Below are 128005 nucleotides of genomic sequence, written 5' to 3' on the forward strand. Positions count from 1 at the left end.
ACCTACTCGCGCGGACTCACTAGAGGTCCTGCCACCAGTAAAAATCTTAATACGCAAAAAATGTTGCCATCCGAAAAAAATGAGAGTCGCCCGTGTAAAAAACGATGAAATACCTAACTGTTTTTTAAAGTATACCACAAAGGGCACGGCAACATGTAGGAGTGTACGTGACGCTCGCAAATTGAACTCATCTCGGGCGCAGGCGACCGCGCTTCATTACACGGCGGTGTCTGTACGCGGAGAAAAATACTCGGATGTCTTCTTCTGGTTTATTCTCAAATCTTTCTTAAATATATTTTTTTTTAATTATCGTCCTTTTTTATATACTGTGCCGTTGGCTCTTTTAAAAGCCAGCAATAAAATGAAGAAAAATATTTTTTAGAATTAATGCCTTAGAATTAATGCCCTAGAATTAATGTATAGCACATTACACCTATTTCTGCCGTGAAGCAGTAATGCGTTTCGGTTTGAGGGCAGCCGTTGAAACTATTCTGAGACTTTAGAACTTATATATCTCAAGGTGGGTGGCGCGTCTACGTTGTAGATGTCTATGGGCTCCAGTAACCACTTAACACCAGGTGCGCTGTGAGAGCTCGTCTACCCATCTAAGCAATAAAAATAAAAATAAAAAAACACCGAATATGGAGATAGGTTTGTCTAATGCTACTGAATTCAGACAACAACATAACTACATTCGTTGGAATATATACAGTGTTTTTTCGCTCTCGTGTACCGTTTAGCTCATTGCAAGAACAAGACAATCTACTTACTGAGTAAGTACTAGGATGTAAAAACAACAGAAACAACATAGACAACATCTCAAGATAATTATAACTCTTTTAATAGATGTATGTAATTAGATTTTCTTTAAAATAATTAATTCATAAACACTCCACATTCGGCCACAAATGAATTGAAGTTATACTTCTTTAGGCGCGTTATGAAAAATTGATGAGAGTGAAATTTTACGATGCGCGCGCACCGTGACACAAAATTAACAGAAATGAAGTTGCTCACTAAAGAAAAAATTCTACCAACAAAACAGAAATGGAACCTCTGTTAGTGGCGCATGTTGGCACGCACGCCGCCTCTGTTCACTGTGTATTAATATTTATAATATTTATCCATATGCTTTGAATTCTACATTTAAAACACGTGCTTTCATTTTGTTTTCATTATACAAGTGCGAATTTTATATGTGCGTCTGAATTATAATCAGAAGTGATTTAAATTGAATATTTAAATCAATACTAATTAATATTAGAAAATATTTGTGAAAAAACTGTGCTCATCAACCTTCCTAAGTGCTCCAATACAATTGAGGTTAGCTATCCGTATGTATTATTTAGTAATATAAATTTATTATTTAAAATAATTCATACCAAATATTATTAAATTATGAACGTTAAATATTAATTATTTAATATAAAAAAAAAGAAATAAATTTAATAAAAATAAAGTATAACTTCTTACACGCGTACATAAGTACCTGCACCCTTTTTTTTCTTTTTCTTACCTTAGATGCCGAGTATAATAAAATTATAAAGTTCAAGGTTTAAAAATTAACAATATAAACAGCAAGGATACTATCCTCGAACTCGAAGACTGAATTATGTTAAAAGCCCTCCAGTTAAACTGAAAAATCACTTGATGAGCGCTAAAAATACTCGCGAATGTGACCCATCATTTTTGAGCTTGTAATACATTAGTATTTTTCTCTACATACCGACATAACTTAAAGCAAGGCATACTCATATATATGTGCTCGTACATTTTACTGGTGGTAGGCAGTTTTGTAGACTCGCATAAATAGGTATCAGCCCCCATATTTCTGCCGCGAAACATCAATGGTTTCTGATTTGAAGGATGCGAGTAATTAACTAGGTGCGTGTGTGCGTAGTGTGAGTTTCTTAACTGCAGTTGGATCAACGCCCCTAGTGGCAAACGTTGGGAACCGTTCCAACTTTATACAAATTTGAGTTAACTTTTACGCTATCGAGAACGTTAAAAAACTCGCACTAAGCACACTGAACTCATTCTATCAATATGCAACAAAAATAAATAAATAATACGCGAAAATGCTACGTTTGGCTGTGAGGAGAGCTTGCCTTTACGTATTCTTTTATTTACATTATGTATACGGCTGAATAAATGTAAATCGTGAAACAAAACTTAGTTGGGACCGATAATAATATAGAACAGTAAACGTGAAAGCGTGACGTCACGCCTCGCGAGACCCTCAAAATGTACGCTAAGAACGTGCGTCATTTCGTAATGCCAACACAACAGTTTTATTATTTTACGTTGGCTAAACATTGTAGATGATGTTTACACATAGACGTTAGGTAACGAAAATTTTGTTGCTGCTACTATGTATTTATAATTTTTAATACCTAAATGGACTTTTTGGCGGGAACGCGAGGAGTGAAGTTGTGCGATTTGTTTTATTTTGTCTATTAGTGTTTCTTCAGGTTTAAATGTGTAATAACGGTGGTTTATTAACTGTTTAATATCTGTGAAAGTGTACAAATGTGGGAAAATGAAACAAAGCCGTTGGACGTAACTTCTCGGGATCCTCCAAAAAGTCCACTGAAAAGATCTCTGTAAATGACCACCATTTTACTAAGATTATATTCCATTCCATCCCATATCATCTCATCTCATTTCATTTAATTTCATCCCAATTGATTAATGTCTCAAATTAATCATTTGATTTCATTTCATTTCACTCCATATTATCATTTTTCATAAAAATATAAATATAAATTAAAATAAGACATGACTTAAAGGTCTTAGTTACCGAGTCATAAAAGCTCTTAAAAAAAAATACCTAAATTTAGTCTTTAGTAATAATTTATGCGTCAAAATATGGGTGTTAAAGTGTTAAGTGGTTTACGAATTGTGTTTAGAAATGTCTTTTTTACCACGTACCACCCGGCAGGAATCAAATGGGACTACGAATGAGATGAGATGAAATAATATCCAAGTGCCAGAGATGGAACGGAGGCTCTTTTAAACATCAATATATATTTTTAAACTACACACAATCTTTAACCCATGAAAACAGTAATACGTCGTTTCAAAGCCAACTGAACGATTTACCCACAAAAAAAACCACAGTTCCCTATTGGTTAATATTCACAACGAACTGATATTCCAATCTCTATTATTTTATTTAAATTGAACAATAAACTTGATAATCAGAACAACAATGTAGCAACCCCATTATACATTGTGTGATGCACCCGAAGCTCGGATAACTTATAAACTACACTTCGGATTAATGGAAAATGGGACAGAGTTTGATAGTTCCGGATACGTGGCCTCATGTGCGGTTGTGTGCAGGCTCCGACGATGTTGGGCGGTACAGACTAACGCTTCACAGAGAGCACAACGCATTAATGACCTAGCAGGTTTTTTTTTCTACCTATGCTGATAGTCTTGAGAGGCTATTTCAGCTTGGCCCTAACATGTAGGTGAGCTCACGGAGGTCAAACCGGAGTGTTGCTAACACTGACCCTAGCAAGAGCAGTGCTTCGCAGAATCTACCATCGGATCGGAAACGCGACCCACTGAGAAGATCTGGCGAGAAACTCAGTGGGCTGTGTCTGTGGGTTAATTCGCTCGTCGAGCCCTTCGTCGCAAGCGACGGGTTCAGTGTGGACGGTGACCGGTGTTTGTGGTACCTAAAATCACCGTTAATGGATGGGGAGGATCCGTAATGACGTGTTTTTGGCGATGTCGACTATTTACCATTCGATCTACAGGATCGGGTATGTATTAGTAGGCCTGATGTGTCTTGTGTTTGTGACCGCCCCGCCATACCCATCGCATAGACAACCGGACATTAGTAACAGAGCTATCCACAAAGTGGTTAGAATAGACCTTTTATTTATTTATTTATTGCATAGATGAGTGGTCGACATGAGTTGTAAGGTCGTCGTACCATCTAATATCATAATGATATTATGATCTAAGGTAAACTAGATGTCTTTTCTTCAGTAATTTTGCTTAATATATTATTTCTTTATGAAATACTTTATTCAGTAATGACTATAAAATTTAAAAAAACGTGAATATTAGTAATCATACACATGTAGGTACATCATAATCCCGTGGAAGTTACCATACCATAATCTTTTTTTTTTTTTTTTTTAACGCCTTTGTAGGCAGACGAGCGTACGGCCCACCTGATGGTAAGTGGTTACCGTCGCCCATGGACTTCAGCAATGCCAGGAGCAGAGCCAAGCCGCTGCCTACTGCTTAATACTCTCCACAAGCCTCGTTTGAAGAAGGACATGTCATAGCGTTCAGGAAACACCGTGGAGGGGAGCTCATTCCATAGCCGGATGGTACGTGGCAAAAAAGACCTCTGGAAACGCACTGTGGATGATCGCAGTGGCTACAGGTAGTATGGATGAACTCTACTCCGGTGGTGGGCGGTGCGATGGTAAAAACGAGACGTTGGTATCATCTCGAACAATTCCACAGAGCTCTCACCATGGAACATGCGGTACAAAATACAGAGGGAACTGAAGTCCCTCCGCAGACCCAGAGGCTCCAAGCGATCCGTGAGAATGGGATTATCGACAATCCGAACGGCTCTCTTCTGTATGGAGTCAAATGGAAGAAGCTGATATTTGGGAGCCCCGGCCCAGAGATGGGAGCAGTACTCCACGCGAGGCCGGACTTGTGCTTTATAGAGCAAAAGTCTTTGTCCAGGCGTGAAGTACCGCTTCGCTCTGTTGAGGACTCCCAGCATTTTTCCTACGCCAATTTGGCTTTGCCTTCCAAATGACTCCGAAATTGGACATCGCTCGAAATGTCGACCCCAAGTATCCCGATACTCCCGGAAGTTTGCAGGGATACTCCTTGGAATTGCGGCGCCATGACAAAGGGGTCCTTCTTCGCAGTGAACGCGCAAACTTGTGTCTTCGATCGATTTATTATAAATTATTTTTGCGAACTACGCTTCTAACAAGATGTTAGTTATAATCCAAAGTTTCGTATAATGTTCTGTGTGCTTTGTGAGAGATTTTTAACATTCTCGATAGCTTAAAAACATAACTTAAGTTACTTAAGCTTAACTTTAACGCTGTCGAGAACGTTAAAAATCTCTCACTAAGCACACTGTAAATGTAATACACTCTGTTCGTTCTGTGTTTTATTCTGTAGCTACGCGGATACACTGTTCTGTTCGAAATGAATTTATGTGCGCATAGCTGTGTAAGATATGTTGAATTGCGCCATCGGAATTTCTCACGTCGAGATAACGATCTGAAATATGGTGCTGAAAAGGATTTAGTGCGCAAAGTCATTGTACAATACGCTTTATTGTAACAAAATATTAGGTGTGCTACAAAAGAACTGAGATAATTCGTTCGACAAGTTTGTAGACGTTACTTATTTGTTATCCAGTGAGCTTTAAGTAAAGTACCTTTTTGTGACGCGGGACAGCAGCGATAAGGCAATGGAATCTTTATTAAGTGAGCGCCTGACTGTTTTTTGATGCAATTTCATCACGATACCACAACTAATGCCCTTTGTATTGAACCAAATAATATTTTACGAGTTGATCGAATCTAATTGAAGACCGTATCGAGAAATTGTCAAGTTTCGAATTTGTCCAAAGCTTACTTGACGCTCTGATCAGGAGTAGAATGTGTAGGACAGGTAATTATAGATTCAAGCGTCTATGGTTAGCGGTAATCAGTTTACATGGAATACGCTGAAATGAGCAAATACCACTATTTAACAATATCCGAGTTTTGCGGCTTACTACAATAAATTATCATATCCAGGAGTCGATCCTGGGACATGTAAGTATTATGTATGTACTTTTTTTTTATGATTGAAAGATTACTGGTGGCCCGGAGGCCTTTCCAGCTTCACCAGGACAGGTGGGCGAGCAAAGGCTCAGCCAGGACGGGTGGGATTTGCTAACAACTGCCCGAGCGCCTCCGAAGGAGACCTAACAACTCAAGAGCAATTGCTTCGCGAATGAATCTACTACCGGATCGGAATCGCGACCCACTGAGAAGATCCGGCGAGAAACTCAGTGGGCTGTGTCTGTGGGTTAATTTACCGACGAGCCCTTCGTCGCAAACGACGGGTTCGACGAGAACGATGACCGGTATATTACCTAATGAAGGATTGCCGCAATAGCATTGTAAAATCAAGTACTAGATGATCTAAAATAAAGTCTGTTGAAAGTGAAAAGGATTCAAAGTCCAAAGTGCAAAAGATTCTAGGTCTATCGGAGTTATCATCTCACGAATCACGAGACATAATATTACCTATTAATAAAGCCACTTAAAACAAAATTTTAGGCTATTTTGGTACACGACGGTCGTCCACGCAACGGGCTCTCTCAACGAGCAAAGTCGAATTAGATAAAAATAAGACTTCAATTATTTAAAAAGAGACTTTCATTTTGTCATTGGGTCTAGAACTTGGAATTGTATGCCAAGTTAAAATACCGTCCAAACTGCCAAGTAATAATTATAGGACCGGTTGGTCCATTCATCACAGTCGACAAAACGGTACCGCCAAGTTCATTTGTCATTCTCGGACGTAAGCGTGCTACACGGATTATTACATTCTGAATTTGTACGGTTGAGGCCCGAAAATAAAGCGTAACATAGAAATTAAATTCGTTATAAATAATACATTGGCTCGATGTTCCCATTAAATCCTCCTCAACTTTCAGTTATGCTGTATCTAGTACAACTTAAATCTTTTAGGTCATAATCATTAGGTACATTTTGTTTATGGATGAGTGAACTAGGTTACTGGAGACCATAAACATCACGGCGTGACCGCTGCCCACATTGAGTCTTAAGGTATATTAACCAATATATGTGTCAATTACCCTAACTCTGTTTGGAGCTTCAGACATACCTAGTTATTATAACAGTAATTTTGAATGGTATTGACATGTACAGGTATTTTACTTCTACGTCTATTTCTGCCGTGAAGCAGTAATGCGTTTCGGTTTCAAGGGTGGGGCAGCCGTGGTAACTATACTGAGACCTTAGAGTTCACATCTCAAGGTAGGTGGCGGCATTTAAGTTGTAGCTATCTATGGGCTCCGGTAACCACTTAACACCAAGTGGGCCATGAGATTATCGACCCAACTACGCAATAAAAAAATGGGAAAACTGACACTAAGCTCACTGTCCTGAGTATCTCACGAAAGAGCAGTGTCTTTCAGTTCAAACACTACCTAGCAGCATAAGCATTGCGTGTCCATATATAAAAGCTTCCCTCAAACCGTATGTAGCTGAAGGTTCGTTCATACGTTTAATATTAGAATCCGTAGGCGTTCGTTCACATCTCGGTAGGCTCGATCGGAATCCATCAAATCAGTGTCATCAAACGATCGACCGGTGGTGCGGGTAACCAATTAATATGAACGTTTTGTGCGCGTTCGTCTGGAAGATTAAAGACGCAATGTGCGGTGATTGTCTTAAAAAAGTAAAAAGGGGGCCACTTTCGAAGACAAAATTGTTGTACGGGCCAGCGCGCACATCATATTGTATTTTTTTTTTTTTTATTGCCTTTGTAGGCAGACGGGCATACGGCCCACCTGATGGTGAGTGGTTACCGTCGCCCATGGACTTCAGCAATGCCAGGGGCAGAGCCAAGCCGCTGCCTACCGCCAATACCGATGCATTTTATATCGAAGCCATTCATTAACACGCTTTTATTAGCTTCAGACGTATGTATGTTTGTAACGGAATCTTGAAACATGATTTTGACCCCTTTCAAAACGTCGGATTAACTCGAAATTTGGTATACTTATTAAGGATCGATGACAATTCAATACTAAAAAAAATATATTGAAAAAATTGAAATTCAACTAAAAAAGGAAAAATAAATAATAGTTTAAAAAAACTAACAAGATATGTTTTTATAGAAAATCCAACTAAAAAATAGAAATTAGATAGAAATCGTTTTATTGTAGAATTGTAGTATCAAAATGCATGACCACGACCACTCTGTTAAGAGTGTACGAATAGGAAGAAGAAGTATCAAAATATTAATTCTATTGATACCATGGACCCCACGCTTTTTCTACAATATATATATATATATATATATATTATATACTATACCTAGTCAGGTCATAAATTCTGTCACATGTTTAATGTAAAATAATTGAAACAAGTTTATTCATTATGTAACCATTCATATACCAAAATGAACTTAACAAAACATAGATTCTTATGACACTAAAGTTTATTCAAAATGACCTCCGTGATTTTGAATACAGGCCTTCAATCTGCGCGGCCAGTCGTCTATCGCAGCACGAACGAGGTCCATGTCAATATCGGCGGCTGCCTTAATTAAGGATGTCTTGAGTGACTCCAAATTGGGATGAGGCTTTGAGCACGCCTTTTCCTCCAAGTGTTGCTATATCTTGTAATCTAACGGATTCAAATCTGGACTGGAGGAGGGCCAGTCTTCGTGCCGGATGAAGTCGATTTCACGCGCCGCCAGCCAGTCTTGTGTGCTCTTCGCTCTATGAGCTGGCGCCGAATCTTGTTGGAATACCCAGTGCCTGTTATTGAACATGGTATGAGAAACAGGTTCCACAAGGTTCGTCAGGACTGTATTTTGATACACAACTGCATTCTTTTTTACACCTTTCTCACAAAAATGTACCTCTGTTAAGGCCCAATAAGAAACTCCCAACCATACCATGAGCGAGGATGGAAAATGACCTCGTTGGACACGCGGAATACAGTTGCTCGCTTCTTCACTACTGTGTGCGTACACCTTATCATTTTGTTTGTTGTAGCTCTCTTCTACGGTAATTTTTTCATCCGAAAAAATAATTTCAACAAAGCGCGGCATCTCTTCAGTCTCAGGTCCATTAGATGAGCATTCAAACGATGTTCTGTTTTTCTTCGATATGCCCGAAGCCCTAAGTCTTCATTTAACACCCTTTTCACAGTGGTTCTGCTTAACCCCATCTGAAGGGCCAACAGTTTCTGCTTACGTTTGGGATTTCTTTGAATTCGCGCCTTCACAGCTTTTATTACTGCTGGAGTCCTAACAGACCGAGGGCGACCACTTCTTGACCTGTCATCTACACTAGAGTCTTCATTGTATCGTTTGATGGTACGACAAACGAATTTTTTGGTTATATTCAAAATTTTCAGTATGTTAAAAATTTGAATTGGCGCGTAACCGCAACGATGCAACGCAATAACTGCAACACGGTCTTCTTTAAGGGTCCACTCCATATTTAAAAATGAGTAAAATTCTAAAACTATACATTTTTGTTTTCATGAACAATTCGAAATTCGAATTCAATAAACTTTTTTGTGGCCAGCATTCTAAAGGAAAAGTTTTTACTGTGTGACAATACTTATGACCTGACTAGTTACATATATATCTATACTTCTATACTAATATTATAAAGAGGAAAGATTTGTTTGTTTGTTTGTTTCGAATAGGCTCCGAAACTACTGGACCGATTTGAAAAATTATTTTTCCATTAGAAGCCGACATTGTCCCTGATGAACATAGGCTACTTTTTTTAATTTTTTTTTTTATTTTTTGTTTGTTTCATGTGTGTTTTAATGTTTCCGAAGCGAAGCGAGGGCGGGTCGCTAGTAATATTATAAAGATAATAATATTATAAAGAGGAAAGATTTGTTTGTTTGTTTGTTTCGAATAGGCTCCGAAACTACTGGACCGATTTGAAAAAATCTTTTTCCATTAGAAGCCGACATTGTCCCTGATGAACATAGGCTACTTTTTTTAATTTTTTTTTTGTTTCATGTGTGTTTTAATGTTTCCGAAGCGAAGCGAGGGCGGGTCGCTAGTCTACAATAAAATCATTTTTTCTTACACTATTTTTAATTCAAATTTATTAAAATTTACTTTCTTTTCTTTAGTTGGATTTTCTATAAAAGTGTATTCTGTTAGTTTTTTTAAACTTTTTTTTTTCGAGTCAGTTTGTGTACCGGCATCAGCAAAGCGTCGCGTACTCGCGTAATGTCATTTTTATCATATAAACAACCACCAATCAGTGTAAGCATATCAATAAACAATTACTCAATATTGGAGTTGTTATCATTATCACAACAGAGGGTTGTGTGGACAAACCGTACAACTGTATTTACGTAAATTGTTTTATATAAATTGTATATACCACTATTATAATATAACGGAAAAAAGAGTATAAATTACCTAATTCAGATACTATTAAAGTGCTTTGTGATTTCATGAGCTGCAATGTAAAGCGTACAAAACTTGAAGGTGATTAAGCGAACTCGCGACGCTGGCTGTCTAGATGATTGCTAACATACAATCCGGTAACATTATCTCTGGACCTGGCGAAAGGGAAACAGGGAAGGGCTTCACATTCCAGCGAGGTCCAGAGATATTGTAACCGAGCAATAGGAAAATGAGCATACGGACAGCTTGATGATAAATTATCGTTGTTCGTGGACATCAGCAATACCAAGGGCGCCAGTGGTGCAAACAAGCCACTACCCACCCAATTCATTATCAGTTAACCCTTAACCTGTTCCTGCTGTAAAGCACTCCTGGATGGATAGCGCAGCTGTGGTGGTGACTTCAAAATCATTGAAGAAGTCGTGGCTTAAAGGATAAGGCGTCCAGTGCATTCGTATTGAAGCGATGCACCGGTGTTCGAATCCCAGGCGGGTACCAATTTTTCTAATGAAATACGTACTCAACAAATGCTCACGATTGACTTCCACGGTGAAGGAATAACATCGTGTAATAAAAATCAAACCCGCAAAATTTTAATTTGCGTAATTACTGGTGGTAGGACCTCTTCGAACGAGTAGATGCCACCACCCCACCTATTTTTGCCGTGAAGCAGTAATCCGTTTCGGTTTGAAGAATGGGGCAACCGTTGTAACTATACTTGAGACCTTAGAACTTATATCTCAAGGTGGGTGGCACATGTACGTTGTAGATGTCTATGGGCTCCAGTAACACCAGGTGGGCTGTGAGCTCGTCCACCAATCTAAGCAATAAAAAAAAATGTTTGGAATACACAGTTAGGCACTGGTAAACATTGAGCGAAAAAAATCTCCGAACGTATTAGCCAGCATCTTCGATAAGACGTTTTAAAAAGTTCCACATTGAAGAGATGTTCTACAGACAAGAACGAAAATATTACCTAACCTTAAAATATGTAAGTAATGTTACCAAGCCAGCTTCCCTCGTCTTGTGAGATGTAGTAATAAAATACATAAATTTGTGTTAAATTCACGGTACACGTTCTTGTATCCGACCTCATGTATTATTGATAAGCTGAAGATTTATGTTTTATAAACCGCGCGGTACTTGCTCGGCTAATTCATGAAATTGCCTCTATGTTTGACGGTTTATTCGCCTTTGTGTTTTGTTCAAAACCATTACGGACTGTAATTACAAGGAATATGTAGTTTAAAAACATGAAGAAAAAAAAACACGCTTAAATAGATACCGAAGTAACAAATAATTTCAGTTTTTTTTATCCTGTTGATATATATATAACGATCAAGAAATAAGAGCGCAATCGTAATATTATTTTATTGTCATCTGTCATTCATAAGTGTTCATTTGCAAGCGAATAGGACATTTTTAAGTCGGTGAAATTGACGTTTAATTATTTTTTTATTGCCCCTATAGTCAGACGATCATACGGCCCATCTGGTGGTGAGTGGTTACCGTCGCCCATGGACGTCAGCAACGCCAGGGGCACAGCCAGGCCGCTACCTACCGTCTATTACATGCAATAAAACACACATACACACGAAGCTAATAAAATATTGTTAACTAAAAATTAAGTGTCTGTGTCTGTGATTTCAAAAAAACACGTGTAGCTCTCGGGGACTGCCCCGGTAAAGCTATTGTATAGCATTTTTTATCAACTTATGCAATTATAATTAGACAATAATAATTTAATATGAAAACAACAATAAAATAAGACCACACTATATATATAAACATTAAGAAAAGCAAAACATGAACTGTCCCCTTCACACTCATAAGAGTCTCTCGCGAGAGAGAGATGGGCAGACTTTTCATGACGCGCATGCAGTGCGACGTCACGCCACGCGCTTATTCACAAACACTACACAAGCGCAACGTGTAAATAATATGTTGAACGCGAGCTACATGGTAGGAGGAGGGGACGTGTTAGGTTTTATTTTCGTTACGGAATTTCTTGATTCTGTCGCCGCGCTCAAAGCCCGCGATAAAAGCTATGCATAGGCTTAAAAAGCTATACATAAGCGATAATAGCTATGCAATAGCTAAAAAAAATGTTTTTTAGTTTAGTCCCATGGCCGACCGCGAAGTTTCCGTCACACCATGCCGATCAAAATATAACTCAATTCCATAGATACACAGCTATTCATGACTACCAGACAGGCTAAGGTAACTTTTTGTTTACCAAAGTAATAAGAAAGGGGTGAGAAGTCAGTCCACAGTCAAACCCTGGCTACCGTCGAATATTCTACTTATACCTCTTCGGGAGCATTATCATAGCTACCTTGTCGCAGCTAGCACTTTTCAATGGACAACGTACTGTGCATGTAGCACTGTGCTACCACCAGTAAATGCACAGATCGTGCACAGTGCAGTGCCGGACGTCTAAGGACGTCTTGTGAGTCCGTACGGGTAGGTACCATTACCCTGCCTATTTCTGCCGTGAAGCAGCAATGCGTTTCGGCTTGAAGGGTGGGACAGCCGTTGTACTGTAGAAACTGAGACGTTAGAACTAATATATCAAAGTAGATGGCGGCATTTACGTTGTAGATGTCTATGGGCTCCGGTGACCACTTAACATCAGGTGGGCCGTGAGCTCGTTCACTCACCTAAGCAATATCCATACTAGGACCCAGGTGGGTGGGTATCTATTAAGTGCGTCACTGTAGCAGCCGCCTCAAGCGTCCAATGTAGCTGAACATGGCAGTTCGATTTAGCATAATTACCTATCAATGTTAACATGATCAAAGGCCACTCAAGGGGCTTACGGGACACGGGAGACGAACCCCACAAGGCTTGCGAGATTGTACGACTGAAACAATCAATTTGATAAAATGAACACCTAAGTGCCATGAACTGGCAGTACAAGTATTGATTAATAGTTTAGCAGAACAATTTGAAAATTAAAAAATTGATTAATTAAGACGCTATGAAGTGTGCATAAAATATAAAATTAATCAATAAGAACCGCTTACCATCCATTTACAAATATCGAACGCAAGACTTCTTAATGTTTTAATATTGATATAAAACATTAAAAGTGGTTTTCAGCCAAAAGGTATTTCTATTTTTCTAATCAACTAGCACACCCAGCCACACGTTGCTGTGGCTAAGGTTTTTGTTTCTAATTATCACGTGGCCGGCTATGCTAATACCAAAAATTAACAAAGTAAGAACAATTGGATTTCACTGTATTGTGTTTACTACGAAATAAATTTCACTTATACTTTAGCCTCAGGAAAACGTGGTGTTTATGCCATTAAATTATGTATTTTTCATTATAAAATATTTTTTGTGTATCTCAGGAATGTGGACAAGATAGGACTATTATAACAAATTACATTATTATTTTAGCAATTTTAGTATTAGTCTCTGATGTCTGAGACAATTGTGCAGTGTAAGATAGGGATTATTTAAATTCATATTATGGTAAATATGGTAGTTTAGACAATTGTTGTTTTTTGTATTGTAGGTTATCAATTATGTGTAATTTTCAGATGCCTGATGAAGGTCTAATAAAAGACCGAAACGTTGCTAAAATAATAATGTAATTTGTTATAATAGTCCTATCTTGTCCACATTCCTGAGATACACAAAAAATATTTTATAATAATTATGGACGACAATATTGATAATAGTATTTTTCATTATATTATTATGTAGCTTATGTGAAACGTTGGTATTTATAACAGCGCCATCTATAAGGTATTAATGCCAGACAGTATTACAATTGTCTGTAAAAACTGATTTATGGCGCCATCCGTTTTAGACTTATGAAGCTTACAATTAATAACAATAATCAACTTATGAAATCATTTTATTGTTAATTAATAAATATTGCGACCATTAAACGAAATAAAACCATCATGCGGCCTAAGTTGGAACAAGACACATAAGTATTTAAAAAAAGAAGTTAAAATCGGTTTAGTAATTTAGGTGTCCATCGCGGACAAACAACGTGACACGTAATTTATATTAAGAAGATGAAAATGAAATTTTGAAAATAGTGACATCTATCATTGAATGTAGAAACGATAACAAACGCTCTGCTAGAACATTTACATTTCCATAATCAACAATCCCGTTACTTAGTTATTTTGCAACCGTTATTGATTTAATAACACCAGAAATAAAATATTTAATTTTGAAAAAAAATTCGAATTGTGAAGCCAGTAGCTAAATAAACCGGGAACCTTGTTTAAGCTGCTGAGCATGGTGTAGATATATTTTTACAGGTACACAGGTAAAAGTTGTAAATAACAGTTAACTCGCGGAACATTGCCACACCACAGGAAACTTACAAAAAAAATCATGACATGATGACATTTTCATAGTAGTGTTTTTTTGATTTCCCGTAAAATAGATTAAATTCTAGATGTCGCTACAGTAGCATGATTCCTGAATTTTTAAAAAGCTGCACCAAATGTCGTGTCTAAATATAATATATACTATCTCTCCATCTTTATCTTGATATCTTTTTTTATTCGTTCAAACCAGCGCACACTTTGCATTTCGACTTAATACCTATATCCACTACAACTATTATTTTAATAGATACCTACAGCTCAAGCACTAGGAACAGGTATATTAACCTTGATAGCCGTGCCCGTGAAACCTAATCCAAACTCAGCCCATTGAATTTCACACCGGTTCTTCTCAACAGGCCGCGATTTAATACAAAAGTAGATGCATTCACGAAGCTGCTGCCTTTGATCTCTACTTCAGAGGCGCTCTGGCAGCCGTTAGAACATCTCATCCCTTCCGGCTGAGCTCGTGCTCGTTCTCCTGTCCAAGTGAAATTGGCCCGGAGACCAGTAATCCGTCTCTCCAAAAAAGGGCCGATTGCCATACGGAAAATTTTTGGAGGTAATTTATCTATGGAATTTTCTAACTATAGTCTGTGGACGGATGAGTTCCGGTAGAATCGTGGTTTCAAGATCCGACTGTCATTTTTATTTCAAAAGCGAGTCATTCTCCGGTGCTTTCGGTTTTCGTCTATTATTCAAAAGTCTTTAGGTAAGTACTAGCCCAGTATTTTATCAGATCCATATTAATATAAAATATACCCAAATTTTTCTATTTGCTATTGTTAATCGGAAACAATGTCAAAGGACGTAACGTCACTGTTTAAATGTTTGGTTCGTTCTAGAACCAGACCGGCGTTTTTTATTTCTTTGGCGTTCTTCACTAATTACGATCGTGGTATCGTCTAGCTTCATCTACCAGATTTGAAGGCCCTGGCATAATATAAATCAACATAATACCCGAATTTAAATTGTTAAATATACGATAAATTTAATTTCGGATATCCTCAGCGATGATAATTATTAAAACAGAATATTTTCAGTCTGCAATTAATATTCTTTAATTTTCGGGTTGCTAAACAGAAGCTGACTCATGCGTATATAGATAAATGTGTTATTAAGTGATCTAATAAATTTTTTCAAATAAAAATCATTTACATGTGTAGCCACAGCTAGTTTTAAAACTTCAGTTCCTCTTTAAAAGGTATATAATGCAGACAACAAGGGTACCTAGAAAAAGGTATCTCAGTGAATCTTCAGATGTTAGTGGAAATTTACCTAAAAAACTTTTATTAGAGAGGTAGGTTTGTTTTAAGAGTTTGGCAATTTAACTTTGAAATCTGGTCCAGACTTTGCATTTAAGTGATGGGGATGTCTCAACATGCAACATTTCAAACAATTAGTGGAGTAATATAAAACACTCATTAATAAATGACGGCTCATTTTTAGTGGTATTAAAACTGGCAGTATGTGGAACAATATTTTCAAGACTTTCTAAAGTACTTTTAAGACTTAATCTCTCATTTATTATTTTCACTTTAAGTTTTCAGATAAGGAGGTTTATTTGTTGAAATATACACAATGTTTTTAACTAATACTACTATGATAACTGTATATTTAAATATCGGAAACTGTAATATGAAAATAATAAAAGTCTGATTTCTAATTCCTAAGTGACATACAAGACTTCGGTTCCCTCTGTATTTTGTACCGTATGTTCCATGGAGAGTGCTCTGAGGAATTGTTCGAGATGATACCGGCATCTCGTTTTTACCATCGTGCCGCCCGCCACCGGAGTAGAGTTCATCCATACTACCTGGAACCACTGTGGTCATCCACAGTGCGTTTCCAGAGGTCTTTTTTGCCACCTACCATCCGGCTATGGAATGAGCTCCCCTCCACGGTGTTTCCCGAGCGCTATGACATGTCCTTCTTCAAACGAGGCTTGTGGAGAGTATTAAGCGGTAGGCAGCGGCTTGGCTCTGCCCCTGGCATTGCTGAAGTCCACGGGCGACGGTAACCACTCACCATCAGGTGGGCCGTATGCTCGTCTGCCTACAAGGGCAATCTTAACGTACTAGTTATTTGCAATTTTTTTTATTGCTTAGATGGGTGTGCGAGCTCACAGATCACCTGGTATTAAGTGGTTACTTGAGCCCATAGACATCTACGACGTAAATGCGCCACCCATCTTGAGATATAAGTTCTAAGGTCTCAAGTATAGTTACAACGGCTGCCCCGCCCTTCAAACCGAAACGCATTCCTGCTTCACAACAGAAATAGGCAGGGCGGTGATACCTACCGGTGGTACGGACTCACAAGAGGACCTACCACCATTAAAATTTTATGTAATGATTTAATACAAATTGATTAGTTGCATGGATAAACTCTAAAAGAAATGCATGTTTTATTATTTTGGACATACGACATGGCGCAGGCCTTATTATTAGAATTAATGCTTTTTAATAAAGTAAAATGAAATGATGTATGGTTTACTTTTGCCCACAGTGCAGAGCGACCAGGTACTCCTGATTCTTAACATGCTTCTACTTTATGTTGTAGTATTGTGGCCTTTTTTATATATAGCATGGAGTAGTTAATTAGTAAATAGTAATTGATTAGGGATTAAAAAAAAATACTAGCCACGAAATCTAAATGATGAATTACTATCCCGCAGCTTGTGAAAGTAATGTACAGATACTTGGAATCTACCCATAATAGCAAATCTAATCCAAAGTTTTTTGGGAAATTAGTTACAAGAGAAAAATGTTATAAAATTAACTAACAAACATAACCTACAGTTAAGTACATCCTATAGTTGCAATAAATAAACTGCTATAGTGAAATAATTATATAACTGAAAGGCTTCATAAAAAAATACCTACCTTTTATCAAACAAAGAAAGCAGTGAAATTAATCGAAATGTCTCATAGTTAAATTGTTGGTGTAGTAAATGTGTATTATTTGCCAATCATTCCAATAATTTTCTGATTCTATTAGAATCATATTACAAAGTTTTCATAACTTACTTCATATTTTGTGTAGTTCGGAACTTCAAGGTATTGATAACCTATAGTATCACCATATTTAATGGAATGTATGGTGTTTGATTTACAAACGAATGTTGTTATAGGCAACACCATTAACACAGCCTTTGAATTGAAATAAACATTTCACATTGAAAGTGCCTGAATACTAAATATATTTTACAAAAATACTGACTCTGACTCTAATTAGACTGTCTGGCCGGTAATCGAAGGCTAGAGCTCTCAACCATTATAAATTAAAGATTCACATAAAATATCATTAATTAATTGTCGTAACACCTTTCCAAATAAAGATTCAAGATTGTTATCAGTGTTAAATGTTATATAAATAACAGAGCTCTTTACATAACACATTTATAGAACTAGAATGTGCTCGAACAATTCACGGAAATAACCTTAAACTTATATTCAATTTTTGAAGAACTTGACCTTGCTCAAAAGTACGACTCGACTACGTAGATATAGCGATAGTACTTGAGCGTTAAAAATTGAAGTCTTTCAAAAAAAAGGTTTTCTTTTGTGAGAGAGGGCAGTGGAGAATCGCCCGTTTTTGGAATTTTTATTTTTAGCGGAAGTCTAGACGATCAATTATATTGAGAATTAAGCAATATTATTGACTTGTTTAATTTTTATTGCACCATATTTTCTCATTGCATCGTGTAGGGTCAGTATTGCACAATATTTCTGTCTGGTTCGTCTTTACAAGCAGTACACCCATAACCATAACACCAAAACATTGTGCATTATTGTGCAATATAATTTATTTTTTGGATTCAGAGGCCCTTTCAATCTTATCTATATTATATAAATAAAATTGGGAGTGTCTGTTTGTAATAATAAATTAACCACTGTTTACTAAATGCGTTAGTAGGTACATATACCTATACCTTTTTTTTTTGTCTGTCTCTCTCTTTGTTCCGGCTAATCTCTGGAACGGGTAGACCGATTTTGAAGAGACTTTCACTGATAGGTAGCTGATGATACAAGGAGTAACTTAGGCAACTTTTTTAGACTAGCTTCGCCCCGCGGCGTCATCCGCGATACGATAATAACCGCGGGTAACATCGCGGGACTCAACTAATAAAATGTTTCCGAAGCGAAGCGAGGGTGGGTCGCTAGTTGTACAATAAAATCTGTTCTACATTGTTATTATTGTTACGTGATTGTAGGTCGAGGAGCCGCCATATGTTACAATATCGCGAATTGAGTAAAAATATTTTTATGTTTCAAAACATCCAGCCCATTGCCGCTTTGTCCCTAAAAAAATGCAATCTCCTTTCCTAATAGTCCTCAGTATATCCTTCTACCACAATATCTAACCTACCCTTCCCCTCCACAGCAAATTCCCAAGTAGCCATGACGATGGAACACAAGTGCTATTGCCGCGGAGACGAAATTAGAAGCCTGGACCTGGACAAGCCAGAGCACCTCATGCCTGTCATGAGACCTTTCTCTTTGAGGTTTCTTAGCTACTTAAAAATACAGTAGATAGTAGATTAAAACTAACTAAGTACGTTGAACAGGCTCGAACTAGAATTTTTTTAAATTTCGTATTGATGGTTTTTTAAATTAGTTGTTTTATTGACAGACAAATAGCACATCATGCCTGTAATGAGACATTTCTCTTTGAGGCTTCATAACTACTTAAAAATACAGTAGATAGTAGATTAAAACTACATATGTAAGTTTAAGAGGCTCTAACTAGTATTTTGGTAATAAATTTTTATTCAATTTCGTGTGTATTGATAGTTTATTAAATTAATTATTTTATTGATAGACGAAGTTTAAAGGTCATTTTTCATACATATTCATCGTGCTCCTAGCACAATGGCAGTTCTGCGTATTGTATCGTTTTGACTTTCGAATACTATTGGCGTCATCGATCGTACATCTACGATCGATGATTGGCGTAGTATTTTGGATTGGATAGATTCAGTTAGTTTCTTCTACACATTTCTATACATACAAAACTGCTTCTTTTTTTCTTCTATACTACTATTATAAAGAGGAAAGATTTGTTTGTTTGTTTGTTTCGAATAGGCTCCGAAACTACTGGACCGATTTGAAAAATTCTTTTTCCATTAGAAGCCGACATTGTCCCTGATGAACATAGGCTACTATTTTTTTTTTTTTTTTTAATTTTATTTTTTTGATTTCATGTGTGTTTTAATGTTTCCGAAGCGAAGCGAGGGCGGGTCGCTAGTTTCGAATAAAGTGGGATTCTAAAACAGATGTTATAAACAGGTCCATAGCTAAGCAAGACTAAGAAGTAGTTTTTGGGTTGCAACGAGGGTTGTCACTGTAAAAATAAAATTTCACATGTGCCCAATTTTTTTTTGTGTTAATTGTATAATTTTTGTCAAAATGCTTCGTCGCTTCGATCACACCTGTTTTTGTACTTATTAATTTCATTTGTCATCGCTGAGAAAATGCCAGATGTTTCAAAGTACGCTTAAAAACGAAGGTCATACGTGTATTGAAAATTTTAATTGTTAATTTTTCCGTTTCTATTGTGTTTTAATATTCAATTTGTTTCATCGTAATGTGTGAAACCTTGAAAATGTATACTTTTTGACCCAATCCCAATTTATGCTGGGAATTAGTTAAAATATAATTTCGCCAATACGAAACTTCAATGTGATCGATACAAAGTGGATATAAAGTAGTCTTCGAATCTGGTTCCACAATGAAGAAACAACGTGTGCGAGTATTTGATACTAATTTTATATTCGTAACTTACCTGGTTTTTACAGAAAAAATTAGCTTAGATCGAAATCCTTGAAAATGTAAAAAATACTACACAAGAATCGAATGGGGTAATGAAAAACTACTATTTAAAAGGGATACGTACTCTGCTAAAAAGACGTCACTATATAGTGATTTCCCAAAATTATTTCGCGCCAATTAAAATTTTATCAGACATCTCTTGACCAGGTCTCTTAGCGAAACAGAACGCGACTAATATTCACAAATGTAAACTTTAGCAATGTGACATTTTTACATATTATGATGTGGGGTAGATAGACAGCCACTTGTCGCGCCTCTAAATAGTACCTATCTATCTACCTTGTACTTAGTGTCAATAAACTGGGATCAACTTGCCCTCTGTGAACGTTGTATCAGCTTTTGACACTACAAGATTATCTTTCAAGATGAAATTGAAACATGTAGATAACGGCTTAAGATTAGATGTCACTATTCATTTCAAACACGGTTTCGTGCTTGAATTACTTGTCCGACAATTAGTTTTTTGTCGATCTACAAAAATACATATTCAAAAAAATTATTAGTGTATTTGTGCTTATCTTTTCGTTATTGGTGCGTGCTATTATGTTGCTTTCTATTGCTTTCTATACATATTCTAAACTATCTTATACGTTGGAAAATTCGAATCAGAAATTAGAAAAATCATACAACTGTATTTAGAAATATTTACGATACCTAAATGTAGAATTAGCATAACAGGTTTTCTTTTTCAAATGAAATATATTTTTAAAAATATCAATTATGTAAGTAAATATTGATAACATTGATAACCTTTATCGGAAATGCTGTGCCATTTATTTATCAACTCATTTTTTTTCCGTCTAGACCGTCATTAAAATGATTATATTATTTGAAACAGATAAAAGTAATAAAATGATGATTAAATGTAGGTTAATACAATTAATACATTTGCTGGCTTATTCTGTAACAAAACGTAAGTGCAGTGATCATGTTTTTCGCAATATAAAAATTCGTGTCCGTATTGTGGGACTTCATTGAAATTTTCACCAATCATAAAGATATACAAAACGTTTTTCGAGATTTAAAAGTGCAAATATATATTCGAAGTGTTTTTTTATATTAAATTCTCAGTATAATTATGAATATAACCCGGTTGTCTAAATAATAGCTGTGTTAATAATCATGTGCGAAGAATCGTTATTCGGATTTTCAAAATTGTTTTCTGAACAATACGGTCGGAGATACAACAAGCAGTAGCCACTACCATGAGTTTGTAGGGGTATTAGGAAAAGTAATCTGGAAAATTTAGTTTCGTATACCTGTGGTTAACTAAATTTTGTTACACCTATTATAAAATGTCATCTTGTTTCACTGGATTCTCTCATATTAGTTCCTTTAAGACTGAGTTAGTCTTTTTCGAAACTGACAACATTTATATTACTAAACCCTCAATAAATACACTATATCCAATTAGTCAAGTTGAAAAAATATCGAGTTCAGAAAAAATCATTACGACCAGCAAAACCCTCTTTGTAGTTATTGTATTCTCTAGCAATATGATTTTGTTTTAAACTGGATGCTTATGCTAATTCAAACGAATTTCAGTGATATTCAACTCTCTTATCAGTACCCCGACTGGTGAATCGTGACTGGACTTGAATCATTCTACTCTTCTAGCCATTATATTTATACTATGTGCAAGCTTAGTCTCTACAACAAGCAATACATATCTTAATGTGTTAAGACTAATAAATAACAGAAACCAGTACTCGTGGTAGTGACACTGAAACGCATCGCGTGTCGTTTCCCAGGGTGAGGAATCTCGAAATCGTATTAAAAAACATGTCGAAACGCGGTCAGCTTTCTGGAAATTTATGCGACGGAGTGCTCCTAAGTATATGGAGGACTGTCACGTGTGATTCGGAAGTGTACGACGAACCTGTAGTGGCTGAAGAACGGATTGTGCATTTAGAAGTTGCTGATATTAGGTTAGATGCTGTGCTTATAGATACCGTAGGTTTAGATGTACTATGTGACGAATACTGTATATGAGACCGCTGTAATGAGCGAAGTAGAGGAATAAGCAAAATATGCTTGACTGGAATCAGCGAAAGGGCATTAAGTGTTTCATTTATGGTGCTTTTAAAGGTAAAGTCACCTGCTGTTGTCATTTCGAGAGCATCTTTGAGTAAAATTTCATAGCAATCGTGTATATGATGTCCTTTTATGCGGAGTTTACATTACGAAATTAGTGTCATGCATGTTGAACTCAGTTTCATGAAAGTAGTTTCGATATATGCGAAAGTAATTTCGTTAAAAAATTAGTGTCGCGAAATCCACAGTATCGCAGTAACCATGGCGCCGTCAGCATCAAAGCTATATTTTACTATATTCAATGTAGCTAAAGAAATGCCTAGATACCTATAAACTTAAAAAAAGACTATCAAGAAAAAAAAAAGTTGGAAGATTCGAGGATGGTCAACAAGAAGGCATTTAGGTGCAATGAAGTTAGTCTCTGAATTAGCAGATGAAGATCCTGAGAGTTATAAAAACTATTTTCGAATTAGTGAAGATAATTTTGATTTTTTACTGTAGGTGTTTCGGTACCCTTGTCATTGATATTCATTAATAAGATCTATATTTTTTTCTGTACTCCATCGTTGGTTTGCCATTTTCAACGCTTGAAGCGCGTCCGAACTAACAATACACACGTCCGCACAGCGCAGGCCCTTTCGCGACATTAGTTTCACGTCGCGTCTACACTATGAAATTAGTTGCATGACACTAATTTCACCAAAAAATCGCGCAGGGCACGAAACTAATTTGCATGCATGAAATTAATGCATGCATTACGAAAGTATTAAATTACACGTGAAACTGTTGGTAAAACTAATGTCACGAAATTAATTTCACGCCACTAATTTCGTAATGTAAATTCGGCTTTAGTGAGTGATATCATCTATAGCAGCGGTCGGGGAACTTTTTTAATTATTACCCCAAAATATTTTTGTGTAAGTTGATATTTCTTTTGATTATCCCGTGGCGAAGAACAAAAAAAAAACCAAATCGCTTCTTTTCAGCATCTTTCATATTATAGCCCCCATGATAATTTTGAAAAAAAAAAAAAAAAAATTTTTCATTTCGTTTCATCGAGTTTGAAATCACAACGATTCTAAAGAAGTTTCACTTCAATATATACTTTTTACTCACAAAAGTTTCATTTTTACCCCCCAAAATTTCATTTTACCCCATTTGGGGTTATTTACCCCGGTTCCTCGACCGCTGATCTATAGTGTTGACAGATTGTACGGCATCGTATGACTGCGCGAATAAGCATCGTCCTGCCTATTTCTGCCGCGTAGGTTCCAAGAGATAGCTCATTATACAATAAAATCCTGACTTGTTTCACTTTGTAATGTATATGATGTGTATGTAAGCTTCGAGATAGGTCGCGTTTCGTTCGCTTGTCTTCACAAAGAAAAACGCAGCCATACTAGGTGTATTGTATTAATTCCCGTAAGATTAGGATCACCTCAAATTTACTAAACATGAAAAGTAATTTTGTCTGACTTAGTAAATGAGCATTGTTTTTTTTTTTTTTTACTTAAGTATAATTTTGGTTTTGCCACTTCTGGTGACTTACGTCCCGATATCAATCCGCATTTATTGAATTTTATTGCTTACTTGTTGCACATTATTTTAAAAGTAAATGTTCAATGCCATTTCTTATTGCTATTACCAAATCGTGTCACTGCGTGAAGATCGACGATTAGATTAAACTTTGTCTAAAAACGCAAATGGATAAGTGTTAAAAACGCAGGATCAATCGGATAAAGTAGTTCCATGGCTTAAAACTTAATGACGATAACTGCGCGTTCTAGATAAGGCTTTAGATTAAATACCATGTATTTGTATTATCAGGACAGATTGATGCCAAAATTATCATTGCCTCGGCTTAAAATAGTTCAGAGCTTAGTACATACCATGCTTTAGATAGTACCTAGTAGATTTTTTTATTGTTATAAGACCTCTGACAAGTCCCTTGTACGCATATAATGGTTATACCTGAAATAGTAGCAATATTTAATTACAATGATCAAATTGAAGAGCAACATTTTAATTATTTTTGATAAAACATCGGAAGAACGCATATTAAATATAATTCAATATCAAAATATATTTGCAATCCTTTATGATTATAATGTTTGTCGCATCTATAATCAAGCGGTCTACACGTGGTTACCCAATTACAGGCTCATTGGACACGATAGTATTTTATTGTGTTTGAAAAGTACTACAATAAATAAAGTACTATCCACACTTTTACATGCAATTAGGTATTATCTACATAGTATGACATCAGGCGTCATAAAAGATATTAGATTTATCATGAAAAAAGTGACTGTATGATGGCTTTCATTTAACAAAAACTCTGTAAATAGTTTTACGATTAGTGTCGGGTTGAGTAAAGTCAATGGCGTGACGTTTGAGTTTCAGATCATTTTTCTCGATGACTGTCTTAAACAGAATTGCACAGTTCTGAGTTACTTAGCGTGAACAAATCAAGGTTGTACTAAATACTCATTAGTGATTAAGATTCCTATATAATGCAAATTACAAAAAAATGAGTACCTGCGTAGAACTATTTGTTACAAGGTCAAATTTATATTGAAGAACTTCTAGTGTATTTTATTTAATAGTTGTTGAAGCAATTGAAAAGATTGCGCATAAAGTCTAAAAATATTAAAATATCTCCCTAGTCGCTTTACTGTATATATGTCGCCCATCTCTCTAAATTAAAATTGATTTAGTAATCAAGAACTTTAACTAGCTTCTTTTGTATGTAATTTATTTCGTATAATTTTTTTCTGTTATGTGCAAATTGTATGTGCTTTGCCTAATAATAACACATACGCTTTCTAACAAATGTTGGAGTCTGTTGGCTTGTCCCAAATTAGGATTACAAAGTCATCATATACAAAATACGTATCTTTATTGAAGTAGTAGCGCTTGAAAGTATTTTGACAACATGAAATTCTTTAATATTCCTTATAAAATAGAACACTATCGGAGTGTTAAAAAATACATACCTATAATAAAATATACTAGGAGCATATCATAAAGAAGCTATCAACAAGTGATGTTCGAAAATCGGCTGGAAAGATACAGAAAATTAAAAGAGAAACGTAACGTCTAGATTCACGTTTCCACTGTTAAACCACGCTTGAAACTCCTTAGATTGTCGCAGACCGACGAAACAGTCTACTGTCTACGAAAACCCGATTTCACGATTGAGTTTAGACTAGTTAACATTTTGTGGGGAGACGAGATATAACAATTTGAATTTGCTATTGAATTTTAATTTATTTCATTTACTTCAGATATTGCATCCATATTACATTAATTAACAATAACATTTCACATAGAATATAAAAATAAAATGAAAACAATAACAACAATTTTGGAATAAAATAAAAATGAATGTCAAAACTACTTTAACCTAAAGTCTCTAGCTGCTGCGACTGTCCCGCCCGCGGCGAATTTGATGGTATCAACTAGTAGCAAGTATGTTAGACGTCCACTAAATAAAAAAAATGACTATTGGTGCCTAATTCTCACGGTCTTGAGGTGGCAGTGTGATGGTTTGGAGATGTTTTCACGCTCTGGAGTTGGACCGTTAGGATACTCTTATAGTATAGATCGGTTCGTTTATCTAAAAGTATTGAAGACCCACTTCTACCATACACTTGACACCACATGCTAGCTGGATAGTATTATCAGCAAGGTAATAATCCCAAACGCAAGTCCTGGTTGATTAGCGGCTTACTACCATGCGAATAATTCAAGGTTATTGGTAAGGTTATTGGGCAAGTCAAAGTCCAGATTTGAATCCTATAAAACATTTGTTCGAGGTATTTGATTGTAGAATAAAGATTAAAAATTCCACTCCATTATGTTGCGAACAATGGTTAGTTTGTATAGAACATTAAATACAAATCAATAAAAAACCACTGATTTTCTTTATATAATTGTTTCTAATCAATTGAATTAGTATTTACCAAAATACTTTGTGCTATTATGTGTAATAAATACATTAAAGGCTTGACGATAGCTGCCACGTAGTTTCGTAAAAAGTTGGTTCAGTTTCAAAATTATAAGTTAAAGTAAGATTTTAGATGTCAATTTTTATCTTTGATCTACACTCGTTTTTTTATCGCTGGGCTTTTTTTGTCTTTTCGTTTATGAATAATAGTGATTTTAGGAGATCTTTAGCGTTCCTGTAGTGCTTGTTCGATCAGTTAATATAAAATATTTAAAGCTTGAATTATTTTATGACGATCATAATCAATGCCAAAAATAAATAGATCTGAAATGCCTAACATCTGAGATTTTAAAATAAAATGTCGAAATTTAAATACGAATAAATATATTTTTGGATAGTCATTTCTGTATTTATATAAAACGAAAAGATATTGTTATCGTAATTTAATTAATAGTGCGATGTAATAACGTGACCTGACCCAGCCTGACTTGCCGATAAATGATGTCCATTTCATATAATTGAATAAAATGTTGTAATATCAATTGTGACCAATTTGACCTGGCCAGGAGTAGGAACAAATAGCTACCATTTGAATACTCGCATCCCCAAGGTTGCGCATTGGAGATCATCGTTTGTGATCATCCGGTATATATAGTGCTCAATGTGAGCTCTCCGATAGTAGCTTATGAGCGGCGTACTGCGTCGTATATTGACCACTGTCGATCTTCATGAGCGACCGCAGCCATGTAACTCACGATCCGACTTGTCCGCAGTTTCAACAAGATGCCTCTGCAGATGACCAAACCCGCTCCCCAGTTCAAGGCCACGGCCGTCGTCAACGGAGAGTTCAAGGACATTTCTCTGTCTGACTACAAGGGGAAATATGTTGTGCTGTTCTTCTATCCTTTGGACTTGTGAGTACTGCCGCAATATGTTTATTAATGTATTTTTTCAGTCATCATCAAATGGACTACCTGTCCTCATTGTCACGAGCGACTTCAAACATTTTGTAGATAATAGTATTGTGGAATGTTCAATTTAGTACTCCATTTCTTTTTTCCTACCTAAGCTGATAGCCTTGAGAGGCTATTTCAGCGTAACCTTAACTGGTAGTTGAGCTCACGAGGCTCAAACCTGACAACGCTGCTAAAAAGAACCCTAGCTAGAGCCGTGCTTCGCAGAATCTACCAGCGGATCGGAAATGCTGAGAAGATCCGGCGAGAAACTCAGTGTGTTGTCTGTGGGTTAATTCGCTCGTCGAGCCCTTCATCGCAAGCGACGGGTTCGATGAGAACGATGACCAGTGCTTGAGGTACCTGAAAGCACTGTTAACCTACCTAAAAGGACGTGTTTTGGGCGACGTCGATAGTACTCCAATGGGCAGATGCACAAACACAAAAGCCACCTGGGCACGGAAGGTCGAAGTCTAATGGCTTTGGAATAATTACTCTAATGATTATATGATAAGGGGGAATGTGAGAAATCCCTAAGAAATCATCAGTCTAAGGTCACAACTGTTAATAATGTATTTTATAAATTGGGTCCAAACTCTATTGAGATTCGCGGCCGCAGTATCGTGGGAAATGGTTTGGCTATTGTTTGCGATTCGCACGACCCGTATCTTTTTAAAACGAGTGCTACAACTATTTGAATTCTAATATACATACATACATAATTCAAACGATTTGAGGTTATTAACCTGTGCGGTTTCAAGGCGAAGTCTCGTTTAAATGCATTTGATTATTGTATAACTAAACACAGAAAAAAAAAATATACAAGTCTTTATTTGTTATAGACAAATTGATTAAATTTTATTAATTGATTGATTGTTCTGAAAATTTATAAAATCTTTCATTAAAAATCAAATATAGGATAGTTAATACGTTACTACCACCTGCAGGAGCAGTGAGGAACTAATCGAAGCGAAGTCATGTAGTGGCCGACGCCTGTAAACATTATTGTTGAGTGCTCAAGTGCTTATCTATAGCTAATGCATGTGTACTGTGTATGTGCGCTTACAGCACGTTCGTGTGCCCGACGGAGATCATCGCGTTCTCGGAGAAGGCGGACGAGTTCCGCAAGATCGGCTGCGAGGTGCTCGGCGCCTCCACCGACTCGCACTTCACGCACCTCGCCTGGATCAACACGCCGCGCAAGCAGGGTACGACTTTTTGTTTTTGTCTTTTTGACGTGACAACGTCTTATAATTCGATGGAGCCGACTGCACGCACGAAAAAACATGACTCATGGAGGCGTTCCATTTAAGGGTTGAAGTGCAAGCGAGAGCGCGCAACGAGCGACAAAGAGGCACAATCGGAAAATGAAACCATTCCATCAGTATTTTCTTATGACGTTGTCACGTTCAACTGTCGTCAGTAAATCGACTTTACAGACAACCGATTTTTTATTGCCTAAATGGATGGACGAGCTAGACGTGCCCATAGACGTCTCCTCCAGAATTCCACCACCTCGAGTCACGGGGTCGAAGTTCCAATTGTATAAATAACCGCTCGTACCCTTGTACCCGAACATATGACTGCTTCGCGGCGGCAACGGGCCGGTCTGTGGTACCGGTGGGTTGATACTGTTGACAGTATGTCCTGTTAATGGTAATTAAGCTTAGAAATTGTTGTAGGCTTCATACAATAATATTCCTCAACCACACAAGGCTGGCGTGAACACGTGCTATGGTCATTTTATTGAGAGAGTTAGTACCTACGGTAGGATGTTAGCGGGTTATGATGCCCTGACTGTACATGTGCAATCACCGTTACAGGCGGACTCGGTCCCATGAACATCCCTCTGATAAGCGACAAGTCGCACCGCATCTCCCGCGACTACGGAGTGCTGGACGAGGAGACGGGCATCCCCTTCCGAGGACTCTTCATCATCGACGACAAGCAGAACCTCAGGCAGATCACCATCAACGACCTGCCCGTGGGGAGGTACGTCCAATACTCGACAGATATTCTTTATACGATCTATAACTTGTAAATAGGATGTCAAAACTTGGGTCACTAATTGTCAATTCTATCAGATAGTACTGCGGTACTTAGTGGCGGCTCTGAGTACTGCATCAGGAATCACAAAGTGTCAACCGATACACGATACACAAACCTTTGTATCTTCTTTATTACTACAATAATAATATTGGGTCTTTACCTATGAAATTGCCGTTTAGTATACAGAATGCCTCGTAATTTTTTTATAAACGAAAATTTTATTTTATTTCTTCGATACCACGAAGGCAGGCCATCGCCTGGAATGATTACCTTGAGTCCTAGAGCCCCGCGTCAAAGACCACGACGCTCGGGCCGTCGGTTTACCGAACAACTTCACTTGCATCGTAAATTCTCGAACAACAAACTTTAAAAGCATTTTGTATATCTGTACCCTCAGGTATTGATTATTTTCCCTATGAAGAAGTTTTTCAAACGTTGGAATGAGTAGAAATCTATCAGCGCAAGTTCTGGCCAGTACGATGGATGACGCAACACTTCAAACTCTAACTCTTGTAGCTCAGGCCCCGTCCGCTGTGCCGCATGCGATCGAGTCTGGTCGAATAGGCCCACCGCAGACGAGCGATTAACTAAGGCTGGCCGGAGATTCGCGAGCCTCTCCATCATTGTGCCCGGTTCCTCACAGTACACATCCGCAGTAATGCTGGTGCCATTTGACAAGAAACTATGATGAATCATACCAGCATTAAACCTCCAAAGAGTGACCATGAATTATTAGAAGGAAGTTTTGTTTGTTGCATCGCCTAGATTGCTGAACCGGGCTCTAACCGAAATGACGACCGCTTGCGATTATCAAATAAAATCCATTTCAAAATCCCTTCGTTTCCGTGCGTTCAGTTCGTGCGGCACAAACTTGACAAGTTATTTTTACTTTGCCGATTTGATGCAAGTGGACCAATATTGATATGATTCGAATGATATTTATCGTATCCATATTGATGAAAAAGATACAAATACAATGAAAACCAAACACTAAGCAATAAACTAAATGACCCGAATATGAAACTAGAATTTCATTAATCTATACTTCTATACTAATATTATAAAGAGGAAAGATTTGTTTGTTTGTTTGTTTCGAATAGGCTCCGAAACTACTGGACCAATTTGAAAAATTATTTTTCCATTAGAAGCCGACATTGTCCCTGATGAACATAGGCTACTTTTTTTTTTTTTTTTTTTGTTTCATGTGTGTTTTAATGTTTCCGAAGCGAAGCGAGGGCGGGTCGCTATTAAAAATAAAATGAGTTTGAATTTAGAATTGATTGCCCGCCATACATTTCGAATGGTCAGTATTGCAAAACGGCAACTTCACACGTAAAGACCTATTTGGATGTTAAAAGTTATCCGCGCCTATCAAATAAGGGATGTGCTAATTTAATTTGGACAGTTCAGTGCAAAAGTGCATAAGCTAAACCGCACGAGAGAGAGATATTTTTTTTAAGAGATTTTATGCCCTGGTAACTGAGACCTTTAAGTCATGTCTTATTTTAATTTATATTCTTAATTTTATGAAAAATGATATTATGGAGTGAAATGAAATGAAAATGATTAATTTGAGACATTAATCAACTAGGATGAAATTAAATGAGATGATATGAGATGAAATCTAATCTCAGTAAAATGATGGTCATTTACTAAGATTTTTCAGTGGACTTTTTGGAGGATCCCGAGAAGTTACGTCCAGCGGCTTTGTTTCATTTTCCCACATTTGTGCACTTTCACAGATATTAAACGTTTCATAAACCACCATTATTACACATTTAAACCCGAAGAAACACTAAATAGACAAAATAAAACAAATCACACAACTTCACTCCTCGCGTTCTCGCCAAAAAGTCCACGAGAGAGAGATGGGCGCATGCAGTGCGACGTCACGCCGCGCGCTTATTCACAAACACTACATAAGCGCAACGCGTGAATGTGTTGAGTGCGAGCTACATGGTAGGTGGAGTGGGGTGTTAGGTTTTATTTTCGTCACGGAATTTCATGATTTGGTCGCCGCGCTTAAAACCCGCGATAAAAGCTATGAAAACGATAAAAATCAATGCCGAACTTAGTGTCCCGATTCCCCACATTTTATAGTATTGAAAAGTAGTATTGATAAGGATGAGGGCGCGCCCACAGGTCGGTGGAGGAGACCCTGCGGCTGGTGCAGGCGTTCCAGTTCACGGACAAGCACGGCGAGGTGTGCCCCGCCAACTGGAGGCCCGGCGCCAAGACCATCAAGCCCGACACCAAGGCCGCGCAGGAGTACTTCGGCGACGCCAACTAGACACGACACCACACCAACAATCACTCTAATTGAATACACAATTTCGAAAAGGGCACATCTCTGAAAATGTAAATTGTTCAGGAATTGAAAAAAAACTGATTATTTTCTAAAGCAGTGTAAAATTTAAAATATTAACTTTTGAGATACATCTTAGTCTTAATTAGCAATTTATGAGATATGCCCTTTTCGAAATTGCATATTCAATGAATACTTCTTATTTTTACTTCACTTGTTAAATCAGTATTGATTAACTTAATGTAATCCAGCGGCTGCAATAAAGAGCTGTGCTGTTTTGGTACGTCTACTCTTTTATTTACGGTCATAATTCTGCTGAGGGTAGTCAATAAAACTCGATATTTGGTTAGGTTGAGCCCCGGGACCACGCAGATACAGAGCAGTTTCGTCGCTGTACTGTAGAACGCCTTAAGCTGGCTGGTCGCAATCACATTGTTGTCCATGGACTCCGGTAACCACTTGAACACCAGGTGTACCGTGAACTCGTTCACCATCTAAGAGAAAAAAAAAGACGTGTGTCACTCGGAGACTGCCTCAGTAAAGCATAGCATTGCATAGCATTTTTATCAACTTATGCAATTATAAATCGACAATAATATAATTTAATATTAAAACAACAATAAAATAAGATCCGGCGAGAAACTCAGTGGGCTAACTTTTAATGAATCTGCTACATTGTGAGTATTCCATTTTGACCGCGCACTCACTAGAGGGCGCTACATGAGATATAGACACGCCTTTGGATGCTACTTCTAACTCTCATTCGCCCAGAATCAACGGTTTAGCTAGTTTATTTTTAATGCCACTCCAATTACTGGATGAGTAGTAGGAGTGGTAATAAAATTCTTCGACTAAGCGATAGAAAATGGCACGCCCAACGCATTGTAATGTGATATAATTTTCTACTTTACAATTCCGTTTGTCGCCGATAGATGGCGCTTGACGCAAAAGCTAAATCGCGCTATTGTTGTGCTACCCACGAAATTATGTCACATATTTTGATAGTACATAAATCAGTGTTTAGACTTCTTACTTTATACTACACAAACGCAACGTGTGAATTAGACTTGCGCAAAACATCACTTCCCAATGTAATGTGATATGACATCACTTTTACAGACAGGTGATATTACTCGAAAACATTACACATCACTCTTAACATTACTCGGTGCGTTCAATAGATACTGTGACGACGAATACATTGTATCTATACACCCGAATCATTACTTAAGTGATGTGTTCATACACATCACTTAGGTAATGATTCGGGTGTGTCATTACAGTAGTGTATTACAATACAAAGTTCATACTTTGTATTGTAACACTGTTATATTACTTGACAGAGATTGACTTACTTAATAACATAATAATTTTATTTTTTACTTAATATAATTTATTGTGGGATGAGCGGATTTCATATGGCGACTTAGACTGCAAATTGAGCTCGACAATAATGTTAATATACGAGAGCAGTAGATGCATTGTTTCGGCGCGGTCTCCTCAAAGTGCATCCAAGGAGGACTGTACTTTCATTTAGACGCCGTTATTTCTTTCACTTATTAAACACGCATTAAAACAAATAATAAAACTATCTTCAAACAAGTGCTTAAGTAATTCAAATCAAACACAAAAATTAATATGAAATATTACTAAACAATTACGAGCGACTAGCGATTTTACAAAAGTTGCGAATAAATAATTAAGTAAGTACTTGCGGGGAACATGAAAAATATAAACACAAATACCTATATTAAAATTCAGACGTACCATAGGTATAAAAATGTACCTAGCGGCCAGGACATACGGTTCAAAATCACTAGGAATAATTCCGTGTCGCTTGCTCATTTATTTTGCGTCGATTGGTCTGTCTCGCTCGCTCGGTTCCGTTCGTGTACTAAGCAACATTACACGACAAAGAAAGAAACATGTTGGGTGATAGTGTGATGTTTGTTTCCTTCGCGTAATGTGTGATGTTGCATTACATCGTAGAGTAATATTACCCGAGTAATATCACTCGCATTACTTACACATGTCTAGTGTGAATGTGTTGAACGCTTTTCCAACCTATGCTGATAGCTTTGAGAGGCTATTTCAGCGTACCCTAGCTTGTGTAGGTGAGCTCGCGGGGCTCAAACCGGAGAATTGCTAACACCGCCCTAGCAAGAGCAGTGCTTCGCAGAATCTACCACCGGATCGGAAGCGCGACCCACTGAGAAGATCCGGGTGAACGTGAGCTATATGGTAGGCGTAGTGAGGGGTGTAAGGTTTTTTCGTTACGGAATTTCACGATTCCGCTCTCAAGGCCCGCGATAAAATCCATGCAATTGCTTAAAAGGTAATGAAACATTATAATATTTCATTATATTATAATTTGTAAGTGGAATCTTAAATGTAATGTTGTTTAAAGGAGTAATTTAAATTGCAAAATACGTTGCCGTTGGTTTGTTTTAGCCCCCGCGCTTCCCACTACTTCCTACTAGTCACTGACTGCATATAATTCTTTATATCAAAACTGCGCTATGAGAATACGAATACGAAAATTGAGTCTTAATTCTGCATTTAATAAATGTCGAATATTTTATGGGAATAAGACCTTAAAACTAAATCTTAAATGTACATTCATATTATTATATTCATCTTTTATACTGTTATAATATGCAGAAAAATTATATGAAACGATTTATGATGTTGTTGATTAATTTGAGACTTTAATCAGTTGGGATGAAATGAAGCGAGATTAGATGAGATGGAACAGTCTCAGTAAAATAACGGTTATGTAGGTACTGAAACTTGGAGGAACTCAAGAGACAGACGTCGCATAGCGTTGTTTCATTTTCCCAGATTTGTGCACTTTCACAGACCCTAAACAGTTAATAAACCACCGATATTACACATTAAACCTGAAGAATCACTAGTCCACTGAGTTTCTCGCCGGATCTTCTCAGTGGGTCGCGTTTCCGATCCGGTGGTAGATTCTGCCAAGCACTGCTCTTGTTAGGGTTCGTGTTAGCAACGTCGTCAGGTTTGAGCCCCGTGAGCTCACCTACTAGTTAAGGTTCCGCTGAAATGGTCTCTCAAGACCATCAGCTTAGGTAGGAAAAAAAATCGATACATGAACAAAATAAAACAGTACACACAACTTCGTCCCTCGCGTTTCGTTCAAAAGTCCTAACACAGGGTAAATATACTAAAGCGAATGTGCACTCCTGCTGTGGAGTCTTTCCGGTCACCGTTCTCGTCGAACCCGTCGCTTGCGACGAAGGGCTCGACGAGTAAATTAACTCTCAGACACAGCCCACTGAGTTTCTCGCCGGATCTTCTCAGTGGGTCGCGTTTCCGATCCGGTGGTAGATTCTGCGAAGCACGACTCTTGCTAGGGTTCGTGTTAGCAACATCGTCAGGTTTGAGCCCCGTGAGCTCACCTACAAAAGTTAGGGTTACGCTGACATAGCCTCTCAAGGCTATCAGCTTAGGTAGGAAAAAAAAAAAAAAAGAAAGTAAAAAAAAAAAAGCTGTGAAGTGCTGTGTGCTTAGTGCGAGTTTGCTAACGTTCTCGATAGAGGAAAAGTTAAGCCAATTTAGTATGCAGTTGGAACAGCGCCCCTAGCGGCAAACGTACGCAAACGATCCCATTGAATAACAAATATAAGCTAACTTTTACGCTATCGAGAACGTTAAAAAACTCGCACTAAGCATACAGTTCGTTTATGCCTGCTACTCCTGCTTGAACCTCTGTTGTACTATGGATACTATTGGATACATCTCCGCCGACGCGCGTCGTGGGAGTAGCCCCTCACTCTACTAGCGAATGTGTAATAGGAAAATCGAAGCTCTCACACGAGGGATCTCATCTCAGTAATCCGCTTTACTTGGACCATTACAAACGTGCGAACTAAGTCATAAATCATTTTTATCAGACCTCTCGCTCACTCTTATAGGCATATCGGATCTATCGCTAACACTTCTAGTGTTGTGTGTATAAAAACTTAAATCAATATAATTATATTATATTATAAAGGTACACAAAAAAACGTTATTTAAATTTTAAAAAAATATATTTTTTCCCTGTCTCTTTTTAATTTGTTAAGCACTATCAACACATTATGAATAACCGAATGAGTTTGGGCGTTAATATCGCCCTTTGATTTTAACAAAGTTAAGTTATCGAATAATGCTTCCATAGTTCGCGTAGCATTGTTTAATGACATAATTAAAACAATTTTTACAAACACCTGCAACCTACAATTTTCATGTACCAGTCATCAACGACCACGTCATCTGACTAACTGAACCCGAGCGCATCCCTATATCGATATCGAGTTGCGCGGCATTGTCACATTCCATTCACATATTGTTATATGACTCAGTTCACAAGTTTGTAATGGCCCAAATATAAGTAGTATAATCAATTTCAAATATCCATATGGTATACATATATACCGTATACAAAGGACGTAAGTATATAATTTATTATATTATTATGTACATAGATATGAGAACCAGGTCACGGTCCGGTTGAGGTGAAGTGGTTACCAGAACCCGTAGAGCTTTATTTATTGTCTTTACATATGACGGAGCTCTTGATGGTGTGTGGTTCACACCGCCAGTACCTGGAGCCCTAAGATCGAAGTTTCAACTGTATACCAGCCGCAGCTCACCGCTGAGCATAGGACGTCGTAGTACGAGGGTAGCGCACCCCTACTGAACCTGCGACCCGGGGAGAGATCCGGGGGTGCTACAGCAGGTCGACACCGCACTCCCAGTCGGTCTGATTTCAAATGTCCTGTGAATTAGTGTGAATTACTTCGAACAACATCTGTCTGCCACGATACCCAAACGAGGGGGGCACGCGAAAGCGGAGTGCGAGGTGACCCGAACTAAACCTGAAAATAAACGCGTGCGCAACACCAACATCAGTAATAAGCGGCAGAACTTGTTAATAATATGTAAATGTTAATCGAATAAAATAAAATTTATAACGGAACGTAATTTCCGAACGTGCGATACCGCCCCCGCCGCCGCCTTACCGCCCGCTGAGACAGAGCTCTCTGAGCGCAAAAACACACGACCTCAGCGCGCGCGACGACGACCAGTAAAATATTGCGAGTCTTAGTGTAACTGTACGATTCTCAACTCATTTTTGTATTTATGTTAGTTATTGTGTCGCTTTTATATTAAAACCTCATACCAAATCAGCGTAAACATTATTTCTATATCATCTTCGCCAACAGCCCGGAACAACGAACTCACGAAAATTCACAAAAGTCCCGCCAGTCGGACTTGTAGTGTTAAAAATGGCGCCCGAACGTTTAGCTGTGAAGTGATATTTATATGAAATTATTGTGCCTACATGAACGATTTGTGTTTTCCTGACTTTACCGACTAAACCGTCGTCAAATAATGCCGCCAAAGAAGATGCCGAATTCCGAGGAGCGCGACGCGAGAGCCGCGTCGCCGCCCCACGCGCCGTCGAGTGACGCGCCGCCCGCCAGTGTTTGCTTCCGCTCGGAAGACATCACCATGCTGATCGACACCCTTCAACGAACGCAGCTAGACGCGTTCCGGGAGCTGTTAGATAGCGTCAGGCAGTCGGCGACTCCTACATTCGACCATCGGCCCGCCAACAACTTCAGCCGCTGCAAATCTGTATTCAGCGGACGCGCAGACGAGTCAGTAGAAGGTTTTATCGACGCAATAGAATCGTACAGAGACGCCGCCAATGTTCCCGATGACGTAGCCGTAAAAGGCATCTCCATGTTGCTTACACACACCGCCGCTACCTGGTGGCAGGGTATCAAGCATCAAGTTTCTACATGGGAAGACGTCATCTCAAATCTACGAAGTGCTTTTGGTGATCGCCGCCCACCCCACAGAATTTATGTCGACCTATTCGCAGACGGCCAGCAGCCTATGGAGAAAACCGACCTGTTTGTCGCCAGGGCTCGAGCACTCCTCGCGAAGCTACCTCGAGGCGACTTATGTGAAAAAGTGGAGCTCGATATGATATACGGATTACTGCATCATAAAATTCGTAAACGCCTTCGTAGAGAGGAAATCACCAGTTTCAATGCTCTCCTGCAAAAAGCACGAAGTATTGAGGATTCTACGAAAGAAGCGCATACTTCAAACGCCGTCGCCGAGACATCAAAGGGTGCCGCCGCCGCCGCCCGCGCTCGACTCGAGCCGCCGCGGCCTGCAACGCAGCGTGTACCTGCGGCCGCTGTTGAAGTTTCCCCGCGCCAACGTTCGTCAGGCGATAACGCCGACGCCACTCCGACCGCCGAAAAACTCGAGAAACGTCGATACTGTGTTTATTGTAAAAGTTACGGTCATACGCGTGATCAGTGTCGTAAATTGTTATTAAAACAAACCGCGAATGACAGTAATGACAACGTAATTAGTAATAAAGTAAATAATATTAAATGTTACGGTTGCGGCGCGAGCGGAGTCATACGTTCTAATTGTTCCAAATGTAGTTCAAATTTTAGCGCGGTCGATTTTATTCAAATACCGCGAACACGATCGCGAAGTACAACGACCGCTGAGACATCAGCTGTTGGTAAGCCGTCCGCCCAGGTGAGTAATTTGGCAAGTTTACCTATGGTTTTTACTGGGGCTGTACCTGACTTGTTTTTATCCAGTAGTGTTCATACCGAGCGCCCAAATTATGTTAATTCATCGCTACACACTGCTCAGATAAGTTTGGTATCATGTAATAATGTAAGTACACTCCCCGTAAATAATAATTTTGCCCGTAAATGTAATGTAAACTCGTCCCATAAACGTGTTGATAAACAAATTGTTTCAAATTTGCCGCGTTCCGATGATACGCCTTTGTTTACATACTTATCTCGTCCTGTTAAGCAAGGGGAGTGTTTTAACCGCACTCATGTACCTAGCGAATTGAAATCAGTATCTCCTAGGGAATTTTGTGTTAATCAGTGCGTCGTAAATAATAGACATAAATGGAAAACGAAACGTTCTCGTCAGTGTCCATCACGTGGTCCGTTACCAACTAGGGCGACCATGATTTTTTCAGGACAAAACCAGAAATTCGATAATAAAAGTAGGGTGACCAAAATTTTTTCAGGACACAACCTGGAAAGTTGTGCACCGGTTAAAGGGACCACAAATTTTAATTGTGATAGTTTTGTCACCTTTTCGTCTGTAACTTCTTCGCAAAATGGCAACGCGCGACGACCTATTTTAGGTATAGAGATTTTAGGAATCCGAGGTAGGGGTTTAATCGACACCGCAGCCAAGCGAACTGTTGCTGGTTCTTCACTCTACGCCCTACTGCAACAGCATAATCAACCTTTTGTGCGTAGTTCTATGCGTGTTAAGCTCGCCGATGGTTCAATGCAAACACGACAAATGCTGACAACGACACTTGACGTGAAGTTATTACCGTGTAAGATGATTCTCACAGAATTCGTCGTATTTCCGGACGCCCAGGATAATGACACATTATTGGGTGTAGATTTTTTAGTAGCAGCTGGTTTAGCCATTGACTTCGATACTTCGACATGGCGCTACCAAGGTTCTGAACGAGTTTTTCCATTGGAGTTCGAGTACCCCAGTGACCTCACGCCTTGTTCTGCTGCTGATTTCTTAAGAGAAGACGAGGGAACTATGCTGTGTCCTCCAGAGCGTTAACCGCCTAGCTTCTCTTCTGCAGTGCAACGAGGATGTCTTCAGACCAGGGGGAGCCCCAATGATTTACGCTGAACATCATCAGGATGATAGGAAGTAGCAAACCGACAAAATTCAGTTATCTGGTCCCAGTTACCAAGTAGGTGATCTAGTCCTTCTCTCAACGCACTTGTTAAGTGATGCCGCCAAAGGTAGAACGAAGAAGTTCATGCCTAAGCGTGACGGACCCTACCAGATTAGTAATATCGTTAGTCCTACTACCTATGAGGTTACTGATTTGAATTCGCAGGTTTTAGGGAAATTTCATGTTTCTGTATCGTAATCAAACCGGTCAGGTCCCAGCTCCAGTACAGCCTCGACGCCTGCGTGGACGGCCCCGTCTTGTTGTTTCTGCCGAGCCACTAACGAGGCGTTCTAGTGACTCGGAGGGGGAGGATATAACGGAACGTAATTTCCGAACGTGCGATACCGCCCCCGCCGCCGCCTTACCGCCCGCTGAGACAGAGCTCTCTGAGCGCAAAAACACACGACCTCAGCGCGCGCGACGACGACCAGTAAAATATTGCGAGTCTTAGTGTAACTGTACGATTCTCAACTCATTTTTGTATTTATGTTAGTTATTGTGTCGCTTTTATATTAAAACCTCATACCAAATCAGCGTAAACATTATTTCTATATCATCTTCGCCAACAGCCCGGAACAACGAACTCACGAAAATTCACAAAAGTCCCGCCAGTCGGACTTGTAGTGTTAAAAATTATAAAAAGCAGTAATCTTATACTAATATATAAATCTACAGTGGCTTTTACGGATGTTCCGTTATAGCTACTGAGCCATGCTTCCGATTGACTTGAAACTTGGTATCCATGTAAAAAATACATGTACCTATTTAATGGATAGGCTAATATTTATATGAGTGTTGGACTCCCCACACCAGTTGCGGGGGCGTTAATGATGAGAATCTTTGTGGGGGTGAGAAATAATGTTAACTAGAGGTCCCGCAGTAGTCGAAATTCGACTATAATTAATTGGGATTGGAAGTTTGTTCACTATTATGATTGTATATTATGCTTCTATAATTACAAATTTCGCCAAGACTACACTATAAAAAATATTAACAAAGACAACCTTATTCTATTCTCAATTTGACAACAGACGTCAAGAACAAAAGTTTGACAATAAATAGTATGCATGCGTGTGTGTGTCAAATACATGGTAGTGTGTGTAATGTTTTCTTTATTGATTCAATGTATCTTTTAATGCATTATTTTTAAAAAATATTAGAATTGTGCACTTCTTCTCTATATTCTTTATAAGTGTGGAAAATTTCATACTCCTCCGTCCGCGCAATTTTCGTAAAAAGGGATACAAAGTTTTTGCTTTACCTATTAATATATTATAGATTTTAAATTCCCAGCGAAGCGGGCGGTTACGTACAGCTAGTAAACGTATAAAAATATAACTTTATCATTTTGGTCAATTCCTGAACAACATCTACCTCTAAAAAAGATTGGTTTACTGTGTTCGAGCTTATTTTTTATTTATTGCTTACATGGCTTGTGCTCACAGCTCACCTAGTGTTAAGTGGTTACTGGAGTCCATAGACATCTACAACGTCAATACCACCACGCACCTTGAGATTGAGTTCTAAAATGTCAGTATAATTACAACGGCTGCCCCACCTTTCAAACCGAAACGCATTACTGCTTCACGGCAGAAATAGATAGGGTGGTACCTACCCGTGCGGACTCACAAGAGACCACCACCAGTAAATGCAGATTTTTTTTAGAAAAACAAAACCATCGTACTAAATTTTAACAAATGTTAATCTTATTTTGTATTTGTATTGAATAAAAAATTGTGATATTTTTCTGCGTCTAAATAAAATCATTTCGTATATACCTGCATTTTTTCGTTGTCAAATGTGCCAACATTCAAGTATCGTCCGTGTATTAAACACGGGTTCCATAGCTTTTTAATAGAAAATCTACCTATATTCTGCTTCTATGTCTGACGAGTAGCGGCCTGTCTCAGGTATTTTACTCGGAGGATTGTCTGAAAAGGAATCGCTTAGAAAATTGTGTACCGAAATTTATTCGCGCATTATAATAAATTAAGATGGCAATGATGATGATGTCGCATACAAATAACTCTAAAAAATAGCTATAAAGTATAGTTAAACAAGTCTTCTAAAATTATTAAAAATTCGAAAAGAATCATAAGATTTAGTTGATGAATCGTTTTTGAAATGTGGAATATTTTCCTTGGCACGCTACTTTTATTATATCCTATGCAATACTACTTGCCATGGTGCTTAAGAAGAATATTGTAAAACTCATTTAAATTTATTTTTGCTGCGGTTATATACGTTATAGGACTATGGTAAAGTATATATAACGCGTACATATGTATACATGAACTCTTTGAGCGCGAAGCGTCGCTAGATCGACTCATTAATGCGTACAAAGTGCGGAGCATCGAAATACCGACTAACCGACCGTTTAATATAGGTATTTGGTATCGATCTGTTCGAACGTGTCTTAGCGTGCGCGTGTATGTTTTTAATAAGTTAATAACATTTAAACTTATTGTTTAAAATTATTTAAAATTATTTTTCTGTGAACTTTGTATTGATCTTTGTATTTTTTAAGTAAAAGGTTTTTACAAGGTACTTGTTTTAAAAAAATCCTTTAGCAATTTCTACAAAATATGTGAAAATAAGCACTAAAAGGCTCAACTTTGAGTTTGAAACGTTTTAAGCGTTTTTCATTTGCGGAATCCTACATGTCGACAGTCGGGTGAACAAAACACTTGACCGCTTCCTTTGTTACGTTGGCAACAAGTAAAAGCAGTAACTAAACGCGCCTCGAGCGTCGCATTTCAATCAACAATTGTTATTTGTTTCTATTCCCGCTTGTGTTCTTGTCGCGTGCGATGGTGTGATTCTGCTCTGGAACATTCGGGAACTTAATTCATAACTTAAACAAAATTACGTATACAAGCATGAAATATTACAATTATAGTGATTACGGAAGTGGGAGCTCGGTGGATTCGGTGAGTTTCGCTACTGTTTATAATTATTCGGTAGGTACATATATTTTGCGATACCAATGTCAGTGGCTGGGAAATTGTTAATGCCTGATATAAAATGTCTCATCGAATTATTATAATGGATTGTGGTAACACACAACATAGATACATGTATTACAATTGGGTAGGTACATTATAAGTTTATATTTGGTTCGCATTAATTTAAATCGATTGGAGGGTAAACAAAATATAATGTGTTTACGCATACAAAATCTCTCACATATCCCAGATAACCTTGAGACCGAATGACATTGCCAATACGCAATACTAACGAGGATAAAATGAAACGCATTATTTTTGTATGTACCTACATAAGTAAATTTCGATTTTATTTTTTTGTTATATTAAGGCTTGTTTTGTTTTTCACCATATTTCTTCTATTGGTAATTCATAATATCATTAATAAAGGAATTACACGATCCATGACTTTTTCCTAGTAAGTGTTTACATCTCATTTAATTTGCAGATAGTTCTTTAAAAGACATTGAAACTTTTAATTTGAATCAAAAAATATTACGATTTTTAGGTACCAAGACACGGCTTTATAATTTTCATTTAGCTGTATACTTTTATTCATATTTATATAGAGGCATTTATACGGAAAGGGTGTTTTCATTCTACTCTGAGGGGGAGGGAATTAAAGTACAATTATAAATAATGTAAGACTTCCAAACAGAGCGAAGCGGTACTTCACGCCTGGACAAAGGCTTTTGCTTTATAAAGCACAAGTCCAGCCTCGCGTGAAGTACTGCTCCCATCTCTGGGCCGGGGCTCCCAAATACCAGCTTCTTCCATTTGACTCCATACAGAGGAGGGCCGTTCGGATTGTCGATAATCCCATTCTCACGGATCGTTTGGAACCTCTGGGTCTGCGGAGAGACTTCGTTTCCCTCTGTATTTTGTACCGTATGTTCCATGGGGAGTGCTCTGAGGAATTGTTCGAGATGTTACCGGCATCTCGTTTTTACCATCGCACCGCCCGCCACCGGAGTAGAGTTTATCCACACTACCTGGAGCCACTGCGGTCATCCACAGTGCGTTTCCAGATATCTTTTTTGCCACGTACCATCCGGCTATGGAATGAGCTCCCCTCCACGGTGTTTCCCGAGCGCTATGACATGTCCTTCTTCAAACGAGGCTTGTGGAGAGTATTAAGCGGTAGGCAGCGGCTTGGCTCTGCCCCTGGCATTGCTGAAGTTCATGGGCGACGGTAACCACTCACCATCAGGTGGGACGTATGCTCGTCTGCCTACAAGGGCAATAAAAAAAAATTGAGTTTTGATTTGTCGGTCATCTCAACTTAAATCTGGCACTCTAAAGTCAACCAAACCGAATTGCATAATTGTTGTGTTAGCGCGTATGGGGACAAGTGATACTCAAGACGGCCAGTGACGCAACACACACCTTAACATTTATTTTAAATATAACAATAATACAGTGTAATAATAACTTTCAGGTCTACAAAGACCAACTTAGTAGGTACGCGATATTCAATTCTTGTCTGCAAGTAAACATTGAGACAGGTTAATTTATCTGTGCTCTTGTGGCAATTAATATTTCTGATACTATAGTGGTTTAGGCTACGGTAAGCTATAATTAACCATTGTCTTTTCTAGTCTTCGTTAAGCCAAGATATTCCACTTCGTTCAAATCTGTCTTCCGATTGGAATGCCACCAAGTCATCCAGCATTGCCAATCGTGAGTACCTACATCATTCAAAATTATTATTAATAAGTATCACACATCGAAATTGCTTAACCTAAGTAAACAAACTAGATTACAAATAGAATCGGAAAAGTCTTAGCTTAGTGCGCCATTTGTTAATGATTATATGAGTGAGTTGTATTGATGTCGTAAGTATTGTAAGCCCGTACGGATACTGACCACCAACACGTCTATTTCTGCCGCGAAGCTGGCATGAATACCGGCTTAAAGAATAGGCCAGTCGCTATAAAATACAATAAAAGCTCTTTATTCGCGGGATATATGCTTCGTAAATATGCCGCGAGTACCGGAACCGTGAATAGGGAATGGTAAAGGTGAAACAATAAAACATGCATAGCGGCTCTTGCTAAAGGAGTCTCATGTGGCCGCATTTAAAATTATACTTTATGCATTGAAGTTTTGTTTTCATCTGTTTGTTTACATTCTTAAATACGCTGACCGCGGCGAAGGCGGCTTTTGTCAAAGCCGGAACCACGACAGCGGTGATATCATTTATCAATTATATTTGAGCCACAGCGATAATAAGGTATACTTTTTACTTTTGTATTGGTCAATTTGAAAACGCTTCAACTAAGGACATCGGTTGGATATCTATGTACATATTAGAAGCCCTTTTATTAACGAGTATGTACTAATGAACTGATTAAAACGCGAATAAAGCCATCTTTAGCCGCGAATATAGGAATTGGGTAGCATGATAACGCGAATAAGGAGCTTTTATTGTACAATTGGAATTCGACCATGCTGTGTACTGAGGTGGGTATGTAACACCGAGTGAGCCGTGAGCTGTGAATTTAATATTTCCTTCCAATAGCAATCGTTTTACCAACATTTAAGATCTACATAATATATCTAAGTAAATATACATAATATTATTTGGATCATTTAGTATTTCAATTCACTCGGCTTTTTTGGTTTATTTAATAATTTACGTCATCCTGATACTATAACTCAGTGTGCAGTGTAGGTATATATTCTTACTAACATTATGAAAAAGTGTTATTCGTGAAACATTTATTCTTGACCTCGTGGGCGAAGCCGCGGGAACAGCTTGTATATTATAATAGAAAAGAGCAAGCCCTATGTTTCTCATGGATTCTTCTCAGCGGTAAAGCCGCGTTATGAATATCTTACAAATTCTTGACTTATTATAAGTGCACGTTGATACCTGATTGAGTTTAAACATTTTGATTTATTTAACATTTTGAGTACTGTTTGACGCAGTGATGATCGGTAAATGCTCTCTGGATGACGCGATGAAGGAGTTCAGACTGAACGGCTTGGATTCTCCGTACAATCCCGACGAGGACAACATCTGGAGCGCGCGAGCAGGTTTGTGCCGACTGTAATATGAAAACATTTTACTGGTGGCAGGACCTCTTCTGAGTCCGCGCGGGTAGGTAACCACCACCCTGCCTATTTTTGCCGTCAAGCAGTATTGCGTTTCGGTTTGAAGGGTGGGGCAGCCGTTGTAACTATACTTGATACTTTAGAACTTATATCTCAAGGTGGGTGGCGCATTTTTGTTGTAAATGTCTATGGGCTCCAGTAACCACTTAACACCAGGTGGGATGTGAGTTCGTCCACCCAACTAAACAATAAAGAAATGTTGATCGTCACTGATGCCCTGCGATTTGGAGCTATCATCGTAGTTAGCCTTTAGTCCAATAAAACTGACACATCGACCTCATACCTGCGTGAATGGCACACTATAAACAACGTAATTGTGTTTTCATTTTAAATATTCGATGTGGTCTCCGATTGTGTATTAGGTCGCGTTTAACCCACAGACACAGCCCACTGAGTATCTCGCCGGATCTTCTCAGTAGGTCGCGTTTCCGACCCGGTGGTAGATTCTGCGAAGCACTGTTCTTGCTAGGGCCAGTGTTAGCAACACTCCCGGTTTGAGTCCCGTAAGGCTATCGCTATCAGCATAGGTAAAAAAAAGGTCGCGTTGCAAATCGTGAATGCAAGTTGTAAGCCCTCACAAGTTGGTACCACTTATATCTGAAGGAAGCGTCGTTTCGAAGGGTACAGCTGTAAAGCCATACAATAGAAACTTCACTTCGTATCTTAATGTGGGCGGCGGCATTCATTTTGTAATATCTATGTGTTGTGGTAAGTGAAACACTTAAAACCAGGTCAACATAAGCACGAATATAATTTCTGTCTTACAGTATAATCCGTTGATTTTAGTTGCAGATACATCGACCCAATGGAACACGTACTCCAGGCAGGTGTCGTGGCCAGCCCCCGAGCGGTCTCCCAAGGTACCGCTCCCGGGCTCTCACTGGACTTCCGGTCTGAGCAGCCCTCCTGTGCGCAATGGTGAGTCCAAGTGGAAATTTTGGTCTTTTTAATGTCCCGACAATATCGGTAGTTTTTTTTTTATAAAACCTATGTGTGTTTATTGAACTAAACATGAGAACAAACGAGTCCATTCTAAGGCAACTAAACATCCAAAAAAGGCTCTCTTCCATCTGCCGGGAACGTGTTATGAGTTTTTGGGACACATCATGCGGTCTCCCAGACATGATTTAGAGAAGCTTCACATAGACGGCAAGCGCGCCGTGGGCAGAACACCGGCCAGATGGTCAGATCTAGCAAGAGAAGCACTTGGTGGTAGTCTATACCATGCGGTCCATGCCACCCATGATCGAACACAGTGGAAGAGCGTCACATGTGGTCGCGATCCTCAGTAGTGAGGGAACGATATAGTAGTAGTAGTAGTAGTAGTAATAGTAGTGGTAGTGGATTGAACTAAACACGTCCTCACACAGTCTGCGTGTGGCGGGGCGCCACCGGCAGTCAAAACAAGGGTCACAGTGCGTGCCGAGCTCGAAGCGACACTTGGCCTAGCAACAGCCCGCTTAGTATCTCGCCGGATCGCGCATTCTTCGTATTTGTGAAGCAGCTTTTTTTTTTTATTGCCTCTGTAGGCAGACGAGCATACGGCCCACCTGATGGTGAGTGGTTACCGTCGCCCATGGACTTCAGCAATGCCAGGGGCAGAGCCAAGCCGCTGCCTACCGCTTAATACTCTCCACAAGCCTCGTTTGAAGAAGGACATGTCATAGCGCTCGGGAAACACCGTGGAGGGGAGCTCATTCCATAGCCGGATGGTACGTGGCAAAAAAGATCTCTGGAAACGCACTGTAGATGACCGCAGTGGCTCCAGGTAGTATGGATGAACTCTACTCCGGTGGCGGGCGGTGCGATGGTAAAAACGAGATGTTGGTATCATCTCGAACAATTCCTCAGAGCACTCCCCATGGAACATGCGGTACAAAATACAGAGGGAACCGAAGTCCCTCCGCAGACCCAGGGGCTCCAAACGATCCGTGAGAATGGGATTATCGACAATCCGAACGGCTCTCTTCTGTATGGAGTCAAATGGAAGAAGCTGGTATTTGGGAACCCAGCCCAGAGATGGGAGCAGTACTCCACGCGAGGCCGGACTTGTGCTTTATAGAGCAAAAGTCTTTGTCCAGGCGTGAAGTACCGCTTCGCTCTGTTGAGAACTCCCAGCATTTTGGACGCCAACTTGGCTTTGCCTTCCAAATGACTCCGAAATTGGACATCGCTCGAAATGTCGACCCCAAGTATCCCGATACTCTCGGAAAGTTGCAGGGATACTCCTTGGAATTGCGGCGCCATGATAAAGGGGTCCTTCTTCGCAGTGAATGCGCAAACTTGTGTCTTTAACGGGTTGAATTGAACCAAGTTCAATTCACCCCATTCGGAGACTCGCCCCAGAGAGTTCTCCACTTCAGACACAAACTTTGATCGTCTCTCCTGCACCATGCTCCGAGAGAGACTGATGGCCGATATATCGCGCATCCCCCGTGCTGTCATCCGCATAGCAATGCATGCCGTCAATAGACAGCATGTCATTGATATACAGGATGAAAAGCGTGGGGGAGAGCACCGAACCTTGTGGAACGCCAGCGTTAATGGTCATGGTATCAGAGCAGTCACCGTCTACAACGACTGTGATGCTCCGCCCATCCAAAAAGCTAGCGATCCACTTGCAGAGACCCTCGGGGATTCCGTAAGATGGTAACTTCGATAGAAGTGCCCTATGCCAGACCCTGTCGAAGGCCTTCGCGATGTCAAGGCTCACAGCAAGAGCCTCGTCCTTGCTCTCCAAGGCTTCAGCCCACCTGTGAGTAAGGTATACAAGAAGATCGCCAGCTGAGCGACCGTGACGGAAACCATACTGTCGGTCACTGATCAGCTGGCGATCCTCCAGATACTTCAGGAGTTATATATTTATTATTCGCTCCATCACTTTGGAAAGCAAGGAAGTTATCACGATAGGCCTATAACTCGATGGGTCCCTTCTTGGGGATAGGGTGGACGTGGGCGGTCTTCCATGAAGACGGAACCCTGTTAGTGCAATAAGAGAGGCGATACAAACGCGTTAGCGCAGGCGTCAGCTCAGGGGCGCACGTTTTCAGAACCACTGCAGGGATGCCGTCTGGCCCACTCGACTTATGAAGCTACCTTGAAGCTGTAGGACCTCTTACGGGTGCGCTCGGGCGGCCGCGAGCCAACATCCCCTGAGACCGAACTACCGAGTTCGTTCCACGTCTTAGTTAAACCACAACACCTTCACGACAAATAGAGAATTAATCATCTAGACTGGTACTTAAATCAGATATGTGGTGCAAATTGGTAGAGGCGTGTGTTCAGTAATGGACGACTAGGCTGATGATGGTGATAGTAATAATGATTTTGTAAATTCTAAATATTAAAGCAAGATATGTACTTCTCGCAATATAATATTATTTCTTTTGTATTAGCTTGTTTTTGTAAAGAGTATGTATTATTTTTCGTCACTCAGAGACCCTGACACCTCCTGCCGCCAGCCAAGTGCAGCCCACCGAGGAGCAGCTGCGGGTGTTGAGCTCGCTGCCGGACGCCGTGCTCTACACCCTGCTGAGGAAGCTGGAGAGAATCCGGGGAGACGACGCGACCAGGACGAATGAAGTACGCCTTCGTGCAATGTTTCCGTGAACAGTTTCGTAAGCTCGGAAGTTAAGTCCTGGATGTGTGCGCAGGAGTGCCGGTTCTGCAAGAACAACGGCGAGCGCGCGGCGTACTACCGCTCGCATGCGCTGCGCGACGCCGCCGGCCGCGTGGCCTGCCCCGTGCTGCGCGCCTTCGTGTGCGCGCGCTGCGGGGCCCGCGGGGACGCCGCGCACACTGCCAAGTACTGCCCCCGCGCCACACGAGACGGTACGTGCCGCACCCGCCCCGCACACAAGCGCCCCCCGCGCACTCGCCCCGCACACCTGCCCCCCGCGCACCCGCCCCACGCACTCCTTCCTTCCTTCCAATCCCTCATGCTTTCTCAGCCATAGGACTAACAACTTGATTTATTAATATTAATAATATATGAAACTAGGGCCGTTTTCCAATTACAGCACAAGAGCGCATTAGGCGGCATTAACCATTACTTAATGGTAGTTTTCCAATCACAGAGCATAATGCGACTCAGTGACGCACAATGCCGAATTATGCTGAAGCTTAGTTGAGCATTATGCCGCACAATGCGCTCTTGTGCTGTAATTGGAAAACGGCCTAGGTTTGCCATGATGTGCATGCATGTTAATGTTTTTGATATCTTTCTCTATTACAATAAGTGGAATGATAAAAGAGCATGTTAAGAGCAAACTGTTTGGGAACAGGATGTATAAGCTATCTTTTTCTATTTTTGTACGTGAAAAGGGAAAAGAGCTTGTTCCAAACCGTTTCGTTTCCGGCTGCTTACTGTGGAACGAAACAACGCAATATATGGAATAGGTATTGTGGAACAGCTGTTTCTGTCTATAGACAACAGTTCCAAGTTTTGACGTGACAACGTCTTATAATTCGATGGAGCCGGCTGCACGCACGAAAAAACATGACTCATGCGGCGTTACCTCGCTCTGAGGCGTTCCATTTAAGGCTTGAAGTGCAAGCGAGAGCGCGCAACGAGCGACAAAGAGGCACAATCGGCCTCCGCGTTCGGCAGCGTTCGACATCTGTCTCTCTCCTGCTTGAGTGAGCGATGCATCCGCGTGGACAGCTGCTATACAATAATACATTTACATGTTTTCGTCAAGTATGAAGTTCAGTGAAAAGTGAATGTGGTGTCAATTGTTTATAGCAACGATAATTGCTATAATTGAAAAATGAAACCATTCCATCAGTATTTTCTTATGACGTTGTCACGTTCAACTATCGTCAGTAAACCGACTGTTCCGATAAATACGCCTCACCCTTATCGCACGCTTCTAGAGCGCATCAAGTCGGCCGCCATGATGCGGAGCGTCCGCTCGGCGTCGAGTCGGCGCCGCCAGGCCGCGCTGCTGCCCGCGGGCCCCGAGTACGTGACGTTCGGCGAGCGCCCGCCCTCCGCCGCGCGCGACACCAGACTGTACGGTGCCTTCGACTCCGCGCCCCTGGATCCGCTTTGGGCTGCCCTGGAACAGAAATTGATGCTCTAAATTAAAAAACAAATTCAATCGATTTATTTAATGACATAACTTAATGCTATTGAATAAATAACAGTCCTGATAACGGACAGACCGCGGTGTCCGCTAGATGGCGCTATACTATATTTACTTGACTGACCTTTGTTGTCTGCAACACAAATCGTGTGTTTTAATGCTATGAAGCATTTGTATTATTTGATTCGATTTTTTTTAGTTTTGACTAAAATATATTTTTGTTGAATTTCATTAATTTTATTAGAAAAGGTAGTTTCACTACAGGCTGCATATTAATATAATCATAGAATGCATTATTAAAACAAAATATAAAACATTTTAATACTTTCAATGCTGAGTACATTGAAATATGAATGAGTACAATCAAATCCAATGATAGTTTCACAATTTGCTAACAGATGGCGCTATTCGCAATGCTGACATCATGAATAAGTTGATAATTATTATTAATAAATAGTTTAAACTTATTTGTCATAAATATTTGCGTGAATTTTGACTTTTAAAAACTCGAACGCCATTTTGTTTGCAACATTTCTTACAATCAATATTAATTTTTTGACAATATTTTTACTGAAATGTAATAAGTCCTATGTGTTGTTATAATTTAGATAGGTATTGAATAAGTCTCTTCTAGAGCTGACAGATGATATTTTTCTTGTTGATTTTTTCATTCTAATCTTTATCATTTCTTCTTGTGGCTTTTATTTAGGTGGTTGGTGTCTTTTTGGGTTATTTAATTAATAAATAAAAATATAAAAAGCTTCTTTTTATTTACCCTAGTCGATAAGCTTAGTCGTCGTCGCGGGTGCCTCAGACGGTCAGTACGACACTTGGCGAGTAGTGGCTAAATGATTCCAGCAATATTTTATCCTTTTAATCTTGTTTTTTTTCTGATTTCACTCAATGATGCTTGAACAGGACCTACCTGTTCAAATTATACGAAATTACCAATTTGTATTTTAAGTCCTTTTAAGGGTTCGAATTATTGGATTTTTAGTAGGGACATTTTCTTCATTCGGAATTTTCTACATAAAACTAAAATCGGACTTCGAAATCCGGATAATATTAGTCAAAGACATGAAAAATATTAGGACGTAGTAATTTATTTATTTTGGTTTTGATAGTAGGTACCCTGATGACCCAGAACATATCCAACTTCACGGATACAGGGGGGCGATCATGGGTTCGGCCGGGAGGTGCACCCTTGACATGCGGATAGTCCAATCATATTAGAGTTTACAGCAATACTACAAATAGCTCTTTTTTATCCTACCTATGTTGATAGCCTTGAGAGGCTGTATCAGCGTTAGGCACCTTAGCGTGTAGGTGAGCTCTCGGGGCTCAAACCGGGAGTGTAGCTAGTGAGGACATACAACTTGTAACCTCTGCGGTAGCTACACAAATATCGCACGGCACGCATTCGCGTTCAATTGCAATACGACGTAATGCACAATCGGAGATCACATGGTATATTAAATTTTTTTTTCTACCTAAGCTGATGATAGCTTTGAGAGGCTAAGTCAGCGTAACCGGGCGAGTAGGTGAGCTCACTGGGCTCAAACCTGACGTTGTTGCTAACACGAACTCTAGTAAGAGCCGTGCTTCGCAGAATCTACCACCGGTTTGAAACTGCGACCCACTGAAAAGATCCGACGGGAAACTCAGTGAGCTGTGTCTATAGGTTAATTTACTCGCCAAGCCCTTCGTCGCAAGCGACGGGTTCTGCGAGTACGGTGACAGATACTTGAGGTACTTAAAAGCACAGTTAATGGATCTGGAGGATCCATAATGACGTGAGAATAGCTCAAAAGCTATGAGTGAACAACTGAACATAGCCAACCCTAAGTACATAAGTATAATAATTACCACAATAATTAAAACTCAACACAGCATCTTATTTACAGATTGATTAATTGAAAATGTTTGAACAGTTGTCGCCATAACAAAATGACGATTAAAAATATTACAAAAGATAGTAAAAGTGTCATTTCTCACAATCGAGCTCTCAATACACCTTGGTAATTCTAATTCTGTACAAACAAACCGCGGGGAAACGCATCTGAAAAAACGCTTTATCACTTCACGGTAGAGATCAAAATTATTTTTAAACGTAACTTAAATACGTTTCATTGAAAAATTCGTACAAAACCAACAAACATTTGATGCAATCTTGAGTTTAATCTCATTTAAATTTCAACTTTGTTACAATTGCAAACGTTTCAATTTACAATACGCCACTATTTACCACATAACATTCAACTTTAAGTCGTAAGCAATAAGATTAAAATTATTTTGACAGTAGTGTGCCCAAAATATGCGGCTAATGTAGGTTCCATGGCGGTTGTTCTTCGAATCTGTGTCGCGGAAGTAGGTTGTTCGAGGCGGGAGATTATGCGCATCTGTGTAATGTCCGAGAGGAAAATACCGTGCTATAATATCATTATTGATGTACACTTTTATCGTACTTAATACCTTGGACTGGCAGGCGAGGCACAGCTTCGCAACGGAGTCTATGACATAAGTACTGTAATGCGAGTTTTTTAACGTTCTCGATAGCGTAAAAGTTAACTCAAATGTGTATGTACTTGGAACGTTTGCCTACGTTTGCCGCTAGGGGCGCTGGTCCAACTGCATACATATTTGAGTTAACTTTTACGCTATCGAGAGCGTTAAAAAACTCGTAGGTACTAAGCAAACTGACCTTTAATGTAAAACGGGTGATTCCTGGCACCAGGTGTTGCGCAAAGTGAGAACGATCTTTGCTATTTCATACCAAAATCTATTCAATAAAAAAGTATGGGAAGGAGGAGAAGAAGTTCAATTGGAAATTAACGATATTACTGTGGGAAGGCAGTAGCAGTATCTCGGAGAGACTGTTACGAGCTCTCAACTCACCTGGTGTTAAGGGGTTACCGGAACAAAGACCTCACCACTTGAATTATTAGATAATTTATGTTGTATTCTCTAAAATCGAATGATGATTAAAATGACAAATGGTAAAACAAACCGCTGGATTTGTTTTCCGGGCTCACGGACTCTCAAAACTGTAGCTTCTTTTGGAAAGCCGTGGTAGATTTAGTAGATTACTTTTGACATCAAATAAATTTAAATAAATTATTTGGATTCGCGCACCTCCACCATGAAACAGAGCTCAATTCTAGGCCATACTCAATTGTATCGTACAACCGTTGTAATACAGAACAAACCGGACCTCAGTAGGACCGGATAACCGGAGGATTAGTAGCCGCTAAGACTGCACGCGGTACGATATGTACACTATTGTAAGAACATTAGACGCATCTTGTACTAAGCTTCTCGTATTTTTTTAAATGTTTTATTGCTGAGATGGATGGACAAACTCACGGCCCACCTAGTGTTAAGTGGTTACGGGAGCCCATAGACACCTACGACGTAAATGCAGCCACCCACCTCGAGACATGAGTTCAAAGGTCTCAGTTTTTACAGTACAACGGCTGCCCCACCCTTCAAACCGAAACGCATTACTAATTCACGCCAGAAATAGGCAGGGTGGCGGCACTTATGTACCTAACCGTGCAAACTCACAAGACGCTCTGCCACCAGTAAAAATTACATGTTGTACACTTTTGGTTCTAAGAACATAATATAAACGTAGATATAGTCTCAAGCTTGTTGTAATAACTCTTATACTAAGTGAAAACGTAAGAATAAGAATTAACGGCAGACATAGACAGAAGTAAATCATCAAAATTCACTCATAGAAGTCGTCATTCATCACGACTACGTTAAAAGCTTAATATCGGGGTCAAAATCTTAATTAGGCACACCCACACAGATGCGTGTTCAAGCATTAATTACCATATAATTAACAGACAAATATTAATGCAGTTAGCTTATTTAGTTTCATAACGATCGGGTGCTTTTATGCTTTTATGGCTTGTTCATGTTGATTGAGTCGCTGTTAGGTAGGTATATTACAGAAGGCGTAAGGGAAATGTGAACACAAAGCTCAGATTTCTGGCAAGATGAGAAACAATAAAGCATTTGTCATCTTTTTAAATGATTCAATATAACATCACACGCGCCGTGTCAATGCCCTTTCACGTAGGTATATGCGGGTAGACTGCCCGCTGAATTTTTCAGTGTTCTATTATGATTAAAAGTCCAGAGTTCACCCGGCGATTACCGTTTCTGGAGGATTTTTGCATTATTAGGGGTACAGCATAAAACTTATGCTTATTACAGAGTGTCAATAATAAAATATTGTATTGTATATACATAAATTAGATAATGAACACAATTTAGACTTCAGCTGGATTTTACTTAAATTCTTTTTTTTGTCGCCCTAAGCTGGAAGCCTTGAGAGGCTATGCTAGCGTAACCTAACGAGTAGGTGAGCACTCTGAGATCTAGCCTGGAGGCGTTGCCAACACTAGCCCTGGCAAGAGCAGTGCTTCGTAGAATCTAGAAACTCAGTGGGCAACATTATTTGTTTATTTTGTTTCTATTGTTCAACGGACAATATTTTATACAGTTTGGAAGGTAGGCTAATCTGTACAACATTAAATTGATACTTCGACTTAATATTTCAGATTTCATCAGAGTGGTCCCGTGGAGTGGCCCCCGCTCTCAGCAGATGCGCCATGTTTGGCGAGGAAGAGGAGGCAAGCAGTGGTGTGCAAACGGAATGAATGTTTTATTTTTCCTTCCAAATTGTATTTTAAAATAACGGCCGTGACGATATACAGGTACACAGGTGTTATGTGTAAGGTTGTTACGAGATAAGTGTCGGTGCGGTGGCAGAGTAATGCTCGTTGACTGATATTGTTTTTTTTTTGGTAGTATTGTGCGCATAGACAGTAGACTCTATTTTGAATTTTTTTTTTTTCATTTATTACTTACATGAGTGGACGAGCTCACAGTCCACCTGGTGTTAAGTGGTTGCCGGAGCTCATAGACATTTACAACGTAAATGCCGTCACCCACCTTGAGACATGAGTTCTAAAGTCTATAACTGCGACTCAGTATACAGTCTGTACGACTCAGTTATGAAGTCGTCGTGGCCTAAAGGATAAGACGTCCGGTACATTCGTGTTGAAGCGATGCACCGGTGTTCGAATCCCGCAGGCGGGTACCAATTTTTCTAATGAAATATGTACTCAACAAATGTTCACGATTGACTTCCACGGTGAAGGAATAACATCGTGTAATAAAAATCAAGCCCGCAAAATTATAATTTGCGTAATTACTGGTGGTAGGACCTCTTGTGAGTCCGCGCGGATAGGTACCACCGCCCTGCTTGTTTCTGCCGTGAAGCAGTAATGCGTTTCGGTTTGAAGGGTGGGGTAGCCGTTGTAACTATACTGAGACTTTAGAACTTGTATCTCAAGGTGGGTGGCGCGTCTACGTTGTAGATGTCTATGGGCTCCAGTAACCACTTAACATCAGGTGGGCTGTGAGCTCGTCCACACATCTAAGCAATAAAAAAAAAAAAAAAAAAAACGTCTGCTCCACCCTTCAAACCGAAACGCATTACTGCTTCACGGCAGAAATAGGCGAGTTAGTGGTACCTACCCGTGCGGACTCACAAGAGGTACTACCATCAGTAAAATTAATAAAATAAAACTAATCCGTCTTAATAAATTCTATCTTTTTGCGTTGTTTTAGTTAGGTAATTTATTTATTAAATAATATAATTTAGTAGACGTGGAAGCTTGCTACTAAGAAGTTTACAATAAACTAACGATCCGCCCCGGCTTCGCATACGTGCTTCAGGATATTGTGTTGAAAGTATTGTACGTACATCACAGTATCTATATTTACATTATTTTAATATGTTTTGCTAAAGTTTGTATGTGGAGATTTAATACTGAACTTCATGCGACTTTCTTCAAAATTGACCAAATTTCAATATGAATCTTTGTCCCCTAATTCAACTTTTTAGGAGTAAAGTTTCCGCTATCGCTATATATTTCTTTCTAACCAAATTTTTGTTTGTTACTTTCAATATGACGAGTTTCCATATCCATATCGTTCATTCCTTATTTAATGGGGTTGAAACATCGAGGACTCTATCCTTAATGGAAGCTTGCAACATGAAATGCAACTGATTGCCGAAATGTCAAGTTTATCGCTCCAACGACTTAGGCTGTGCGTTGCTAAATCATTTAGTCAGGACAAATAATTAATAAAAATATAGATTAATTTTGATCCACGTCTTTAAACGCATTGAATTTTGATCTTCGACTGCAGCTTGTCGCAGATTGCATCAGATTAAATATCAGAGAACCTTCGCATTTGTAAATTGCGCAAATTTAAGTTTTGCAATTGATCCGATCGTTTCTGGGTTGTTTTCGATCGCACAAGATCTCCTAGTTGATGTTAGTATTGATGTCGTACAGCCCTATTTAGTAGTTCTGGCGCGCAGCTCTATGCCTACGCACAGCCCTTCCCCGTGGTTACAAGAGAAATGGCATGACCTTGTTTCGTGACCTACTGTCGACGCGACGTCGCAGCCGAGCACCGATGCACACACGCAAACATCGTAGTCATTAAAACTCACACACCCGAATCAAATGAATGCGCAATGTAAAAAGAAATTTGTGTTTGTGTGAGTGCGATTTGAATCTCATTGATTTCGTTGTGACGGTAAGGAATATTGCAAGCCCGCACACACAACTGTCATGAAAATTCTGCCGCGAAGTAATCATAGCTTCCAGCTTATAGAGTGGAGAGACTTTATTCAATAAAATTAAGACTTCGACCACAAGTGCCTTGTCTCAAAATGAACAGCGGTGTTGCGTTACTTGTCTATGGCTTCGGTATTAATTTAACACATTGAACTCATTCATTCATCTTTAAAAAGGAACACTAAATATTTCCGAATGTTAATAGTAATGAATGTAAGTAGGTACCTACACGTTACGATAAACAGTCGCTGTTACTCAGCTGCAGTAATCAAACAACTTAAACCAAACCAGGGACCATGTCGTTGTCAATGTTAATGATTACCAACTAAAGGCCCTCGCGAACATAATTAATTTTAAGTTATTTTAAAGCCCTTGTTAAGGAACCGACTAAAAATTCTTTTTTTGTAATCCACGCCATCTATCGGCTTTGTGAAGAATTATAACGCGCCTCCTAGCGGGCGAAGAAAAAAAACTGAGTCGATGCTTCGCAACGCGCGCGTAACTCTAAAATATCTATTTAACTCTAAAATACTGTTTTCGCAAACTTTGCTATTCAAATTCTACGTTATATCCGTGTGTCTTAAACTCCAGCAATCCAAAACAGTGCCCCGGGGACAGAATACCACAAACAATATCAGGATAACAAGCATTTTGTGAGTACCTTTCCTCTTTTTAGTCGGTTTAGTTTTCTGGGAGTCAAATTTAATTCAACAACACCTTGCTTATACAACAGCCCTCGATGTCAGACATGCAGACCCACCTGTTAGTCAGTAGTCAGCTTCGCTGTTGAAGACGTGCAGTTAAGCGACTGTATGCCACTGCCGATCTATGTCAAACTTCATTTCAAGACGAACATGTTATAGTGCTCAAAAATACCACGAAGAGCAGTTCAGTCTAAAGCCGATGGTTGAGGCAAAAATGATCTTTGAAAAGAGACTGCGGACAAACGCAGTGATTCCAGGAGTCGAGTCGAGATAAACTGCGGCGGGTGGTGCGATGATAAAATTAAAATAATAGGAGTGGCATCTCTAACAATAGCTCATATGTAATTAGTTCCGATTGGGAGTCACATGGCTAGGTGCACAAGTTATATTTACTAATAACTAGTTTATCAGGACCTCAGATTGAGCCACATGAACTTGCCTACACGTCCGTTGAACCTAGCATAACTTCTCGAGGTTATTAAGACTAGGTAGGCAAACAAAAATCAGGTTATATAAAAATATAAAAATAGTTGGTCTCATCTTGTCATCTCGTGACAAGGTGACAAGATGAGGCGACTTAAGGCGGAATGAGTCCGTAACTCAAGCTCGTTTGTTAATTTAGACGCTAAAAGCTCTGCTGCAAAACACTTTGAGACGTCAGCTTAGTGCCCGATTTTTCCTGGGTAATGACGGGCTGAAGGGTACTGAAGGGATTTTTATTAATTTGTGCCATTTATATAAGTATACATTTAAATTAGCCTGTTGTATTCCTGCTTTGCTTATGTTGTTTCTTGCTTGCTGATTGTTTTTTTTTTCTATGTTTTTTATTTTTCTAGTGTTTTAATTTGTTTATATTGGTAAGGACCTTTAATTGGATTTTTGTTTTAATTATTTGTTATATTATTATACTACGTTAGTTGGCTGTTGGTTCTCCTTATCTCTTCTTCTCTTCTCTATATATAAAAATGAATTGCTGTTCGTTAGTCTCGCTAAAACTCGAGAACGGCTGGACCGATTTGGCTAATTTTGGTCTTAAATTATTTGTGGAAGTCCAGAGAAGGTTTAAAAGGTAGATAAATATGAAAATGCTCGGAATTAAATAAAAATAACAATTTTGTTTTTCCTTTGTTGTGTCCCCCGTGGGACGGATTCCTTTTGTTTGTTTTAAGTTTATTTTGTACAAAAATTTTGGTATTTTATTTTTCGATTGAGGCACTACGAAGTCTGCCGGGTCAGCTAGTAGTGAATAAATAAATAAATAAACAGACTAGCAATTCAAAAACACAACCGTTGCTCTATTGCCATGCCATTGATAGTATAAATACGTTGCTACAGTCAGCGCGAACTAAAAGCCACATCCGGTTCCGAAAACGTCACAACAATGAGTGCAGTGCCCCTAATTACGAAATCAGCTGTTTGTTCGCGAGTTCGTCCACGTTCAGACTTCACTACGCGAGTCAGGTGCTACGTGCGATATCTAGAATCTAGACTCGGACGCGCGCGCACGTGCCTCGCCCATGTGTGTGTACGAAACATACGTGAGATTGCTATGAATGTGTGAAGTTTATTTTTTACTATATGCATCATAAAATAGTAAAAATATATACTAGTGGTAGGACCTCTTGTGAGTCCGCACGGGTAGGGACCACCGCCCTGCCTTTTTCAGCCGGGAAGCAGTAATGGGTTTCGGTTTGAAGGGTGGGGCAGCCGTTGTAACTATGCTGAGACCTTAGAACTTATAGCTCAAAGTGTGTGGCGCATTTACGTTGTAGATGTCTATGGGCTCCAGTAACCACTTAACACCAGGTGGACGTGAGCTCGTCCATACATCTAAGAAACAAAAAACAAAAAGGAAAATCTTGAATTTTTGGCAGTACATGCCTTTGTGTTGTAACGATTTTTGGAAATTTCATCCCTAAGGAGGTAAAGTCAGGGATGAGCGTTTGTAAAGAAGCTCGTCATTTTCTAAGTAAGAATCACGAAGTTTCATATACCTGATTCTGGTTAGAAATAATTTCGGGGTTTGGCAAAATTTTGCCTTGTGAGTGAATTAGGGGTTAAATGTTCCTGTCGTCAATTTGAAACGAAGAAGCAACCATTTCAGGAATAATTAATATAAATATGTGTAACTTCTGTTGTGTGCTTTCAGAACGCTATCCCGACGGACTCGTGCCAAGCCCGAGAAGCCACTAGTTTCTTTTTTTTTGCCTTAAAAGTTCTCTGGTCTGACACATACGTCTAAACTGGTGAAATGGCATTTTATTGCATTTGTCTTAACATCACACAAGAAATGTAAGCGACAGCACAGTACTGAGAAGGACCGCCTTGATCGCCTTGACGCCGAGGACCGTCGGTTCTGCGCCCGGTGGGGGCAGGGAGACAAGCACTCCGCCCGAAAGGATCCCCTCTCCCGTAGACTGCTTCGGATGTGCTGTATCTCATGCTAGACTCGAGCGCGGGCTGTTTTAGATTAGGTTAAATTATCTTGTAATCTCCACTTTAACATAGTACTATTACTGCAAAAAATGGCAGCTAGGCAGCAAGCAGCTTGGCTCTGCCTTTGGCATTACTGAAGTCGACGGGCGACGGTCACCACTCACCATCTAGTAATGGTCGTTTGCCTACAAGGTCAATAAAACAAATGGTTCTGTTACTGCACCACTTTCAGCTCAAACTTCAATACAACCACTTCATTTAATCAATGACGTTAGCGCGCAATGTAATTAATGCAACGGAAAATATGTGGATCCATGAAGTACTAGGAAACTGAAGTAGCTATTCGTTGCATACTCACAAATATTATAAAACTGCAAACATTTGTTTTTAGTTTTGTAATTAAAATTCCGGTTGGAAAGGTAGGACATGGATTTCAGTAACCACTTAACACGAGAAGGACCGTTAGCCTATCAACCTATCTATGCAATAAATAAAAATTTTACTTGGTTTATTACCGTTTTGTAGCCTTTGTTTTAACATAAGCTTCGTCGTAATAAAAGTAGCGTCGCTCGAACGATATCATTTATTGATTTCTTTATTTTCATTGTATAGTACCTACACAACATAATATATGTAAGGAAAGTGTATAAAAGTAAGCACTATAGGTACAAATGCCAGTCATCTGTGCCTCTAATTTAGTTTTAAAGGTTCGAAGTTGTCGTGGCCTAAAGGATAAGTCGCCCGGTGCATGCGATGTGCCTTGACTGAGCCGATTCAGATGTTTAGTTCAAATACCATATTTTTTTTTTGTATTACATACTTTTTTATGAAAGAAGGATTAGCTGGTCAGTTTCACTAGAAGCGCTTCACTTTCCACCCACCAAGGGCGATCACGGACCTACTCAGGTGGGGTGAGATTAACCTCATCATTTATTTGTATTTTGTATTGTATTTGATTTGTATTGTAAGCGGTAGCAACCTTTGCCGATGATGCAGCCTTCCTCAGTTGTAGCTGTGATCCTAATGAAGCGACCAGACTGTTGCAAACCCAGCTCGATGTCACTAACACTTGGCTGACCAAGTGGCGCATAAAAGCAAGCGCCCCCAATTCTCACATCACATTTACCCTAAGATGTGATACTTGTCCTCCAGTCAAACTCAGCCACGATACATTGCCGCAATCAACCTGTGTTAAGTACTTTGAATTTCACTTGGACCGAAGGATGACATGGAAAGACCACATCAAAACGAAGCGTAACGAAATTAACATTAGATTTGAAAACCTACTCTGGCTTCTGGGTAGACAGGCTGCCTTATCCCTATCCAACAAGTTAAGAGTGTATTGCTCAATAATAAAACTGATCTGGACGTATGGAAACCAACTGTGGTCGACAGCCAGCAAATCAAAATCATGTGCCTCCAGAGAGCTCAAAACAGTGTCCTGAGGGTATATTATTTATTTATTGCATTGAGTAGGCTAAACATGAAATGAAACGAACGAAATGAAAATGAGGTTGTTAAGAGAGTGTTAACTATGAATGTGGAAGGATATAGAGGAAGAGGTAGACCTAAGAAGAAATGGATGGATTGTGTGAAAGACGATATGGGTAGGAGGGGAGTGAGCGAAGAAATGGTATATGATAGAAGAGTATGGAAGGAGAAAACATGTTGCGCCGACCCCAGGTGATTGGGAGAAGGGCAGGATAATGATGATGATGAGTAGGCTAAACATGAAAACGAAGTCTCTTCTGGCTTAGAGCTCTATCTAAGTCGCCGTTCTGATTAAATCGGCTGCAACTTGCGTTTTAGTTTGAAGCGTAGAATTTCTGAATTTTTTATGTTCAACAATTAATGTTCAAGTTTTAGCGTGCTTTTGCTGTGTCACTATCACTAGGCTGTTGGTAAAACTGTATATTGGACTTATTAATAAAGTAGTGATTCCTAATAACAGCCAGAATGCATTATTATTATTAAAAACTAGAATTTCCATACAATATTATACAAATTTAAAGTATCATATTTCTGTGGAAAATCAGATAACCGTATTTTAAAGTAATGGAGGCTTCTATCTTTCTCAACAGAAGTAAGTATAAGTCTATGTGTTGGCATCCCAAAGTCCAATTCTAAAAACATTTGCCTAGTACCAGGCCAGCATAAAACACAAGAGGTAAAATGCAAATGAAACGCGCGTAGAGGCGCGGGGAGGAGCGCGGCGGGGCGGGGCGGGGTAGGAAAGTAAAAGTCATGGCGTCTAACTGTACCCGCATTCACTCTCGCCCTGCAAAGTCTGACACAGTTATTGGCGAAACGCTGTCCGCTCGTATGTGGCACGCCGGTTGTAACGCGCATCACGAAACAAGTGCAGCTCGACGGAATACGGCTTTTGATTATCAACGAACCTTGATCTTACGTATTCAGGACCGTCAAATGAGGTTTATGGTTATCGGCAGGTTTAGCTGCCTGTTTTTGACTGAGTGAGAAATACACAAACAAGACGAGTATGAACTCGGCACGAATTAGGCCCAGAATAACAAAAATCTTTAACATTTTTTATATTTATTGCTTAGATGGGTGGACGAGCTCACAGCCCACCTGGTGTTAAGTGTTTACTGGAGCCCATAGACATCTACCACGTAAATGCGCGACTCAGAAGAGGTCCTACCACATTTGTTAATTGTTAAGATTTATTAGGGCTGGCGTGTTGAAGTGCCTTGTTGCCTTCGAAGGCAGATCAGCATTGGATTCGCAGGATGGAGAGTGGCCTCTGTCGCTCTTGAACATCAGCATTACCAGAAGCATAGCTAACGAGGTCAGCATATAAATTTAAAGTATTATAGTTTATAGCAAACTCCTAGACTTTTACTTTTAAACTTTATTACCTTTTAACCTTTTCTTTTTTGTTGTTATTATTTATTTATATATTTTTAAAGACACAAAGAATATAGTGGCACATATCTTGGGACGTGAGGTCGAAGTGCGTGCAAGTTTCAATTCATTACATTGCGGCTATTCCACCCTTCCATCTGGAACACATTAACGCAGCAGAAATAGGCAGGATGGCGGTACCCATGCGAGCTCACAACACGAGTCACCCAATACTATCACTTTTTTCTCCTAGCTATGCTGATAGCCTTGAGAGGCTATATCACCGTTACCCTAGCGTGTAGGTGAGCTCTCGGGGCTCAAGTCGAAGGTGTTGCTAACAATGGCCCTAGATAGAGCAGTGCTTCGAAGAATCTACCACCGGATCGGAAACGCGACCCACTGAGAAGATCCAGCGAGAAACTCAGTGGGTTGTGTCTATGGGTGCTATCACTGTACTCTAGTTTAATACTCAGAGAACACTGCTGCCCTTTTCGCCGGGAATCCCTTAGCCACTGTGTACCACAATCTCTGAAAGACAGGGGTGGTGCAATTTTTTATAGATACCACACACCTACAGAGATTTACTTGCTATATAGCTTAGTGCATAAAACTTTTTTGATAAACTTTAAGCCACGTTATTTTTCTCCACTTAGGTACATTTGATATTTTCTCTGGGCTTTATTACTCATTTAAAACAAAAGAGAAATAAGCAAAAAAGTCATGTTTAAATAAAATTATCTCAATAATTGTTGGACGCGTTAAAAAGTGTATACCTACATATATTGAAACTTAAAACAAAAGTATTTTTGACGATAGACACAGCAGGTAAATTAAAAGTAAGATTGGAGAAATTAGACGTAAATAATTAATACGTCTTTTTTGTGGTATTGGTGATGGCAGCTTACACTTTAAAGTAGAAACGTTGGCTTGGAACCGCAGAATGATCACACCACATGAATAATGATGAAGAAAACCGAAATATGAACATGGAATTATATACATTCTAAATACAATATGCTTTAACATTAAATAAAAAACGAGATATTTTTAAAATTATTTATTTCCAAACCCGCTTCGCAAAATAACGAGTTCCTAAATCTACACTCACGATAAATTCTCGCCATATTTCCCGTAAGAGGCACATCTTACCAAAATACTCACCTACATTGCAAATAAAAACGGTAAAAAAAACAGTTTTTACATTATACAACGCTGCCCACAAAATATTTATCCACGATGGTATTAATGTCCTTATTTCTGTTGCAATTTGTACATGCATTACGGTTATTCCAACCTACCTGAGTTAATATTTTTAAAGATAAATAACGGTTATTAATTGTACCTACGAGCCGGGTGTGTATAATCTGAAATCTTCTACTACATATTTAGTGCAGACCTACAGCTTGTGTTTCACTATATTGAATCGTGAACAAAGGGTATAATTCTTTTTCTACTGTACTACGGTAGCCATCACGGAATAAACGCACAAAAAAAATATAGTCACGATTATAGTTGTTACCATCACTACATAGTATAAAACAAAGTCGCTTTCTCTGTCCCTATATCTGCTATCGTCCATATGTATGCTTAAATCTTTAAAACTACGCAACGGATTTTCATGCGGTTTTTTTTAATAGATAGAGTGATTGAAGAGGAAGGTTTATATGTATAATAACATCCATTAAATAGTGGAGAAATTAATAATAAATTACAGTTTCCGAAGCGAAGCGAGGGCGGGTCGCTAGTAGTAGATAAGGTGCAGACTTGAAGTTTTATTTTATATTAATGAATTCTAGCCGTATTTATTAAGGTTTACGATTTTATAAGCATCAAACTGTTTGTGAGCACAAAACGCATTCTCACGCAACAAATCGCATGTTTACGGATGTCTTCGCAAAGTGGGTCAGTGGCACACTTTCTCGTATCGCCGTCCCGCTCGAACTACTCCAATTACTTGCTCCGTCTCGCTCTAACACGGCACTGCTTTACAAACGGAAGTGTTGATGTCATGGTCAAGGTTGTAGATAGATTTTGACAATTTTTCAAGTTGACTTAAATAATTTAGAGCAACTCTACCGATAGCCGATACTTACATGACCTAATTCATTCGTTAACATTCATAATATACGGATATATGTTCGATTTAATTTACTCACAATGCGTGCTCACAAATGCTTACAGCTCAAAACTTCGTATGTTTTAAACGGCACGAGCTACAGTTGTACTGAGACTCCACATCCTTATCTGTCATGTTTATTCTGAAGTAATAGCAAGTGCATCACTGAGCTCTAGTTTAAAAAGATAGTCTTTACAAAAACAAAAGAAGACATACTACATATGTACGGAGGCCATCCTTATTCGTTTTTTTTATTAATAAGCATCCACAGCACTACCATCACACGTGTAGGGTACTATGTGGAATCACGGAGAAATAAAAAAAAAGTTTGATCAATTGTTTCCTTTTATCAAAATTCGATCGAAATTAAGAAGTTTCATTTTTTCGCCGTCTGTACAAAAGTTCATGGCAATGGCTTAATTAAAAAAACGTTAATCTAAATGCAGCTCCGACTCGGTCATGCCGGAGAACGCTCACGATATTCAAATCTGTGTAATTAATCATGTTAACCTAGAATTTGTGTCTGTGAGGTCGTACGTTGGTCTAAAACAGAACATAAAGCGATTTAATATGATAATTTTTGTATTGATTTCACAAAATAAAAAAAAGTTCAATTGGACTACTCGGAAATATCAGCTCAAATCCTATGTAGTATAAATGATTTTTAGACGCGTTAATAAGGACTATAACGGTATTTACCTGCGCAAACCCCCAATGCACCATCTTAGTAATATTGCTAAAACAAACGTAGGTATAGTAGATCTTTCGTAGCGTTCATAGGCAGACTAACGCTAAATTCTAATAATCTATATAAACGTCAAAATTCGAATCAATAATTGCAGCTTAAATCTTATTGTCGATTTAAAAGCGAAAGGTTTTCAAACGAGAACGCATCATTTCATTATGCCTATTAGAATAACTATGTAACGATCTACATGGGGTAGCTTAGCACTATGACCCTTCTTCAAACGATATTTGACAAGAACTAACTCGTTGTCTGTAATCTGGCTGGATACCTCATATAGCTGATGACTATGGGCAACAGTAGTGACTATTTTGTATTACTAAAGCTTATGAATTCCATGGGGAGTGCTCTGAGGAATTGTTCGAGATGATACCAACGTCTCGTTTTTACCATCGCACCGCCCGCCACCGGAGTAGAGTTCATCCATACTACCTGGAGCCACTGCGGTCATCCACAGTGCGTTTCCAGAGGTCTTTTTTGCCACGTACCATCCGGCTATGGAATGAGCTCCCCTCCACGGTGTTTCCCGAACGCTATGACATGTCCTTCTTCAAACGAGGCTTGTGGAGAGTATTAAGCCGTAGGCAGCGGCTTGGCTCTGCTCCTGGCATTGCTGAAGTCCATGGGCGACGGTAACCACTTACCATCAGGTGGGCCGTACGCTCGTCTGCCTACAAAGGCAATAAAAAAAAAAAAAAAATTCAGTTTCACCGTAATTGCTGATTTATAGAAGAATTGACGAATTAAAACACAAAATGCTATTAAAAAAATTCTGTGCATGACATCTAGTATATTTGAATTGAAACTTATAATGTTTTTGAGATTAAAAGATGAATCACAATCAAGTGACAAATCGGAAAAAGCTCATCATTTCTCAATACATACATACGCAAATTTTGAAAGGTCAACCAAAAAATCCGGCATTTGTAAAGGTAGAAATGGGATAAAAACTTATTTCGTTTGAAACTTTCTTTGCGGTCTTAGAACTTTCGCTGCATTTCATTATGTTAATTCTTTATTTTTGTAAATTAATTAGCCATAAATCATGGTATTGGTCCAGCGACACGAAGGCGCCGGTCAAAGAGATCGCAGATTCAAGACTTCGTAGGACAAGACGACAGCACGCCTTGTGTTAATCTGAAATATCTTCACACTGGTGGTAGGACCTCTTGTGAGTCCGCACGGGTAGGTACCACCACCCCGCCTATTTCCGCCGTGAAGCAGTAATGCGTTTCGGTTCGAAGGGTGCGGTAGCCGTTGTAACAATACCTGAGATCTTAGAACTTATATCTCGAGGTGGGTGGCGCATTTACGTTGTAGATGTCTATGGGCTCCAGTAACCACTTAACACCAGGTGGGCTGTGAGCTCGTCCATCCATCTAAGCAATAAAGAAAAAACATATAGTGTGAAGTTTGTTCACATGTGATTTTGGTGGGCAGAGAGTTAATATTCCTACGGAAGAACTTTACTTTACGCAGTTCAGACAGCTTGTGGTCGAAAATTCAAAATAAAAATTTAATAAATTAAAACGCTCACTCTCGCAGCTTGGGTAGTAAGGTAGTAAGGTCAAGACACAAGTTCAAGTATACGGCGTCGCGTCGGTTCTTGACTTGCATTTCACTTGATCTTCGCACGAACTTTGCAAAGGTTGCCGTGGCCTCCTTATTGAACGGTTACGTTGTTAGACGAACAGACGGCATGCGCGGTACCATCGCTTATATTAATTCGCACATCATTTTTATTGTGACGTTGCGTTTTGTGAGCCCGTATGGTTTACAGCATACCGCCCAGCCTCATACCATCATACTGTCGAGCTCCCGTCTCAAGGTACATACGTAGTGGCCTTCTCATAGAAATATCTCTGGACTCCGATATAGGGCTTGTATATTTCCAAAAAATCCACTACAGGACCCATGGATCGGAGTTTAATTTGAGACGCTCACTCAAAATTCTCAATCCCGAAAAAGGTTCTTTAGGAGCTGACTTCAAAAAAAAACTTGATAAATTATGTCTTGTATGGTTTGTGTTTCCTAAATAGTACACCTGTTTACTATATGGCAAGAAACCAATTCCCATTAATAGTACTTGCTGCAAACAGAATGGTTATTAAGTTCTATTATATTTGCCGATAGTGAGTGGCCACGGCCGGTCATGAATGCCAGCAATCCCAAGGCCACAGCCAAATAGCTATCTTGAAAGAAACCAACAAAATAATCAATTAAAAAAAAACAACCTTTTTTACCCGTTTACTTAATTATGAAAGTCATTTAAATACTTGACATTAATAGGAAAAGTGGCCAGTGTTAACAAATTCTCCGATTGAGCCCATAAGCTCGACTATCAGACCGAGAATATTTGGAATAGCCCCTTAGGCAACCAACGATTAAGTAGGGGAAAAAGTTAGATAGGTGGACGAACTCGCGCCTCATCTAAGTACCGGAGATAGTCTCAATTCAACCTTGTAACAGCTGACCCCATCATTCATAGTCGGGATGTTGTACGTCTGCGGGTTTATGTTACGCTGTGTAGTTGCACAACTGTAGAAACTTAGCGATTTGATGACACACTTCGATAAAGTTAAGTACTATAGTAGTAGTAGTAGTAGTAGTACCAGTAGCTATTAACCATAACATAGTCACACATACTGGATCTAAATAAATGTGTGTGCATTTATTGTCGCTCGCTGCCATCGTAAGGCGGATGTAGTGTTTTTGAAAAAAATCGATTTGGATTGACAGTTTAACAACATTATCTCACTGCGACCACTCAACATCAGTTGGGCTGAATGCTCATCTACCTTCGCTGACATTGTATCAATAAACCACAAGCCCGTAGTTAGCAGCGTGTCTATAACGACGCGGTGAAATCTTCGGCTCTCTATGTAAGTGGGTTGTGGAAAGAATCTCTCCGCGACTGTACGGTCGGCAACGACCTCTGTTATTGTAACTAATTAAATAACGTAGGTTTTTTTAGGGAGTTGCGTTTGAGAAAAAGTATCTAATCTTATGTCACAACACTGTTTGTCTGTGTCCAAACAATTATATAAAGCGCCGTTACAAACTCTTATTAATTACCATTATTGCAAAATTGAGTAGAATGTTTAATTGATTATTAATTAAGAAATAATTACCGCGGCTCTAAGACTGAACACAAAGCTTCGAGTTTGAGGTTACTATTGTTTGATACAAGGAGCATATCATTACAATGTATCAGTTTATCTATACTTGATAGGTAATAAAGACGTGAACTCACACATTGCGACATTGACGATGGGGTAATTCTCGATATTCAGGTGATTAATGAAGAAAGGATTGGTTTATACATATAATGTGCTCGTGGACAAGTGTCGATAATTCTGTCACATCTTCTTTTCTTTTCTCGTTGTTTTTTTCACATGGATAGTTACCATCATCCTGCCTATCTCAAGCATGGAGTAGTCATGTGCTTTAAGGATGGGATAATCGTTACATTACAGTTGAGATTTCAACCTCATAAACGTGGTAACGTTTTATTAACCAAAATCGATAAGCAGTATCGTTTGAAATATCTAAAAGTGCACATTAGTAATACGTAATAATATTTTGAGTACAATTTTTTTTTCAAATAAATTAGAATATTATTTTGCTGTCTGTACTATGCGCCTGTGTGTTGTTGTAACGCGACATTATTTGTGTGTTCGTGTCGCGTTTGCACGGATGTTTTAATGCGAAGGTATTTATCTATTTAACAGGGCTGTATTTAAATTGTATTATATAGTTTCGTATATATGTTGGTCTCTTCGAAAACGACATAAAAATATAAATTAATTCCATTCACCATTCAGGGCTCGTCTTATCTTCAAAATATCACCTGGATATAACCGCTTGTCTCATCTAGTATCTCAAGATTGTAAGATACGTTAGATCAAAGGCTACCTCACATACCAGTTGGAAGAAGTCTTTTTTGTAGTAAAACTGTATTACCGACCCACGTGGACAATTAATTGCGCAACAGATTTTTTAACGATCTCTTATTAACTTGACCTGTATCTATTTATCTGTGTAACGAAATGTTTCATCGTGATTTTAATCAACTTCAAGACGTCAAATTAACTTGAAAATTTGCACACGCATCAAAGATAGATGACAATACGACAAACATATTAACTCTGGCTTAACATCCTGAGCTGACCTGAGTATCAGCTGAACAAGAAAATAATTAAAATTTTTAGTTTGACTTTTTGTTTGTGTAGACCGTGGACTGGTGTGTCCAGTGACCGGTATTTTGGTGCTAGCTTCAATAAAAACTATATTCAGAGCAAAGGATTTATATTTTAAAATGTACAAGACGTGCATATACGACCAGAATTTTATTGTAACTCCCATACTTATAGTGTGTTCCCACATTTAAAAAGAATCATGTAAAATTTTATGTTTAGGGTTGCCCTAAGCATTGTTTAAGCATGTTTTTGCGACCGACGATCAAACCCGTATCGTACATTGACAAGAGTTATTTTAAATTAACATTCCACATAGGAAAGAGCACATCCCTAAAATGTATAGTTTACATTTACTAGTAATTCTGTCTTGTTGACGTTACTAGAGTTTTCATATCCGACTTTCTTCCGTACGTCGCCGCGTCATACGAATGTGTGAACTTATGCGAGGTCTCGCCTTTGTTTGTGACCTCCATCGAGCGACGCTTAGAAAACGCATGTTTGTTTTTACTTACGTACAAATATCATCAGTAATGTGAAATTTTATTGTTATTTCATTGATTACGCACACACCTTGTGTGATCAAATGATTAAAATGGTTTGATCTTCGCCATTTATGTATTTTATCCAATGCGATTTGAATAGTTTTGTATTCGTGGACAGAAACTCAGAATTCGTTGAGAACTCGTCTGCCCTTTGAGATCACAGTTGCATGGAATATCGGAAAAAGATTTATTTTATAGATTTATATTCATTTATTCTTCCGACATTCTTTTAACACATTGACTGCCGCGTAGGTCACCGGTGTACTACGCGGCGCACTGAAGTAATTGTGTCGATTTCTGTTACTAAGCGCCTGGATTACCTAACTTCGCCTTCTTTTGTATGTTAATGTGTGTTATAGTCTATTCATTCTCAGTATCTTCAGATTCATCTTTCCCAGAATCTACTAGAAATTCTGGCACCTTAGTAAGAAGGATCGAAGAGAGAAATCGATATAATTACTTCAGTGCGCCGCGTAGGGCACTGGTGACCTACACGGCAGTCAACGTGTTAAAAATCCTTTCGAAATGTTATTAGTATCTTCTTTACACATCAAAAATCCAAGTCAAATCTTTTCACTTATTCATCTAACAAGGTGCATCACACGTAAAACAAAAAACAAAATAAATTTTAACAAAAAGAATCTCAATTTATTTTACATAAATTTACAAAACTAAATGTAAAAAATTAAAATTATACAATAATAACTTCTCAAAAATATATAACATACATATTACGCAAATTCTCAGTATCGCGTCCTGTGTACTTACTTATACTGAACTAATGGAAGGCTATACAATAATAATCCTATAATAATAATTAATAATATCAATAAATACTTACGTACTAACACGCTTATAACGTAAAAGGTACTTTTATTAAGAACTATACACATGTGTCGTGGGAAACGCAGCGTGTGAAACACTAATATATTTTTTTTCAAGAAAGAAAAATTTGTAGATTTAACAACATGTATTTGTATAATAGTCATTTATTTTCGGAACCAGTCTGTTTTTTAAGAGTTACTTTTCAAGATTATTTTAATTGAAGTTTTCAGAGTATTTGGATGATAAACGATTGATTCTCTTTAGTTTATTCACCAAAACGACGCAACTGACAACTAGGCCAGAAAAAATTTTCAAGATTTTTGTGCACCGGAGAAAGTATTAAAACAATGCAAACATACTTTCCAAGGTACACATTATGAGAAAAAAAGTTAGATTTATTTTCTAATTCGTTGAAGCGTTTCACAGTCGCGCGTTTAGCCCACGGTGTGCCGCCGCGGTTACAGCGGTGTTTCAAGCGCAGCGTTTTTTCCTACTACCTGTTCTGGACTTTATAATAACGAGAATTTATAATGTGATTTTGTTCTTCATCATTGTGTCAAGAAATATTTACTCTATTTATATTGTCATGGTTTTGTATTGACACAGAGGAAATGAATTAAAAGAGAGTGATAATGACAAATGTGCTTACGAAATAAATTGCTAATTAATTATTTATTTATAGTTAGAGCAATGAAATAAGATAGGCACTCTATGATATTGTAGTAGTGACAGTGTGATGATTGTTAATGTATATTGCAGATTTGTGATGAATTAATAATGTTTTGAATAATTCTACTGATGTATTTACATTTTAATGGGAATGTAATTAATGTATGTTTGGTTTAACTAAGGTTACAAGACCACTAAAATTAAATGTTACGAGATGGTGTTAGAATAAGAATGTGATGTAATGTGAGCTTGTGTTGAGTTGCGATTTTAATCTTCTGTAACGTTAGTTCTTCATCTAACAGTTTTCGTTTGACACGTGATTTTAATTGTCTACATATTCAATTTTGATTCACATATGCGAGCGACACATAAATCAGGAAAATGCACAATGCGAATATTGTGATTTCCGACAGTTATTTTATACGAACGAAACAAGTGTCTGTCTGTCTACGCAACAAGTAATTAACTTGAAGATAGTCCTTAACCTATCTAGAGCTGGACGTTCGCAATAGCGAATTCGGTTAATTAGTTAATTCGTTACGCAACCGGGCCTTATTGTGGCCGTGTTTTACTGTTTTTATATTCCGTTCGCTTCCCGGACGCAGTTCCGCCGAATCGCGTGCACGACTCTATGAGTAGGTTTTTTTTTTTTTTTTTTTTTTTTTTTTTATGATTGAAAGTTTACTGGTGGCCCGAAGGCCTTTCCAGTTTCACCAGGACAGGTGGGCGAGCAAAGGCTCAGCCAAAATGTATCTATGAGTAGGTATGTGTAGCGCATTAGTACTAAAAACAATTGTTATTTTCTGTTCACTTTTACGTAGATCAGTAAACGATATCAGTGTGAGTTTTTTAACTTCTCGATCGCGTTAAAGTTAACTCAAATTTGTATTAAGTTGGAAAGGCGCCCCTAGTGGCAAACGAAGGGAAGCTGTACGAAGTAAAACATCTCACACTGAGCACTAAGGATCCACTAAGGCCGGTTCCAGTACATCCACAACGTACGCTTATTTACCTTTTTTTTACTTAGATGGGTGGAAGAGCTCACACCCCACCTGGTGTTAAGTGGTTACGGCCGCCCCACCCTTCAAACGGAAACGCATTACTGCTTCACGGCAGAAATAGGCAGGGTGGTGATACCTACCCGTGCGGACTCACGAGAGATCCTATCACCAGTAAAAAGGAAGTAAGTGGAAGATACAACATCTTTCTTCGAGACATAAATAGTTAATTTTTGCTAACCTAGCTACGCCGCATTTAACAGAACACGCTCTAAACGAGCATAGACTTGAGGAACCGATTGTCTGATTTCAGTAGACTAGCATTTATAAGTAGATTCTGTGCTATTAGATTTAAACTACATATAATCGATTAAAACCTTTCGGTATTTAAAATTCGTCACGTAAAAATAATTTCTCCGTCTAATGATACTTATTACCGTGACTATGGTAAAGAAATGGAATTTCCCGTTTCCATAAGATTAATTTAGAATAAAGTCGTAATAGTGAATTTATATTTTAATTAATTTAATAAAAAATAAAAGGCTTGATTGTATCGGCTTCTAGATTATTCTTAAATCGGAACAAAAAATTATTGAATTCTAAAAAAATACAATAAAACGATAATATTTATAGTAGTCTTCTTTTGAAGTACGTTTTTAAATAAAAGAGGAACTACAATTGAGTATTAAATGAGAAAAAAAACATATCAATAAGTATATCGGCTATCGTACACAGAAAAGATTATCTTAATTTCCTCACACATAAAGTTTATCGTTTCTCTATTATAAGTTCAACATACGACCTTTTAATGTTTCAGACGATTTGAGTTCTACAAAACCAAGAGTATTTTAGAAAATAAGTCATTTAATGCTCCAATTAAACAAAAGTATATAGAATATGCACTGGCTTATATGAACGAATAATAATAATTGTAAATAGATCATGATAAAACATACTACACTAGTTGTGTCCCGCGGCTCAAACCTGTCCAATTCCGACATCGAGTGATCCTGTAAAGTTAAAATACCTTCGTGATAGAGGAGAAACATTAATCCAAAAAAATTCAAAAAATCTACTCGGATTGTTCCTCCATGAGATTATCAGCACGCTCAAACATGTCAACCTAACGCTAATCTCATTCAGATGAAGATTTGTCAATTTGTTTCTCTTAAAAATATCAATCATAGACGAGAGCAGACTATTTTGAATCAGCCGTCGCCATTGAATGCTGCTAAACATGAGATTTCGTGAGCAATCCCAGGTCTCATTTTGAACACAGTAACGTATCAAGTCTCTTCGACTTTTCATAAGACAAGCTATTTTGATATCACTCGGGCATTAGCACCATCGCATTATTTTTATTGAGATTCCATGAATTTAAGCCTAAGAATGTATTCTGTTGTTTATTTTTATATTACATTTTGCTACTTACACATGTGTCATTTTATCTGATTCACAAAGAAAACTTGGGAATTATTTATACCAATTCACATTAGACTCGGCTCTGTATAAAGTGTTTAAAAATACCGATTCAATTACCGTGAGTGATACAGCTATTTGAATAAGTCAAAATCCAATGTGATGTAAAATTATTACAACAAGTACTGACTAAACGTAGCCAAGAATGATTGGTCACAAATAATGCAAATTAATGTATTTTTAACTGATCAAACTAGATACATTCAGATAGTTGTTTGAAGAGAACAATATGATAAAAAGTAAGTAAGGCATTTTGTTTATTAGATCTGTGTCTACGTCTCAGCTATGGACAAAGGGTATATTAGATTTCATTTAATTTAATAAAAATAATTTGAATACCAACGGGATATTTGCACATGACACAATACGAATTCCTAGCTAGGTCCGTCTTTAGTTCTATTTATTTATACCTTAAATGCACTCATACCTCCATATTGTATCGGATTGGATATGCAAAAATGGATGAAAATACGAAATGATTATTAAATAACTAAATGAATGAAAAATGAAAATAAACATGTTTTAGAAATATAGTTTTAGCCTCGTTCGCTTTGTCATATTTTATTTATATTAATTAAGTACCTAATAATATAATACATATATTTATATTTATTAATCAATAATCTGACTATAAGTAGGTAATCGGAGTAATTCATATAGAAGAATTATAAGTAGCATATATTTTTAATCGCATAATTCCGAATGTATAGCGATCGTCGTTCTAGCCCGAACGTCCTAAATAACTAAATATATAAACGTAATAATATCATTATCATTAACGAGGACTAAACAACTCAATAAAATGGAATGAACGAAAATAGTAGATTAAAAAAAAAACTAATTATGAACAAATAATCTACAAATAAAATTCTGGAGAGTCTTAAAACTAGTTAACATTGCACTTGACCTTAAAACTAATGTATAATACGTGGATAACCCTTAAACTATGTATACGGAATGTAGTCATTACGTAGGGCCACACACACACACAGGCACGCACACATTAAATGCTTTTTGAGCCGACACAAGCGACGGAGCGCGTCAGTCTCTCCCGATCCTCTTGTGTATCTGCTGATGTTTGATCAAGTGCGCTTTCTGTCTGAACGCTTTAGCGCAGACGTCGCATCTAAACGGCTTCTCCCCCGTGTGGGTGCGGAGATGCACTTTAATATTGGATTTGTTCAGGAATCCTCGATTGCAGATGCCGCAGCGATGGACGGGCTTCTCTTTACCTAACAAACCGCTCAGCTCAGCGGCGGTCGCGGAGGGGAAGGCCAATGATGTGCCGTGTATGTTATTGCCGTTGTTGCCCTGCTTTGCTTTCGCGCGACTTCTTTTTTTACTTGACGTTGAGGATGTCGTTGTGTGCGCGTGAGGGTACCCGATGATGCGATCTGGACTGCACAGGCCGTCCGACTTCAGACCTAGTGCATAGTGCGATGCGTATCGACCGTTCAAGAGCCCGCTGACCCCGTCCGTCGTGGACACGGCGTTCCCGGGAGGCGATGATGTCGATATTACGTCCATGCCGTAGCTGGTCGAACTGGGCGCCTCCTGTTTCACCGGAGGTCCGTTCTGCAGCCTATTATGTAGTAGAGGCATATAGCCGTGAGTTAGCAGCGTCTGAAGCGTCGAGCCCGCGTTCAAATTCTTTTGCAGGAAATCACTTTTGAAGTCTTGGTTTTTGCATGGAAAATCTATGTTCGTATTGTGACTGTGCGGCGCAGCCGGGGGTGAACTCGGCAGACCGAATTCGGAGAGATCGTGTGGGACTATCTTGTCGCCGTGCTGGCTGCAGGCGCCCGATATCAGGGCGTCGATGTCCATCCAGCTATCTCGAGAGTCATTCCGGTCGGGATCCTCGGGCTGGTTAGGGACAGTCGTGTCCGCTATCGCCGACCCGATGATGGCCGCAATGTCTTCTATCGAGCTAATATCGTACATGTCTTGTTTATGATTGTCTTCGAAAAGCTTAGCAGGAGGGGAGCAGGACGCCGCACAGGAATCAGGCGCACCGGGTCCCGATGATTCCGAAAAAGGTTTCGTGTCCTGCGGCTCCAAGAAAGGCTTGACGTCCTCCAAATCGGGAGGCTCTGCGTCGGCTACGCACGTCGACGAAGAAACTACGTCGTGGTCAGTCCCGTAGCCGCTCTGAGTAGGGTAATTATTGTTCTCCTCCGGAAGGCGTTGAGCGATGGCGTGGAAATGATGGCCAGAGATGCCGTTGATGGAGAGATGGCCAGTGTAGCCGGTGAAGGGGGGCAGAGGTTTGAGCTCGGCTAAAGGTGGAGGAGCTAGTAAGGAGTCTATGAGGTCGTGGCAGGCGGGTGGCGGCGAGGATGCCTCCAGCTTGGGGTCGAGCCAGCAGCCGCTGAGCAGCAGGTCGTCGGAGGCACCGGCCCCCGCCACCCCCGCGCACTTCATGCCGCGCCTCACCGACACGCCGGAGCCGACTGACAGCCCACCACTGCCATACTTGGACGCCGCCACTCTGTTGCACTACCTGAAACAAATGCGTTCTTCATTTATAATAAATTCTTTATCAAAGACGGGCGGACAGGCTCACGGCCCACCTTATAGTAATTGGTCATCGCTCGTGGACATCAGCAAGGTTTTTTTTATTGCCAAGCCAATTGTTTGACGAGCTCACAGCCCACTGGTGTTAAGTGGTTACTGAAACCCATAAACATCTACAACGTAAATGCACCACCCACCTTGAGATATAAGTTCTAAGATCTCAGTATAGTTTTACAACGGCTACCCCACCCTTCAGACCGAAACGCATTACTGCTTCACGGCAGAAATAGGCAGGGCGGTGGCACCTATCCGCGTGGACTCACAAGAGGTCCTACCACCAGTAAACAAACTTTAGTAGCAAACAAAACGTTAGAGTAGCAAACAATTCACCACGTGCTGAATACTGTTTTATAGCTCGCTTACATATTCCCTAATTGCATACAATAAACTGTCTCGGCTTAAAATGGTAAATAGGTAAAGCATTGACACAGAACGAATCAGTAAATTTTGGCAACTGCACCATAATATCGACATCTAAGATTAGTTGGTCTGTTGTTAGGTTGGAGTTTGCCCTCGTTGTTCGGGTGTTGTTATACCAAAATGGCGAGTGATGTGCAATCAGAGCCAGCAGCGGCGGTCGTCGCGCACCGCCGGCTATCCGTGCTGGCACGCGCCACATTTACACCCACTGACAAACAATTTGCTTTTTTTTTTTCGTTTTTTACTTTGAAAACTTACATTTAAATATTACTATGGTTTTAGTCGTTTAATTGGCCCTTAAGATTTTTCTTCAGACTTCGTTCCGAGCACGTCTCACTCAATAAATTTGCTCATTGGGGAAGGCTCCTGATCCCAAGTGCTCAGTTTGTGATGTAGTAGAAGATGCTTTTCACATTATGATGGAGTTTGCGCGCAACGATGATTTGAGATAACAATTCTTTGCAAAACATACAGATTTTCGACAAGTTGCAGATGTAAATTACGTATTAGCCTTTCCGGAATCCGAAATGGCTAAGTCACTTTATAAAATAGTTTTGGTGGGCCTTCAGAGACGATAACACTTTCCTTTATTTTTTTGTATAATTATTTTGTTACTCTCTTTTGTTGCACAATGAAGTGACATAGTCACTAGGTAAATAATCTCCTTAAATAAAAGTAAAAAAAAAAAATTTTTCTAGGTGTCTAGTGGTGGCAAGAGCCAAAACCATAAGTTCGAATTTCAATTGTTTTGTTTAACCGCTGCTTCGCGTTTAAACTTGATTATATGACAGTACATATATACGTATGGGTACGCACCACAGCCAAACCCATTTCTACCGCGAGCAATTAAGTACAAAGTATTTCGGTAGAACAACCTACATTCTAAAGCTGCTAAGACTCCAGCTTTATATCTCAGAGTGGAGTATTCGTAATGTGCTTCCTATACGCACGTGTCATTTAAGATTATAGCACTTAATTTAAGTTATAACATGTACTTTTAGGTTAGGAATATTGTGTTCTTTTTTTAAAATGTATTTAGAGTTACTCAAAAACTAAAAATAAAATTTAAGTTATGAGTCAACACCCAGTCTATTTCAGAAACGTGCGACGAACAAACACGATGTCAACATAACATAAGTATTCAATTAATAATCAACCTTAAAGGCAATGACAAGTATGGTTTCTTAGTTGAACAACAATAATACGGATTTAGAACAGACGAAATTGATATATTTTTACACTGTGACATATTTACTTGACATAGGAGAATAAATACAGGGTGCTCAGAGACCGCTCTCGAAAGTGAAGCTTAAATAAACTACTAGCTATAGGCTACGTTAACGTAAGCCAATGTGCAATTAGTGAATTAATAACATACTAGAGGTCCCGCAGTAGTCGAAATTCGACAATAATTAATTGGAATTGTAAGTTTGTACTCTATTATGATTGTATTTTATACTTCTGTAATCACAAATTTCACCAAGGCTACACTATAAAGAAATATTAATAAAGACAAACAATATTTAATTCTCTCTTTTGTTTCTCAATTTAACAACAGACGTCAAGAACAAAAGTTTGACAATAAATAGTATGCATGCGTGTGTGCGTCAAATACATGGTATGTAGTGTGTGTAATGTTTTCTTTATTGATTTAATGTATCTTTTATGCATAATTTTTTTAAAATACATATTAGCATTGTGCACTTCTTCTCTATATTGTCTATAAGTGTGGAAAATTTCATACTCCTCCGCCCGCGCAATTTTCGTAAAAAGGGATACAAAGTTTTTGCTTCACGTATTAATATATAGATACTACCTAATTGTTTTATTAAGTACATAGTTCGTGAGCACGCTTTGATAATAACAAGCACTACATCCCCTGGTCCCGCGAGATCTTCTACTAGCCTACTACTACCTCTTATAATTCAAGTGGTGATTGAGCAGGTTAGACGCCATGTGAATGTTACCCTTCTTGAGACACGTAATAAACTAATCAATTGTAAGGGTAATACTCATATCTAACAATTTCTGAATTAAAACAGCTTTTGTAAGCACTACAATAAAAAGCTTAGATAAGCTTCAACGTTTTTATATACAGTTCGACTCCGATGGGAGAGCTCTGGCGACTTTGTCCTATCCCATAAGGTTTCACAACAATTTTTAATAACAAAGTTGCAATAACCTCCTTCGACCTTAGCTTAAAGAAAATCGCAATTCTTAGCCAAAGTTCGTTGACTTATTTAGCTCTAATATTGTAGTATAATATAAAAAAATCAATCGTAAACTGCACGCATTGTGTTAGCCAACGCTGCACGCAATAGTTTGCGTTATAAATATCAGAAGGAAAAAAAAACGTCATTATAAAAGGTATGATTGGTCTCGGCTGCCAAGTGCGCGTCCTTGAGGGGTTTTCGCAAAATATCTTGTGAAGCCCGATTGCGCGGGTCGTCGGCCCGAAGCCGGGGCGGGACTCAGGGCTGACCCTCACACGATAAAACTTTAATTCGTTTCAGTATTTAACCACAGCCTCTTTCTTGCACACCTTTTTTTTCCTACCTAAGCTGATAGTCTTGATGATAATATCAATTAAGTGTTAAAACCTTTTTGTAGTTAATTGTGTACATTCACTCAGTTCTTTCCTCTACTTTCTCACCCAACTGCCTCTAAAAAAGGATAGTGTGCTTCGATTATATGATCCTGCGTTGCCCCAGTAGGCACTGCAGCTGCGGACTATAACTTAAAAAGTTAAGCTGCATTAAAATAAGCGCTATATTGACCTGTCGTTTTTATTACGGCAATGATGTAGGTTATTTTATTGAGGATATGACGCAAGTAGGAGAGAGTATCCGAATCTAGTAATGGGATTAAGGACACCTTAGTGTTAACTTTAATGAGCCACGGTTACCATTCGCCTTAATACCGTATAGTCGTGGGTTTTTTTTCTTGGTTTAAAGGCACACGAGCATAAGGCGTATTTGGTGGTCAATGGTTACCGTCACTCATAGACACCAGCAACCTTTTTAAATTTTGATTATCTATAGTAATATTATAAAGCTGAAGAGTTTGTTTGTTTGAACGCGCTATTCTTAGGAACTACTGGTCCGATTTGAAAATTTCTTTCAGTGTTAGATAGCCCATTTATCGAGAAAGGCTATAGGCTGTATAACATCACGATAAGATAAGAACACCAATAAATAATTTTTCAAAATATTTTCACTTTTCTACGTAACTGAAAAAATTTAGCGTATGCCAAAGTAACTATTCCACGGAGACGGAGTCGCGGGAAAAAGCTATTCTCATATAAAACAATCCAACGTTTCTTACGTCCGTACCCTGAGTTCGGACGGTGGCAGCCCTGGGACCGCATGTCGCAAGAAAACATTGGTTCGAAACGAATAACAAAAAAATCTATTTGCAATATCGAATTGCATTCCGAACGTGACCGCTGCGACAATTCTGGACGAAATATCTCTCACCCACCACGATATTTAAAGACTCGCAAATATTTTCAAATATGATACATTTTTAAAAATAATTATATTACTTTGGGTTCATTAAGCTGACGAGCTTGAAAGTTAATAAATAAAATTTAACAGCAGCTCGACTCCGCCCCTCGCATTGCTGAAGTCCATGGGCGATGGTAAACACTCACCATCAGGCTGGCCGTATGCTCGTACAAGAGCAATAAAAATAATACAGACATCAATCAGTCAATCTATTCGTAGGCTTATTCATGTTCAGTTAGTGTACAACTAGTCTGATAAAATAAAAATAAACTTCATAAAATACAGTTGAAGTTGAAACTAGCTTCAGAATTAATGATATATGTACGAAATATAAAAAATATCACAAACACACACGCAACAAAAAAAATGTGAGCCGTCACGGGACGCCTTTTTTTTTTTTTTTTAACGCTGGGGAATCCATTTACGGATACCCGGTCGAGGGGGGTAACGGACCGGGTTATGTCGGACTCCGGCGCCTCCTGAGAGGAAGAAGGGGAGAAGAGAAGAGCCGAGGTCCTTCACCTCCCCCAATTTCTCACAGGAGACTACGCCTTGAAAAAGGCGCGCGAAGCACTTGCCCCGCAGAACGACTACCGACTAAACCCCATCGAGCCCCACCACTCCGACTCCACGAAACCCACGGTACCGCACAGTGTGCGCCGAGCAGATGTGAAACATCGACATTATTTTGTAAAAGTAATATGCAGAAAAGAACAGATTGTGATAGGAACTAAATATGTCATAATGATAAAATAAAATATTACGAAAAAATAATTTTTTTTCAAGTAAAACACAGGTTATGTGTACTGTAGTAAACAACACTGTATACACTACGGAGTATACACTATAGGTATCCGAGCTCAGTGTAGCGAGAGAGATGGCTTAACGCCGGATCGAGTGGGAGAGAATCGCACAGTCGATTGCGCATGGCGACGCGTCGCCACACCGTACACACTACTGCATATAGACTGTATATATATATACCATCATATAGCGGCATGCGTCGCCACGCCAGAAATCGGTTTTACGTGCGGCTATAGATGTTTCACATCAAAAACCTCACAAAGTGCTCGGGATGTTATTACGGGTTTTTAGTTTTTTAATGACGAAGTAGTAACATCTTGTAAACAAACCACAGGATGTTTGCAGATTTTTCAAAATTTTCACAGGTCTAGTATAATAGTGTTCTAGCGCACACGGGTTGATACCACCGTTCTGACTATATACGCAGCGAACCTAGCATATATTGCGGTTCGAGGAGTGAGATAAAGTAATTCAGCACTCGACTTACCTCAAGGTGGAACTTATAGGCATGTGCTGTGTTTACGAGCTCCGATAATCCCTTCGCTCCAGGGTTAAGGTATTATCACCCATCCATACTGATAAAAAGCGAATCATTAAATGATATACGTACAGCTTGGCCCCAGTCCGATGGCTGAGTGAATGAACCCTTCAAGAGTCATTGGGCCAAGTCCGTCTTTGTCCAGAGAAAATAATTTTCAACTATCATATTCAAAATGATTTGGTGACGTTGTTTTAATATATGACGATACTTCGTGGCCGCCACGCCACTAACTATGATAATAAGCTGATTATTTTTCGATGGATAAAGTGAAAACTGTGCCTATGCCAAGTTAACGTCAGATGCCAAGTTGTTGCCTCGACTCAAATCCTTATTCCTGTATCTCGAATAACTTAATTAGTCGCTGAGGAGATTCCGCAGGCGCGTGTCCATTTTTCTGACGAGACACTTAAGTACTTGACACAAGTTCCCGAACGACTTCCACGATAAAGAAAGAAAAGAAATGACGGTAAACCTCAAATATGCAAACTTTATAGTTTTGATACAGGATCCCGCGTGTTTTCGCATTTACGTTGTTGAGGTCCATGGGCTCCGGTAGCAGCTTAATGTTTAATAGGAATTTAGCATTGTCCCATAACCCTACCCGACACTTCGAAATACAAAATCAATGTCCCGAATTGTCGCCTTTGTCGATCGAAAGACATATAAGAAGACTATATTTTAGATGTATGAGGAAATAGACCTGCCCACATTTATGCACCACCACCGTAGACGCGGTGCGTGTCTGTGCGCCTACCGGTATCGCCTGCCAGCAACTGTCCACATTTTGCAGCTCGAAATTACTCTCAGAGTTTGTAGAAATGAGTGAAAGTCGCCTTTTTTCGGTTGATCTTAAGCAGTGAGTGGGACGCGAACGTTGAGCCAAATATCACGTACGACAAGAATGATTTGTTGCGCTAGGCGGGTAGGCATATCTGGTGGTTAGTGGTTAGCCAAGCCCATCGAAATCGCTTCGCAAATGCCGCCACTCACTGATATGATCTGGATTGTACTGGTTTTAGCTGGTTCGGACTGCTCTGCGGCAGATGAAGGTGGAACGGTAAATCCAAAAAATATGGGCAGGCTTTATTTGTATTACACGAAGGTTTCTCGACTTCATCATGATACCCCTGGACTTTTGATTTCATTATCGGCTTTTATGTAGCCACACATTTGTGAATTGAATATAGGCGAGCTCACGGTCAACCTAATTGCAGCATAGCAACACAAATAAAATGTCGTCTTCAAACTTCAGATAACAGTTCGAAGTCTCAACTATAGCAACTTGGGCATTAGAGGTCAGATGTCAAGTTGTAATTAATACGAAGGCACCGTTGATAGATTTTGTTAAATATTAATCTAATAGAGCCCCAAGAACGTTTTTTTTTTATTGCTTAGATGGGTAGACGAGCTTACAGCCCACCTGGTGTTAAGTGGTTACTAGAGTCCATAGACATGTACAACGTAAATACCGCCACGCACCTTGAGATTGAGTTCTAAAATGTCAGTATAATTACAACGGCTGCCCCACCCTTCAAACCGAAACGCATTACTGCTTCACGGCAGAAATAGACAGGGCGGTGGTACCTACCCGCGCGGACTCACAACAGGTCCTACCACCACGTTCTAAGAAGAACCAATTTGCATAGTGTAGATTCGAACTTTGGTCTTCGTTTATCTTCAGTCCGGGTCGCGTGATAGCGTCGCTGCAGAGTCAGACGGGCAGGCGTGGGCTGGCCGCCCTACTGCTAGTTCACATCCGCATTCAATTCTTGAGGTAGGTTTTAAACTCGTGCTCGAGCGATCAAACAGAAGCGAACCATTCTAGTGAATCAGCACCGTGAAAATCGAAAACCGGTTCTCTGTCGGCCGGCTTCCGAACGTGCGCCGATGGGTCAAGGTTGCTATTTGAATCACGACAACAACGTCGCTTACGACCTGTCGCTTGTGAGTATCGCCTTACGCCACTGACACACTTCGTCGGCAATACCGTTAGACGGCCCTGTTCCGAGTGAGCCTATCTCTTTCACTCTCGTTTGAGTGAGCGCTTTTTGTCTCTGTCGTCAAGCGACAATTTTTCGATACGGGCGCCTCGTGTGGGTTCGACCCAAAAATTAATTTTCGTGATAAGTTTCTTTGATTTTTTTTTTCTGTGACAACGTAGTTGTTGAGGTCCGGACCGACTAGTCGGTCAGTGGGTCGCGTGACTTACCCAGTTAATCCGACCTCAACAGATCGGATTAATGCGATTTATAAAAAGATTTATGGTAAAAGTGAAATCGTAATGTTTCCGTGGACTATTTTAATATTTATTTTAATTATATTGGCGTTTCTGTCTCTTATTATTTTTACAAAATTATAGTGCATCATTTCGTGTCTTATAAATATCTAGAAAAAAAAACACTCAATTTACTGCTCTTGGGTGTATTAGAGAAATAAAAAGTTTTAGCTCTCCTAATGCCCGTATCTTTAGACGTTTCGTAAAATAGTCCTCCACTCTTAACTCATCCGATGTTGCTTGAGAATTCCCTCCAAACTTACTCGAGTTTGGTATTTTTAGTCGACCATTACAATATTCCTCATCTGTCCTCGAGTGAGGTAATAATGATGAAAATTTGATCAAGCTAGCATCAAACCCATAGAGTTCTGTAGTCTATGGTCATTGTTTAATGTCAAAGTCAAGCTGCCGCTGTCTGTTTGACACTAGATGAACTTGTTTGATGTTTTTGTTGCTGTGTTATTCGTAAATATGTGTGCGTGCGGTAAATCTGAAAGTGTATTATTTATTTTCTAACCTATTATTATTTTAGATTTCGGATCCGGCTTTGTATTTTTATTCGCCGCTTTTGTGTGATTTTGGTTGCATCGTGTTGTTGAAGTGCTTTTCCACAACCACCAGTTTATTATTATATAAATAAAACTTATAATCGCATTGACTTTATTTATCAGGTAGTAAGCAAAATATGTCTCATAGGTAGGTAAATAAAATAAAGAGTTTCAAATGTCTAACCTCGAACTAGTTACTTTATTAATAAATATTATCAAACTTAAATTATCAAAATACGCGGGAATCATGCACAGATCCAGGCCATTGCACAACAATATCATATATTTCCATTTGCGGTCCACATACTATTTGGACATTGATAGAAAACCAGCCTTGAGGAACATTCAAGGTACGTCGCGACGTACCTTGACTTGACAGTTCGCCTACTTCACTCCGGTTAGGAAATTTTTCCAAGGACGTTTGAGTGGAGTTTATTTTTACGACTAATCATACCAAAACGCGCGTTGGAGGTTGAGTCGAGTCGAGTTAAGCTCGTGTAAGCGACTAAAGATACGGGTGTAAATCTCCCTCGATAGGGGTTCTTACTATTCTATAATAAAACGAACTAAGATCGTAACTAATGGTTGTTTTGTGACCCACATAACCAAGAACCATTGATGCCGACACATCAGCGCCGCACACAAATAGAGGTTTCCCTGTCCTCACAATAGTTCTCAATGGTGGAATGAAAAAAAAAAACAATTTTTTTTTTTTTTTTTAAATATGTAGGAAATGTTGCATTTCAAAATACCGCCGCTTTTGACTAATTTTCTGTTATATTTGAAAAACAAAACAATTGAAATCGGGTAGAACAAATGAAGAGAACCCAGATTCTACTACCTCCCCAGGTTTAATTATACAAAACAACGACACCCAGTAAATTCAAAACATTACGTCCATAAAATCCGTAAGCACCAAGACAAAGGTTCGGCGAACAATAAAACGATTTTCGTTTAACTGATCTATAAAATAATAAAAGTACAGTTAAAATTGTTTTCACCCGTTTCCAATGGTTTTTGCGGCGGCCCGTTTCAACCTTTGTAAATATTTGTCGAACTGTTAACTTTTTTTTTCTCTACCTATGATGATAGCCTTGAGAGGATATATTAACTTCTCCTTGATGTGTAGGTGAGCTCACGGGGCTTCCCATTTCGAGAAGGGGGCACTACATGAGAACCCTTTTTTCGTGGCCGCTGGAAATTACATACCCGATCCTGTAGACCGAATGGTAAACAGTCGACATCGCCCAAAGCACGCCATTACGGATCCTCCTGATCCATTAACGGTGCTTTTAGGTACCATAAGCACTGGTCACCGTCCTGGTCGAATCCGTCGCTTGCGACGAAGGGCTCGACGAGCGAATTAACTCAGAGACACAGCCCACTGAGTTTCTCGCCGGATCTTCTCAGTGGGTCGCGTTTCCGATCCGGTGGTAGATTCTGCGAAGCACTGCTCTTGCTAGGGCCAGTGTTAGCACCACTCCGGTTTGAGTTGATCAGAGCAATTTTCGTAAATAGGGGTACAAAGTTTTTGCTTCGCGTATTAATATATAGATAATATTTACATGCGGGAAAGTGGTGATGTTCATGTTTATATGATCGTGTTCGTCTATAATCCGTGAGCAGAAAGAGGCGCAGTTTTTTTGTAGCTCCCATTGTGTAATTTCCACATTTCGAAATTCCCAAATTTATTTATTTATTTTCTAAAATAAAACATATGCAAATGTGGAACAGAAAACGTTTGTCATTATAAAATCATGCATACAAACAATATACAGTTCAAAATTGTTATAATGAACCCTATTTCTTGGAATTTCTCAAAAGAACGTCTTGTACATTTTGTTTGTTTCGATTGTAATGTAAATAGTGGAACGTTTTTGATAAATAGTCCCGTGTCTTGGTTTTTAGTATTTTATGGGCTACTTTGGTTAAGCGTAAGTGAGCTGAGGCCTTCCGAACTGCACCAAGCTCTTGATGTACAAGTAGGTATAATTAAAGGATCTTAGTCAAAATTTAATACATTCACATTCCTTATTTATACTAAGGTGCCTACAAATTCTCTGTTAGCAAGATACGTTTGTTATTATTTTTTATCATTTGTAACAAACGTGGCGAAATATTAAATTTAAACATTACAATATATGGACTCGAGAAAAGCTTCAACAAGGACGTCATTTATTATTTAAATAGTGACGCCGCGGGGCGAAGCTATTCTAAAAAAGTAGCCTAAGCTACTCCTTATATCATCAGCTACCTATCAGTGAATGTCTCGCTAAAATCGGTCCAGCCGTTTCAGAGATTAGCCGGAACAAACAGACAGACAAACAAAAATTGTAAAAAATGCTATTTTGGTGTATGTACCGTATTTATATTCATATGCATGTAGTAAAAAGCAGTTATTTCAATATTACAAACAGACACTCCAATTTTATTTATATGTATAGATAATAATAATTGTCAGATTTTCCAGAAGTCAATTGTATACGACTACAACAAAATATACTTTTTGTTTTTTTATAAATGAGGGATTACTTGTAGCCCAGAGGCCTTTCCAGTTTCACCAGGACAGGTGGGCGAGCAAAGGCTCAGCCAGGAGAGAGGGGAGAGGGGTTGCTAACAGCTGCACGAACGCCTCCGAAGGAGACCTAGCAACTCAAGAGCAACTGCTTCGCGAATGAATCTACTACCGAATCTGAATCACGACAAACAATATACTGTACTATGGTCACTGCAGCGTATTACGGAGGTGATGACGTCACAAACAGCGAGGACTTCCAAAAATTTGGAATACGTATAATAAAAAAATCGGCCACTTAAAATGTAGTTTTGTAACAAAAAACTTAAGGGCTCTCACATCAATCAACAGCGATCCTGCACCGGCATCCCGGGGTCATCGCACCGCATCGGGATAGCCCAGGACTCGTCACGGAAAGCTTCCAAATTTACAGTTATTTTGTTATTTAGGGCTGTGACTACAACTATTAATATTGTATTTCTTTGAATTTTTTTTTTTTATTGCTTAGATTGGTGGACGAGCGCCCCGCCCACCATGGTTGCCGGAGCCCATAGACATCAACAACGTAAATGCCGCCATCTTGAGACATGAATTGTAAGGTCTCACTTTTAACACTTTTGTAGGCATCGGCTTGGCTCTGCTCCTGGCATTGCTGAAGTCCATGGGCGACGGTAACTACTCACCATCAGGTGGGACGTATGCTCGTCTGCTTACAAAGACAAAAAAATAAATAAATAAATAACAGTAGGTACAACGGCTACCCCACCCTTCAAACCGAAACGCATTTATGCGCGGTAGAAATAGGCAGGGCGGTGGTACGTGCGGACTCACAAGACGTCCGACCGCCAGTAAAAGTAAAGTTTGTTTTATTGCTGTTCCAATTTACTATTGAAATAGTTTATTAAAAAATTTTAATCTAGACTGACAGCAAGGTCGGGATATAAAGACTTTATGCGATATAATTGAGCCTCTGAACTCACATCACAAGGTGGCTCGGTTTACGTTGTGGGACCCTGTTACTACCGATACTAGATTGACAGTATGGACTCAGAAAAATAAAAACAGGTACCGCAATCGTCCCTATGTCAGCAACGGGGCAACGGGGGCAACCATGCAGTTTCAAATGGGAGACAGTACCTAATTATGAACTATAACTATAAATGCATTTCGCAGGGTGAGGTAGCCGTCGCACTCTCGAGGCCCTGGTGCCCGTGCTGGAGACATGGTCGGATCGGCGACACGGCGTGCTCTCCTTCCGCCTTACGCAGGTCCTCTCGGGGCATGGCTGCTTCGGGAGGTACCTGTGGAGGGTTTGCAGGAGAGAGCCACATCCGGGTTGTCACCAGTGCGGGCATCCGGATGATGACGCTCAGCACGCACTCGAAGCGTGCCCGCGTTGGGAGCACCCGCGGCGAGATCTCATCGCGGTGCTGGGGAGGGACCTCTCCTTGCGGGCTGTCATTGCCCGCATGCTAGAGGACGAGAGTTCGTGGGAGGCCATGGCCAGATTTTGCGACCTGGTCATGGCGTTCCGCGAGGCTGAGGAGCGCGAAAGGGAGTGGAATCCCTCTTCGGCTCCTCAGCGAAGAAGGCGGGGTGGGCGACGCGGGCACGATGCTCCCGTTAATCTCCCGTAGGGACTGTTGGGTACTGGGTGCGGGGGCGCCCAGTGCTCTGCTGTCGGTTCCGTGGTGAGGCGGCGCAAGGTGGCTCCTATGCGCCACTCACGGTGTCTCCTGAGACGACGTCCTGCGGGATCTTCCCGGGGATTGGATCCCGTCCTATTGTCAGGATGGGTACCGGCGACGGCGAGCCTGCGGCGCGCATTGTGCGGTACCGTAGGTTTCGTGGAGTCGGAGTGGTGGAGCTCGATGGGGTTTAGTCGGTAGTCGGTTTTGCGGGGCGGGTCCTGCGTGGTAGACGCCGCGCAGCGCCTCGCGCGCCTTTCTCAAGGCGTAGTCTCCCGGTAGGAATTGGAAGAAGAGGACGACTTTGGTCTTCCTCTTCTCCCTCTTCTTCTCTGGAGGCGCCGGAGTCCGACATAACCCGGTCTATTACCCCTCTCGACCGGGTATCCGTAAATGGATTCCCCAGCGTTAAAAAAAAAAAAAAAAAAAAGGGTGAGGTAGCCGTTGTACATTAAAAACTGAAACCTTACAACCCATATATCATTTACCATACCATTTACACCATAACCATTTACACCAGGTGGGCTCTGAGCTCCTCTACCCATTTAAGCAATAAATAAAAAGCTTGGACTTTACATTTAAAAGTGGGTGATGGTATTTATGCCGACTATGGACTCTAGTAATCAAGTACCCAGGTAGGAATTGAACTACCTATATCTATAAAAAACAATAAAGAAATAGGTTTGAAATCCACATCAAACTGAAAAGTTATTTAAGTTATTAAAAATAAATGATACTTTTATCCATCTAAAACATGTTGTTTAGTGGTATTTTCGTTTAAAAATATTACTATAGTAAATATTACGAGTACAGCCCTGTGTCAGGTCGTCGCTCTTTGCGCCACGTGGTCGCCTCGGACGCGTGGCCTTGGGGAGCGCTCGCCGCATATGAATCACATACGACAATATACCCTACAGGTTGTTTTGATTAAAGATTAGGATACGCTGTGCCATATTTTGTGATAATAAAACTCTCTTTTGTTTCCATAACATACGGGTAATTACAGAAGTTAAAGCTAACGACTTCGGCAGATCTCTCACTCAGCCGTCCCCGTAACCCGGGGTGTTGATTCCATTTTGACTTAAAAACAAATGAATAAATTAAATATTTCGTGGTCAAAAAATGGCGACGCAACTCTATTAGTGCGTACCTACACGCACGGCGTTTGTCTGTCCTGATTTAGAATTGCTATTTTAAGGCGTGCCACGAAGACTGTTCAATCGGTTCACAGACTGCCTATAATTTGTGTGAATATTAACAGATATTCATACTGAACGTTTAAGAGAGTTCTTAACACTAATCATACGAACACTTACTGGTTCCTATTTCTACCATATCGGGTAGATAACGGTATACGACTCAAAATAACTCTACTCAAAATAAAGAAAACAAAACAAAAAGTATAATAACTGTCGATTAATTGGTACGAAAAAGTCATGAACCCAAATTATGATGATACGTGCATTTTCAATGCAAAAGTTCAAAATGGGTCATTTTAACCGTTATGGTATGTTTAGTGTTAAGAAAGAGACGCGTTTTTTGTTTTGTCATAAAAATTCCCATTATTTTTTGGTTTTCTACCCAAGCTAGGGGGTTACGCCAGCGTAACCGGGCGATTACGTAAGCTCACGAGTCTCTAACCAGAGGACGTGGCTAACACTAGCCCTAGCTAGAACAGTGCTTCGCAGAATCTACCACTGGATCGGAAACGCGACCCACTGAGAAGATCCCGCGATAAACTCAGTGGGCTTTGTCTGAGGGTTAAAATTTTCCATCAAGTAACATGGAGTGATTATAAGTGAGCTCGACACTGGAATAAAAATGTCAATTGACCAAGTACAGGTTAATGCACTGAACCTGCGGTATGCAAGTGGAACTCGCACCTGACTTAGTTTTAAAACCATCAATTGGATTCAAAAATAGCTTACTTCTTGGATTCCCCACAAAGTGTTCTAGCGGAACGAAACGTGTAGGTGAGGTAGATGGATGTTAATGCCTTTCCGAGGTATCATGATGAATGTTAAGGCGAGACAATGCAGAAGCCGGTTGATACAGTTATCCATTGTTTATCCATTCCTGGGTATACAATAGTCAGATGGACATCGCATTGCTCTGATGTTAATGATACTAGATTTTCTACGTATTAATGCCGCAGGACTACTCCATGGAAAGTGGTTGATGTGGTCATGAGTAACGATGCCAAGTGGTACCGCGCACACGCATTTGTCTGGGATTTTATTGAAAAATTGATTTCGTGATTTGTATTTTTATTTTTATCCAATCTACCTTAAACTACAAACTGAGATATGTAATTGGTTTGTAGAAATAGGGATGATTAATCACATTCCCGTTTTATAGTCGAGATTATCAGTCACCGGTGGCGGCTCTACCTCCTATGGTAATAAAATGAACGTAGTATTATTTCTAGAAGACCAAGTCCATACATACTATTGGGTTCAAAGTTCTTTTTACTCCCGAACTTTCGATAAATACCTACGAAAAAAAAAAAACTAGTGGAACTAAAAAAAGAAGTTTGTTAACGTCGGTTTAAATGTTGTATTAATATGTTCAGTTGTGTTCGTTAAAGTTCCCGTGTCGCTCGCTGCAGGTGTGTCCATGTGATCTGCGCGTGTGGTCTAAGTGATAATACCAAGCGTTTCGAGAGGTCACTTCTTTGGACACGATTGGACACGATGAGAATTTAAAGTAGTTTACTAACTGGTAATAGGACATCTTGAGTCCGCGCGGGTAAGTACCACCGCCCTGCCTATTTCTCTCGTGAAGCAGTTTCGTTGGGTTTCGCTTTGAAGGGTGGGGCAGCCGTTGTAACTATACTGAGACCTTAGAACTCATATCTCAAAGTGAGGGGTGACATTTACGTTATAGATGTCTATGGGCTCCAGTAACCACCAGGTGTGCTGTGAGCTCGTCCGCCCCTCTATGCAATAAAAAAAGTCAAAACTTTTCTTTTTTTGGCGCACAAACAATGATAATACTCTCTCTTTCTCCCTCATGTTTCTCCCTTTATTTAACAATGTCAATAATTAGTTGGAGATGGTCCCTTAATCTCATATCATATGCCACCAGATCTTTAGAACATTTGATTTTATCTAATTTAAAACGAGTTTTTGGACTGATGAAAGTAAAATACAGCCATCGTACAATCGACATCGCTCTGTTTTATTTTATTAATCATCAGAATTGCATCATCTACATTATACGTTTTTCAATACGAACTAACTAGAAAAAAATAAAAAATAAATCGCCATGTCGTGGTACTTGCCCCTCGAAAATGTAACATTGTAAAATTAATCCTATTTTAAAATAAGAAAGTTCATACTATTTAATTTTTAATATAATTTTGATATACATTATTGCAGTGCGTATGAGTACCGTGGTGAATTACTAAGCGCATTGAGTATCTGGTGATGAGCGAGAGAATCTCGGGGTCGTTTCAGAGCTACAGACGAATTAGAACTACATATAGAATCGTCAGGTCTTAGAATTGGGGCACTTTATACGTAATTGCTTTCTACTCGGACGATTTGAACTCGTCCTTATGTTAACTAGAGGTCCCGCAGTAGTCGAAATTCGACTATAATTAATTGGAATTGTAAGTTTGTACACTGTTATGATTGTATTTTATACAAGGCTACACTATAAAAAAATATTAATACAGACAAACAATATTTAATCTATTCTCAATTTGACAACAGACTTCAAGAACAAAAGTTTGACAATTAATAGTATGCATGCGTGTGTGCGTCAAATACATGGTATGTAGTGTGTGTAATGTTTTCTTTATCGATATAATGTATCTTTGATGCATTATTTAAAAAAAATATTAGCATTGTGCACTTCTTCTCTATATTTTCTATACGTGTGGAAAATTTCATATTCCTCCGTCCGCGCAATTTTCGTAAAAAGGGATACAAAGTTTTCGCTTCACGTATTAATATATAGATAGGCCAAAATACTTTTCTAAAACAACATGAATTACAAATTTCCTAGTCAGCAAGTAAATATTTTGACGCTTCATAATTATATTCTCTGCCGCCACTGTGCGAAGTTTGAAGATAATATAAATTTTTTTCTGTTATCTCTGAAACCTATCTTGGAATAGTTTATTTAAATAAAGGTCACCGGTAAATGTTACGAGTAAAAGTAATTTCAATTTTTATTTCATGCTGCAGTCCAAGTGATGTTTTTGAGTATTTGTCGTGTGACTAGACTTTTATTTCTATGTTTCGAAAATACTTTAATTTGCTTATTGATTCTGTCCTTTTTTTAATATGCTTTCGTGCGCTGTGCACAAGCGAGAGGGTTAATCTAAGCCATTGTCTGTGATATGAACATTAACATAGTTAAAACCTAAGTAATTACTCATTTTTTATTACCTAGATAGACGAATGAATTCCCGGCCCATTTGATGCTTAGTGATTACGAGTATTTGTATCTATAAATATTATGTATGTAATATATTATATACATATGTTTAAGTACCTAATATCACTAAAACACTACATCTACCAAGGTTCATCTCTGCACTCCCCTAAGGTAGACTGTCAGAGAATGCCTATGGAATTAAGTCCACCTTCATAATGTCAAGTATATAAAATTATAAATAAATAAACAAATAATTTACCAAAGTCTATATTATATGAGGTTGAAATATCAATTGTAATTATAATGCTTATGTATGTGCCATCCTTCAAAGCGATAGAAAGAGGATGGAACTAAGAATGGGGCTTAGGATAAGATAGTCGTCACTATAACATGTCCAGGATGGCTATACGGTATTCGCATTTTATTTTGCTCGTATGCGTATCATAAATTGAAACAAGACGACGTGCCATCTTTGATAACTTTAAATCCATTAAGAATAGTTATTAAGATTTTTTTCATTTCAATTCGCATTGCAATATAGACTTACCCCAAAAATAGTAATTTCACAAATGGTATTGTTTCATAACATAACCAGTAACGCAGCTTTAATTCGCATACACGCGCCTACATAAGTCATTCCGTACTTTCTTTACGCGCGCGTACCCCGTGTGCTTTGCAACGCAACAATAAACCAATTACCGATTAATTTAAATTTTTATTCAATTAACCTTTTGGGTTTTTGTGAAATAAGTACCGAAATGTATTTATGCAGGCTAAAATATGGCACCACCCCGCGTAATTTTTGTTAAGTATCTTTGTAAGGAACAAAGCTCTTGCTTGGAGCCTTTTCAGGTTCATCAGATTGGGTGGGCGAACACAAACTCGGCGGGGGAGGGTGGATTTCGTTAACAACTCCCCGAACATTTGCGTATCTCAAGATGGGCCAAGGTTGTTATGTCGTGGCTTATGGCGTCTGGTAGTAGCAGAGAAACGTACTAGCATAGTAGTCAGTGTAAGTACCCAAGCCATACCTATAGTACTGCAAGCACGTCACTGTAATAATATATTTTTTATTCATGTCCCTTTTTTAAGCCAGCGATTAGGTGTTACCATGTTTGGATATAAATTTTTTTTTAGAAATACGTATGGAATTAAAAATATTTCCTAAAATAACTGAATCGAGGTGGATACACAACTAGGGAATAAAAAACATTTACGAGAAAAATAGAAATTCATATTAACGACTGCATGTGAATTGTAAAAGTTTCCCAAATAGACGAACGACCGTTGAACTAAAATAGACCATACTGCGTTATGATAAGAGTATTTCAGTGAAACCGTTTTCTATTTGTCAAGTAAAAGTATTGTTACACATGCGTTTTGCAAGTCACGGCCGTTTGTTTGTCACCGAGAGCGCTAAACTGTTCATATTACGATTGCAGCTTTTAATTTCGTAGTGGACAAACATGACCAAGCGTATACAAGCGGACGCTCATACAGACGCGATGACGGTCCACTTTGTGGTATGAGATCAAATTCCTCAGCATGTCCTAACACCAGTGTAAATTATAATTCATTTCGTATATCATATTATTACTTTACATGTATATTATATTTTGTGTAATTATGTGTATGTATGTGTTTTATTATTTTTACATAGGTATATTAAATTGTAGTTTTTTTTTTATTGCCTTTGTAGGCAGACGGGCATACCTGATGGTGAGTGGTTACCGTCGCCCATGGACTTCAGCAATGCCAGGGGCAGAGCCAAGCCGCTGCCTACCTAGTATGTTTATTTATGCATACAAAGTCATATGTAATCTATATAAGTACCTATATTTAACATTATGTGTATTTTATAATACTGAGATGTTACTTAAAGGAAGATTTTTGTTTTGATTTTGTCCTTTTTTTTGTTTTTTGTTGTTGTTTGTTATTTTTTTGTTAATGCACCTACCATGAATTTTCTCTGCACCACCCTATGGTCGACTGGAAGAGAATGCCCATGGCACTAAGTCCGCCTGTGTACAACTTTTATTTTGTGCATAAAGTATAAATAAATAAATAAAATATTGTGATGCCACACAAACGTCTCTTATCTTGACTATATGTGACTTCCAATTAATTGTTTGGGCTAGGTGCCTTGTGAAGTTAGGCTGAAAGCTCTTTTACAATAAACCGACTAATATAAGCTATCTTAATCAAGTACTGTCATATTCGTGTACGACATTTATTCCACTTTCCGTTTCTTATTCTTAACGACTATTAACCACGCGATTAACGTCGATGTGGTGTTAAGAAGCTGTCAGTCTGTGGTGCCACTGCTAGTACCGTGGTAGCAGCCTTAATCATTTCTAGGTCTTCTATTCAATCTTATATCTTCTGAAATTAGCTATCGCGCCCATAGTACAGCCCAGAGAATACTTCGCACCAGAAGAAATGTGTGTTTATCAGCTCTTAAATAAATAAATAAATAAGCCTCTATTGCTATTAGATTTCAACTTATTTAATTAAACATAAAATGATAACAATAGAGGTAAGAAAACTATAAATTAACTAAAACATATTCTCGGCATTCGGCTGATCTCTCCTCTTAACAGCTTGTCTTTCGACAAAGGCCTCCTCTGAGGATTCCCATTTGTTTTTGTCCTTTGCTCTTATCAGGTAGTAAATAAAAAGCCTCTGTCCAATCTCGAACTACCCAGAGACAGACGTGACGTATTTAGCTGCACATGACAAAATTCAGTAGCAGATCTTAAAATAATAACATCAAAAATCTTAATCTTCATCTGTCCTCGATGTTAGTTTTATCAGAATTGGAGATCTGAACTAGTTAGCGACTGTAGCGATCTGTCGATACGTCTGACAATCTTTGTGATGCTGCAGATGTACGTTCATACATGTACTCCACATTTATGAACTCAATGCAGCTTAAAAGGGAATTTTGCGCTTATCTTTTCGGACAATTACTGGTGGTAGGACCTCTTGTGAGTACACACGGGTAGGTACCACCACCCTGCCTATTTCTACCGTGAAGCAGCAATGCATTTCGGTTTGAAGGGTGAGGCAGCCGTTGTAACTATACTGAGACTTTAGAACTCAAGGTGCGTGGCGCATTTACGTTGTTGATGTCTATGGGCTCCAGTGACCACTTAACACCAGGTGTGCTGTGAGCTCGTCCACCCATCTAAGCAATAAAAAAAAAACAATATATTAATAATAATCTCGACTACGACCTTGAAGTATCAAAGAGAGAAAAAAGTGAAAAAAAGAATTTGTTCATTAGGAAAACTAACAGAATAAAAATAACGTTAAAGCACTGGTTTTACTTAGCACCTCATTAACTATGAAAACGTGTAGCTCAGATTTCCTTCATGGTGATATTGTTTCGCGACTATTTATTTATATAATTAACCGTTCTAAAATTTTACGAACGAAAGCCAATGGATCCTATTAACACATTGAGACACTCATCTTGAGTCGTGACGTATTATTTGGTGCGCGAAATATTTAATAGTACACATTTACCAATTGATTCAATTTCCACTAGTCTAGTCTACTTGCTAGTCTAGTGGCTAGGTAATAAAAATTAAACTAGACAAAATTAAGATGTGAGCAAAAAAGTGTGTAACGGTTGTTAGCGCAAATTAAGCGGGTTTTTAAGTTATTTTCGTTAAGAGAATTCGGTTTTAGAACTAGATTTACTTACCGTTACGATTTAAGGTGCCCGTCCCAGTGCTAGAGCTAAAATATATTTATTTAAAAAAATTTAAACTATCATGATTTATTATGCTTTTTTACTATTTTCCTAAATTAAATCGCTTGTGAATCATCTAGCTATCCATCTTGGTTTATTAGATTATAAAGTAAAAAAAAAAAACATTTTGAAAAAAAAAAAAGAAGATGTTTTATCGTATTGAAACAATTAGGTATATATCAAAATCTGTGAGAAATAATAATGTACCTGACTATTGAGAAATAGACAAAGGTTTTTTATTTCAAATATATATGCAAAAATGGTTTATTTTGGGTTAAGACGAAAAAGACAACCTTCCTCCCACGCGTTAGGGCGTTAGGCGGGGCATTCTCAATTTGAACATTCGGAGGGAACCCGAAACAGGAGGGGTCCCTAAGACCCAGGATTCGAGCTAGAGCTATGTATGCCACAACGTAAACTCATTACAATTACTTTCAGATAATAAGATAATAAGTATTTAATCATATAGTTGCTTGCTACGACTCTATAATATATATAAAAATATATCGCTGTATGAATGACAAGACCTTAACACAGCACTGACGTCACGGCGATAAAATAAACTGCACGGTTTGTACATAATCAGTTTGATTTGTTTCGTAAAGAGTAACGGATTAATTACTGACAAGCACAAATTGATATTAATTATACGAAAATTAAATGAAACATATTAAGGCCGGCGTTGGAACTTGCCTTACAACCGGTGTTGGGTTTTAAATGTTGCCAAGAGCTTTGTATAGCCATCTCAGAATGCCATCAATTATTGTGGAGGATTTATCTGGAAAGTAAGTAAAGACTAAGACTTTTCCGCTATCTAGCGCGTTTGACAGTTGTTGGTGTAGGCAGCGGCTTGGCTCTGCCCCTGGCATTGCTGAAGTCCATGGGCGACGGTAACCACTCACCATCAGGTGGGCCGTATGCTCGACTGCCTACAAGGGCAATAAAAAATAAAAAATTTAAAAATAAATCTACTTACCCTAAATATGTATACAATTGAACAGGGAAACTTTTTTAAATTCGTAAAGTTTACATTTGTATACGCTGCTGAGATTGACATGAAGGTATATTTTTTAATGTTCTCGACAGCGCCAAATTTACATCTGATATTAAGTAGACAACGGAGCCAATAGACATAATAATGCGAGTTGTGTGCCCGTCTACTGTAATTAAAATGTATGATTCTACCTTAGCCGCGACATTAACAATGTCAACACATTCAATTTATCTGCTCTCACAGGCAAGCTCGCAGGTTATTTGTTAGTAAGCAATGTCTGAATCTCGTTACTTCAATCTATCTATCCGACGGAGCAACCACACGCTGCTTGAGAAATTAAAATCGGATTACATTCAATCGTATTTAAATAATTAGAACTCGACACACTGACCGTGCACAGTCGCGTGCTGAATAGCATTTAAAACACGCAAATCATGACGAAAATTCATTTTAGACTGTGACGTTCAAAACTGGGTTACTGTGGTAAGGAAACTGTGGCATATACACGACTTTTAATTCTTACGATTGGTTAAGAAGTTCTGTAGTTGCCATAGTTTTCGGAATAGTATGCTTGAAAATTCGACCCGATCTTACATTTTCCTGGACTAATAAATAAATCTAGATTATAAAAAAACGAAGATTTACACTTTAAAGTTGCTTTTGGTCATTTCCTTTCTGTCAACTCAAAACATTTAGAATTCTTTCAAAAACGGTAGGCAGCGGTTAGGCTATGCCCCTGGTATTGCGGAAACCACTCACCATCAGGCGGGCCGTACGCTCATCTGCCTACTAGTGCAATAAAAAAAGGCTTCAATCTCTCTACACATAACATATATTTTAAGTACCATTAAAGGTAAGAACTATTTAAAGTATTTGTCAAAAATATTGTTACAAAAATCATAAACTGATTTCTGTAAATGCTATTCTTTAGAAATAATAGAATACTACCACGCTCCGCTGGTACAATCACCAAGTGTATATAAAACATTTGTTAGCACTGATGCATTTAATTAGTTAGCATTGATGGGAATTAGACAAAAGTTGTGATAAAAAACTTCACGTCATTAACAACCGTTCAAAATTTAAATTAAATCTGACGAAGACTCGTTAACGCATATTTCACATACAGACAACATTTTGTTAATAGATTATTTATAAAAAACCAAAATCAGTCTTAGTAGAAGAAAATCGAACAAAAGTATAATAATACAAATGATCCTTCAAAGTGACTCTGCGCGGTTCGTTTGGTCAATTTACGTGGATCACTTGAGGCCGTTGCCCGATCCTGTTGGAACAGGTTTTGTCCCTGGTCTAACGGGACCCTCCGTGTGACCTCAATAAAGTTTTCGGAAACATCGGAGCAGGGTTCGTGTCTTTTTTTGGAATAAAGTATTTCACATTAATAGTTCTACGTGTTTATTTAAGTAGTTTTTACTCGCATTTACTATTAAAGGTTTTTAAAAATGTCTAACATAGCACACGGATGACGATTCGTTCTATAGGTACTCGAAAACGTTAACAATATTCATAGTTAAATAGGATTTTTATGGTTTTATGGAAACTATTGCAAATTAAACCTTTTTTTTTTAAATTGTAATTTCATAAATTTCAATAAGTATTAATACTTAAAAATTGTTAATAAAATTCAAGAGACCGCCCGAACTCTTCCTCTGTGTCGCGTGAAGCTTGTGATAGAACATCTCAATTACGAATAAGAAGAATCGCAAGTAATCACAACAATTTACTAAGTTGTAATGTCGCACAATATTAAACCAAATTATAGTACTTGTTGTCGTATAACTGATCCGATGATTTAAAAAAAAATTAAAATTAAAATTCTATCAAACGGTTCTTCAACTTTTCGTGGAAATTCAATAAAATAAATTAATTAAAATAAATAATAAATTAATTAAAAAAGTCAAAATTCCTAATTAAAAAGTATGCATACGAAGCTCAGTCTTAAGCAATGATATAGATGTGAGTGCTGGTGAATCGTACTCTGATTTTTTTCTCCCTATTTGTTTTTAAGAAAATATAATTTTGAACCTGTTTTTTTTAATACTTGTGGGCATTTTGATAAATTTGCCATGAACGTAGTGTGTCCACATAAATAAGGTTGCGTGACGAATATGGGGCTTCACTGTAAAAAGCACCAAAGGAATTCCCGGGTTGTGACCTAATTCCGACACGGATGTAATCACCCTGCGAGGTAATTTGAGACTGTATACTAATTTAGGCGAAGTGAACAGACTGTATCGATGCAACCGTAGTCTATATTATTAACCATGTCAATATATTGGTGGTCTACCGTACGCATTAAGAACTAAAATAATTACTAAAATTGTGCTCTTTCGATATTTTAAGTCGTAGCTTAGTGTTTTATACTTTCTTTGAAAATATGTTCCTTGTAACATAAATAACCACGTAAATAACTATATTTGGAATATCTGTAACAGCTACACACAACTAGACCTTTAATGCTGTTCGTTATAAAGTTGGATTTGTTTTATAAAGTAATTAATAAATAAATTCTATTTGTAGCGTTTATAATAGCTTAATTATTATTATTATTTTTTAATGAAAAATGCTAAGCTTTTAATTTTTAATGACAACTTTGCGGGGCAACTGAACTCAGTAACAGCATCCCATAAAAAGCATCCAGGACGCTTAATAAGCTACTAAGATTGTATAAGTCCTTAATAAGTTTATAGTATAATTGTCATACATACAAAGATTAAGATATAAAGATAAGAACCAAATAATGTTCTGCACTGCGGCGTCCGCATTTGTGTAAATGATCATCACCTGTGTCACCAGCACATCCTTGACATGCTGTACCCGTGAGCATCCGTGAACACATTTCAAATTACGTACATTCAAACATACCGCACGTTAACGTCTCGATAGCACGACACACGAAATCACACGATCTATACATAACTACTGCAGATAAAATCACAGTTTGAAATTAAAGAGTTTGTACTCCAACATATAATTATCTCCCATTCAGCTTGTCAAATACTAGTTGATGTACTGACGTTAAAGATCAGTCGTGCGAAATATAGGATGTGGTCTCCTAGTTTGAGACGCGGTCACGTTAATAGCGGAAAGGTGCAGTGGGCTTTGAAAGCGATCGGTTTTCACTCTAGATGCTCTTTTGTCTACATAAAATATAATCAATTCTAGTGTAATTATTTCGTGGAATACTCCTCTCGTGCTAAGCCATCACCGTCGATAGTTATGACAAAATAAATATGAATTTGTCACATTGAATTATGAAATCAAAATAGCAATTGTATTGAAATAATACTGCAATCAATTATACTTTAACAATATACAATTGACATGAGACCGAAACAGTACAAATATGTAAGCCATTTTATTATGTATTAATAATTTTGTAGAATAACTTTATCTTTGTGTTGACTAAATAGATATATAGATAGATACATTATTTGATTCATATTTTAACGATCGGTAGTTTGCAGACTAGCAACTCGAATCCGATAGTTGTTATAATTGAAAAGCAAAATAAGTGACCAGGATCCGATACTTGTTTTTATGACCAGCAGTCGGTCACATTATTAAGAGCATCTGTTTATTGAGAAGAATTAAAAATACTTTTTACAGCACGCTAATACGTAAGCGCCGCTTCTGTAAAACCGAAAGCCTAGTGACATTAACAGTTAGAAACGTTTCACTTTTGGAGACTCGTGCTGTCGCCGCGAGTGGTCTGTGGCCGCGAAACCTCGTTTCAAAGTCAAGTACAAGTCCACGGCTTTATTGTCGCGGCTCAGGAGCCGAAGCGATGGGGCCTGTGAGGTTTACTCGAGACTTTTGAACTTACAAGAACTCACCGTGCGAGACAAGGCGCGTTCCGTGTTTCGTGGCTTGTATAGATGACGGACTAACATTAAGCTGACCCATTTCATTTTCAAGACGTATTGGTATGCGAATACGTCAGGAGATGTGGTTCACGAGGAGTGATCACCGTTGCTCATCGATGTGTTCATCCGAGCATCTTTAGTAAAACATGTTATAGCGCTGAGGCAAAATTAAGGAAAACTTTAATGTAGACCCAGAGATTCCAAAGCTAAGATCGGTTTTCCTTAATCAAGTAATATGACGGTCAGCGTGTAACATCCAGTAGACCAATAACTCAACTTTATTTTAGTCTCTAAATACTATTAATAACGATTAATTAAAAGACAAATAAACAGTCAAAATGATTAGTATTCAATAAAGATGCAATTAATATAATTAAATACTTTATCTTAGTTTAAGATAAAAACTCAACTCGACAAATGGATTGAAGCTTCCGAGGGCTGTGCGAACGAGACAGAGCGGTACGTATGAGCGAGACGAAAGACATCGATTCTTTAATAATCTTGACCTACATTTCATTGAGGGTGTTGCTTTAGGAATTCGTGATAAGGGCGTGTTTATACATATGAAAGGCATCACACTAGCTTTGGAGGGGACATGTAGATTGTTAGATAAACTTTTCACTTCCAATGTCGCAAAATGTATAGCGTAGCGCAAACATTCATTTTTGAGTTTTTTTTAGTGCCCGTGTAAGCAGACGAGCATACGGCCCACCTGGTAGTGAGTGGTTACCATCGCCCATGGTCTTCAGCAATGCCAGGGGCAGAGCCAAGCCGCTCCCTACCGTTAAGTTTTTTTTTTTTTATTGCTTCGATGGGTGGGCGAGCTCACAGCCCACCTGGTGTTAAGTGGTGACCGGAGCCCATAGACATCCACAACGTAAATGCGCTACCCACATTGAGAATAAGTTCTAAGGTCTCAAGTATAGTTACAACGGCTGCCCCACCCTTCAAACCGAAACGCATTAATGCTTCACGGCAGAAATGGGCAGAGTGGTGGTACCCACCCGCACGGACTCACAAGAGGTCCTACCACCAGTAAGTACTCTCCACAAGTCTCGCTTGAAGAAGGATATGTCATAGCGCTCGGGAAACAAGTCTTTATTTATTGCATAGACACTTGAACGAACACACGATTCAGCTAGCGTTAAGTGGGTACCAGAACCTAGATTACAATATGAATGTTATCGTCACAATTGCATTGCATAACTGCTGTTTCAAACCTAAACACATAGGCGATTTACGACAAAGAGTCTCTGGAAGATTGGTACCTGTGCTTACAATACGTCTTTTTATTTTTGACGAAGACTTTTGTCATTTGACGAAGGCGGATAAGAGTCGAAGCGTAGCATATGTTCACGTTGGCCCTGCGCTGGTTGTAGGTATAACAAAGCGTGCAGAATAAAGATAAGCAGTAGTGGATGTCAAGGATAATGACCAGCACTACTTAGTTTGGTTTTGGAAGCCGTTTGCTAGTGGGTCGCTAATGTTTAAGGCTGAGACTCCGGTCTATACAGTGTATACCAAGATTTATAGATTTGAATGTTAAAGACGACAACAAGGTTTTGGCTTTTGAATATGTCTTTTGTGGTGCATTGATTAGTTGTTATTTACATAAGAAATGAGTGGTGCATGTCGGTACTCGCCTTAGTGGCTGATGAGTCCCAACTATACGAATATTAAGATTTTTTTAGGAGCAAAAAAAAAAACTTCGTAAAGCATTAGGAAATCTAAATGAGTAATCTTTATTTTGACAATAATAAAGTAAGGATCACGGTGGTTTTCTAGATATTACGGGGCCAATAAAATGAAGATCGGACGTGTGTGTGCACGCCGGCTCAGTCGCAGTCCTTGTGCGCGCGGGGCGGTTCCGAGTGGCCTCCGGTTTGGTGGCAGAGTTCAATGAAACCTTAACTTTTTTTTGTTATATTTCCTTCGTTTGAGTACTATTGTTTTTGGTGATAATAATATAATGAACTGACTGAGATATTTAAAGAATATAAATGATTTCGGAAATATAAAATGATTTCCGATGATTTAATGAAATAATACTAAAATATTTTTGTAAATTTTCTCGTACTTCACATTTGGCAATGACATGATTTGACTGCCACATAATTAGATAGAAAACAGATAAACTCGTTCACGTGTAATAATACATTTATGTTTTTTTTATGTGTAGAATATTTAGAGGATTTTTTATTTATTTATTGCAATAGATAAGTGGGCGAGCTCACAGTCCACCTGGTGTTAAATGGTTACTGGAATAGACATCTACAACGTAAATGCCGCCACCCACCTTGAGATATTGTTATGGCTTTATGGTAGGCAGCGGCTTGGCTCTGTCCCTGGCATTGCTCACGTCCATGAGCGACGGTGACCACTTACCATCAGGTGGGCCGTATGCTCGTCTGCCTACAAAGGCAATAAAAAAAGATATATCTTGAGATCCACTATCTTAAGAATCAACGCTTATATTACGTTTGTCGTTATCAGTTTTACGGGTTTTCGGTAAAACATCAGAATTCATAAGGCGTAAACTGGACGCCCAATAGTTGGCCAGCAGCTACGGACCCAGAGGCAGTTAGCAGCGCTAACGGCACACGTAGCGCGGCCGACCGCTCGCGAGCCGGTGCGGGTTAAAAAAAGCATTTGTTTGCATAAAACAGTTCGGTATATCCCGCTTGACCCTGTAGCTCACTGTAGCGTGGGGCCTGTTAGCCGCGTCACTCCTAACTGTTCCACGACCAGTCTGCCGTGGAGGCTGACCGGCGCACGACAAATAAATTCTACTTCGCATTGTTCTACGGGTAATGGACTTGCGGAGACATTTCGGGAGATTTCGCGGGTGTGCGTGTTTTAAAACATTCTTGCGGTTTTGAGGGTATCTATATATTAATACTTGAAGAGCAAAAACTTTGTACCCCTTTTTACGAAAATTGAGCGGACGGAGCAGTAAGAAACTTTCCACACTTATAGAGAATATAGAGAAGGAGGGCAGAATATTGAATATTAATATTTTTTTAAATGATGCATAAAAAATACAATAAATATCACACACACTATATACCGTGTATTTGACACACACACGCATGCACACTATATGTTTATTTTTAAACTTTTCTTATTGCTCATAGTCTGTGGTTAAATTGAGAATTGATTAAATATTGTTTGTCTTTATTAATATTTACCTAAAGTGTAGTCTTGGCGAAATCTGTAATTATAGAATTTGACAATAGAATCATATTAGTGTACAAGCTTATAATTTCAATTAAATAAAGTCGAATATTGACTACCGGGGGGTCCACTAGTTTTATTAAATCTTTATCTTTTTAGGTTCGTTGCTAAGCAACAGGGTTGTTATTCGGTTTGGTTGAAACATTGTACAAATAGTATCTTGTATAATAACGAGCGAAAGGCTGTGCTTGGTGGTTTCAAGTTCTGAAAATTTTAGTGCATTTCTTAATCTATCTATTTATATATATAAAAATGAATTTCTGTTCGTTAGTCTCGCTAAAACTCGAGAACGGCTGGACCGATTTGGCTAATTTTGGTCTTGAATTATTTGTGGAAGTCCAGAGAAGGTTCAAAAGGTAGATAAATATGAAAATGCTCGGAATTAAATAAAAATAGCAATTTTGTTTTCCCTTTGATGTGTCCCCCGTCGGACGAAATCCTTTTGTTTGTTTTAAGTTTATTTTATACAAAAGTTTAGGTCTTTTATTTATCGATTGCGGCACTACGAAGTCTGCCGGGTCAGCTAGTAAAAGATATTTTTTGTTAGTCATAGCAAGGTCGATTAGTTTTTGATCATACAGACGCGCGTGAAAACCTCAAAATACACTGAGGTACTTTGCTCAATCTTGTGCATTGCAACATTAATGATCGAACTCCATTCGACATTGGGCCAACACGACTACACAATTAAATACTCGAGCGCTGAATTCTCTCTGAGCTTGAAGTTTCGAAATATTGAAGTTTGATTCTTGTACAATTATATCTGCACTCAAAACAATACAAAAAATTGTAGTCAAAAAACACCTCGAAAACTGCATTAGTATTAAAATAATGTAACGTTTATGTTAAAACTCTAAAATAGATTTGACTTGTATCACTCAGCTCTGATAACAAATTTACGTTCTGTCAAGATATAAAAAAGCATTCTATTTCCATTGGTGTGAAGTTCATTTTACAATGAATATATCGTATGTGTTCGCTTCTTATTCAAGTCTCGTGGAATACGTCATCGAGCACGTGCGGTACAGTTAGGTGACGTAGGTTGCAAGGTCGCTAGAGCGAGCGCTATGAACACAACCATCGCTATGGTATTGCTCATTTTTATCCCACTGCAAAAACAAATGTACGCTCTGAGGATTCCGTGAGGCTTAGACATTATTAAAATCACTATTTCCGTTCATCGTATACATAATTATAATTACTTTTACTGTTTATACGGTGACTAATGTGCTATTTGTCGACAGTTAAATGCTGTGCTAACTAAAATAATTCAACGAACATAAAAACGCGAGATTAAACCGTAAAATCAGTTTTAATTATGATTTAAATCGCTTTTGGGTATCGTCGGTTAATGAAAATATTATAAATTTTACATTTATCGTAAAACGTAAGACGGACGTAAACGTGGGCACGAAACCTTAAAACGAACGAAAATCTTAAAATTGTTATTACAATTTAGAATCTCTTGGCACTCTTATGACAGTAACACACATTTTTGAAAACACATTTCTTGAGCGAAAATCTAGGAAAATCTGTTTTCCCGTTCGTTATTAATAATCAAAACATATAATTTTAGATCAAAACTATAATTTACAAACTTGACGCTTCAATGAGCAGTTCATAAATACGAAATGATCTTTGTAGAAAGTGTACAGATAATGTCACCTCCGATAGAATTAGGTACTTCGGAAACTTTCTTCTAAATAAATTATAGTATTAATAGTAATTTTACGGATGATAAAACTGTTTTAAGATATTAATCTGATACCCCCTAAGCGGCGCTGTTTCTCCTTAATACGAATGATTCCATGCTCTATTCGCAGGTCAGTAACCACATTGTGTAATCTGCAATACATATATTTTTTAAAGTTAAACATTCGAAGACTATGGCAGCAAAAGATTTATATCTGAATTTGTAAGGTCAAAAGTAAATAAATTTAAAAGCACGGTGACCGATCTGTTCAAAATTATGTTTTAAATGCAATGAGATGATTTACGTGAATTATCGAAAAACAGTTTATACATCGGACGGAGTCGTTATTGTTATTCCTACAAACTAAAATTTGAAAGATATGTTTTGTTATCCACATATCTTTTAGTGCTCTAGATAGAGCATACAACCTGCCTATTAAGTAGTCAACTAAGCCAGTAGACTCTACCGTAGGACAGTGGACATCTCTTACAACGGCTTTCTGTTTCAAACGGGAAAACCTGAAAGCTTCGTGGCAGTGATAGTACCTACCACAATACGACCAAATATACGGTGGTATTTTAGCATTTTACGAGGTAGCGGTCTACGCGTGGCCAACTTGACCGACACCGTTACATCAGAACCGTCTGTCTGCGTTCTGATCCGTGTATAAATTATACACACGCGCGGACACACACATGTCCTGTTTCGGTATTAAAATATCTACGCTAATATAGCGGTACTGGCTATTCGTTTATAGTTTATGCGCAGTCGCGGTCCTTATAACGGTCCGTTTGATGTTAAGTCGTTATCGCAGCCCATAGAAATGGACGTTTGAAAAAGTGCTTTTATCGATAAATAGTGTTGTTTGCTCTGGCTATTCGCTGGCAGGCTAAGAAGCTATTCCGGCTGCTCACTGGCTGGTGGATCAACTCAGGGGCTCAACTTGAGAGAGTTGCTAACACGAGCTCTAGTAATAGCAGGCAGTGCTTTACGGAATCTACCACCGGATCGGAATCGCGACCCACTGAGAAGATCCGGCGAGAAACTCAGTGGGCTGTGTTTATGGGTTAGTTCGCTCGTCGAACTTTTTGTCGTAATCGACGAGTTCGACGAGGACGGTGACCGGTGCTTGAAAAGCGTAAAAGTACCGAGAGTGGATTAGGGGACCCGAAAAATATGTTTCGGCGACGGTGGCTTTACGTCGCCCCGTCGTCTGTGTCGAGTAAGTAATTAGCGGCGGCCACGACCAGAGGGTTACCGTGTCGCACCGCTTTTTTCAAAGTAAATAGTGATTCACCTGTACTAACTGCATACCTACCTAAAGTAACTAAGGCAATAAAAAAAATAAAAAAAACCTGTACGAGTGACAGCAACCACTTACCCTGAGATGAGCCGCAAGCTTACCTGCATTTGGCAATTGGATACCTACGTATGTCTACTAAACTATAGATAAAACTTTTGAAACTAAGCCAATATATTTAAGAACATTTTATCATATTATTACAACTGAGCTCCTAGTTAAATTTGAATTCCCATAAAAACGATTTATCTAAAAAAAAAACGAATATCAAATTACGTCATATCCGCCATCGAATCTATATCCGGTTTGTTCCGGATCTTAAGGGCGATGTAAACAAAGGATTATTTACTTTTCATACGAAGGGATCGTAATGGTAGGGTTGAATGGATTTTTTGTTAGGGTTTTTATTAGAAGAGTTATTTTGATGAAATGTAGGTCTGTGGGTAGATGTTTTTTTGTTTCATTGTTAAGTTGATGAGCATGTTAGGTTAAGTGTTATTACGTAGACGACGATACGGCTACGCAATATTTATCAGAATCCATAGAAACTCAATAAGACATCTAAGTCTTGATATAACAGTATTTCATCAGACGGGCTGTGTGCACGTCAGCGTTCACAGGCGAAAGCCAGGTCCAGCCATCAGCGAGGAGTCATTTTATTTATCTCAGCACCCTACATAATGTATATTTTTTTCAACGTTATTGCAATATTTTTCAAGGTACTGTAAGTGTCTGGAAGAATTGTAAAGACGCACAATGCACATGAATGTCCCCGCGTCTATCTAATTTATAAAAATCGTATAAAATAAAATGTTCATCATGAGCTTCTAAGCTTTACATTCCACAGTTCCCCGAGTCGGGACTTTTTCTTGATCTTTATCTTTCAACAAGACACCAGGTATTTTAACAAGGAAACTGCCTATGACCAACCTTACCAGAAATATTGTATGGCCCCATGACTGCTGCCACCCACCTTGAGACTTGAGGCTGATGTCTCTGGCATGATGCGGCTGTAATAGGCAGGCACATAGTACTGCAGGCTCATAGCACGCTCTACCATTAGTAAAAAGATAGAGCTAGTCGTCAGGTGCACTAATCGATCCGAAATGTCTATAGTTACATTACCACGTGTACAAAGTTTTGTACAAAAAAATCATTCATCGAGCTCGAGGCTCCCACGCGTTTTTTTAATATACCTGCCGGGGCAAATGGATTCAAATATTGATTGAAGGGTTGGCAGGACATCTGTCGCCTTCCTTTATCCCCAGAGAAAGTCTCAAAGTACGAGAAAGCTCCATGACATGTGTGTTCCCATATGTGCCTTTGTAATACCGAAAAATATGTATTTTTTTTTATTTCGAGTACAAAACGAAATAATATTAAATGATACACGTGAGTCGTAACGTAATTATGGGTTCTTAAAATATTCGGTAATTTCGTAGCGAAACTTTTAAAAGAAAAGACTTCAACGCGTGCTCCAAATTGTGTTTGCGTTAAGTAAGTTAAAAAATTCAAGCAACAAGGCTTCGAGTGATAATTAATATTATGTAAATATAGATATTGACTGCTAATTAGCTATGTCGAACAAAGTTTCCATGTATTTTATTCTGGTTGGTTTCCTACGGGCCATCGGTTTTGTGTTACGTTTAAAAAATCGTCCTTACGTATCGAGAGGGATGTCATCATTCACTTAAATTGATTTTGTTAGTATTTATAGCTTGACAATTATAATTGATAAGCTTTTTAAGCTGTAGTCGAGAAACAAACGACTTTGCGGCCCACTTGATGATAAGCAATTGCAGGAGATGATAGAAATCACAATGCAAGTCTCGACAAATACTATCTTATCTTTAGCTATTTTAATAAAAGTGCTCTAGAAATAACCACGACAACAGGTCATGGTACATCCCGTCACCAGCACATAGAGGAGGAGCTTTGCACTTACAGAGAAAAATTACAATACACTTTCACTATAAGCCCGACCCTGGCACTGACCCCTTTGAGCACACACCTGCATCGCTTATCAGTGATGATCCACAAAAATAACACCTAAGCACCACTTGAGTAGGTCAAGCATAAATAAGTAAATTCAAAGTCTAGAATTATATAGAGCTTAGTGGGTGTGGGCAGATCCGGTCTACGGCAGATCGCTGGCTTTCTCCAGCTAACAATGTGCTGGAGGAATAAACGGAGCGCTAGCTATCTAGGTCGCCTGGTAAGTACTTGAGGTTAATTAATAATACGTTAATACTGTTTGTTTGTTCTTATGACGGTTTGATTTATTCTAACAAATCTTTTGTTTTCAGTTAAAAGTTTTTGTAATTAGAAGTAAACGTGAATTATACTTTTATTCAATAACTAGCTGACCCGGCAGACTTCGTAGTGCCTCAATCGATAAATAAAAGACCTAAACTTTTGTATAAAATAAACTTAAAACAAACAAAGGGAATCCGTCCCACGGGGGATACATTAAAATAAAGTAAAAACAATAAATTAAAAAAAAAGTTATTTTCATTTAATTCCGAGCATTTTCATATTTATCTACCTTTTAAACCTTTGCTGGACTTCCACAAATAATTCAAGACCAAAGTTAGCCAAATCGGTACAGCCGTTCTCGAGTTTTAGCGAAACTAACGAACATCAATTTATTTTTTTTAAAGATAGATAGATAGTGATAGTTTAGTAAATCCATGTACTTTTTCTTGTTTTATTTTGTCTTAGGTTTAATTTGGCACTTTTCTGAGACGAATCTGAATCGACATGGAAAATCAATAATAAATAATGTGTCGTAGTTTGTTTGTATCGTATATTTGTTTACATCTAAAATTAGTTCTGAAGTCGTTGAAGAAACCGTATTGAATTATTTTGGTTTTATTTGAAACATCTTTTGATATGTTTGTCTGCGCCGTTCTGTGAATAACTCTCGTATTAAGGTCTTGACTGGAGGAGGCTGACCGGTCTGGTGAGATCAGCAACTTTCTCCTGCAAACTGCACCGCGGACGCGACACACATACGAACTGAACGCGTGTGTGGACAGTGAAACAAGGGGACACTACTTCAAATCTGCACACTATCATTACTGTGTATATAGTTCATCAGGTGTACCTAATTACAAGAGAATGATCAGTCTGTTAATGAGCTCGTCAATGGAATGGTTGATGCCATTATCTCCAAGCTAAAGTAAGCAATGAAAATATATACTGTATAACCATGTACATACCTAATTTTCAGAAAAGAGTTTGCTCTATGGATAGTAAACAAAGCCAAAAACTAGCTGATAAGAAGAAGCTACCATCACTCAAAGATATAGTCCTACCAATATTGCCTTTCGCTAAATTAAATTTTCAGTACTACATGACGGCTTAGTTCGAGATGTTCCAAAAACAAGATGGTAACTCCCATAGACTTCCACTACTTAGAAACTTAAATGGATATCTTCGATTCATCTAAGTAGGTCTTTTGTATATGTGCAATGTACAGACGTAGTAGTGTCTGGCAAAATACGTCGTGTGTTTGTTGAAACAGAATGACATAGCACACGCGACGTGGGCCGTTGGCCGCGGGGAGAAAGCTGTCGGCGCCACCAGCTGTCCACTCGCCGCTTCTATTCGAATCATTCGATCGTTATCGATAACGTAAGGACATAGAATGGTACCTTTCATCGTGATTAAAAACATTAATAGTATACTGAATTCGCACGGCTAGGTAACATCTTCCTGTCTTGAAGTTTGGCGGCACGGCCACTATTTAATACCAGTGACACTTTCACTAGCATATAGATAAAGCAACGTACTCTGAGAAATTGTTTGCGATGATACCATCATCTCGTTTTTACCATCGCACTGCACGCCACCGGAGTAGAGTTCATCCATACTACCTGGAGCCACTGCGTTCATCCACATTGCCTTTACGGAGTTCTTTTTTGGCACGTACCATCCGGCTTTGAAATGATCCATGGTGTTTCCCGAGCGCTATGACTTGTCCTTCTTCAAACAGGCTTATGGAGAGTATTAAAAGGTAGGCAGCGGCTTGGCTCTGCCCCTGGCTTTGATGACGTCCATGAGCGATGATAACCACTCACCATCGGGTGGGCCGTATGTTCGTCTCCCCACAGGGGTACTAAAAAAAAGCTGTCTACCTCAAGTCATAAACTCAGAGTCCTGCCATCTTGTCCTTCACACGGAAACAATATAAATAACAATGGCATTGGTAAAATTACTAGTCACTGGTGTAGGCCAACAGAGAACTATTGTTTTCCTAATATCTATCTGCAACACCGCGTTACGTTATCAGCGAGACAGTAAAAACCGAATGATTCAGACGTTTTGTAAGTCTGCAATCATTGCTGGTTTTGCAAATTGAATTTGCAATTCAGTTTGCGGAACACGTCTGACTCTGATATTTGATTTAGAGCTTTTAAATAGCTTTGGATAAAAATATCTGTGTGGATTTCTCGCTCTTATTTCTGCCTTCATACTATCTGTATAAAAAGAATCACAGGACCTTTCACTTATTTTGGAGATCTAAAAATTGATAACACCTGACCCGTGTGTGACCTGTATCTATCTATGTAACGGAAAATGTTAACGTTTTTTTTTCTTAACTTTAAGACGTTTGATTAACTCGAGAATTTGCACATGTATCAAGGACTGCTGATACTGACTGAATACAGTACAGTAAAATTACAGGGTGATGTTTTTGGTATTTTTAAATTTACTATATTTGGAATATTCTACAGTTGTCTATCTTATAGAGAGAATAGACGTCTGGTCATATAACAATAGTGAGTGCTTTATGTAGTAAAACTATTTACCAAGAAAATACGTCTGTGTTATTCTGGTGCCTGCAAGCAATGTTGCATTGTAACTCCGCCGAGTAAATTAAGGACGGAAAGGTGATCGCAACTGGTTCGTACATACAAACACGCTGACGCCTTTAGCTCTTACACTAGGAGTAGGCCTAGGAACCCGGTAACCGTACTCGTCGAACTCGACAAAGAGTTCGCCGTGCAACCTAACCCATGAATCAGCTCGCTGAGTTTCTCGCCGGATCTTCTCAGCGGGTCGCGATTCCGATCCAGTAGTAGATTCATTCGCGAAGCAATTGCTCTTGAGTTGTTAGGTCTCCTTCGGAGTCGCTCGGGCAGTTGTTAGCAAATCCCACCCCTCCTGGCTGAGCCTTTGTTCGCCCACCTGTCCTGGTGAAACTGAAAAGGCCTTCGGGCCACCAGTAATCTTTCAATCAAAAAAAAAAAAAAACAAACACGCCATATACAGAGTCTAGCTATCTCTATTAGAATGATACGTCATAGTAAACTTGACTGTTCGCATGGTCAATGCCGCGCGCTGATCCGCGAGTGAAAGTTAACAGTCTCCCCCATTCCTACGCCGCGGCTCTCCCCACCCAGGGAATGTGTGCCACGGCGGATGTTCTAGGTTAGCCTTCTATTTTACTATTGTACATTGTTTGTGTTTCTCATGCATTTGAATGAGGACTTTCTGAGTCGACTTCAAAAAAGATGGTTTCTATTTGGATACTACTTAGATTGTTTTTTTTTTCATATTCATTGTTTACTTTTATAAATAAAGTTATATTGAAACGAAGAAAAGTAATTTAATTACTTGTATCAAGAGAGAAGGTTAAGTTTTATCTTATTCTTTACGAATGCTCGCACGCGAAACATTGTCTCATTTAGACTTACAAAGTTTATAGGACCAGTCAAAAACACATATTTTTAATACGACGATAACGAATTTGAGTTTAGCCATCACCAATCAATCACATCTAAATTCCTAGAGGCGTTGTAGAGATGAGCATGCGGTAATAGTGTGACAGCATACCTGCGATTAAGCTGTCATATGTAAATAGAATAACATAGATTTCTATGTTGTTGTGATTATTTATATAAGAGACACCGTGAGTGTTGCACGAAGATGTCACATCATAATACACGTACGCTGTGCGATTATAAATTACACTTTTTTATTATTTATCGCGATTATTTTTTTTAGTAAAAATTTTTAATAGTTTACTTTTAGAACAAATTCCCATTGTTTAATTTTTTTACGTAAGCTTAAAAATAAATCTTTGTAGATCGCTATCACTTAGTTACAATGTCAACCACGCCCCACTACTTAATTCTCGTTAAGTGTACAAAAAAGGCAAAAATTTAAACAACAATTCGCGTAGCAACTGTCGTATATTGATGACACTATGACAGACAGCTTCCATCGCCTCCCAAAATTATAATAAGAATAATTACTCAAATTTCGACCCGAGCCGATAACTACATGCGAACCCATCAATTACGGGAAGCACACAATTCACTCATTTTACGTGTACCTACACATAGTTCTGACATGTAGAGCCAAAATACTGTGTACGGTGCGCTCGCGATCTCAACTGGCGCTGAATTTCTTTATAATTATTTTCAGAAAACTGATAAATAGTCCTGCTACCGTATAGGAGGTATAGCGTGGTATCCAACTGGACGTATGTTCTATTGCAAAGCTAGCTGTCATCTCCGTACTCGAGTGGCGATTTTTTTTGCATTCCGTACTAACCTAACGAATGTTATCGCCTGTTGACATTGTCCGTCCTGGGGTTTTCACGTGTCGTCTACATGAATAAAAATCCTTTACACGTTTTAATCTAGCTTTCTTTTACAAGGGACTCATATTTAAAATATTTTGTCGCAAGAAACATTACAATTCAATTATAAGTGTTGCTAACTCTAAAATAAAGAGTTATTACAACAATAAATGTCGTATAACGCAAAACAGTCAAATTCAAAAGATCGTTTTTACCCAGAGCATAATTGTACAGGTTTGAAGCTGTGTTGCTATAGCAAATATTATCGGGAACAATAAGCTCAGTTACACTGGTTTGTATCTGATTGTTGTATCACGTTACAAACTCAAACATATAAAATCGCTCTTCTGAAATATCTTCTAAAAACAGGTTTAACGAACGCACTTCACGGTAGGCAGCCACCTGGCATTGCTCCTGACATCACCAGTGTCTATAAGCACCTACCACTTACCATTAGATGAGCTCTCAGCTCAGCTGTCTTCAACAGCAATAAAATAAATACTTCTAAATATGTAACACAAAATACTGAGTCTACATAAATAATCATATAAATAGTATAGCCAAAGAGATTTTATTACAAGTTCATACATACTATAATACGAAAATACTTTTTCCCGAACCTATTATAATCTTTATTATATCCAATTTATAATTTAAATAATATGTATAATAATTGTTATTTGCAACTTAAAATTTTCAACACGCTGCGTATATATAACACGATATGTTGAACCCGAAGGAAAACAATTACCCCTATATTCACTGTTGCAGTTTCTTTTTTCAGTCCCAAACCATTTATGACACAAAAACCATTTGACCCAGATCGCTAGTTCCGTACGCCCACTGCTATTGGCCAACAACTGCCTGACTCACTGATGCTCTATGTATCATTGTGACCTTAGATCTTCTGCTTAAAAATAAATCATCATAATGTATGTAGATTCTAAGAATAGTAACAAATTCTATCAGCTAAGGAAACATTGTGCACGCCGTAGATGAAGAATATTTTCGGCGCGGCTACTAAAAAAAATACTATTATAGATAAAAAAAATATATTTTAATATTCTCATAGGCGAAAACGAGACGTAATTGGTACAGAACTAAAACAAATCAATAACATTTCTAGCAGGACACGGCTAACATAATAAACTCACCAAACTCATCAACCTTATGTCACACATCTATACTTCATAACAACTCAAACGGCTAGTACATATAAAACCAGACAGACTAAAAGGGATGTAGGTAACATACAACAAGCCATAAATAAATACCTTTTAAATTGGAAATACGCAAAAAACAACGACAAATAAAAATTATTGAATAATAAATATCACAATTCTAGCACATTCACAAAAAAAATATGTAAATTGTTAACATGATGATTTAATTTTAGCAGTACAAGCATTTCGGTTATGGAAGATGATAATAAATGGCCTGAGTTAATAGAAAACTATCACGAAAGGAACATTATTCTTCTATTCTTGCACGTTATAACCTGATTGACATACAGCATAGACACAGCCGAAGTCGTGAGACCCAGTGAGGAATAGGACAGGAATATTTATTGTATGTTGAAATGTGTACAAAGAGATGGCAATCGTGTACGACAGTCGAAAAGTATCAACGTTAAAGCATTTGTAACAGTTTTTCATAACTGACATTTTATTTTCTTCAGTAGTAATTAGTTTTATAAATTTTATAATTAAGTAGCGTCACAGCTTTAAAGTGTGATTCGCTCATTGTATAAAACACATTAACTTCAATAAACTACTCATACGCCATCTATCTTTCATTTCTAGTACTAACACCTTCTCTGGAGTCTCAAAAACAGTCCCTAGTTTCATCACCAGCGAATAAATAGTTTGGAAACGTATAATGAACTAACAACAATTTATTTTTAAATTAGCTGACCCGGCAGACTTCGTAGTGCCTCAATCGATAAATAAAATACCTAAACTGTTGTATAAAATAAAATTTTTATTTTTATTTCATTCCGAGCATTTTCATATTTATCTACCTTTTAAACTTTCTCTGAACTTCCACAAATAATTCAAGACTAAAATTAGCCAAATTGGTCCAGCCGTTCTCGAGTTTTAGCGAGACTAACGAACAGCAGTTCATTTTTATATATAGAAATTAATGCATATTATTTTACCCAAAAAAATGCGTCCAAACGTTCTCCTAACAATGTCATTTAAATAGATTTAAATCAAATTATACACTAAAATTTTCATGAAAATTGATAACCAATAATCTCTAATCAAAAATACAAACTTGGTTTTAAGCTAGCTAATGAAAGAAATGTACTGTTGCCGTCACTGAATCTCAATAAATCGTTACATTTACAAAGCAGGCACTCACACAACATCGGGAGCACACAGAACGGCTTATGACACGTAGCTAATATGGTAACTATGGTAACAAATTTTGCAAAATATATGTATTACATAAAAACAATATACACGAATAATTAAAGTTTCAATTTTACAAATTATTACAAAAGTTTTAAGTTATTTTCATTTTCACTATTGGTTAACCACGAAAACTAATTGAAACATTTCATATTGTGAACGAATAAAATTAAAACGGAATCAGCCGTAAAATATCTTAAATCCACACACACATATAAAATGTATTATAATGCTGTAGGGTTGCTGACCTATTTATGAAATTTTACGTAGCTACATCTAAAGTTCACTGACCCATTTCCTCAACACATAACCTTTGTTTAGGCTACACATTCATAGCAAATCCAGTTACGGTGGCAACGGATTTAGCATAAATACGCAAACACGATAACTGCAGTCAATGACCCATTTACCAAAATTCACGCCAGTACAATAAAAGTTCAGTGACCTATTTAACGAGAATAAGAATAAATTAACGTAAATTGAAGTTTAAAATGGCCCCTACATAAAAGATAGATAATATGAATTTATCAAACAACGAATTATTTACTAATATTCATTAAAACTGAGCTATAAAATAGTTCAGTGACCCATATAACAAAATAATACGTACCTATAAAACGTTTTTGTTAACGAAACTCGTACAAGCGCCGTCAAATCCGATACATTATTCACTTTGATGTCAGGAGTACAGTCCGTTTGAGCACTGAGTATCCGGGGGAGGCACAGGGTGTGGATAGGACTAGAACAAGATAGAACGAAAACTGTAGACCGTGAAGTACCTGACGCTAGGCTCATCCGATATTAAAGTCGACAGTGGAAAGTTAGAGTTAGAGAAATACTATAAGCAAGTTCAATACTTGTTACGAGCGATAATAAAATTACTTTAATTTTTCAAAAATCGCTTTTAGTGTTAGTACTACGTGAATCTTTTTTTTCAAGTAACGTTAACATAAAAATCAATATTCTTTTTCGGATGTTATTTTTATTAGCAAATTAAATAGTTGTTTTTTTTTTTAGTTGCGATTGTCGCTACGAGTGCTGTTATTTATTTTATAAATACCACGAAAACAAAGAAAAAAGCACACAATAATCGGTGTCACGCGTTTCGTTGCGCCGTTACAACTGTAAAATAAAAACCTGTCGAGCGACCTTCGGTACTGTCACCCGAAAACAGTATAATATGTTTCCAAACGTCACGTCTACACATACGAGTACTACACATGCGGTTAGTGCACAGAGAGGTCAGTATAAACAAAACAAAAAAACAAAAAAATAATAAGGTAAAAGAAAAAATCAGGGAAAAAATGTGATTGGCATAAAATAGAGCTTCACAACAAATCGCTAATATTTACAAGGAGGGTGGAGATTATATAGAAAAAATAATAAAATATTATTATAAAAAAAATAATAAGAAAACTGTAGTCCGCTGCTTATCCACTGTGTCGTATCCACAATCCGCGGCACATTCACGTCACTATTAAAATGCCAATTACAAACATTTCCCAAAACTATGCCCCCGTGAGGCAAACGTTTTGTTATTTTTTCTTTTTTAACGTACACTGATTTTTCGATGAAGCGTCACTGTTGAATGTTTTTTTTTTTGGTGGTATTTTTTTTATTGTTGGTACACTGCACTGCACTGGCGGCGTGTGGTATCGGCCGCGATTGTCACTGTATGACTGGCAGCGCGCGCGCACCCCACTCACTTCCCACCAAAATTTTCTACCACCAGTCGTTTCGCTGGGCGACCCAACCGCGGCCCGCTACGGTACTACGCTATAGATTAATATAATTTGTAGCGTACTAATAAGATGCTTCATTTTTGTATCTTTTAGATTTTGATATTGATATTATAAACATAAAACATTCCTTCTAAGATTTTATGAATGTTAATTAAAAAAACATAGTTTAGTCTATTTAAATAACAAATGTATCAACCAAATATCTGGAGTTTATGATGTATTTTTCTGTTTGTTCTAAAATTTTACGTAACCTAAGATTATTTTATATATTATAATATTGATATAATATATACACATCTCAACAATGTTTTTAATAAATATTAAAAAATTTAATTCTATAAAAAAAGCTATAATAAATAAATACATTCAAAAAGTTTTTTTTTTTTTTTTTATTGCCCTTGTAGGCAGACGAGCATACGGCCCACCTGATGGTGAGTGGTTACCGTCGCCCATGGACTTCAGCAATGCCAGGGGCAGAGCCAAGCCGCTGCCTACCGTTTAATACTCTCCACAAGCCTCGTTTGAAGAAGGACATGTCATAGCGCTCGGGAAACACCGTGGAGGGGAGCTCATTCCATAGCCGGATGGTACGTGGCAAAAAAGACCTCTGGAAACGCACTGTGGATGACCGCAGTGGCTCCAGGTAGTATGGATGAACTCTACTCCGGTGGCGGGCGGTGCGATGGTAAAAACGAGATGCCGGTATCATCTCGAACAATTCCTCAGAGCACTCCCCATGGAACATACGGTACAAAATGCAGAGGGAACCGAAGTCCCTCCGCAGACCCAGAGGCTCCAAACGATCCGTGAGAATGGGATTATCGACAATTCGAACGGCCCTCCTCTGTATGGAGTCAAATGGAAGAAGCTGGTATTTGGGGGCCCCGGCCCAGAGATGGGAGCAGTACTCCACGCGAGGCCGGACTTGTGCTTTATAAAGCAAAAGCCTTTGTCCAGGCGTGAAGTACCGCTTCGCTCTGTTGAGGACTCCCAGCATTTTGGACGCCAACTTGGCTTTGCCTTCCAGATGACTCCGAAACTGGACATCGCTCGAAATGTCGACCCCAAGTATCCCAATACTCTCGGAAGGTTGCAGGGATACTCCTTGGAATTGCGGCGCCATGACAAAGGGGTCCTTCTTCGCAGTGAACGCGCAAACTTGTGTCTTTAACGGGTTGAATTGAATCAAGTTCACCCCATTTGGAGACTCGCCCCAGAGAGTTCTCCACTTCAGACACAAGTTTTGATCGTCTCTCCTGCACCACGCTTCGAGAGAGACTCTGATGGCCGATATATCGCGCATCCCCCGTGCTGTCATCCGCATAGCAATGCATGCCATCAATAGACAGCATGTCATTGATATACAGGATGAAAAGCGTGGGGGAGAGCACCGAACCTTGTGGAACGCCAGCGTTAATGGTCATGGTATCAGAGCAATCACCGTCTACAACGACCGTGATGCTCCGCCCATCCAAAAAGCTAGCGATCCACTTGCAGAGACCCTCGGGGATTCCGTAAGATGGTAGCTTCGACAGAAGTGCCCTATGCCAGACCCTGTCGAAGGCCTTCGCGATATCAAGGCTCACAGCAAGAGCCTCGCCCTTGCTCTCCAAGGCTTCAGCCCACCTGTGAGTAAGGTATACGAGAAGATCGCCAGCTGAGCGACCGTGACGAAAACCGTACTGTCGGTCACTGATCAGCTGGCGATCTTCAAGATACTTCAGGAGTTGTATATTTATTATTCGCTCCATCACCTTGGAAAGCAAGGAAGTTATCGCGATAGGCCTATAGCTCGATGGGTCCGACCGGTCACCCTTCTTGGGGATAGGGTGGACGTGGGCGGTCTTCCATGAAGACGGAACCCTGTTAGCGCAATAAGAGAGGCGATACAGACGCGTTAGCGCAGGCGTCAGCTCAGGGGCGCACGTTTTCAGAACCACTGCGGGGATGCCGTCTGGCCCACTCGACTTATGGACGTCCAGGAGTCGGAGTTCCCGCCTGACTGCACACTGTGTAAAGCAGATCTCCGGCAGGGAACTATCACACCGGGGGATGTTCGGTGGTGTGGCACCCCCGTCGTCCACGGTCGAGTTCGAGGCGAAGAGTTTGACCAGAAGGTCAGCCTTCTCTTTCGCACTATGGGCCAGACTGTCATCGGACTTTCGCAGTGGTGGGAGACTAGACCTGCAAAAGTTTCCTTCTGCGGCTTTGGCGAGCGACCAAAAAGCACGGCTCCCAGAGGGATAGCTCTTTAGTCGCTCGCCAACTCTAGCAACGTGCTCCGACTTCGCCTTGGCAATAACCTTCTTGTAGGACCTGGAAGCGGCGTTATATTTCCGCCTTTCCTCTGAGATGTTAGGGTCCTGACGTCTCCTGGCATTATCCCATGCCACGTATGCGGACCGCTTGAGGTGTGCAGCATCCCTGCTGGCATTGTTATACCAGGGTCTGCTGCGACCCCCAACGGGCACTTCAGAGGAGGGAATAAACAATTCCATCCCCTGGAGCACCACGTCTTTAAGACGGTCCGCACAGACGTCAGGATCAGCAGAGGAAAAGCAGAACCGCCCCCATGGGTAGGATGCGTATCAATATGCGATTCAAAAAGTATATTAAAAAAACTAGATTTTTTTCTTGCAAAGAAGGATATGAGGATGGAAAAAAAGGTTAATCGCTTGTTAATCAACAAATTAAAGTGTAAAATAATTATTACGTGCAGTACTTGTTACAACAAGTCAGAGGATATCGCTCTGAAAGGCACGCGAGCTAATTTATTATTATTTTAGAATGCATCGCGTGTTTAAGCACTTAAAATTGTTATGTAACAGTGCAAAATATTCTGAACATTTTTTTGCCGGTAGCCGACCTAATTACATCCGTCTCTCGTGGATTTTAGAATGTCGATAAGGTAAAATAAATAAATAATTCGTTAAACGCAAAAGCGACGCATTTCTCTTGAACTTGTGAAGCCCTGCGCATTGCTATCTCCGATGCGTACGCGCACCCACACAGACACGAGGCTACTCCCACACCGAAACACCAGGCCTACAGACCTACAAACGATACTTTCACCGCACTACCGCCTTAATACCCTCACAATAAAGCCCATATTCGTATAGGAGTATCGTTTCAATATATTTGTGATTTTCCTAAACTAGGACAGCGAGTGGTTTTCTTTATGGTCTGTCCCTGGCAAGGTCTGTTTAGGTTAAGTCCGATAATGTTAAGGTCGGGCTAGGCGCGTTATTAATGATCATATGATTCAGCTAATGGACGGTGACGGTCTTGTTTTAGGCTGGCCTCCCGTGCTACATGGCGTGTTGCAAGAACGGACTAATGACACCCTTCTGCCCACATTATACTACGGTTACGTAGTCCGGTGAACAAGCCGATTGTCAACGCTGGCTATCAGAACATCAGCTATCAGAAACAAGGGAGTGTGTGTCGTCACTCACTATAAAAACAAATCGATTGAAGTGTTAAATGATGTTACTAACTTGTTCAGGCTTACAACTAGCACTGATACTCGACGAGTTAGATTCTTACGTCTAAGGCCATTGAATCATCATCATTCTCCTGCCCTTCTCTCAGTCACCTGGGCTCAGCGCAACACGTTTTCTCCTTCTATACTCCTCTATCATATACCATTTCTTCGCTCACATTCCTCTTACACATGTCTTCTTTCATCCATTTTTTCTTAGGTCTACCTCTTCCTCTAAAGCCTTTCACGTTCATAGTTAAAACTCTCTAACCAACCTCATTGTCATTTTGTCTCATCACATGTTCATACCGTCTCAAACGCGCACTTTTCAACTTCTTTGTCGTAGGTTTCAGACTTAAGGACAGTTGAATATTGAGGAGTACTGAACCTGAGAGGATTGCAAAGCTTTTTTTTTGTTATTGCTAAGATAGCCCAAGGTCCGGAATCCGGTCTCCTGACCCATAGACAACAACCAGGTTAATGCCGCCGCCCATCACGAGACCCAAGTTCTAAGTCTCAGTTTTTAGAGTATAACCGCAGCCCCACCCTTTTAACCGAATTTTTACTTCACGGCAGAAAAAGGCAGGGCGGTGGTACCTACCCGTGCGGACTCACAGACACCAATAATTATACCCTCCTAGCTGAGCTTTTGCTCGCCCACCTGTCCTGGTGAAACTGGAAAGGCCTCCGGTCCACTAATAATCCTTCAATCATAAAAAAAAATTACGCAAATTATAATTTTTGCGGGCTTGATTTTTAGTGCACTATGCTATTCCTTCACCATAGAAGTCAAAAAAAAATGGTACTCGTCTGCGGGATACGATCACATCTCTCAATACAAATGCACCGGCCGTCCTATCATTTTGGCCCCGATTTCTTCTACCTATATGTTCTTTCTTTATAATCCTTAAGTGGGTGAACGAACTCACGGCCCACCTTGTGGTAAGTGGTTACCGGAGCCCATAGACAGCAACAACCTAAATGACGCCACCCACCTTGAGACATATGTAAGTTCAAAGTGACCGTTTTATAGTACAATGGCTGACACACCCGTCAAACCCAAACGAATTACTGCTTCACTAAAAAGAATACAAAGCTAAAAATAAAAATACTTAGCTAGAATTAGCGCTTACAACTAATTCCGTATTTTGTGAATTATTTATGATTCAAAAGCTATCACTCCCAGATATTTTCTCTGATTATAATAATCATCTGTTTCTCGTGATTATTATTTTGCCCTGATTATGAACCAGTTTAAGAATATTAATAGTGCTTCTTCAATATTCAGAAAGAGTGCGGTGCTGAATCGACAGTGAAGACCACTTATCACCAGGTAGCAGAGAATTTGACTGTGAACGGTGAACACTTAACACCGGGTGGGTCATGAGCTCGATCACCCATCGTGACAATATTTTCTTTTTGTGTGTGTGTTTTTTTTGCTTTGATGGGTGGATGAGCTCACAGCCCACAGTGGTTACTCGAGCCTATAGACATCTACAACGTAAATGCGCCACCCACATTGAGATATAAGTTCTAAGGTATAGTTATAACGGCTGCCCCACTCTTCAACCCGAAATGCATTACTGCTTCACGGCAGAAATAGGCAGGGTGGTGGTACCTACCCGTGCAGACTCACAAGAGGTCCTACCACCAGTTAAAAAATATTTCTTATATCGCTAAGAGCTCATGGACATCATGACGTCAAAGCCGCTACCAGCCGTAAGATAAACCGCAATCTTAGTAACTACCTCAATGTAAGTAGCGGAAATCACGGCTCTTCATCAATCTATTACATTAAATGTTTTATAATATTACACTCCAGGCCGCATCGTGTGGTTGCTCCCGACTCGTCCACCGCCGTTAAACCAAACTAACACATTGTTGCTGCGACTTAAGCGATGCCACATCTCCTATCAACAGTTAATTGCGTCAGATAGTACATCTGATAGTATAGTATAGCTCAGGGTAATTGGTCACGAAATTATCATAACTAGATTTCAGTATCTTCGTATAAAGATCAAGTTGTTAAGGAGAAGCTTCTGCCGCATTTAGGTAGGAATTAGAAGACATTAGATGCAGGTGTGTTGTGTAATAATAATCGGCTCAATGGTGGCAAGCCATACTGGAACTCCCACGTTCCAACAGATAACACCGAACTACATATTTCTGTAGAGAACCAGTCATGAGCTCCATTTAGAAAGGATACAAATGAGACTTCGAACTCATAACTCAAACTGGGTGGCAGAATTCACGTGATGATGTCTATGGACCGACCCACTAGGTACCGAGTTGACGGTGAGCTCGCTCATGCTGCTAGTGCAATAAATAATAAGAAAACCTCTGAACCGCTGCTAAAATTAAGTTATGTTTACATTTGATGCAAGCACTTTGTGCTGAAGCAAGTTTACCATATTTTATATAAAACACTGAACTTAGAGACAGACCGACAATGTATGCGTTTCGTTAATATTAAAAACAAACCTTATTAACAAACCTTATTATGTTCAATATCTATGAATCTATGATTTGTATTTTTACATATTTTTTCTAAACAGCCGTCATCAAATATTCTCCTTAATATAAGTTTGTGATATGTATAACACAACGGTAAATCACATCAAACTTGTATATTTGAGTTCGTTATAATTCGAACATTTAAAATATAGGCGTTATTTAACATTATAGTTTTATTGGGAGAAATATTATATCCGTGTTAGTAGGCTCAGTATTGAGACGGACATGCTCGCAGCTCATTTGTTGTTAGGCGGTGATGACTTTATCGGTTCAGATAGCCGCTAACCTTCAGATGAGCCTTTAGCTCGTTTGAGAATCTACACTACTAAAAGTTATCCGTATGAGGAATTAATTGTTATATACATATTCGAAGATTTTTTAAGTGGTAGGCAGCGGCTTGTCTCTGCCCCTGGCATTGCTGAAGTCCATGGGCGACGGTAACCACTCACCATCAGGTGGGCCGTGTGCTCGACGGTCTACAAGAGCAAAAAAAAAAAGTTAAGTTAGAACTGCCCGTGGTTGGATCATTAATAATCAGCCTATGAGCATAATAAAAGCTTCCGGTGATTCATTTTCCATTAACAGTTAACAGAATACATGTGATTGTAGACTCTGCTGTGGGGTGCTCTTATGGTTTAACGTAACATGTCATTATGGAGATGGATCGCGAATCAGCTCAAAATCGAGTACATGATAAATCTACGGGCTTAGTCATAAGCGGAGCGGTTTTTTTTAATTTTTATATTCTGTTATCATTTGTTTATTTTAATTAATTAGGAATTTTTTGGGCCATTATCGATAACTAACTACGCTAGACTTATTTTGACTAATTGAAAGATACAACAGTTGAATGGACAATAAAGATAAAAAAATAGAACAAAAGGAATGAATATAACAAAAGAAGAAAACTGACAAACAGAGGACAAAATTATGTTACAAGTTCTGAATGGGCATTCCTATTGTAAAGTAAGTATATTACTTTAGGCGTATCCTGCTTTAGCTATCATAAGTACCCTAGGTCCATGGGCACATTGAATGCTTTTCATTTATAGAATGGTCTGTCTGTCGAAGTCGTCGTGGGCCAAATTATAAGACGTCCGGTGCATTCGTATCGAGCGATACAACGGTGTTCGAATCCCGCAGGCGAGTACCAATTTTTCTAATGAAATACGTACTAAACAAATGTTCACGATTGACTTCCACGGTGAAGGAATAACATCGTGTAATAAAAATCAAACCCGCAAAATTATAATTTGCGTAATTACTGGTGGTAGGACGTTTTGTGAGTCCGCACGGGTAGGTACCACCGCCCTGCTTATTTCTGCCGTGAAGCAGTAATGCGTTTCGGCTTGAAGAGTGGGGCAGCCGTTGTAACTATACTTAGACCTTAGAACTCATGTCTCAAGATGTGTGGCGGCATATACGTTGTAGATGTCTATGGGCTCCAGTAACCACTTAACACCAGGTGGGCTGTGAGTTCATCCACCCATCTAAGCAATAAAAATAAAAAATAAAGCAACAACTTTATTATGTTAGTCGAAAGAGCCTGCTCCGCTGCTCATCTCGTTCCAATTCAGATCCAAAGCGGTATAACTGGCTGACACGAATATTGTCTTAATTTGATTTATATTCCATATCACCTAATGCACCGTACATCTCCCGCGATCTATTAATGATATTAACAGTTAATTTCACTGTGTGTTAAAGGGAAGTAGAATCTTTTGTTTTCTAAACTAAGTGGATCATGATAATATCAAACTGGCTCGGGCCGAGTTACTTCAACTAATTCCTGCGATACATCTATGGTTTCATAGAACTAGTAAATTTCATTCGCGAAGCAGCTGCTCTTGAGTTGTTAGGTCTCCTTCGGAGGCGCTCGGGCAGTTGTTAGCAAATCCTATCCATCCTGGCTGAGCCTTTGCTCGCCCACCTGTCCTGGTGAAACTGGAAAGGCCTCCGAGCCACCAGTAATATTATGTAGTTCCATTAAAAAAACAAGAATTAGTAAATTCATATTTTTTCCTATCTAAAATTATTTTAGGCATTTTGCAGGGTGGGCAAAATTCAACCTATTTATACGGCAAAAAAATCCTTCAAACATTCAAACTGCAAAATTTATTCAATTGATAGTGATAGAATGGTGACAGAACACATTGAGAGTGACCACACGGATGGGCACTTTCATTTGTTAATTTCTGCTACTAAGCTGCCGTGAGTTCAATCTGGCTTGAAGCATCATCATCATCATCATCATCA

The 128005-nt window shown here is 38.9% G+C and overlaps 3 protein-coding genes across 17 annotated transcripts; 2 read left to right on the forward strand and 1 right to left on the reverse strand.

Annotated features, from left to right (window-relative positions):
* Positions 1–15142: 15142 nt before the first annotated feature.
* On the forward strand, positions 15143–31953 carry Jafrac1 (thiol peroxiredoxin). 12 transcript variants are annotated; one of them, XM_062672323.1, is made up of 7 exons: positions 15163–15258; positions 18933–19053; positions 22132–22308; positions 27137–27277; positions 28385–28524; positions 29140–29308; positions 31508–31953. In XM_062672323.1, the coding sequence occupies exons 2-7, from the start codon at positions 18950–18952 to the stop codon at positions 31653–31655; spliced, it is 879 nt and encodes a 292-aa protein (XP_062528307.1). In that variant the 5' UTR covers positions 15163–15258; positions 18933–18949; the 3' UTR covers positions 31656–31953.
* Positions 31954–42136: 10183 nt separating this feature from the next.
* Nanoso (zinc finger protein NANOS-O) lies at positions 42137–51394 on the forward strand. 4 transcript variants are annotated; one of them, XM_012688891.4, is made up of 7 exons: positions 42141–42377; positions 44030–44111; positions 45363–45470; positions 46335–46466; positions 48985–49130; positions 49202–49379; positions 50424–51394. In XM_012688891.4, the coding sequence occupies exons 1-7, from the start codon at positions 42327–42329 to the stop codon at positions 50630–50632; spliced, it is 906 nt and encodes a 301-aa protein (XP_012544345.1). In that variant the 5' UTR covers positions 42141–42326; the 3' UTR covers positions 50633–51394. The 4 variants fall into 4 exon arrangements, with proteins under 4 accessions (XP_062528227.1, XP_012544345.1, NP_001093314.1 ...); NM_001099844.1 differs by having other exon boundaries at positions 42173–42377; positions 44029–44111; XM_062672242.1 differs by lacking the exon at positions 42141–42377 and adding an exon at positions 42623–42849.
* Positions 51395–71533: 20139 nt separating this feature from the next.
* Positions 71534–119693, reverse strand: LOC101737149 (ichor). Its single transcript, XM_004924405.3, has 3 exons — positions 119571–119693; positions 118623–118751; positions 71534–77384 (listed from the first exon to the last, which is right to left on the reverse strand). The coding sequence occupies exon 3, from the start codon at positions 77303–77305 to the stop codon at positions 75923–75925; it is 1383 nt and encodes a 460-aa protein (XP_004924462.1). The 5' UTR covers positions 77306–77384; positions 118623–118751; positions 119571–119693; the 3' UTR covers positions 71534–75922.
* Between the last annotated feature and the right edge of the window lie 8312 nt (positions 119694–128005).

The sequence above is a fragment of the Bombyx mori genome, chromosome 15, assembly GCF_030269925.1.
Source record: "Bombyx mori chromosome 15, ASM3026992v2".
Taxonomy (NCBI): domain Eukaryota; kingdom Metazoa; phylum Arthropoda; class Insecta; order Lepidoptera; family Bombycidae; genus Bombyx; species Bombyx mori.

What these genes read in the sequence shown, in the direction of transcription:
- Jafrac1 (XM_062672323.1), top strand. Translation starts at nt 18,950, where the DNA reads ATGACGATGGAACACAAGTGCTATTGCCGCGGAGACGAAATTAGAAGC. An exon ending in TTAGAAGTTGCTGATATTAG is followed by an intron (nt 22,309 to 27,136) that starts GTTAGATGCTGT and finishes ACTTGTCCGCAG; the next exon opens with TTTCAACAAGATGCCTCTGC. An exon ending in CAACACGCCGCGCAAGCAGG is followed by an intron (nt 28,525 to 29,139) that starts GTACGACTTTTT and finishes TCACCGTTACAG; the next exon opens with GCGGACTCGGTCCCATGAAC.
- Nanoso (XM_012688891.4), top strand. Translation starts at nt 42,327, where the DNA reads ATGAAATATTACAATTATAGTGATTACGGAAGTGGGAGCTCGGTGGAT. An exon ending in GTGGGAGCTCGGTGGATTCG is followed by an intron (nt 42,378 to 44,029) that starts GTGAGTTTCGCT and finishes TGTCTTTTCTAG; the next exon opens with TCTTCGTTAAGCCAAGATAT. An exon ending in CAGCCCTCCTGTGCGCAATG is followed by an intron (nt 46,467 to 48,984) that starts GTGAGTCCAAGT and finishes TTCGTCACTCAG; the next exon opens with AGACCCTGACACCTCCTGCC.
- LOC101737149 (XM_004924405.3), bottom strand. Translation starts at nt 77,305, where the DNA reads ATGAAGTGCGCGGGGGTGGCGGGGGCCGGTGCCTCCGACGACCTGCTG.